The 127,460-nt window shown below is 35.6% G+C and overlaps 3 protein-coding genes and 1 long non-coding RNA gene across 21 annotated transcripts in view; 3 read left to right on the top strand and 1 right to left on the bottom strand.

Annotated features, from left to right (window-relative positions):
- LOC117426529 (sodium channel protein type 2 subunit alpha-like) overlaps window positions 1-37,404 on the top strand; it is a 56,666-nt gene extending 19,262 nt beyond the window's left edge. For all 3 annotated transcript variants that reach the window (XM_059033721.1, XM_059033722.1, XM_059033723.1), the window contains exons 8-27: window positions 543-606; window positions 1,180-1,321; window positions 1,449-1,655; window positions 2,871-3,149; window positions 3,558-3,893; window positions 7,553-7,688; window positions 11,306-11,544; window positions 11,867-12,040; window positions 12,336-12,692; window positions 13,064-13,531; window positions 18,755-18,875; window positions 22,241-22,395; window positions 23,050-23,223; window positions 24,802-24,924; window positions 26,377-26,649; window positions 28,176-28,229; window positions 29,265-29,402; window positions 30,075-30,179; window positions 30,974-31,244; window positions 31,418-37,404. In XM_059033721.1, the coding sequence (XP_058889704.1) occupies window positions 543-606; window positions 1,180-1,321; window positions 1,449-1,655; window positions 2,871-3,149; window positions 3,558-3,893; window positions 7,553-7,688; window positions 11,306-11,544; window positions 11,867-12,040; window positions 12,336-12,692; window positions 13,064-13,531; window positions 18,755-18,875; window positions 22,241-22,395; window positions 23,050-23,223; window positions 24,802-24,924; window positions 26,377-26,649; window positions 28,176-28,229; window positions 29,265-29,402; window positions 30,075-30,179; window positions 30,974-31,244; window positions 31,418-32,604 (5,003 nt within the window). In that variant the 3' untranslated portion in view covers window positions 32,605-37,404. The remainder of the gene's footprint in view (window positions 1-542; window positions 607-1,179; window positions 1,322-1,448; window positions 1,656-2,870; window positions 3,150-3,557; window positions 3,894-7,552; window positions 7,689-11,305; window positions 11,545-11,866; window positions 12,041-12,335; window positions 12,693-13,063; window positions 13,532-18,754; window positions 18,876-22,240; window positions 22,396-23,049; window positions 23,224-24,801; window positions 24,925-26,376; window positions 26,650-28,175; window positions 28,230-29,264; window positions 29,403-30,074; window positions 30,180-30,973; window positions 31,245-31,417) is intronic.
- A 7,889-nt stretch (window positions 37,405-45,293) lies between these two features.
- On the top strand, window positions 45,294-62,483 carry LOC117426688 (uncharacterized). 7 transcript variants are annotated; one of them, XR_009330570.1, is made up of 8 exons: window positions 45,294-45,451; window positions 46,517-46,643; window positions 46,749-46,859; window positions 47,820-52,157; window positions 52,370-52,442; window positions 52,981-56,253; window positions 57,121-58,371; window positions 60,389-60,808. It is a non-coding gene; the product is annotated as an uncharacterized LOC117426688 (long non-coding RNA). The 7 variants fall into 7 exon arrangements; XR_009330574.1 differs by adding an exon at window positions 61,968-62,483 and having other exon boundaries at window positions 47,820-56,253; window positions 60,389-60,599; XR_009330572.1 differs by having other exon boundaries at window positions 47,820-54,454; window positions 56,065-56,253.
- A 3,008-nt stretch (window positions 62,484-65,491) lies between these two features.
- Window positions 65,492-75,904, top strand: LOC117426530 (polypeptide N-acetylgalactosaminyltransferase 3-like). 3 transcript variants are annotated; one of them, XM_059033716.1, is made up of 12 exons: window positions 65,492-65,620; window positions 67,621-67,760; window positions 68,981-69,579; window positions 70,148-70,320; window positions 71,052-71,201; window positions 71,659-71,893; window positions 72,246-72,363; window positions 72,832-73,032; window positions 74,023-74,154; window positions 74,339-74,440; window positions 74,818-74,970; window positions 75,624-75,904. In XM_059033716.1, exons 3-12 carry the CDS (start codon window positions 69,083-69,085, stop codon window positions 75,735-75,737), a joined length of 1,875 nt encoding a protein of 624 aa, XP_058889699.1. In that variant the 5' UTR covers window positions 65,492-65,620; window positions 67,621-67,760; window positions 68,981-69,082; the 3' UTR covers window positions 75,738-75,904. The 3 variants fall into 3 exon arrangements, with proteins under 3 accessions (XP_058889699.1, XP_058889698.1, XP_034781485.2); XM_059033715.1 differs by lacking the exon at window positions 65,492-65,620 and adding an exon at window positions 67,011-67,231; XM_034925594.2 differs by lacking the exon at window positions 65,492-65,620 and having other exon boundaries at window positions 67,493-67,760.
- Window positions 75,905-79,555: 3,651 nt separating this feature from the next.
- Window positions 79,556-125,005, bottom strand: LOC117426568 (cysteine/serine-rich nuclear protein 3-like). 8 transcript variants are annotated; one of them, XM_059033718.1, is made up of 9 exons: window positions 124,669-125,005; window positions 122,683-122,780; window positions 121,544-121,631; window positions 120,256-120,325; window positions 102,025-102,074; window positions 88,388-88,560; window positions 82,924-83,183; window positions 82,321-82,617; window positions 79,556-81,203 (listed from the first exon to the last, which is right to left on the bottom strand). In XM_059033718.1, the coding sequence occupies exons 6-9, from the start codon at window positions 88,533-88,535 to the stop codon at window positions 80,070-80,072; spliced, it is 1,839 nt and encodes a 612-aa protein (XP_058889701.1). In that variant the 5' UTR covers window positions 88,536-88,560; window positions 102,025-102,074; window positions 120,256-120,325; window positions 121,544-121,631; window positions 122,683-122,780; window positions 124,669-125,005; the 3' UTR covers window positions 79,556-80,069. The 8 variants fall into 8 exon arrangements, with proteins under 8 accessions (XP_058889701.1, XP_033900156.3, XP_033900157.3 ...); XM_034044265.3 differs by lacking the exon at window positions 102,025-102,074; XM_034044266.3 differs by lacking the exons at window positions 102,025-102,074; window positions 122,683-122,780.
- Window positions 125,006-127,460: the final 2,455 nt, after the last annotated feature.

The following is a 127,460-nucleotide window of genomic DNA, read 5'->3' as shown; positions in this document are numbered from 1 at the left end:
TATACATCCCATCCTGGAGCAAAAGCCTGTGCATATAGTTCTTATCAAGTTTTGGAAACATAATTAAAGCACTTGAGTTACAAAGCTCGAAAACAAATCCAACATTGATACGTATTTTTTAATATGTTATAGCTAGGTAAATGTATCATTTTTTGTTCAAGTGTATGTATGATGTAGGTTCTTTCTCAGTACAACCAATAGAAGCTTAACTCTTCTAAATGAAAAAAATAAATACTCATGTTACCAAGGTAACAGTGATTTGCAGTCATTTTGGAAAAACGATAACACATTTCTACCTCAATATTTGATTATCCATTAATTCATGAATTTGGTTACTGTCCAGTAAGGTCAAGTTGACAGTTTATTGTACATGTGCTGTACTTTTACTGTATAATGGCCTTCAGTATTTCTCGATTATTTCAAGTTGCAAAAATAACAAGGAGGGTCAGTATTAGAGCTTTAAAATGATAGTAATAAGCAGCATAGTATTTTTTTGACAAATGGTTGCATACAAGTACTTTTGTTTTTTATTTTCTTTCTAGCAAATTATTACTTCAAAAATGGACATAGGGATGCTTTGCTGTGTGGCAACGGCAGTGACGCGGGGTAAGCCATGATTTATTATGGAAACTAGATAGTCCGTGGAATAGGATGCTTCCATAAAAGGACGAGTAGCCTACATTTGAAGAACAAATCATAACAATTACAATTCTGTTAATGTTGCGTCCCTTATAAAAGATGACCATAGTAAAAGCATAACATAGTGTAATGAAGCACAGTGAAGCATAGGTAAACATTGTCAAGGTATGGTAAAGCATATTAATAAACATGGCAAACCAGGTTAAGCTATGGTGACTGCACATATAACCATGGGAAAACCATGGGAAAACTGCAAAAAATACTGGCAAAAACTTTTATATGGGGTGTGCTGTTCAAGCACAACTTGCTAGCAATTGACAGTGTTAATCGACAAATTATTATTATTAAAGTTAAATATATTTAATAAATTCAATAAATGGCAATTAACAAAATTGTAAAAGACTGTATAATACAAATACACAAATACAGTATATATATATATATATATATATATATATATATATATATATATTGTATATTAACAAGTGCCTAAGAGTCCATTAATGTCTGTTGTGTTAAAACTGGTTGGTTTTGTTCCAGGCAATGCCCTGAAGGATTTAAATGTATAAAAGGGGGCAGAAACCCAGATTATGGATACACAAGTTTTGACACATTTGGTTGGGCTTTCCTATCATTGTTTCGATTAATGACTCAAGACTTCTGGGAAAATCTGTATCAGCAGGTAAGCATTTTTAAATTTTAAAATGCATTCATTAACTCATTTAAAGTGCTTAGTATGCACTGTACCACATATCCTGTTTCTTACGGTTTTCATGCCACGTTACCATGTTTATATGTCATGTTTTCAGACCCTACGAGCAGCTGGGAAAACGTACATGTTATTCTTTGTGCTGGTCATTTTCCTGGGATCCTTCTACCTTGTGAACTTGATTCTGGCTGTAGTTGCCATGGCCTACGATGAACAAAACCAAGCAACACTGGAAGAAGCGGAACAGAAGGAGGCAGAATTCCAGGCAATGCTTGAGCAACTGAAGAAACAGCAAGAAGATGCACAGGTTTGTCTTCATCTATTCTTCTATCATAGTCACCTCAAGTACTGTAGTGTACTTAAATGCCAATGCTTGAGAATGTAACATATGTCCCCGTACAATATAAAGTTAATGATATCAAAAAAACAAATCAATGTATGTTTTTATTAAATGTAAAATTGACATACATAGTCAAGTTGTCATAACGTTAGGTTACAGATGTAACCCTGGTTACCTGAAAGAGAAGACGACCACCAACAATACTTTTGGGATATGCCTGCCACAGGTCAGGTATTCACTGAGTATTTTATATCAGAGCTGCCGATAGGCCCCTCTGGGGCCCCTCTGGAGATGTGCCAATCTCTAGATACATGTAAAACTCTGAAGCGAGACATACATACTTCTGTACAGAGTGCCTCCACTATATCTCTGTCACCATGGATACACATCTCCAGTGGGGTAATAATAATAATAATAATAATAATAATAATAATAATAATAATAATAATAATAATAATAATAATAATAATAATATACAGACTGGCTATGTACCATTTCATGAAAATATTAACCAAATACCATGTGGCTGATGGTTTTTATATTTTTTTAACACTGTAAATGTGGTTGTCCATATTCTCTCCATTTCACTTTTTAACTTATGTCAAAACCTGCTAGATTTTATATCTATAACTATATCACTTGCAACATACACACACCCACACACACACGCACACACACAATACTTGTGCAAGTGTCACCAACTATTATTTTAAAATGCACTGTGCAGTAAGCAATGATGATACACTGTCAAAATGCCTTTTGAGTTAAAAGGGTATGTGTGGGGGTAGGGGGGTGGTTCTGGGGGCATACACATAGAATAGACTACAGTAGCCAATATATATATATATATTGGCTACTGTAGTCCATTCTATTAGATGACCTTAATGAATTAATTGACCCAAAAAAAAAAACATTTAAGTAAGAAGTACCTGGGATACACTGGAAGAGCCCATGTTACCTACCCCTGCCTGAAAGGTGTTCTTCAGAGTGAGTAGCCAAACAAAAACCCAATGTTTTAAAACAAAAACGGAGCTAGCCGTGTTTGCCCAGTTTGTTGGTGAATACCGAGCCTGCAGGCTAGAGCTTTCGTTTTCACAATGAATTACCCTGAATTGTGTTTAGTGGTGGGGCACAGATTACGATATCCTTCAAGTATTAAGGTCTCTATGTGTTTGAACGCAGGCTGCCGCTGCTGCAGCTGCCAATGAGTATGGGGAGTACAGTGGAGGCTGCGGAGTCACTGAGAGCTCCTCAGAGGCATCGAAACTCAGCTCCAAGAGTGCCAAGGAACGGAGAAACAGGCGCAAAAAGAGAAAACAGAAATATGAGGATGAGGAAAAAGGGGACACTGATAAATTTCACAAATCAGAATCTGAAGACAACATAAAAAGAAAAGGCTTTGGCTTTTCTATTGATGGAAACAGGCTTAGCTATGAAAAGAGATATTCCTCCCCACACCAGGTAAGGTTCCAAAAATACTTTCAAGACTAGCTTAGCTTTAAAATGTGCTTTAGTATGGTACTGCAGAACAGTCATAAATAACTTAAATTCTGTTAAGTATTAGATTCAGTGTAGAACCAAAAACAGCAATTTTAATTGACCAAGACCTTTTCCTCTTCTGTACAGATATATTGGTACATCTGTGGTGTCATTAAGATTGCTCTATTATCTTGAAATATGTCAGAAACAGTCTTGTTTTGTCAAGACATCAGCTGTAAACTATTAAACAAAAATAATTTTGACAGTCTATATTTTGCCAGAACTTAGCTTAGGGATTTTAAGCAAAACCTGTTTTAAACAAGAGTTTAAATTGGTTTGACCCTCTCACCAGTGAAACCAACTCATAACTCAGATAAATATCTCTTGCAGTCTCTGCTGAGTATTCGGGGCTCCCTGTTTTCTCCTCGACGCTACAGCAAAGCAAGCCTGTTCAGCTTCAGAGCGCGTAGGGATGTAGGCTCCGAGAATGATTTTGCAGACGACGAACACAGCACCTTTGAAGACAGCGAAAGCAGAAGGGGTTCACTGTTTGTGCCGCATATGCAGGAGAGACGCAACAGTACCATCAGCCAGACCAGTAGATCATCCAGAGTAATGCTTCCCATCAATGGAAAGATGCACTGCAACGTGGATTGCAATGGAGTGGTTTCGCTAGTGGGTGGACCATCAGGGCCAACCTCACCTGTTGGACGCCTTCTGCCAGAGGTAATAATAGATATAAGAATGGTTTTGTAGGGAAAACAAATCAATAAATGATTTTTGATCAAAAATACTTTATATGCACAAAAGAAATACTGTTAATACAACCATATATACATTAGATACAACCAAGCAAAGACGTGCAGGTCACAGCGTGGCCTAATGCATATGTTTGCACAACAACACAGACGTCATGTGGAGTCAATTCAAGGAAGTGACTGATGATTCAATTAAAAACATAACATTAAATACCATGAATATGTTAGCATTTCCCCTCCTATTTCCCTTAATTCTTTTTATTTCCCTCTAATCAACGTGGATCCACCCTGTTATCACACACCTTCAACACACCTCCTGTTAAGGGGGAAATCTGCCCAAAGTTTCTAGAATATTCTGTAACGCATGTTATTTCGCATGTGGTTAGCTCAGAAACCTATTTTCATCTTTTAAGTCACTCTATGCTGTGCGAAACTGCACGTAGCTGGCCTTGAAGAAGGTGGCGTGAAAGAATTCAGAACTATTACAAACATATTAAAACACAGTTTAGTTATAATTAGGCTTGCTACTATTTTATTTTTATTTTTTTGCGAAATCGACGATTAATATCAACGTTTATTTTAGAAAGAATTTACCAGGGGTTTTTTTTATCTTTATTTTTCTATTCAAGCAGAGAATAGGTGAAATTGAACTTTATGCTTTAAAACAAAAACACAGACTTTTTATGCCATTGAGAAACGTCTCATTTAGCGAAAACCCCTTTATCACATTCAACGTGCAACAAAACCATGGTTACCAACATTCTAATTGAAATAACGTTTGGTTACAGCAGAGCTATACTTTGTAAAGATAAAGATCCTACACAAATTTAAAAATGTTCTCAAATAAACCGTAGAAAACGCAGCATACACAGACTTTTATAGCAGAAATTTACGAGTAAAAATATGCACAGAACAAAATATTAGACAGTTGAACAGAACTAACTTGCACTTATTATTCGGAGTCTGAGCTTCCCCTCTCCTGCTTCAGCACAGCTGGACTCTGAGTCAATGCAAGGCAGGGGCCCGCTTCGTCCTGCCGTGGAGACTTCAGCTGTCAGTCAGGGTATTGTGTACAATATTCATTAAGTATTGTCCTCTTGTGCACCATTTTCAAATCAAACTAGTAACTGTCACTGCATACCTATAGCAAAAGCTTACCTACACCTTAACCCGCTAATTTCAACGTAGGCGCTTTTATCCTATATAGATTTATTTCAGTCAAACTCATTTTTGTGAATTCGAGCTTTACCAATTAATATCGAAAACTAGCAAGCCTAATTATAATACAATACATCAAATCCTGTAAAAGCCATTTAAAACTAATTTGCTTCTTTGCTGTAATCTCTTCTTACATTAAGCTGCATACATAAGCTTGTTTCCTCTTTATCTGTGCATCTTAGCTAAACACTTGTTGTTCTTGGCTGCCTGTCCAGACGCCAAAATATGATAAGCTGCCTATGTCTAGCTTTTGCAGAGAGAAGAGGAGAAACCACAAGGTTTTCACTTCTCATGTTACATCTGTTGTTAGCGGTATCAAAATATCAAAACTTATAAGCAAATACATAATTAATACATGCAGGATGCCATCCCAATTTAAATAGTTGGCTTAGGCAATATGGCCTTTGCTTACTCAACTGGGGTTAGCACACAGTAGATGCTTGGTTTGATTAAGTTGTACAATGCATTAATGTTCTCTAATGTTAACCGTCTAGTACTTTTAATATATATATATATATATATATATATATATATATATATATATATATATATTATGCTGTGCTTAAGTAGTCCCCACGGAAATCCGCTGTAAAAATTCCTAAAATCTGCAACGAGAAAAGAGTGTTTTCTGCAAAATTCTGCAGTAATGACTTTTTAATGAAAAACAGTATTAATGAGTATAAATAAATAAGAAAAAGTAAGTCACAGTTAGTTAAATTCATTTTTTTAATTAAATCGCATTAGTAAAATATGAAGAAAAAAACAGAATGAACATGTTTGCCATATTTTATGGAAACCAAAGAAGAAAAAAACACATAAAGCAAAGAGAGTTGACTTTTAAAAAAAAAAAAAAACTCTTACAGCACTCACTGTTGGATGCCATATTTTAAAATATACATAAAACAACAATTCTGTAAAAATAAATTAAATATAGTTATGGCCAAAACATATGACTATAGTTAATCACATTAGTAATAATAACATTTGCCTAGCAGAATAAGATTGTAGTGGTGCACCTGGATTCAAATTAGCATTGGTACATTTTCCAAATGCACTGTTTTACAAATGTGTACTAGGCTTGGAGCATTTTTGAACAAATGTAACAGGGTATTTTTAGAAACGTATGTTGTTCACCAAAATGTTGTAATTTTAAAACGTATCCACATCAAGACAGCACATAGAAATAGGTTGGAAACTGTGACAAGCGCTTGGAAACAGTGACAGGCGACACTGATTGGCTGATAAACTAGCTTTTTTTGTTTCTTTGACCAAGGCCACAATGTGAAAGTGCCACCGTCACATACCACAAAACAAACAGGAAAGTAACGATTAAAAAGAAAATCCCAAGTAATCGGACAATATCTAATATAGTTCACCGCCCCTTCCTTTTTGAGCATTCATGTTACTACACCATGTACAAAAAACGTGTGTATTTCCATATATAATTAGAATGACATCTTTCAGGACCTGTAACATAGGGAGTATAAGCAAGGTCCTAATTGTTTTTCTCTGACCTTTCACATAGGAGTAACAGAACAATGCTTCGCTTTGAAGTTGCGACTAAATTATGAAATCCTTTTGTAAAATAATAATAATAATAATAATAATAATAATAATAATAATAATAATAATAATAATAATAATAATAATAATACTCTTACCTTATTTCGTTCTTCAGTAGCCACTGTTTGTTTATCCATGGTCGTTGTCACAGTCTTCTGCATTTTTAACAGAAGCTATTACGGTGAAATACTGGACTTGCATTTTGCATGTGTGCCCTATCTTTTGCTGGTATATTCGGTGCTAATTTAGATTTGTTTCCGGAGCTCACCGATGGCCTTAGGAATCTCTCCATGGCTGAACATTAAAGCTCGCACTGAAACCCCACCAGACTTCTCACTATACAAATAGCGTGTATGCGCTCTAGTGACATGTACAGTAAGTTTTCATTTTTTTTTGCAAAAAATTTTAAAATTCTGCGAGAGCAAATTACGTGATTTGTTCCGGAATCGCGGAATCCTGGCGGGACTAAGTAAGGCTATTTAGCTATATTTGATAATTCATCCAAAACTTCTAAACACTGGATCAAAAATGTCATATAAAAAACTAAGTCACAGAGACAAACGTTTCGGCAAGTACCTTTATCAGAGTACTTCACAAATATAAAGACCCCACTCCCTATACAATAAATGTATATGAAAGACCAGCTTTAACCCTGAAACATTTAGACCTTTCAGGAATAAAATAAGTCATAAAACAATTTATATCTTGTGTCTCGATTTCAACCATATATTTGAAATGTCAAAGCCTTAGGCAAGAAAAGACAATTTAGGAAGTTATACTTTATAGACTGTATTTTTTTTTTTAAAGTAGCTTTGAATGGTTTTAATATTAAGGTTTTAATTACAGGCTACCACCACAACTGAAACTGAGACCAAGAAGAAAAGATCTGGGTCTCATCAGATGTCAATGGACTTTTTAGATGAGCCTACTGCAAGGCAAAGAGCTTTAAGTGTGGCAAGCATTTTAACAAACACCATGGATGGTATGTGCTATTTATTAATGTGCTATTTCCTCAAATGTTCAGGACCAGGGAAATGAAGTGGAGTTGGAAGACACAGTTGGAAATGAAGTGGAGAGAGACTTAGGACAGAGGGTAGAGCCCTTAGAATTAAGAGTGTAGGACAATTCTTTACACAGAGAGTGGTAAAGGGAATTATATGGGTTATCTAACCATGTTGTTGATTCTGTGTCATTGGGATAGTTTGGGCCAGACTTTACAATGATTGACCAGCTACTTGGAACTGGACAATCACTGAGGAACCAAATGGCCGCCTCTTGTTTGTTAATTTATGTTTACTCCACTGTGCCATTTGCACCATTTTAATAAATGAAAAAAAAATGTCAGCTACTATGGAACGAATGAGAAGCAACTCGATGTAAAGAATCCTGAATAGTTTGATGTTAGCCTTAGGGCGGAATTCATGGGCCGGTAGCTGGGCAGCAATAACTGAATTAATTGATGCTATCATCATTATGAACCTCTATTTAAACCTCAATCTCACACTCCTTTTCTGTCTAGTGTTTCGCTTTCTAGCCAAAGTATAGACTTCTAAACGTGTTCTGAAATCCAATCTTTTTGATAAAGGAATTAATATTCCAGTCGGTGGAGACAGAATCATCATGCCTAACCGACACTGCTTTATTCTTTCATCCAATTCGGACGTCTCCGACCAGGATTCAGAGTTACCTACCTGCTCTCATGAATTGTTTCATCCCTCTGAAACTTCATCGATGACTTCGGTGGCTCCTCTACCAGCTGCCGCCCCAATTATCCCGTCTCCAGCCCAGCAACCACGGCGTCCAAATCACAGCATCCTTCGCAGCTTCACTACAAAGATTGGCCCATCGCCAACCTCTTAAAAGCTCTTTTCAATAAAGTAACTAATATTCCGGTCGACGGAGACAGATTCACTCTTTTTAATCTGTTCCGCAAAGCAATGTCTGCTGAGCCCGTACTTCCTCCTCGATTGCAAGCAGCTTCAGGCTGCTGCCCCCCCCCCCCCCTCCACACACTCTGTTCCCCCTACTGCAGAGCCAGCGTAGTTCTCAGCAGCAATACAAGACCCGCTTTTGCAATTGCACCAAACCATCTATGATGATTTGAAAGATCTCATCCAGCCCATTGCCAGTTCTGTCTCCATTATCAACACCAGATTGAACAATCTCGAAACTCACGGCGCCCCTTCAGCAACAGCAGCCATATCTACCATGCCAGCAATCTCCTATCCAGCAACAGTTTCCTCTTTCGGTACCTTAGCCCTAGTCCCCACTATCGAAATTCCCGAGAACAACTTGGCTTCAGCAACGGCGTCCGGCTCTAATTCAGCCTCCACCATCAAGCGCCACTCCCTTTCTGCAAATATACGAAAGCAAATTATTGAAGATAAGTACATTAACCTTGTACCTATCCTTATTGCGACAACAGAGTTCTTGGATCAACACGTAGTGGACTGTGGGGACCTGTCAGTCACCCTAAAATCATGACTGACCTCAAACATTTCCAATCTCTTGCAATCCGCCCGACGCTACATCACAGCAGCTCTAGCTCCATCTACAAGGTCATCATACCCACCGCCTGGACAACATTCTCAATGTTGTGCGCACAAAATCACGTTCAACCTATCCCCTTCAAGACTACATCTGAGCTGTCATTGCCCATGCAAGAGACTCTCTTCATCTAACTCTCTCTACAATTAAATCATATATCGCCGGCATTCAATATTCATATCGTTTAAATTCAGTCCCCTCCCCAACTCTCCTTTCAATACCCCTTTGAGGACCTCGTTATGGAACTACTGTGCCTATCTGCTTTCTTCGGCTTCCTAAGATGCGCAGAATTTACAATCCCATCAATTTTCAACTTTCCCACATCCGGCATTCGTTCTCGCGACCTTCTTCAGTTTCCGGGCTCACACTTCCTCATTTGGCTCAGGACCTCCAAAACCGATCAACTCCATCAAGGACATTCCATCCAGCTATCAAAAATCGACTCTCCTATATGCCCCTACTCCTCCTATGGCAAGGTACATTTCTCTTAAACAACCCTTCCTTCCATCAGACCCATTATTTATCAATGCATCTCACTCAATCATAACCTGCCACTGGTTCGCTTCCCATCTCACCACTCTTGTCTTCAGAACCGGCCTTTCCCCCCATTTCTATACCCCCCATTCATTCCGGACCAGAGCAGCAACCTCTGCACCCAAAGCAAAAATTAATATCAACATAATAAAAAACATGGGATGCTGTGCCTCCTCAGCAGTCAACTCCTACATCCGATCATCCCCTACAGACATAACAACAGCTCACCAAAGACTGGCTAGCATGCCTGGAGTGGGGGGCTACCTGTCCGCTGGAACCATCAGAGGTTTTCCCCTCTAGAAGGGTTTTTTTCCTCTCCACTGAGCGGCAGGTAATCACATAACAACTACCACTAACACTAACTTAACCCCAACAGTTTGTCTCGTATGTCCTTTCTTTTCTCAGCTTCTCTTGTTATGCATTGGCGCGACTCTATTGTCTGTCTCACGTGTGGGTCTCCAAGGGGAGCCAGGGGTCCATCCTTTGGGGGGGTAAGTGCGGATTCATCCCCCTGACATCAGGTCGCCATGATACCTTATATTCGTTCTAGGGGGGTTCTCACCGAGCGAGTCAGAGGGGACCCCCGTCCACACTATACTTTTGCAGCTCATGCGCTTTTCTACCTCACCATGTGAGGTGCTGTCCTTCCTTCGTTAGGGACGTGGCTCGCTTTACGCTCTCAGTGTCTAGTCCCAGACTAACCCATCTCTCTGTTGCAGATTCCCTGCGGCAGCTTTTTCCCGCCTTCGGAGGCCTCACCTCACACTAATGCGAGGGCAGGACCAGACTAGTCAAGGAATCCTTTACTATTCTCCTTTCAGCCCTACGATTGGGCTATTCCTATAGCCCCAAGAGGCGCCTCTGCCGAGCAGAGCAACTTTTATATGTTTTCAGATACTCAGGAACACAACCTTCGACCAAGCTCCATCCTTGGCAAAAGGAGAGCTCATCGTCTGGATCTCTCTCTATCCTAATTTAAGCGGGGCCCACCTAAGCCGAACTACGGGATCGAGCCTCTATCCTTGGCCGAGCATCACTCACTCAGCCTGTCTTACTAATTGCTCATTTCTGCTTCCTCTGCCATATCCTTCAGCCCCAGCGGACGACCCGTGAATTACTAGTTCTGCAACATTACTAGTGTGTTTTTCCTTCTGTGTTTAAGCAGCCTGTACATGGAAAGTGAAATCATTCATTTCAATAGATGAATATCATTGGATTATTTGTGCAGTTATAGGCTGAACATACTGAACATATACTGAACATTTGTTGACAGGTCAAAATCAGTTGCCTACATGGGGGGTGATTTGTTTATTTTTATAGACACAGGTGCATTTTATTTTGCATCAGCCACCTATTAGAGCATTTACAGCAACTCCCATATTTTTGGTCATGCAGTCTATGTGGATTGTGTAAAATGCATAAAAGAAATCCAGGTTGGTCAAAATAACCTTTTAGTTTATTGGCCTTAGTGTATTATATATTTTATCTTATAATTCAATGCATTTTTTTCTTATTCAGAACTAGAAGAATCACGACAAAAATGCCCACCATGTTGGTACAAATTTGCTAACACTTACCTCATATGGGACTGCAGCCCAAACTGGCTTAAAATCAAGACGATAGTGAATTTAATTGTAATGGATCCTTTTGTAGACCTTGCAATCACTATCTGCATTGTTTTGAACACATTATTCATGGCCATGGAGCATTATCCAGTGACCCCGGAGTTTGACAATGTGCTGTCTGTGGGAAACCTGGTAAGTACGATATCATTGTTTGTTGCTTTTGATACACATACTGTATTTATGCTGTGGTAACAGCTGCATATTATCATCAAAAGAACACTGATAACGCATGTTCATACCTCTTTTAGGCTGAGACAGAAGTTTTGATTCCAGCTTTTGTTTTGTTTGTCTTGATTATTGTAATAACATGGCATTTTGGAAGGTCGTTGCTTTGTATCATATTAAAATATTGATTTGTATTTGCAGTTTAATTGCTTACTGTTTGTTAATCTATTTTATTTTATTTTATTATTATTATTATTATTATTATTATTATTATTATTATTATTTATAGGTGTTTACTGGAATCTTCACTGCAGAAATGATTTTCAAAATTTGTGCTATGGACCCATACTATTATTTTCAAGAAGGCTGGAACATTTTTGATGGCATTATTGTGAGCCTTAGCTTAATGGAGCTTGGTCTGGCAAATGTTGATGGGCTGTCTGTCCTGAGGTCATTCAGACTGGTAAATATGTATTTAAGAATATGTTATTGTCTCAGTTATTCTTTCTCTTATATCTGACAGAAAAAGAGAAGAAGAATATTCTGTTATTTCCTTATTAAATGGTATAGATAAATGGTTGCATCCTTGTTCCATTGAATTACATTACAATAAATTAAAGTCCAGGAAGTAGAAGAAACTTCTACATGTTACAAGACTAATACAAAAATTAAATTAGGTACATGTACAATTACTTTTCTGTTAGTTCTCATGTTGAAAATAAATCTTGATCTATTAAGAACATCATTCTCAATTTCAGCTGAGAGTGTTTAAATTAGCCAAGTCCTGGCCAACGTTGAACATGCTCATCAAGATCATTGGCAATTCTGTGGGAGCTCTTGGAAACTTGACTTTGGTGCTCGCCATCATTGTTTTCATTTTTGCTGTGGTGGGAATGCAGCTGTTCGGAAAGAACTACAGAGACTGCGTTTGCAAAATTGATGAGAATTGCGAGCTACCACGCTGGCACATGTTTGATTTCTTTCATTCCTTCTTGATTGTGTTCCGAGTACTGTGTGGAGAGTGGATTGAGACCATGTGGGACTGCATGGAGGTAGCTAGTCAGAGCATGTGCCTCATTGTATTCATGATGGTTATGGTGATTGGGAACCTTGTGGTAAGTAACCATGTTATGCTAACTTTAACTACATTTTATTCTGGCTTTACTTCTGTACTCCCCATCTTCACTACACATAGAAGTTAGGTGTAATATTATTGATTAATTGCAGGTTAAAGTTAAGAAATTCAGAATTTGTGAAAACCAATTGCTTTAAAATTGTTTTTGCAAGTGACATCACAGCTCAGCATATTATTTGTAATGCCCAATATGATTAAATGCATATAGGTCATCTACTGCATAGTGAAGACTCATCTATTTCTATTGCAGTTTTTCATAGTTATAAATAATATAGAGATTGATCTATAAAATGGTTTGCAAATCTTTATTTTTTTTTTAAATGCTGTTTGCGGTGATCTTTTATTTCCCAGGTATTGAATTTGTTCCTGGCTTTGCTTCTGAGCTCATTTAGCGCAGACAATCTTGCTGCTACAGACGATGATAGCGAAATGAACAATCTACAGATTGCTGTGGGAAGGATTCAGAGAGGCATTGACTTCACGAAAAAAACCCTCAGAGAATTCTTTCAAAACACGTGCATAAGAAACAAGAAGGTTCTTAATGAAATCAAGCCCCTTGGAGAGCTGCACAACATGAAAGACAGCTGCATTTCCAATCACACAACAGTTGAGTTAATCAAGGAGCCAGATTGCCATAAGGACAGCGATGGAATAAGCAGCAATGAGGAAAAGAACATGATCGATGAAAGTGATTACATGTCCTTCATCCATAATCCTAGCCTCACGGTGACAGTGCCAATTGCAATGGGAGAGTCCGACTTTGAGAACCTCAACACAGAGGAATTCAGCAGTGAATCGGACATTGAATGCAGCAAAGAGGTAGGAAAAAGTATTTCAGTTCCATCAAACTTCTTGTTTTTAGTATTAGTGTTGCAGTTCTTAAAATTTATGGTTTCTTGTAAAGCAACCACGTTCTATGCTGTATGGGTGAAGATTATATCCAATAAATGTAGCAATAATGGCAATTTTAAAAAAAATAAAGACTAGTACAGTGTTTGTACAATGTAGATATAAAATATCTAGGCTGAGAAACTTAAGTTTGTATTTTTGTTGCACAATACATTTGGTTTTAGGTTAAGTAGTAGACATCAGCTTTAATACAGTGTACCAGAATTGTATTGGTTCAGATTGTCCAAATGGGCATTTAAATGTGAACTACTACAGTAGTACTACCTTTTGGTATTGATATATAAGTAGAGCAGCTATCCTGAATGTGTTCACTTAAGCGACCCCTAGTAATGAACTGTAATTGGTTGTGTCTGGCTGACTGAGCAAAAAGCTCATTATTCATGTTCCAGGTAAACTGGATTTGCAAAATGAAGAAATTAGGAAGTCAAGTCGATTAACGTTTAGGCTAATGCCTTTGTAAGGTATAGTATTTGCAGCAAAGTTTGAGTGTTAGAAATGATGGATAAATAAGGAGGACCTGCTCATCAGGGTACCCTGTCCGTTACTTAAAGGTAGTTTTATACAGTAAGAGGCCTCTTCAAATATTTAATACTTTCCTGTATCCTTTTTTATATAATTAAAAATAGAAAGGGGCAAGGAAGTGCTGTAAAGCGTGTGCTTATGGCTGAGATCTTTGAAAGATATTTTTGAATGTGGGTCATGTTTTTAGATAAGTAATGTAAACTGACAAAGAGGAGCAACACAGTGTTTAGCCAACAGCAATCTTTTTTCAGATCGAAATAACTGAAGTAACAGTCAGGTGTAGGAGAAATATGTTTAGTTTTTTTAAATATATTTTTTGTTTGTTTGTTTTTGCAAAATTCCACTGGGAAAGAATAGGAAAAATGCTGATGAATTTATTTTTTATTTTTTTAATTGCTCCCTGTGCAATAATGTTACAAAATGTACCTTAATGGAAGATATTTGAAATGCTTTCGGTGATTTTACTCACTTGAGTATAAAAACTATCCAATTAAGCATGATATTGTAAATATTATAAAAGATTTCCCTAGAACCACTTTTAAAATATGTTATAAATAGGGCTTCTGATTTTCTGTGTTTTACCCCATCTTTTATACTCTCCTTTAAGAATTCACTTGATACCTGTTAAGCCATTCGCACACAGTAGATGCCGGTTATTAGTAACCCTGATAAAGACAACCTTCGGTTATTAACAACATTTTCCTAGGAACCAATCCCATCCCATAGACTTCAATATTAATGGAATTCTGATATTAGCAACTGCATGCTGCTTGTTGACCATTGTATTACTAGTTGCCAGTGCTAGAGTGCACTTGCATGATTTATGCACATACTTCATGCAGCTTTTATAACACACTGACTTCGCAACTGCGTATTTCTGGTGGACTGAGGCAGAATCGCGGCTTAGAAACTGGTTACGAAGCTGCACGCAAAATTGAGATGGATTTACAGCAGGAGGTGGTTCATCGTAAAAAGCAGACAACGTTGGACAATTTCTTATTTTAAAAGTGTGCTCTTTAGAATTGATTGTAAGTACAACACATATTTTTTGCTTTACTCATTGTAAGGACAACTGTAGTACATCGCTGGCTGTGTAGTACTATTTAAGCCTACTCCCTTTTTTTTGTTTTACACACACGTGAAGTAAACAGTTCTATGTTTGGGTATTACGTATTTCTCATGTTAATTTTTTAACACTGTAACATTTAAAACACACATATTTCAGTGCAATATTTGTACAACTGCAGTATATATCATTGTTCCATATAGATAAACCTGAAAACGGGCTTTTCGCTTATTGGCAACTTTCGGTTAATGACAACTTTTTGCCGGGAACCGAGAGGTTGTTAATAAGCGGCATCTACTGTCAATCACAACTGAGAAACGTGTTAATAGTAAAATTAATTTAATTTACAGTTTGTTTGTTTTTCTGTGAAACGCTTAAATTGGCTTTTAAATCGGCCAAGCCTTCATTTTTCATTTACAAGCAGAATGAGCAAACGAGATTGCAACATGTTAATAAGCGACTCATCTTTATTAAAGCTGTAGAAAAATAAAGTATTTTATGCTGGACACACTTTATTACAAACTGTATTTAAATTAATAAAAATGGGTCACTTCTGCTTTTAAATGAAAAAGTAAGACTTAAAACCCATTTTGTTGTTTCACAGAAAAGAACCTGTAAATCAAATCAATTTTACTATTAGCGCGTTTCTCAGTTGTGATTGAGATACACGAATGGCTGAACAGGTATTAGTTGGATTTTTAAAAGAGTAGAAAACTCTGTGTAAAATATTGAAAATCAGAAGCCCTAATTATAATTAGAATAATAATTATTGCCTGCCTTAAAGATTGCACAAATAATAACAATAACTTTTAATTAAAAATTAAACAGGATAGCTGTGAATTAACAGTGAACAAAATACTAAAGGTTACAGTTCTGTTATATTCCATTTATTCAAACAATTGTTGAAAATAAACAGTAATTGTCAATCAATCTTCCCTTTAATCATACTTCTTCATAATGTGTTTTGAACTCTTACTGGGTCCTCTATTGAAGCAAGTGAAAAGACAATAACAATAAGGAATAAAACAATAACGGATCAAACTAGCAAAAAACAACTAAGCAGTTGAATTGTTGTTCAGTTTCTTATTAGTTTAAGGCTGTTTACATTGTTTTCTTTGCTCACTTACCTATACACAGCATTTTGTGTTGTTCTTTGTACTGATAAGAATGTGTTTGTCATTAATGGCAGCTTCTTCAAGGCCTGTATGAATAGTATGGAACAGAAAAATGTGATTATAGTATTCCATGATCTTTCTGGATTGCTGATTGACTTCCTCCCTGATCTGTCTGTCCTGTGCAGTTAGCACATCAGATCACTATGAGTACAGTTTGATGGCTGAGCAAATGTTTGTACTGAAGAGCACATCTCTCAGGGGGTGCAGTTTCTATGTTATTTGTTTGATATGCGTTTTGTAAATGGTTAATTTGAGTATGAGATTTGACCAAGCTTAACCTATCTGGTTATTATTGCAGCTGTTTTCAAGAAGCTCCCCAGGTTTTCATTGAGAAGAGACTTGTAAGACCAATTTATTGTACATAACACTAACATACAATGACTGCCAATGCCATATAAGGAAAAACAAATAAGGATTGCTGATTTTTGTTTATGCCTGATCATGTTACAGACCCCTTTTTTTGTTTCAGTTCCACAGCTGTTCTGATGCCAGACACTTCATTTTAAGTTCAACATTAGCTTCTTGGCAATATTAAAATAGCTGCTGACTGAACAGTTCCACCTTTTTTACTTAAAACCTCATTCTGTTTGATGACATTTTTTTTTTTCCCCCAAACATGATTGTTCAATATTCAATGGGCACCTAAAGCTTGATAAAGCAAAGTGATACAAATACATGGATTTTGCCTTTGTGTGCCAAAATGCATTTGTAGACTGGTTCATTGCCCTGTCATTACTACAGCATTTAACTATAAATGCTGCTCATAATAATGGAATGATGAATGCAAACCATTTAAACATTGCACATTTCAGAAACCTGCAATAGACTTAAAGTGCATTATTATCCAAGCTGTAAATTAGCAGGGATTCAAATAATCAGATTAATAATCATAAAAACAGACGTTGGTGTTCGTTTTATCACAAGAGCAGAGCTGCTCTTAAGCCTTGAACCCCACTTAGGTCACTTTGTCTTTTTAAATTGACTGTTATTGAGGCCTGAGGGTCATTATTTGAAGCCCTAGTTTCAGATTCAAATATTGCAGGATTCTTGAGAATATGTTTTATTTTCATGTTAAACAAAGAACAATGAATAAATTCAGGGTGAGATGGTGATGATGATATTGATATTTAAAGTCAGAAGAAATGTATATTGAACATGTATATTGAAATGTATATAGTCCCACCTACCGGTATATAGCATGCTTACACCATCCCCTGTTCTGCATTAGCTGGTTATCACAGCAGCCATTACTGATATACTATTATACTGTACATGTATATGATATAACCAGAGTTTTGGAATGTAATAAACTGTAATATAACAGAGTGGTACACATACTTGCCAGGTTTTTTTTTTATTGGAAAAAGATGGAGATTTATCAAACATTATTAATCTTTTCTACGCTATTCTGTTTAAATGGTGCAGGTGTAGTTGTTTAATTGTAATCTGTTCTATGGATGTCTCTTCTAAAATGTTATGAAGTCTATTTTGCTTTCTAAGCAATAATTGAGCTTAAAATGTAATTTCTGTTTGGCTCACATAATAGTAAGCAGACTTCAACTTAGAAAGAAGATTATTGATGGAAAATTGGAATTAAGCATCAATTTATACATATTAAAATTGCTGCCTGTTTTTTAAACAGCTTAAATTCATTGTTTAGCCTTCATGTTATCATGTCAAGTATGGGTACCAATATAATCTGTTTCACACACAAAAAATCTACACATCAGCTTCTCAGATAGTGTACAGTAGTGGTGCTGTTAAACTAATGTGAAGATCTCCCTTTTTAAAACGACTGAAGCTTGGATACTGCTTACAAACAAGTGAATGGAATGATGTGTTTTCATGTCAATGTAGAACTGGTAAATTAGGGGGTACATTAAGATTGCCTTCTGTGACTGTCAATTTATACAATCTTTTGATCACACCATGCAGTTTAATCTGCAATAGACATGAAAATACTTATATGCACTTTTCTATAGGTTAGGTCACAGGTTTGGATGAAAATCACACTTAATATTGCATGCCATAGAGTTTGTGAATAAATAATTTGAGTAAAATCAATCATACCTACAGCCTATGCCTAATTTGTTTGCATAGTGTACATATCTATGATACCTACATAGTTTAAAGTTTGTTTTGGAAACATTATTTTCTGTAGGTACTTTTGATGGTCTCAGCATGAAATTATGATTACAACAAGAAACAACTAACTGGATTCCAACCCTATGAGCTTACCTATAGGAAAGTAGCCTTGCACTGACTGTTTAAGAAAATAAACAAGGAATTTAGTAACCCGTAAATCCCTACCCATTAGCCACTGCACATCAATTCTGTTGTAAAGGCTATATAATAGGATTATTATTGCAGCAACTAAATCAGTTCAGCTCCTCCGAGGGAAGTACTGTCAACATCCAACCGCTTGGAGAAGGAGAGCCGATAGAAGTGGAACCCGAGGAATCCCTCGAGCCTGAAGCCTGTTTTACTGAAGGTGGGTGTGAACAAATTATCTGGAGGCCTGTTTGCATGCCATAACATGGAAATCTGTATTCTGATTTCATGTTAGGGCCTTGTTGATCTACTGTAATACCATTCATTGATGAGATCGAGTCTATGGGATTGAGTTTACTATGTGTATCTGTCAGGATTTAAACATGCGGTTAGTTTGCTTTCTAGTGCTATTCTTTTCATTCTGAAGCTTGGCTTTTGGAAATGCAGAACAATGTAAGCTCTGTCTATCAAAATGATTGACAGTTTAAATATTCTGCACAGCACAGTTTAGAAGCAGAATATTAAATATTTGTAATTTGTTTTGATCTGCTTCCTGTCAGTGGTTTCTAGCAGTGGCTTTTGCAGATGAAGTATATCAGCAGTGTGTTAGCTCATAATGGGTATCTTCAGCGATTCAACTTATATGGAAATAATTATTCCCTTCCCTGTGCATTACAATCCAAATATATCCTACTAATCCTGTTAAATATTACAATACCTATAATATTAAAAAATATAATTTTAGTTCAGCTTCCATATCAATCTACTCAAAGCTGAGGATTATATAAAATCCTGCCATGTATTACACAGAGTTTTACAAAGATCCAGACTTCCTTTGTAATATGTACTGTTTGCTTGCTGTGGTCCACTTTCAGTTTTTTGTATTGTCCTTGCTTGGCTTCACATGCACGCCGAGAAGAGGGTTGAAGTAACTACAGGCACTTTTGCTGACACTGCCTGGGTGTCAGTTCAGGATTTGTGTTAGGATGTTTTTCCTAACCTTGGGACTTAAATAATAAACCCCATGGCCAATGGAGAATCAAGATCTGCATCTCCAGGCTGCATTGATATTTTAGCCTGGTGGGTGAATGACCTTCTGAAGCATGCCCTTAACACCAGCACAGACCCAACTAGGCAAATCGCTGTTTTCCTTGTGTGATATTTGAATGTTGATTTTCTTCAAAAGGAACAAAATGAGAAGTGGGGTTTGCCATTAAATTATTTTGGTTTTTGTACTGTTTAATGAAGATGGCCTAGTTCTTTACAAGAATAAGTTCCCCCACAGTACTTCCCAGTGGGGATTACTGATTAGTACCTGCCTCATCTGAAGATAATCTCAAGAGAGAAGAGTACAGAGACAGAATGTGTCAAAGCAACAGTGATTGTCCTATATTAGAAAAAACAGTGGGAGGCACACACTGTCGGACTGGGGGTTTTGGGGCCATGTGGAGCAAAGGGCCTTTTTAAAAAGTAACTTGATACATATTAAACAGCAAAAATGAGTTTCTTTTTTTTTTTAGGCTGGGGACCGGCAGGCATTCTGAAGCCAAATTGTTAAGAAGCTCTGAGAAGTCGAGGCATCCTAATTGTTGCTGTTCAATCTGTATCAGTTTACAGTTTTTATAACTGTAAATACACAAAATTGTTCAATATATACTTATTATTTATATATACTTATATACTTAGTATTTATTGATTACAAATACATGCAAGTAGGACTGTGAACAGGATAGCCTGTGGGTGACGTCAGACCAGGTAGTGCAGAGACACAGTATGGTGAGTGAAGGCCCTGCTGTGCAGATTTATTAAATCAACAAATAAAAGGTTTGAACATAAAACAAAACACTGAACAAACAAAATGGCACATGGGCCACAAATAGACAAACCAAAAAAACACGGTGAACACTAAACAAACAATTATTGTGCTGAGCTATGTCAGCACAAGTAGCAATTGTTTTACTTTTAGATTCAGTTCTTACTGTCTGTCTCTCTCGTTCCACCTCTAACTCCCCAACCCTGAGTGAGTGATTCATGCCTCTTTATATACAGCTGTGTCGGGACTCAATAGGTAATCATTCAATCTGGCCCTGGCACAGTCTGCACATGAACTAATTGTTCAATACCCGTGCCCAAATACAAATATACATTTTAAATCACCCATGCTACATAACCCACGCTATACCCCGTGCACCAGTACATACATACATACAATAACACACCACATAAAACATAAAATATGCACAGGGGCGGGGGTACCCAGCCACAAGGACCAAAAGTTTGTCACTGCGCTGTGGTTCTGAAGTCCAACTGAATCATACTGGTATTGAAAGCTTTTATATTGGCACTCATTGGCTAAAATTACTGACAAAAAAAACAGCTTGAAAACAACAAACATATTGGCAAGTTATGATTAATTGATCATAAACCTAATACTTGGAGATAATTGTATAGATTAAAGTTGTTTGTAACAGAGAACAATAATATGAAATCATTTGTTTGGTTAAGTGGGAATATAACTTCATATGAGCTCTCAGTGGGTCCTGTAAAGTGTACATCTATTATATTTATCCTATTTTTCCTGCCTATTGCATTTCAAGGATGTCATTAGTATCCTAATGCAGGGTATTACCGTAATCTACTTTTTAAATTATACTAATACTTTTTTTGAGATGTTTACTTAAGAGCTAATGTGGTAAAAGCAGTAGTTCGCTGGATAGCTTTGAGAAGGAAAATTGTGAAGTATTATTTTCTTTATTGAGTGATTTCCCGCTCCCAGTCCAAACCTGGAGTCACTCAGTCCTCATGCGCTCAAGTTGTTTTTTTCCAATGAGCACACAGTACGCTTTGAAAGTTATAAAAGGGTCATTTAAAAAGTAATTGAACAGATTAGAACCAGCAACAATAATAATGAATGTAGTCCACCTGTGAACCCTTTACATAATGTAAGCATTGTCACGACAGTAACAACAAATGTCCCGTTGGAACAAAGAATGCAGTGAAATTATTATAGTTAATTAATTAAACCAGATATATTAACATAGTCAAATGGTTGTCTTGAAGGTATGGGCCAACACACTGCTTAAAGAACAGAATGAGCAGTTAAAGCATTAATAATTCTGAATTAAATAACCTTCTGTGCTTTCCCTTTTGTTTTGTGTAGTTTGGAGTGATTTTGCACTGCAGTTGTGCTTCCAGTCAGCCATTCAGTGTGTGTCTGTCTGCGAAGAAGCCATTTTCTGGTACCTTTGCCTCCAAGGGAGTGCGGCAATCAGTTCCAGTGAAGCAAAAACTTGGAAGCTGACATCACAGTGTTTTGATTAGGAAGTGGTTTTCTCTCACTAGGCTTTATAGATAGCTACCTTAAGTTGGGACTCTTTCTGTCTAAAATGTATTTCTTTTGTTTGTTGTTGTTTTTTTTACCTGAAAGCATGTCAGAGCAGGTGGTGTGACAATGCATGTTACAGTATGATTAATGCAAATAGCGTGTTTTTAATAACACAATCTGTCAAAAATATGCATTTTTATCTATATATGTATGTTATTTATTTATTTATTTATTTATCTATTTATGTTTTATTAATTTAGGATGTGTACGGAAGTTCCAGTGCTGTCAGGTGAACACAGAGAAAGGCAAATGGAAAATGTGGTGGAACCTGAGAAAAACGTGTTTCAGGATTGTCGAACACAACTGGTTTGAAACGTTCATCATCTTTATGATCCTTCTCAGCAGTGGTGCGTTGGTAAGTGCAGTTGTTATTGTAAGGAGTATAGTGAAATGCTACCTTCTCTCCATTAAGAAGTAATCAGATATTAAAGTAGAAAAGCGTCCCATTTTCATGTTTTTCATTCTTTGATTCAGCTGTTATACCCCTATTACACACAGCTGTGTCTGTACTATTCAATAGAAACATACACTTAAGGGAGGTGAAGACAGGTTGTGAAGTCAGTAATGTAGTTTGATAGCCTACTAGCCATGTCAACACAGATTTGTGGTTTTCCCAAATAGATTTAATAAACTGTTTCAAACCAATTCTCTTATCAGCTTGTTGGAAATAGTTTATGTCATCTACCGTTGATGTTCCTAATATTTTATTCCTTACCTGAGATCAGAAGTATAGTTTATAACGGTAACACTTAAACATCAGAATACATTACTACAGACATCATGCTTGATAACTGAAAAGGTGTGTCGAGTTGAAGCAAGTGCACTGAAAACAAGGTATGTTATTTAGCAGACATGCTATTATCAACTAAAGATGCTAAACTGTGGTTATAACTAAATGATAACTAGGAAAAAAGCCTGAACATATCAACTGTTAATAAGTTTACTGTCATCCTTTTAAAGTTTTATCACATTGAATGAAAAAAAAAACTAATAGAGCGTTTTCGTGCAGGCTTTTGAAGATATTTACATTGAGCAGAAGAAGACCATCAAGATCGTGCTAGAATATGCTGATAAAGTCTTTACCTACATCTTCATTTTGGAAATGCTTCTGAAGTGGGTGGCCTATGGGTTTGCGAAGTATTTTACCAATGCCTGGTGCTGGCTGGACTTCCTGATTGTTGATGTAGGTATTCTTACTTTAAATCCACAGCAATGTTACAATGCTGTAAGGTGATACATTTGTATCCTACAGAGTCCAGGTGGTCCTGTTTAAATTCAGTGGTTTCCATGACTTCACAAATATATCAGTTAATCATAGGTGATGTTACTTAATCCATCAGTGTTAAATGTCTCTGATCCATATAGATTACATAAAACGATAAAATAATACAGATGTCTTGTAGTATAATGATCATATATGTACATTAAGCATTGTGCTTGCCCTGTTTGGTTGTTAATACGTTTTTTTTTTAATACATTTCACAATGCACTTATACATAACACTTTAATAATGTGTATTCTCTTCTTTCTTTAGTTACAGTGATGGACTTGTACTGGCTACAGTATCAGCAGTTTCACAAAGTAGTGGATTGTATCTTGAACAACAGACACTGATCTTACAATTTACTAATGCTGCACTAGTCAAGCATATTTGAAGTTGCTTGTTTCCAAGCTACACAATCAAGTCTGTGAATAATGTTTACTAACATTTAACATTACTGATGATGGAGCATCATTTTAAATTAATGTTATATTTATTAACAAAATGATGTGTTGTATTGTGAATGTTGTTGCTGATCTAAGCTGTTCAGATAAGCTTCAAATTATTTTTAATGTTTTACAGCCTGAGCCATTTTGCTTTACATATTGGATTAATTTGAAGGCTGCCTTTGATACAAGGAGGTGTCACTCCAAAGTGGCATACAGAATACCTAATTCCTTTGAATTAAATTATTGTAAATACAGTAGGGCAGGATTTAATAATAGTATAGTATAGTATAGCACTTTGTAAAAAAACAACCTTGCTTTCAAATCTGTACTTAAAAATATTCCTGGTTTTAATACACCTTCAGCCATTTAATAAAATTGTGTAAGGCAAGTGTATGATGTAAAGTGATTTGAAACTGAAATTCTGATAGCTTGCAGTAGTCTAATATTTGTTGACATTTTTTCACAATAACAGAACATAAAACTAAACTGTTGTCCATGTGAAATTCATTATTCAGGTTATTAACGTATTAACTTGGATGATTTTTTCAGTGTCATATATTGTCGTATTGTACTCGTAACTCATCGCATGCTGTCTTGATAACATTTCACAGTCCACTTTGAAAGACTGCTGATAGATGCTGTTGTTGAATGTATTTCATTACAAGGCAACTCGCCAGCAATAGTAAACAAACGCCTTTAACAATCAGATTGATTCTGGTAGATTTTTATCATTTTCCTACTGGCTGTGGCACTGGGGTATGATCAGCTGGATGCTATCAGGTCTCAAGAGAGCACTCTAGGAGTAATATCAAGATGTGATACGGCCAACACCTGGTCGGACAAATAATATATACTCACTCTTCTTTGTTAGTTGTAAGCCACTTATGCTCCTCTTGTTATCTTCATGTTTTCCCACAACTAATATTCCTTTAAAATCTTGATTAGAATCCTTGGAGAGAAAGTGTCCCCCCAGCATGTTCAGAGGAATTTGTATTTCTGCTGTACACTCAAAAGGAGACTTTTCAGAATCATTGCTTTTGTTTTCATGTAGGTGTCTTTAATCAGCTTAACAGCCAATGCCTTGGGCTACTCGGAACTAGGTGCCATTAAGTCTCTTAGGACACTGCGAGCATTGAGACCTTTAAGGGCCCTGTCACGGTTTGAAGGGATGAGGGTAAGATAGAAATAAGAACCAGAACTACTGCATGCATATGAATGGGAGTCCTTGCATGTAAAGCAGAAATCAGGAATAACTGTAATACTGTATCTATCGTTCACCCTGTTAAATCTGACACGTTAAGATGCTTCTCCACATGAGTTTATACTGATTGGTCATACCAAAAAAAAAAACATATTCTCCTTTTAAATACCAATTACTATTAGATCGGTATTTTTGATGGTTGGTTACAATTTGCCAAAAAGGCCGTATACTTTCCAATTACATGTGTCTGTTATTATTTCAGAGCTTGTCAGTAAAAGGATTCCTGCTATCTTTGTACTGATACGCATTCTAGATTAGTTTTTTTTCTGAGTTGTCTCATATTCGTTTTGATCTAAATGTGTGTCCTGTGTACTACCTTGGCATTCACATCAAACAAGTGAGCAATCAAGGAGACACAGTCTTCTCAATAATCTTCCTTCGCCCACTAATTCCATTCATTTGCTATTGTGAGATAAAAGCAGCTCCCTAGATGGAATTAACTTTTAGGCTTATTAATCCATGAAAAGGGATACAGAAGAGCTTCATGTCCATTTCTGGTTATAGTTGAATCTCTCAGGTAGTGAGTGATCTGTGATGATCCCCTCAGGAATAAGCTAGCACTTATGCTGCTTCTAAAAAGTTAGAAATAATATATATATATTTTTTTACAGAAAAATAATTGTATAATTTATATGGGAAGTTTTGCATAACTCAACTCATTTCAAACAGAAAGAAATAAAAACAGTACTAGATATCTGATGAAGTGTCAATGGAGGATCTTTAATGTTGTGCCTCGAATAACATTTCAGAAAAGTGTTACCTGGTTGAAGCATCAGTGCACCATACTACTACATTAACAGTTTAAAATTTGAGTTTGAAATGCAGTAACTTGTTGACGGTCATTAAATAAGTGCATGTTTAATTAAACTTTAATTACACTACAGTCTTACAGTCAGAAATGTTATATAAGGTTTTTCTGCAATTGAATCTTTTTTTTTTCTCACCTGCATGGCTAAACTCTTCATCATTTGATTTTGATCTCAGTTGATGTTTTATATTGTATTGCATTTGTATGTGGCTTGCTGGTTGCATTTAACGTATTTTCTTTATTATAATTTTCTTTTCATTTACAGTAAGCAGATTTTGTGGCTTCATCGTGCTACTACAAGGTTTATCTTTCTTTTTGTTTTTTCAAATACCATCAGTATCATTTTATGTCTTCCTTGAATTAGCAGCCCCTTTGTTTTCCTTGTAGCTTTCCAGAACTAGTATGTCCTGGATTATATTCACATTTGTATGAGCAGTTTATTGCTTTTGTCTGTCTTTTCTATTTATTTACATAATTAACAATCCTAAATACAGTAGTAAGTGTTGTTAAACACAATATTACTGTTTTCCCTAATTGCTCTTTTTGCTTTGATCTAGGTGGTCGTCAATGCTCTCCTTGGAGCAATTCCATCAATCATGAATGTGCTCCTGGTTTGTCTTATATTCTGGCTCATTTTTAGTATAATGGGTGTGAATTTGTTTGCTGGGAAGTACTATCACTGTGTTAACACCACGGATGGCGAGCGCTTCCCGATTAGTGTTGTTAACAACAAGAGCGAATGCCTGATGCTGAACCAGAGTGCCCGCTGGAAGAACGTGAAAATCAACTTTGACAATGTGGGGGCCGGTTACCTGGCACTACTGCAAGTGGTAAGACTTGATTCCTGCAAGTACAGCTGAGGCCAAAGGTTTTGCATCCCGAAGAATTTTGGGATTGAGACATAAGTACAAAAAATAAAAACTTCAGGAACATAATTTAGATCTTTTATTTAACATCAAGTAATCAAAGCACAAGTACAACATGACATCGCAAAACTCTACCGGAAGCCATACTAGTAGTACAGTATTTCATGTTAGATTTTGAAATGTCATTTTCAAGTATATGGAAAACTACAAAGTTGTATGTAATTCAACATGTTAACGTAACATTATTCAGCAGGTTTCATTTGACTTTGTGAAGCTAAATTGGTTCATTCTACAGGATGATGCAAAACTTTTGGCCATAGCTGTACAGTAGGCTGCTGTTGAAGGTACTGTTCAAAGATCATCTGATTTCTCTGTAGTCTTTCCCTTAAAGGTACCTCTTTACACCACACTAATGTCAGGGGCAGGGACGGTTACATTAATGTCAGGGTTCAGAGTCAGTGCATCATAGTGATTTGTATTCTCATTTCCATTTCAGTTCTCTAAGGTCCACAATTGATGAGAGCCTTACCATAGTACAGTAATAATCAGAGCAAAATGTTTTTATTATATTTTATTATAAATTATTATTGTTGTTGTTTAATTATTTAGCAGTGCAAGGCTAAAACTTCACTCTGTTGTGCACGTTAAGGTTAATGTAATGACATGTTACCACTTAATAGTATAACCAGCTGTACATGTTTTTCTCATGTTACCCAGCATCCATGTTAAGGGGTTGGTGGTGGGTACTCAGTCTAATAAGACAGAGCAGTAACCTCATAAGCTTTCACTACTAAACAAAATACAGGCATTCTAAAGGCGTGTTTATTCACTATGAAGTAGCTCAGCAGGAATTCAAGCCCTAGGAATTCATTCAGTCTTCCTAAAATAATGCATTCATAGAGCTGAAAAATGCCTAAAACCTGATGAGCATGCCTTATTTAAATCACTTAATGAAGCTTTTAGAGTTATCTCTACAGATGTTTATTTGAGATATGTGGCATACACTTGGGCTATTAGATGGGATAGATGGTAGCAAATCTTGTGTTATCATTTGTATTTATTATTGATGATTAATCACTAATCCCAAGGTCACTTTGTTTCTGCAGTCTGAAATACAACATATCAAAAAGAGTTCATGGTTTGTACAAGGGCCTAGACAAAGAGCAGATTCATACTTCTGGATGTCCGAACATGGCCTTGTCATCTTTTTACAAGTTGATGTGGAGTATTTTGTAGTCTGTGAATGTGTGTATTTGAAATAGAAATTGACAACATTCAGAATGATCTAATCTGTATTTAGAATAAAAATGCTGTGGATGACAGGAGATATAAAAGGGAGAAAACAAACAAACAAACAAAGTGTCAGCTGTGATTTTTCTTCTTTAATTTCTAGAGGTTGTTGTGCCTGAATACATTATGTCAGAGAATATTGTATACCGTACTGCATCCCTGTGAGTCTGAAACCTGTTTCCACTGTTATATATTTACAGGCCACATTCAAAGGATGGATGGACATTATGTATGCAGCTGTGGATTCACGTAATGTACGTTTCTGCTTGTCAACTCCCATATGGAAAGAAAATATATTTTTAATATATGGTCTCTGTGGTTCATGCACTTAAAATATATAGCTTTATATATATATATATATACATATACATTGTACCTACATTTTACACATATGAAACATATTTTATATAACTTGGAAATGTATTATTCATATCTGTATATTTAAATATATGTAGAACATGTATTCTCTTTCCATATGGACTTAGCTCTGGTTCACATAACAAAACTCCCACACTATTTATCCTAATGGAAGACTTACTTGAGAGAGACCTGGGACTTAGTTGATGAGGGGAAGCTTTTTATGCAACCTAACTGGTACAGCCAGATCTGTCACGCACCTTTCATGAGCAATACATTAATCAAAATGGAATGTTTCTATCAGAGGAAGATCAGGTACAGTATAGAATCAATGGTTTGAATTATTGAATTATAGAGCAGCAGTGTGGAGTAGTGGTTAGGGCTCTGGACTCTTGACCAGAGGGTTGTGGGTTCAATCCCCAGTGGGGGACACTGCTGTTGTACCCTTGAGCAAGGTACTTTACCTAGATTGCTCCAGTAAAAACCCAACTGTATAAATGGGTAATTGTATGTAAAAATAATGTGATATCTGTATAATGTGAAATAATGTATAATGTGATATCTTGTAACAATTGTAAGTCGCCCTGGATAAGGGCGTCTGCTAAGAAATAAATAATAATAATAATAATATTACATGTACCTGCAGTAAGCGATTATAGATAATACTGGTCATGTATTATCTGTGTGGGACTTTTAGGTTTTAATTGTGTGGTAAATAATATTTTCAAAAGTACACTGTTAAAGTATCAGTGGCCAACTGAACTGAAGAAAGTTTATTTTTAGTTCTGCTATATTGCATTGGGAAATAAATAACTTGCCTTTATAATGATGTGTTCATTTATTAATGTAGCTTGACATAGTTAAATAGGGTTAAAATGTACAAGCATACCACAAATGATCAGTGCACTGTTAACTGATGTTTACTTTTTCAGTTGGAGTACCAACCTGATTACGAAGTTAATCTCTATATGTACCTGTACTTCGTTATATTTATAATATTTGGATCCTTCTTCACATTAAACCTTTTCATTGGTGTCATCATTGACAACTTCAATCAACAGAAGAAAAAGATAAGTATTTTACTATTACCCCAACAAAAGTAGATGGAGGTGGGGGAATTAAAATAAATAAATAAATAAATAAATAAATAAATAAAGTGGAAAGTGTACCATTGCTCATTTGTTATTTTGCTGTCTGGATTTTGAAATATTGAGAGTAGTGAAAAACTGAAAGATTGTTACGCAGTAAAGTTACAATTTGCATACAGCTGTTTGAATTCATTTTTTCCATGTGGTATTGCCTGCGTCTGTATTATTTCTAGCACAAAGCAGACTTAACAAGAACCCAGGTAGTAGAAGTGACGCATGGTGTTGGGGGTGCAATAGGCTTTTTAATCCCTCAGGAGGGCTTGGCATTTCACTTCCAGACAGCAGCAGCATGACTTTTTTCATAAATGCTTGATGTTGAGTTGACTGGGGGGTATACTGCATCACACAGTAATTTGCATTAACAGGTATTTGACTCAGCAGTCTCCGTTCTTTAAGCCAGCAGCATTTTCTGCATGACTATATAAGGCTATTGGTTAAAAAAAAAAAAAAGGGTGTTCTACATTACTGTCACTAAACCTGACCTTGGGGATACTTCTGTCTACTTAGCTTAGTTTAAGTTTTTCCTTAGCTGTAGTGACCTATATTAGCATGTATATGGTTATAACTATGTTTTTTTTTTTTTTGGTCCATTACTTTGGGGGTCAGGATATCTTCATGACAGAGGAACAGAAAAAATACTACAATGCAATGAAGAAGCTTGGATCAAAGAAACCACAAAAGCCAATTCCTAGACCAATGGTAGGGAGAATATTTATTGAGGAAAACTAATGCTTTACATTATATCGTTGCTGTTGGTTGCCAGGTTTTAAGGTGTTTACTCTTGTACAAGGGTAACATTTCTTTGTTTATTTTTTGCCATTGAGATGACAACAGCCAGTGCTTTCTAACACTGCTTTCTAGATGTTCCTAGGCTGCAGACTATTGAATTTTATATTTCATCTCCTGCAATCCTGAGCAGTCACTAAACAAGACCCTATCACTTTCTTACATAGTGGAACTCATTCATCCATGGCTATACAATACGTCTTAATTACGTTCTGTGAATCATGCCAGGTTTCTTTCCACAATTTAGGTCATGTTCATGTGTGGTTATACTGGGTAGCCTAAGCTATTTCGTAATCTTGAGTACAGGCTGAACAGTTTTGAGGGGAACTGAATTTTGTTTTGTCATAACATATACTTGTTTTTCACTGTGATAATCTTTTTTATGGTTGACCTTGGACAGCTGAGATTTATGTATTTCTCATGCGTTAAAAAAAATGTAATTCACTTGCTGATTTTTTATATTCAAGAGCCCCTTTATTCTACACAATGCTTTTATCCTCCATTTAGTCTTCATTTCATTTCTTTGTATTATAACATAAGCAGCAATGCAATATTTTCCTATTATTAAACCTCTTAGACAAGAGAGTAAACATATTAATTTTTTTTAAATGTCCTCTATTATTATTTTTTCTTTAGTTTAAAAGTTATATGTATACAGTGGTGCCGGCAATAATTTTTTATGTCTGTATTGTATACTTCTTTTCCAGAACAAGTTCCAAGGACTCGTGTTTGATTTTGTTACAAAACAAGTCTTCGATATTACCATTATGATTCTCATCTGCCTTAACATGATTACCATGATGGTAGAAACAGATGACCAGACTGAACAAATGCAAAACAATCTTTACAGGGTTAATTTAGTCTTCATTATACTTTTCACTGGTGAATGTGTTCTGAAGGTGGTTTCACTCCGACACTATTACTTTACCATCGGCTGGAACATTTTCGACTTTGTGGTGGTGATTCTCTCCATAGTTGGTAAGATGACATTTTTTAATGTTTAGTAGTTGTTAAATTAGGACCCACATCTTTGATAAACACAGGCGATTTAAATTCGTATCTATGTACTGTATGTATCAAGTGTTTATGAATCTGGTATTATGGCTGTTTCTCTGACAGTTACACTTATGTTTTATTTTCATTTTCTACAGGCATGTTTCTTGCGGAGATAATTGAAAAATACTTTGTTTCACCAACCTTGTTCAGAGTTATTCGACTTGCCAGAATTGGCCGCATCCTTCGACTTATTAAGGGTGCCAAAGGAATCCGCACACTTCTCTTTGCCTTGATGATGTCACTTCCTGCCTTGTTCAACATTGGTCTACTGCTCTTTTTAGTTATGTTTATCTATGCCATTTTTGGCATGTCAAATTTTGCCTATGTGAAAAAGGAATCTGGTATTGATGACATGTTCAACTTTGAAACCTTTGGCAACAGTATGATCTGCTTGTTTCAAATTACAACATCTGCTGGTTGGGATGGTTTGCTGGCTCCCATTCTTAACAGAGGGCAACCAGATTGTGACAGCGAGATAGATCATCCAGGTAGTTCTATAAAAGGAAACTGTGGAAACCCGTCTGTGGGCATTCTCTTCTTTGTCAGCTACGTTATTATATCTTTTCTAATTGTGATAAACATGTACATTGCCATTATTCTGGAAAACTTTAGCGTCGCTACTGAGGAGAGTGCAGAACCGCTAAGTGAGGATGATTTTGAAATGTTCTATGAAGTCTGGGAGAAGTTTGACCCTGATGCGACTCAGTTTATGGAATTTGCTAAACTCTCCAATTTTGCTGATGCTTTGGAGCCTCCGCTTCGTGTAGCAAAGCCAAATACAATCCAGCTCATTGCCATGGACCTGCCCATGGTTAGTGGGGAGCGAATTCATTGCCTTGACATATTGTTTGCGTTCACAAAACGTGTGTTGGGGGAGGGCGGAGAAATGGACGCTCTCCGCGGGCAAATGGAAGAACGCTTCATGGCATCAAATCCATCCAAGGTCTCTTATGAACCAATAACTACAACTCTACGTCGCAAGCAGGAACACATGTCTGCCATTGTCATTCAGAGAGCCTTCAGATGCTACCTAATCAGGCGAACAGTTAAAAAAGCCTCTTATTTGTTCAAAGAAAACATTAAAGCAGGTCAAAACCTACTTGAGAGAGAAAAAATGGTGATCGATAAATTTAATGACAACTCAACCACAGAAAAAACGGATGTAACGCCTTCCACGGCTTCCCCACCTTCCTATGACAGTGTGACCAAACCAGACAAATATGAGAGAGACAAAGAAGAGAAGGATGACAGGGGCAAAGAGTTCAGGGAGTATAAAAAGTAAAAAGGAAAACAAAATGCAAGCTTAAAATTCCATTTATATGACAACATTGTTTACAGCCTGTGAAGGTGACCTGTGTCAAGGGGACTCCTTGTTTGTGTGGAGATCTATGCCAAACTGATTACTAATCTTTCAAAGTGCTTACTAATCTTTCAAACCCTCATCAGGACACTGTGACTCCAACTGGCAGAGGGGAGTCCAGAATCTGGATGAGGGGGTTACTGTTTTTGCTACACAGTTGATGCTACTAAAGAGTCAACATGGCTACTCAAAAAAAGGGACCAGAAAATGTTTTTCTTAAGTGTAGTTTAAATCTAAAACTCTTTAGTATGACTACTATTAACACCCAGTGTCTTGCATTCCAACTGCCATATTTTTTTTTAACACAATCTTTGTTGTTGATGTCATTGTTTTTAATTTATAGTTTGTTTATTATACACTGAGTATTTTTGTAAATAGACTTTATGTTAACAAGAGGGGGCTTATGTACTGCTTTAATGGTAAGAGGGTCACAAACAAACAAACAAATAAACAAAAACAAACAAAACCAACAAAGTTCTTGCATGCTGCTTCCATAAATCATGCATGAAGTCCAAAAAAAAGTATATTTTTGACTCCCGAGTGGCGCATCCAGTAAAGGCGCTCCGCGTGGAGTGCAGGATATGCCCTATAGTATGGAAATCGCGAGTTCGAGTCCAGGCTATTCCTTTGTCGACCGAGGACGGGAGCTTCCAGGAGGCTTCCAGGAGGCAGCGCCGCCCTGGGGGAGGGAGGGTTAGGTCGGCCAGGGTATCCTCGGCTCACCGCGCACCAGCGACCCCTGTAGTCTGGCCGGGCACCTGCGGGCTTGCCTGTAAGCTGCCTGAGAGCTGCGTTGTCCTCCAAGTATATTTTTTATCCCCTTCAGTGTTTCAGTGGCTCCCAACTATTTGAGGTGTGTATTTACCATGTTTTGGTAAATCCAGGTGTCTATATGTACCTTTAAAAAAAAAAAAGGAAATGGGTTGTGAAGCATAAGGATAAGACATGAGTCTTATTAAGCCATCTCTAGCTATCAGTAAGGTTCACATTTTATGTGGCCATGAAATCCCACTGTGTGTAAATAGTTATTTTACTCCGTGGTGCATATTTGAGCAAACAAGATTCTTGGCACAGTGGTTGTTGCATTAAATATGTACCACTTTGTCTAGATTGCAAGCTTTTGACAGGATATATGCTGTATTCTATATCATACACAGTTTGGAAGCTGTCACTGATGCATGTTAATATTGCCTATTCCATCCCCTGCAGAGGAGTCTTCAATTTTGGGAAGCCATATGTCAGTGGTGAAGTGAAACTAATTGTTCAACAAGACCTCATTCCTCCATATCATTAAGCAACAGTTTCCTGTGTTTCTGTTCTTTTTTTAAAAAGAAGAAATGTTTCGTTTTAGGTTTTTTATGTTTAAAATGGATATTGTCTTCTGTATAGCCATACTGTACAGAACACCAGCTTACAACTGGTCAAAATAAGTGGTTAGATTTTACTAGATGTGAATATAAATATTGTAAGATATTCTTTTTTTTTTTTTGTACATAAAATATGCTGTTAAAATGGGCTTCAGGTCAACACCATGGCCATGTGTGTTACTTTAGATCCATAGCACTTTTTTCATTCAAGAACTTCCCTGAATAAACGAAAATGGTAATTTAATTATTTTTTAATTCTTGCACATATTTTTCATATGTAGTTTTGTTTTGTGTAAACTGGAATCACAATCCTCTTGTTTCTGCATAGTGGTATCTTGAAACAGGGACATGGGATACATCGCCTACTGTATGAATCAACAGTGTGGCCTGTCAACAGGGCTACTCTGGTCATAGTCTTTGAATCTCAAGTACTTTTAAAATTGAAATGTATTTATGAATTTATTTTTTATCACACACATATTCATTCTGCACTAAGAACTACTGTACATGGAATATGGGTCCACAGTTACTTTTGGTTCACAAGAACACAAGGTAACTTTTATGTATTTTTGTGCACACCCCGGCATTCAATAGACTCTGTCTTTTACTAAGCTGATCAACGTGTAGTGTATTAGTGAACAGCATGTGGGACAATGCTATTACTCATGGTAAAATACATTATAAAAAGCCAAAAGAATAAACGCTACAGTTTTTTTCCCCCCTCAGGTATGTCTGTTAGCAATTTGTTATTCAATAGGCATTCACCAGAGTGAACATAGAACATTAACACAAATGATATGTTTAATGTAGCATCTCTTTTTCTGTATTGGTCCAAGTAAGGTATGTTTGCTTAATAATGTCTAATGGGTTATATTTAATAAAATTGTTAAACCACAAAAAGCCATTATGTGTATTGAAATCTATAAGTCAGAAATGTATGGTTATAGCCACATTATTTTGGTTATTATTATGTTTAGTTTTACACAGTGGATAGGTTACTGCTCCACTGAAAAGCTTGCACCACTTAAATGTAAAACAATAAAGAAAAGAAGAACCTAAAATATTAGCATTCTTAGATAATTATTTATAGAAAAGCAATACAACCCTTGCACTGGAACAACAGCTTAGTAAATCAGGCCTTAAAGGGCACATAAATACCTTTTTATTTTATTGTATTACATGTTCCCATGTGTTGCTACAATGTTTACATAAGGTGTGTGTGTATTGTTTTAATTTTTTTTTTTTACATTTTGACCACTTTTTTAAACTTTTAAATTGCATTCCCTGCCTCAAGATGGCTTCCCATGCACCTGCATGGACCTCTCGCAACTGCATTTCCCATCATCCTCCTGCTCACTGGTAAATCCATCTCAGTTACATATGTGAGCAGGAGGATGATGGGAAATGTAGTTCTGAGAGGTCCATGTGGGTACATGAGAAGCCATCTTGAGGAAGGAAAAAAAGAAAGAAATATTAAAACAACACACATCCCTTACATAAACAGTTATAGCAACACATGGGAACATGTAACACAATAAAATAAAAAGGTCATTATGTGCCCTTTAAGTTAATTTTGCACAGGATTAAATGAAAGCATTCTGTTTTAACAATTTTTGCAAAACATTTTGCCAAACATTTTTGTGTGTGTGTGTTGTTATTTATATTACAATTAGCTTTTGGCAAAATATCCATCATAATTCCAGACAGAAGATTAAATAACGCAACGGCTAGGGTGTTTACAAAGAATGTACCAACCTGGTTTTATATATATCAGGGGTCAGACGTTTGTTTTTAGCATTAGAAGTACACTACTTTATCATTCTTCCAGAAATACTCTTCATCCTAACTCTCCCATAACATAATTCTAGCACTGCTTCATAAACACAAGGATTGGATCATTTTGTTGTCAGCGATTTCAGTGAGGTAAAATGTTCAAGTTACAACCAGACCTCTTAAATGGCATAAGGAGAAACAAGAGTTTAGGGCCAGAAACAGTTCCTGCATAATACCCTTGGAATGATGAAAAACTATTTGTGAATTAACATGTCTAATTTAATATACTTTTTTAGCTGGGGAATATATATATATATATATATATATATATATATATATATATATATATACATGTTCCATTTATAGTTGGAATTGGGCCCAAAATTAATCAAATAGTCAATTTTGAAGTCTTAAGGTGAATACTAACTAGCCGCTAAAGCATTAAATAATCGTTGGTAATGTTTCCTTGAAATTCTACCAAAATGATTCATCCTCACAATTATAAATTGTGTTTAAAAAAAATCCAAGCCATATGCATGTTGTTCTCAGCATTCATATTTTCACATTTTGCTTTTCATGTACCATGTACCCCAAATGTGCTGCATTAACGGTGGAATGGAAGTACCATTCTATTCAGCAATGACAAAAATGGTTATCAACCATAGATGCAGAGAAAACACCCCAAACCGTAACATAGTATATTTGATAAGACCTTATTTTTACATTTCATGCTATAGGCAATTTGCAAAAATGGTGATCATTTTGTGGTCTCCAGTACGGTACTGTGTGTTTCTTAGGCCAGTTTGGCAATTTGCCCATTTTTCTGGTGCTTTGAATTCTGTATTTATTATTTTTGTAACTCTTTGGAGGAGCCACGCTGCAACAAATAACGGCTTATCCGTTCATACAATGCCTGTCTATGAATCTGCCTGTCTATCTTTCTACCTCGCTATCTCTCTTTGTATTTATCTGTCTGCCGGTCTACATGTCTTACTATCTCTTTCTGTATTGTTATGGTGGGCTCTATACATGATATTGTGCAGCATGTAAACATGAAATGTGTTTCTGCTATTTAATTTTGCTTTAAATGTGTGTTATTGATAGGTCGTCATTTCCTTTAAGCAATGTAAAATACAAAAATGTAGAGCAGGGTTAAAACAAAATTATTGATAGCAACTTTCATGTTTATTTAGATGTATGATGTCATGTTAATACTAGACTGTCAGTCTCTGTGCAATGCATTGTGTCAGGGCTATAAATATATCACATTCTGGAGCACTCGATCATCAGTCTTTGAGCTTGGTTCCTGTAATTAGGCCATAAATAATGAAAAGGTTATGATATTGGTCCCCATGCGTAAACATTCCTCACTTGTAATATGTACTGTTCTTGAACTATTATAAAAAATATTTTATACCACAAAAAGTGACTTTTGAACTTTTTGATTCTTTTTAATGAATCATTTTAACATTTCTAATACTAGAATATACAGTATATGGATGACATTTGTGTTTAACTAAGGTGAAAATTAGGATGGGGCCATTCTATTTTGACATTACAATAAATAAACAGGAAAAATACACCATCCAGTATCTTCAATAAAAATGATGAGCAATTCTGAAGGTAAGTAAAAAGGAAATAAAAAAGAAGCACCAAAAACACTGGCAGGAAGAAGCTGAAACGAGCAGTGTTTGGCAGCTACATCTTAAATGCTTCTGGCAGCAGTGTACTCTGAGGTGAGACCTGGATGAGCTGACAAGCCATCAGTAAGATGGCAGGTATGGAAAAAACTAGGGAAGTCACAAGGGATTCATTAATGCTGAGATCTGCCAGCCAGCTGATTAATTCTCTAAAACACCAGGTACGAGAGAATGTGTGAAAAACATTCCAGTAGAGAACTGTGAAACATCAGGGAGGGTGTCAGTTCTGTCCTATAAAATAAAAAAAAGTTCTCAACTGCTAAAAAAAACAAACAAACGAACGAACAGAGATTTGTATTTCTATTGCGCTTGTTTAATTTGAGCTGCCAACATCACTGGTCACATTGTCATTGAAGGGACAGGAAGGCACCACTGTGCGTAATTCAAACATAAATCTGAGGCTGTTCTATTTTTATCAGAATGTTTGTTTCACAAACAAAATATACGGCGCCACAGCAATCACAAACCAGGGATACATGTTAACATCTCTCTGGATAGATGAAAGTGACATTCCAAAGAGCACAGTAAGCCTTGCTGTCTCATGTAATTTAAGAAGACACACAATGAACAATGCATAGTAGGAAAATGTCCAGTTGCACCAATACTGTCTGAAATTGTACACTGAATCGTATAGTAAATATAGATTAATCACACAATATATCTAGATTTGATTTTTTTTTAAAAATATGTACAGTATACATTAACCTGTACATGACCTGCATTGTTATATTACTGCAACACTGACGTGTAAAATATTTCATAGCAAAGCTTTAACATGCTTTTTTGCTTTTAACTTTATGATGGTATAAAGGTATAAACTGTACTGTGTGGTTTTTTTGGGGGGGGGTGTATGGCAAGCCAAATTATCATTTAGAGATCTAAATTAAATGTATAGCTATCTCTGAATATTTTCAGATAACTCTAAATCATTTCCAGATATCTCTAAATATTTGAAGATATCTTCAAATATTTAAATATATCTCTAAATCATTTTATGATATCTAAAATACATTTAGAGATATTTCAAAATGATTTCCTGATATCTTTAAATGAGATATCTAAAATGCATTTTCAGATATCTTCAATTCATTTTCAGATATCTCAATCCACAATCCATACAGTACAGCAGTCCTGATTGGCTAAAAGCGCGACCAACAACACACTGACTTTCATTGTGGGTAGTTTGCAGGGCATAACAAAAATAGACTGGTGAGATTAACATGTACTGTTGTACCCAGAATGCAGAGTCTAGACAGTATATTTTCTATCTGCACTTATCGCTTACTAACTATAAATCCTAAAAAATTATATTCACATGTGCTCTTTTTGTAGATTAAAAAAAAAAAAAAAAATCATTACCACAACATTTTTATACAGGACTGATTGGCCTTTTCTAGACTGTAGAAATGATGTTTGCTATGGCACTGTATTTGTCACAATATATTATGTCTCTGCTGTCTTTCTCAAAGAACATCAGAATACATACAAGTTCAAGTAGCCTCAACGGGATCTTACAAGGTTGATTTGTTATTCAGACAATACTGATCTCAATCTTGGAGCTAGCATTGTTAAAGAATTTGCAGCAATCCAAACCCAAAAGGATTCTGAATTAGAGGGGTGGGTAAAAGATACACCTAACCAGCACACATCAAGCAATGCCAACAAAATGCTTCTACAAAGTTTATTAATTATTGTGGGCAATGCATGGGGGACCCTGTTTGATGATAATGTACACTCAGAGATTCTTTGTGGCCTTCGTTATATTGCGTACTAAGTGGTTTTCATTGCTTTTAAGTCAAAATAAATAAATAATAACAGCTCTGATATTTCTTTCAAGCAGATTTATGGACCCTGCTTGTCACCAGAAGATGTTTGTGGTGAAAGAGTAAAAAAAAAAAGGTTTGCAGTGTCATTAAAACATTACACTGAAACACAGCTTTGTTCTATCATCTTTGTGTGTACTCCATTATCAACACTATGCCCTGGGAAAACTGGATAATCCACAATTTCATTGTGTCTTATCCTTGCTTTATATAACCATCCAAATGCAGTGTTCTGAAACCTGAAATGTTTGTGGGATATCAAGCTGTTTCATCCCATCTTTTTTAAAATAATTTAAATTCTACGTTATGTTTTGGGACCCTTGAAATATAATAGGCTGAACGGTCAGGAAAGTGATCATTATAATTTAAACACGAAGCAAATTATTCGGGAGTCGTGTCATTCTTTTTATTCTATGTCAATCCCTTATACCATTGATGCCCTCAGCCGTACGCAAGTTAGGCACTGTGCGTACCGTTCAGTTCAGTGCGAAAATTAAGCTTCATAAGTGTTGACTTGCATATAATCTCTTTCAGTTTTGCGTACCATGTGAAAGATTTCTGGAGGCGCTCCTGCCTTTCACTGCCCACGAACTACTGTCATATTTCTGTCTGTTCTCCTTTTTTTCATCTTGCTGCCTGCAAGCATCTTTCTTTGCAGTGTAGGGATGTTTATTCTCAACTGTATCTAATGACTTGTGACAGGTTTATAACAAAGGACGAGTAAACTTTGTTGTAATCTCTAATAACCTATCTTATTCACACATATTTTCTCATTTGGTGCTTCTTGAAGCACAGCATTGGGGTCAAGACAGGGTCATCCACAACCCCCATCCAAGTCATATGCAAATAGCACAAAGAAGCCATGGTGCTGGTTTATATTGCATTTAAATCCCTTCTTTAAATCTGTAAGCAAGCTGGTTCTTGTAGTAACCAGCTGGAAATTGTCACGTTAATGTTTCATTTTAGCTCTTTCTTTAAAGCTCATCATGAAGACAACAATGTTTAAAGGGAATATGCCTTATACTATTACAAGTGTTATGGAGGAAATAATACATTAAAATCGCTAAACTACAAAATAGTGTGCAACTGATTTATTATTATTATTATTATTATTATTATTATTATTATTATTATTATTATTATTATTTCTGCTGTTTTCTGCATCTCTGGATGGATTTCAAAAACATATTTTAGTATCTGTATCTACTATTTAAACAGATTTCTGATAATGTTATAAATATAAAAAATTATAAAATATTTTTTTTTTGATATATGAATGACCTGTGGGGGGTGATGTTGCTTAGTAACCTGACATCACAGTATTCTCTTCAATAGCTTATCAGCTATTTCACAGCTACCAACTTTTCATCCTCCTATTACAGTTGCCAATTATTTAAGGGTAATGTTGCTTTACCAGTATTTCCAAAAACACTCTACTGGCCAAAAGTTATCATGATTAAATTTTAGTTACCTAAAACTTTGCACCACCTGGTGTTCAAATATTATAACTGTGTTGATCTTTAAAGGGAGTTTCTGTGTTTCTTCTAAAGGAAAGTCAAATCTGAATGTTTAACTCACTCCCTAAATTACATCCTTAAGACGAAATACAGCCATGTACGCATCATAAAGATTCAAGCAGTTGTAAATGAATATCTATATTTAAAGGAAATTGCTTTTCATGATTTGACCTTATTTTTGATAAAATAGCAGTATTTCAGCATTGTCACACAGGGTTAGATATTTCATCATGCCATTAAATATACCTTTATAGTTATAAGTCTTATTTCTTGTATTATTGCTTGGAGAAATAATGATTAGGGTGTGTAAAGAACAAAATGTTACATCAAGGAACAAGACATGCATATGTAATTACAATATGGTATGGTTTCCATATTCCATCTTATTTGTGTTAAAAGAAAATGCTTTACATTAAAAAAATGTTATTCGGTTTTCTTTATATTCATAATGTGCACAAATCTTGGTAACATTAACATTAGGTAGTCCCAGATTGGTACTGATCAGGGTCTGTGAAACAAGATGATAGTGTTTAATCTTTGGTTTAAAAGAGCTAGCCACTGTAATCTCTTCTCCACTGGTTCTCAATTTGCCACATGATTGGAAAATCAGGCAAAACTGCAGGAATAAGAAGGTGTTTTTGGCCAGCCAGCCTGCCTCTACATATAGAATATTCATAAACACAATCCAAATTATGTTTAGATCATGCAAATGAAAAGAGTACAGAAGTCATATATAGTATTCTCTTTTAAATAGTTGCATGTAACCCACAAACATTCTAAAAAATGTACAGCAAGAAAACGAATGCCATAATTCAAGACAAAAAGCATGAGAAAATACATTTAATTCACATTCTACATTTACCTAAAAAACAAAAATTGTCATTCCGCATTGGTAGTAAAGGGATAAAATGTTATTAAAATGGTTTACCTAGGAGATAACAAGCTACTCAGGGATACCAAAGATACAGTCAAAGTGGGATCAAACTGGTAACAAAAGTCCCACCACCCAAGCACCATAAACAAACCAAGACTCTCCCTGATGCTATCCATCTTTCTGAATACAATATTTCATCATATGAGCCTTTTACCAAGTGGAAGTTAATACAACATTGATATTTTTTTACTGATAAAAAAAGCATTAGACAAGATTAGCATCCCTGACAATGAAACCTCCAGAATAAACTACAATTCTTACACCAGTGTGCTGTCTATGACAGTATTATGCCATATTGATTAAACAGACTTTTATATATATATATATATATATATATATATATATATATATATATATATATATATATATTTAACTTCGTAGAAATCATAATTTAATGCTTTACGTGTTAATGTGAAGAACAACAGATGGAGAAAAAAAACGAACAGCTTGTGTTTACAATACTTGCTGCAAATGATTAAACAGGTTCAGGGTTGACCTTTGTCCTCCAAAGGTCGGTAGTTCGCTGACATCTGCTCTCGAGTTCCTGGGTAAGAAAGGAAGCTGGCTTGGTCGTGGGATTGGTGGACGGCACTGAACTTTGGGGTCTCCTGAGCCATGTGGGGAATTGCTGTTGTGAGGGGAAAGCGATTGGTCAGTCCAAACTGGGAGGGGTAAATTAATAATAAGATACAGTAAACAAAAAAAACAATTATAAAAAAGATGGCTTCTGCAACTACTCCTGAGGCAAGGACACATAATACAAAATAACTGTCTTATATAATAAAATGTAACAGATCTATTTCTAATTATTTAAATATTCTCATTATGCAGTTAGATCAGATACTGTAAACCTAACCAACACATGGTACAGTATTTTAGAAAGGATTTAAACTATGTTAGATACCCAATTCAGTTTTTCCATTTGATCTAATGAATATATTTTATACTTGTTTTACTTCATTACAAGTAAAACAAATTATAGATTATTTTTTTTCCAATGCATTTAATGTGAGAAGTCAAAATATACAGGACTCAAAACAGGATTATAAATTATAATAATGTATTAGAAATTATTCACATGAAAATACTATTCAGGTCCCCACCTATGCATTGTTAGATGAGGTTTTGTAATTACATAATGAAACAAATACAACTGTTCATTTAAGCATGATTTTAATTATATACTATACAGGGGTCTAGTGAAGATAAGAGACTGCACGTACTGTAGCATAATCATATCTATGTGGCTCTTAAAGTTATTTTGTGGCAAACAGGTTTCAAGGGGGCAGGGATCTGGGAGTCCAGAGTTTAATTTCACTTTGTATTGGGTGAAGCCCATTTACACCGGTATATATCCCTATAGATTCTCTCCCAGTGCAGCAGGCATTATGGTTCTAGCTCATACTGAATAATCTAAATGCATCAAAGGGAGCTTCATGTTTCAGATGGCGTCCTATTAACACAGGGAGTACAGGGAGTAAAATCTACAGCGTGGCAGCAGGTTAAATGGACAACAGAGTGAAAGTGCAAACAGAATCTGAAAAACGAAACCATCTATAGACAAATGATAAGGGACTTGCAAGAAACATATTATGCTAATTAGAGCTACTGTATTCCAAAGCCCTGATTACCCATAACTTTATCTACATTATCATTTTAAAATTCACATCCAGGGTATAGACAAATGCCATGGGTTACTTTTGCATAAATGCTTTCCTCAGCTTGAGTGATAATGTCCGTTGCAGCTGGTTGACAGAGAGATAAAGCATGACTACATACAGATACAAGCCTAGAGCAGTGACTAAAGGTACTGACAAAATACTGTATATTTCACGAGCAATCCTGAGAGTACACACTTTTCACGGACCACTTGGTTTCTGAAACAATACAAAAATTGTTACATATGGAAATGCATTATGTAACAGAAAACACAATACAGAGGTCTATGGATACTGTATAATACGGACATAGTAGAAGTTACATATAAGAGGAGGCCACCCTGCCCATCAGTGCTCACCCAGTTCCTAATAGCTGTTTGCAAGGCCGAACCCATTTGGCTATTGAAGGATCACAATGAATTAGCAGCAAATGGCTTGGCAACGTATTCCATACACCCACACTCTCTGTGGGAAAACGTGCCTCCTGTACCCTCTGCTCTTAATTTGTCTCCACACAACCTCCAAATGGTCAAATACAGTCATCCTGTCATCCTGTGTGATAATTGAAATAGTATGTACTTTATTCAACTTAATCATCTCTACAGTTTGGAAAGATTTATATGATTTGGTTCAAATTACTAGTTTGTTATGAGAAACAGGATATTAAAAGTTATTCATTTGTAGAGGACATTGACTTGAATAGAATCATATATGATATATTACACTTCAAGCAGTACTGTATCTATGTATGGCTTTTAAGAAAGGTGATTCAATATGTAGGGCTATTACGCTCAGGCTATGTGACAATGACATCATTGTCTACATGCAGCTCGATCCACTCTATATCACACTATTGTATGATTTACACGTCACATCATTTATTACGTTACAAGACATGCCCCAAATCCAATTAAATGATAATATATTTTCAGTGTAGACATGGCATAGTTTCACAGCATGTCTGCTAACACCAAGCATTTTTTAGAGGTATTACATTGCATTAACCATGCCCACATATATCAACAGATATACAGTACCATATTTAAAATCATATTTAGTATTTTTGCTACAATTGATACCCAAACCTTACAAAACTGTCTATTAGGTCATACAGGAAATTGTATCCCTGTGGCTGCGGTGGGGATCTAAATAAAGGGAATCCTTCTCTGACGTTATAACACTATTTTGTTTTTCATCCATACTCATTGGGTGGAGTGTATAGTGCTGCAGGCTCTGCTTCCTTCTGTCTGCAAGATCAAGTTATTGTATTTCTTGCTCTTATTGTATTACTTGTATTGTAACACTTGAAATGTATTTGCTTACGATTGTAAGTCGCCCTGGATAAGGGCGTCTGCTAAGAAATAAATAATAATAATAATAATAATAATAATCAAGCAAGACCGGAGAATCCAATTGTCTGAAAAATATTTATTTAAGGTCTGCATTTAAACCTGACACTTGCTTTTAGGCATGTAGGGTTGGGGCTATAGTCTTTTTTCTCCTTTAGTATGCAAACTGTCCCTCATGTCAAGTAATATTTCCGTTACAAACATGAAATATAATTTGTATGTTTCTTTTGCATGATCTATTGTAGATGGGGATGATGACATTCCTCAAAACATTAAGGAAATAATGTACTCTACAGTAATAATATGAGCTGCAAAAGCATATGCAGGTACTCCAACATTAATGGAACAATTTCACTGCACCACAGGCACTGCTAATACAAGAAGCTAATGCGCCACCTTGTGTTGGACTGAAGAGCTGTGTGTTAACAGTCACAGAGTAAATTCTCACGGAAATGGCGGTGGTTGTTTAGCAACCAGACGCCAAGAAACTGTCAAGATGGCGAGAATGAAGTCAAGTACGGGTTAAGTCGTTTTCAGTGTGGTGTTTACAAAACAAACATGTCGCATTACAGAATCCTTTCCGTACTTTTAAGTCAGCTATACTGTAACTTGGTTGCCATGGCAGAGGAGGATGGGTTAATAATGTTGGTAAGTTAGTATGAATAATATTGCCATTGTGTTTTTCATTGCATTCATTCTCTTACCAGAAAACGAGTCCGTCAGAGAAATCAGTTGTAATTATAGCTGTGTCCATTACTGACTACAGGATCAACTGCTAAGCTTAGGTACTGCACAGCGGAGCGTACCGATTTCTTGCAAGATTGCTGAGAGTTGGGTTTTTTTGTGTGGTTTTTTTTTTTTTTTTTTTTTTTTTTTGTAAATCGGGACCGATTCTCCATGGTCTTTTTAAAATATTGACTGACTGGCAGGCCCACAATCCTACTCCCTCCCTTAATGATGTTAACTAATAAAGTAGCTACAGTACCCTTCTAGTAGTAACATTTGAATGCCATATGCTCTGTTTTTTCACTGAGAAGCAAAACCAAAAATTAATACAATATTTTGTTAGTGTAATGTTAATAAATCAATTAGCATGCCATTTAGCTGCTTTACACTGTAGCATTGCATGAATAATATTGTAGGGAGAATTAGGGAGAACCACTGTCAATTACAACCTAGGACACTTTTTGTTTGTCCTGTTAAATACATTAAACTGCATAAGATGGCAAAAAATACAACAAAATATTGATAAAATGTTTTTTTTTTACTTCAGCAGAAAACACCTGCCAGCCTTTGTATGTCTATTGAACATTTTTTAGTATAACACATACATGCATTGATTTTAAACCTTTAAAATCAATGCATGTATTTAATTCAGGGCAGGTTAAGGAGACCTAAGTCATATATATGTCCTTTTTTTATTTTATTTTCACTTACCTAGTAGTAAAAAAGCTTTAAAAATCAGACCCTTGTGTGTCTGTGTAGGACGTATGGTGTTTGTGTCTTCCCTCTTCCTTTGCACCAGTATCCCCATAATCCTCAATCAGTTCCAACAGAAATTATGTCAATTAGCATAAATTCTACTGAAAACACCTCAAAGTTCTGTATAACAGTTAGTGTTTTTACCATACTGTAGTTGCTTTGAGCATCAATAGTCCTATACTAACTTGTATTTTGTATTTTTTTATTATTTTAATCTGTGTGTGTTTCTAGGCTTTGATCAATGATTACTGCCAGGAAAGGTATTTCAATCATGTAAGTGCTGTTAACAAGGCTCTGAAGAAGAATGCAAATGACCCTGTCTTCATATTTTTTCGTGCTTATGGAATTTTAATGGAAGGTAACCCGGCTATTTGTCTAACTGCTAAATATTTAGATATTTCTTTACATACGTTCTGTCTTGAGGTTAACCGTTTGGATATCATCGTTATTCCGTCCCATCTAGACAGAATTCAAGAAGCCATTTGAGAACTGGAAGCTGTTAAAGGCAATCAAGAGGTGTCTCTCTTCACCTTAATGGCTCTTACTTATGCCCATAAGAAAAGTTCCACTCCAGGTTAGTGTGTTATTTGTAAACCTTCAAACAAAATACCTTAACATGTTATTACCAAACGTATAAAACATACATTAGGGCTCATGTTTAATTTGAAAGCGCTTGTTTCTAAGCAGCAAGCTGGAAATGCAATAACTTCTCTTGCCCAGAGGGGGCAGACACGCTCATCATCATGGAATCATGGAACCTCCGCTGCTGCTAATCAATACCCAAAACATTCCTGCTTCAACACACGGAAATGTTTGATTGTCAAAATGTATGTGCTTAAAAAACAAAATGTATAATTTGACAGAACAGAATGTGTACTTAAACTTAATTGAAAGTTATGAATTCATTAATGTCAATCTCTGCATCAGTTTAGCAACACTGCGGAATTTAGGAAGGTGCGATTTGCACAGTTATTATGTTGTTGGATTTCAATAAATGCAGTAAAATAAAAGGTGTTCAATATATAAAAAGTTAGATCTTTCAATTATTATTGTATAAACATTTTAGCATCCCTGTGAGCCAAATCCGGCTTCATACTACTGCTACTCCAAAATGTTATCCATTTTGTAGAAATGCAGAATGACTATTGGTGGAGCATGTAAAGAACATGTTACCCCACTTATTCCACTTAATATCTTGGTATCACTAAACATATATTTTTGTCCCATCTTTAAATAAATGTTAATAAGGAAAATGTTGTGCCACCTCAAATATTATCCGTTTACTACTAAAGCAGAGCAAGTGGCTTGGGATTCCAAATGAAGGCTGATTTATAATTCTGTTTAGTTTTTTTTGTAGTCACTTACAAAGAGTGTGTTAAGGATTGGCTGTGCCTATTTGATTAATACAAAATATATATTAAGATAATACTGTATGTAATGCAAATCCAGACAGATTTGTGGCCATTGGCAAGTTGATTTAATTATTAAAATAACCCTATCTCTGAGGTTAACCTGCAATTTTTGTCTTAATCAGGCCCAGTATTACGAGTTTTGCCAGAACTACTCCAGAGCTTTAGAAACTGTCACTCAAGTCCTTGCTGCCTTCCCCGACTTTCTACCTGCTTTCATAAAGAAAATGAAGCTGTTTCTAACCTTGCGACTGGGAACAAACAGTCGAAGCAGCGCAGAGGTACTGAGTGAAGCAGGTGTAATTGCCTTTCCACTCTATTCAGGTTATTTTTAGATTTATGTGGGTGGTAGTCTTTCACTGTGCAGTAGCGTTTGCTTTAAACTTACAGATTTGCTGTCAGAGCTACATTATTTAATTTTGGTCACCATTAAAGTCTAAATCAGTGGTTCTCAAACAACATTTTTTGCTGGCCTCATAGTGAAGCCACCAACATTACTAGTGGCCGCACTGGTAATTTTTCCTAAAAACATTAAGTACATCATATTAAAAAATAAAGAAAATATCTGCTCTGACAACAGGTCAAACTTAATCAATCATCTACACTGTATTATTATGTGTATACTGTTATTTAAATCTGTTATTTAAATGGTCTGATTGTGGCAGTTGTATGTGTGACATGCTATATAAATGTACTGTGGTTTGTTCTTTTTCTCTGCTATGTACTGTACAGTGCTTTGCGATACTTTTGTATAAAAATCGCTATATACATGTAATAAAAATAATAATAATAATAATAATAATAATAATAATAATAATAATAATAATAAGTTAATACAATACCGAAGCTAAAGTACATTACTAACGTATTGAAGTTAAATAAATACCAAAACTACTTTCAGTTTCTGTTCCAATATAATGCTGCACAATTCCCAGCTAAATCTAACAAAGGTATAACAATTTGCAATGCTGTTGTATCATAAAGTGATATGTAAAACTGTAGCATTCCAGAATTATAGCTTGTGAAGGCTTAACTATAAAGCGGAGGTTGTCAAACAGTAGTTAAAGTTGTTCTAATCTTTTCTTGTGTGTATTTCAGGCAGAAACAGTAAAACATTTTTTTTTATTATTAATATCTCTTCCATTGTAGTTTCTGCACAATAAACAAAGTAAAAAAGACAAATCTTCATAAAGTAATAGCATTACTGATGTTTACTTATGCCTTTGTAGCTGAACATACAAGTGAACACTCAAATTGAACTTAAATAAACTCTTCAAAAAATAAATGTGTAAAAGGGACCATTTTACAAAGAAAAACAAACTCACCATTTTGGTTTTCGTTTATTACTCTCCTCATAACAGAAAATAGAAAGTTGGGCCAGTGTTTGGAAAGCGTGAAGCATTTTCGAATAACGTTGTGGACACTAAAAGCAAGAGTTTATATATATATATTTTCAGTTTTCTCCTGATTCTTTCTATTGTATTTTATTCTAACAAACGGAGATGAAATGTTATGGTCGGTGCCCTTTTATAACCATCCCATTTGCAATCGCTGTGCTCCCTGTTGGTTTCTTTCTGCCCAGGACCATTACATTTACTCATGCAGTCAAGTCTTTCTTTCAAAGGCTCCTAAAGCTACTGTGAACTGGAACAAATCTGCCATTCTGAGCTCTGTGAGGTCGCAGAGGTTCAGGTGTGATGAAAAGAAAGGCCAGACTGTTGCTATTGGTGTGAGCTGGATCATTCAGAAAAAAAAAAAAATGTTGGCACATTATTATTAAGCCTGAACTCTAACCTTGTATACAAAATTATACAAAAATTGGCATATTAAGTAAAAGTAATGTATTTAAAATGAATAGTAGATTATAAAATTGAGATATCAAGTAGTTTTGGAGTTTATATGTATAGGGACAGGGCAACACCCTTCTGAGACCTGCTTGCAAAAGATCACTGTTCCTAAATAAATACTTTGTATGTATAGCTGAACAAACTAGCATTGCTAAGGATGAACACAGCGGACATATATAGGAGAAATCAACACAATACCCTTGATCAGTTAATATTTGATTTAAATGTATGTACAGTATTTCTTTATTTGCAGTCCTTTCCCCAGGTAAGTAACCTTGTTGGCAGCCTGGACTGCTTTGAACCTCACAAGGATGAGCTTTTCTATACAATGTCCTTAGCTTTTACAAGAGTGGTAAGTGTTAAATAAAGTGGTTCATTTTAATCCTTACAGTAATTGAATATTTAGAATGTCATTGTGAACCAAGACGTAATAGTTTATCAGGATTTTAAAAAATCCTCTGATTCAATTTTTTCTTTGATCTAGAAGTTTTTAAGATATGTGGTTTAAGTGTGAAAGAAAACGTAATTTAAAATGGGAGTTTTACTTATAGCTCCACCTGTTGGCAGATATTGTAATTGTATTACAGTAGAAACCTCTTTATAGAATAACTTGTTTTTTCCCCTTGGTATTAAGTCTAAATCTCATGATTATGAAGGCATATACACATTTTCAAACATACATACATGTAAGTTTGTTTCTCTGAGTTTGTAAGTTTCTTTTAGTATTTCTGAATTTAGCACTGTGGTGATTAATAGTTATGGGGGATGGAATTATGGTTAAGTTTTTCTTTGTATTCATCCTGCTTATTTTAAATAGTTTCAATTACAAGGTTTTTTAACAGAATCGCGCATATAGCGTAATTGCATTTTAACCCTTGTTTTGCAATGGATTGACATTTTGGATTCATGTTTTTCATTTATAAAGGTAATTTCTAATAAAACATTTTGTTAGCACAGTATTAATGACAGCTATTTGTTGCTCATATTCAATTTTTTTGCAGCAGCTTAATTTCGTTAATGGCCTTCAAGGTCCATTTTTGCTGCAATAAATGTTTCTGCTTTTTCTTTTAAGGTACAGCACATGTATGAATAATATATTTCACAACACATTCATTTTGCAGATTTTTAATAAACGTGAAATTAGCAAACATTTCTTGCTTGCAAAATGTTCTTGTTTTACAGTAGTTTAATAAATTATATAGGGCTCAGCACCCAAATACTGTACCTGCTGTGTAGTATTAAATAATACAGTGACTGAGGAGGAGTTTAGTTCAGAATTTTGTTGTACAGCTACCGTTGCTGGAGAGGCATTCGTCTATCAGTTAATAGATAATGGCTGATGGCAATGAAAGTTTTAATTTTGCAAGTTGCAATGCTCACAGGGATCATAAGGTGCCAACTAATTGAAGGGCACCTGGAAGAAGCAGAGCAACAGCTTGAATTCCTTAATGAAATCCAGCAATCTATTGGAAAGTCAGGGGTAAGGTTATATATAGGAAAAGAAAGGAACAAATACTGTATGACTGAAAGCCACTATAATACTGTAACTCACTCATCTAGTAGTCAGCCTACCAAGAGTTCATATTATTATTTACAAGCAAGGCTAATTTTGTAGATAGTTCTAGTACTATTTAAGACTTACGAAGATTTATCTGTGTGGTCCAGTGGTTAAAGAAAAGGGCTTGTAACCAGGAGGTCCCCAGTTCAAATCCCACCTCAGCCACTGACTCATTGTGTGACCCTGAGCAAGTCACTTAACCTCCTTGTGCTCCATCTTTTAGGTGAGACGTAGTTGTAAGTGACACACCCTAGTCTCCGTAAGTCGCCTTGGATAAAGGCATCTGCTAAATAAACAAATAATAATAATAATAATAATAATAATAATAATGTCATAAAAAATAAACTAATTAAAGCAGAACATTTAATACTGTACCAATATATTTTGTCATGTAGTAAATTCATTTCTAAATGTTTAATTGGAAAAGTTTCTCCTCCAGAAAAAATAACAGGAAATCATTTGCCCTACCACTGTTTTAGACTGCTCATCAAGGTCAAACAAAATGTGACCTCAGTAAGTAAAATGAAACCTTACATAACCCAAGACTGACAGTTCGTCCTTCTTGCAAGTAATACAAGAAAAGAAAAAAAAAAGATACTGCATGCTAAATAGAAAAACGCACTGAATTAGTTTCCAGGCTGCTATCTTTTATTTGTTTTCTGACGTTTACCAACCCATGTATCTGCATCAGGACATTACAGTTTCCCAAGAGGATGTTAGCATTAGAGTTAGGATTCCTTTTTAAAAAATAAACAAAACACACCTTTTTGCTGAAGGTGAACAAACAAGTTTCTTAGACTAATCTTACAGGGTTTTGTTTTAAGACTTTTCATCTCACTTTTCCTTGTCTATTGTATCTGACAGCAGCTGAAGTAATGTAGGATGCAATCAATGAATTTTCAGGCACCCCTGAAGAGCTGAAGGGACACTGAACTGGCCCTGAGCATGCTTAGAAACATCACACCTGAGCAGCCTTACTACATTCAAGCCAAAGAAAAAATGGCAGGCATTTATCCCAAGTACAGAAAGGAGAAGAGGTTGTATGCAAGCTGTTACAGGTAAGAAAATGGCTAGAGTTTCAGCAGTGAATGAACTAATGGAATAGAAATGTTGTGCTTTAGTACAAGCTGTGTGTATGTCTCAGAAGATTGTGATTTTACATCAAAGTGGAAGTTTGAACTTCAACGGGAGGTGGGAGCAAATAAATAATTCCTGTTTGTATAGATATATTTTTATAATTGCAATAATTTAATCGAATTATGTTTTACAGAGAATTGGTGGAAAAACTGCCTAACTCCCACACATATCTCCTGTTAGGTGATGCTTATATTAATATTCAAGAGGTAGGCTAAGTTGTAGAATTCAAGTCTTTGGCTAAAAACATGACGCATAGCAAATATGTTACTGTATGAATCAGCATTGTTGCATTTTCTTTTTTTTTAATAGAATGTTTCTGTTTCATGTATGATTAAATAGTAATTATGTGGGGTGCCATCTTGTGGTTTAAAAATGAAAGGCAAAACCCTCAATCAGCCCTTGCAAACCTGTACTTACAGTATGGCCAGATTATAATTACTATGTTTAAGGGTATTATAGTTTTTTATTGTTGCAAATAGCATTCGTTTCCCTGTACCACCTTTCCAGAACTTGTGGGTCTGGAATATAAAAAGGGGTGCAAAGCCCCTTCCAACCATTGTTTTGTCTTCATTATTTCATACTGCACACATAACTGCCTAAAAGCAACATGCAGATAGAGGTACAATGTAGGTACAGTAGAAAAGAAAAGTTTCAACTTATTAATGAAGAAAATGAAACGTAGTTATTATCTTTAAATTTGTCCCTCGGTGGATTACCATAATATCTATTGTTTTGTTTTTGCAGCCGAAGAAAGCAATTGAGACATATGAATACGCTTTAAAGAAAAGAAAAAAACCCAAATGGTGCTTTGGGGAGCATGATTAGTAAAGCTTTTGTTAAAACTCATAACTATACTAAGGTATGCTATATCAACATATTTTGTATTTTGTGAATATAGATAGATAGAGTAGATTAGGTGTTTATATACAGTCGCAAACAAAAGTATTGGCACCCTATACTTAACAATATATGATAATTCAAGAAAGCATGTTAACAAGCATTTAGTGAACATTAGCCACTAATTAATATGACAAAGACCAAAATACACAATTGTGGGTAGTTTAACCAACAATCTTTATAAAAAACAAATGTACTTAAGCAATTTCAGATATAAATAAAGCAATCATGACAAACATTTCAACAAATATTTATGTGGGAAATCCTCTGTCCTATGACAGCCCACATCCTGCTTGTGACAGTGGAAACATTTCATTTGACATGCAATATTGATGAAAGTTGTATTTTTATACTTTACTAAAGCAAAATATGTTTTATTCATTAGGCAGTTAATTATTATGAAGCAGCACTGAAGACTGGTTAGCAAAATGATCTCCTTCATGACTTGGCAGAGCTAAAACTAAAGCAATATGGAGTAGTGTGGAGTAGTGGTTAGGGCTCTGGACTCTTGACCGGAGGGTTGTGGGTTCAATCCCCAGTGGGGGACACTGCTGTTGTACCCTTGAGCAAGGTACTTTACCTAGATTGCTCTAGTAAAAACCCAACTGTATAAATGGGTAATTGTATGTGAAATAATGTATAATGTGATATCTTGTAACAATTGTAAGTCGCCCTGGATAAGGGCGTCTGCTAAGAAATAAATAATAATATAAAAAGAAGAAACAATTCTACAGCAAGCTCTAGACCATGAACCAGGTAGGTATTTATCTTGGCAAGACTTGAGTTGATAATGATCATGGCTGCTGTTAAAAATAATAATAATAATAAAACTGTAGTTAAGTCATCAATTGCCATGTTACTCCAGCAGGGTTTTTCAACATTAAACTGAAACTTGCTTCCTGTCTCTCCCACTCTTTGGTGATAAACTATCCACAGTGGGACTGCTTATTTCATACATTTATAAAGTAATTCACTTACCAGCCACCATTAGTTATTTCAGTGGACCCACATAATTTATTTAGCACCTTTATATTTTCTGCACTTACATACCATCACAGACATATATACCCCTATACAGTGTTGCAATATTTGTATACAAAACTGTGTTGGCAATGCAGTGAGATCACAAAAGATGTGAAACATGGCATTGTGTTGGAGTGCAATAGCTGCTGCTTTCTGTATTTTTCATGACTTTTTACTTTATTATTTTTTAGTAAAAGACCTCTCTGTATTAACTGTAGATGGTCGCTATCTAGTTCTTTTAGCCAAGATCCAAAGCAAAATGGAAAAAACTGAACAGGCTATACTTTCCTTACAGAGGGTATGTATTACTAAATGTAATGTATGTTAAGCAAAAGGGTAGTACAGACATAAAATAACTTTTGTTTCTAATTACACACCAAAGTACAGTGTATCAGCTGGTTTCACAGATCCTGATTAGCACTAACCCTGGACAACACTACCTTATCAATGGCTGGTTTCACTAGTCGTGTATTATTTTACCTAAAATAAAATGAGGTAATCCAATATTAAAGCTAATCATGGTCTGTCAAAGCCACCCTGCTAAAGTGACATTTAGTTAAACTAGTCCTTCATGTATGTGTGTGTGTATAGATAGATAGATAGATAGATAGATAGATAGATAGATAGATAGATAGATAGATAGATAGATATACAGTACATACAGGCTAACTTCACTATAACAAACCCACATGGAACCTGAAAAAATGTTTCTTATATCAAGGTGTTCACTATAATAGGGTTTGGCGTTTTTCTGTATCAGAATAATGACAAAACAGCAAATTTGAAGTGAACATCGACATATAGTAATTTTATGAAGATTCCTTCACATTGATCAACATTTAAATGGTATTGTGACAAGGTGCTCGTGTCACATGTGTGGGTAACAGCATTGCAAGACAGAGAGACATGGGAGTTGGAGTTGAAACGCCGGCACAGGCGCACAGGATTTATCAACCACAAAACAGAAAGTAAACAAACGGGTCATGTGACGCTACCAGCGATGGTAACGCACAGAGGACACATACAGAAGACTGTACAAAAGGCAAAATAAAACACAGTACAAAAACTACAAATAAAAGGTGCCACACAGGGCGAGCACTAGCCTTATTGAACGAGGCGTCCCGCTCCAGGAACCATTACTTGGGATCAATATCGCCTAAACTAACCTACTCATGAGCCGGTATTCTTACGATGACTCCTGCTCCGTTATACGGCCTTGGCTGGGCACTGCCTTCACAAGTACCATGTTGCAGTCTGTAAACAATCATTTGATCAAAAATAACAACTCCAAAAAGCACACAAAACCGTTTCCCCGTGCAGGGCAACCACCCTGCTACAGTATGTTTAAAAGAAAACAGTAAAGAAATTAAAAAGGAAAAAATGTACATTTACATGCTAAATACAGTAATTACATGTCCTTTCTCTTGAAAAACCTATCTCGCGTAGATTGCTTCTCATGCCCGTTGCCTGTTTGCAGTTTGTGTGAAGATGACGGACAGGCAACGATTGCATTCGTCATGCACGATTCGTACAACAATACCTCATGGTGTTTGTTTTCACTGAGAGAATAACACACTTGACACTGGAGAAAGTTCAGTATGTACAAACCTGCGTTTACTCTTGGAAACCTGTACTTGGGTTATTGTTGCTACATTATCTTTTGGGTAGTATGTGTATTAGTGTAGCATTAATTTCCCAACATTTCAACAGAAGTTCACTGAATTGGATACCACAGAAAACCTACAGTAGCACAAAAAGTATTTAATTGCCTTAAATGTTCTTTTTACAATTTTAAAATACTGTGTTAAAAAAAACCCGCACACAGAAATTAAGTCTGTATGTAACATATTGCAGGTTTAACTGCGACCGTGTGCTCCTCCATGATTCACAGCCACGTTTGCTTTACAGGCATGAGATGTTCAAGGTCGTGTTTTGAAACTGGTTCAGCTTGAGCAACCTGAAGCAGTTCCCAACCAGAAACAATTGGCAGCAGAGATTTGTGCTGAGTTTACCAAACATTACACATCTCAAAGAGACTATGAAAAAGCCATCAAATTCTACAAAGAGGCGCTTGTTTATTGTGAGACTGATAAAAAGGTTAGTTCAGCTGTTCATCTAAATACTGTGTTAACTCAAAGGTTCCATTTTCAGTGCAGCTGTATGTCAATAATGGCCACTGTGAATCTAGCATAATAAACCTTTCACATGTATAAAAAGAGACCAGTTAGAAAAATGATTTGGTGCTAATTTGGGATGGACCAGCTTATCCATCTATCTATGTAACACTAATTTCACTTACTCACTGCTCAGTTTCATTTAATTTTCATCCTTTCTTCATCCATGGGTTTTGCATCAGTGTTATTCACTAAAAGATGTTATAATTCATTTCTATCAGGTTTCACATATAGGCAAACTCCCTGCGATTGTTCTGATTTGAAGGCAGCTCATAAGTATCTATATCTGGATTTCTCCTTATTCATTAATACATTTCTTCATCATATCATCACCTGATTTTTCGACTCAAGAAGAACCGATGGGTTTGTTTTTCTTTTAGAATATTGTATTCTACAATTCTTATTTTTTCAAATGAACATCACTATACATACAATTCCATACAATGCTGTAAAAACAATGTGAATATTTGTGTTTGTGATTCACCTCACTTTTTTATTTGCATTGGTGGTAAGTGTATTTACAGTATTTTAATATGTATTTATATAAGATATATTTTATAATAATATCATTATGTAGGATTTTCCCTTTTAAATAAATGTATTAAATAATAAATTCCCTTGAGCATTGCAAGATTCGCTCATCACAAGAAGCAGGCTACAGTACATGCAAGTACTTCAGATACCGGTACTTGAAGCTTAGATAATAGTCTTATTTTAACCAAGCAAATTGAATTTAAAGAATGAGGCCCTATCTGTAAGGAATTGTATTAATATATAGTTTTTTGTGCAGGTGATGTTGGAGCTTGCTTGATTATACCTTGCATGGGATGACATAGATGCATCTCCGCATCAGTGTGCAATACTTCTTAAGAATGAAGCTGCAACCATGGTCGGTTACTAGGTTCAGGTTCCAGTAATATGTTTCAAGCAATTATTTGTAAATACAGATGTTGGTACACACTGTTATGTATTGATAACAACCTGTTGGATTATGCTGAGATAAACTAGCTCTTCTGATGCGTGAGGAAAAGACGGCTAACTTAAGCCACATAGAAAACAAATGCAAATAATCAAAAATACATCCAAACTGTGTGTGTCCTGAGGTAACAGGAATCCGTGTCCCATATCAGATCACTGGATGTTTTAAAATGGGTATTTTTGGCATTGCTCATTATATCAAATTTGAATCAATTTTAATAACTATCATTTGTTTTTGTTTTTTGTTTTAAAAAAGGCTTATACAGATCATTAAATTACACCTATCCTGTTTTTTTTTTCTTCAGATGATGGCTGATCTGATGTTCAGGAAGCAGGATTAAGAGCAAACGGTTCCAAAAAACGATTTTTGGCGAGTAAATTGCAATGGTGGAAAAAATATTAGCCACAGAGCCCTCTTTTCCGTATTTCTTTCTAGTCAATGCTGGCCCGTAGTGAAAGTTGTGGAAATGTGGGGCATGTGGCAACTGTGTCTACCAAAGTTCAGTCCTTTGTGACCAATAGCTTTTCTCCACCATTGCTGTTGAGTCCCCAGCTGATTGAATAACTACCTTGTACATTACTGACCCACATGATTGGTGACTTGGAAATCATTTATGTCACACATTTTGTTGCTAGACAACTATCCAACACTGTCACGTTCAATTGACCTATTAAGAAGAACTGGTAAGTTGGAAGAGGTTTCCAGTATTCCTAGAGGTGGTTGAAAGCATTCTTCAAGGGCAAAACTGGAGCCTGGATTTAACTACTGCAAAGGAAGTTAACTCTGGTATGTGGTGTCATAATTACAAACGTACAAAGTAAATTGTTATAACCCAAACTTAAAGGCATTACTTAATTGTATTACTGTATGTGTAATACTCTTAATACACTCCTCCCTCCTCCACAGTTACACTGGTGAACCCAATGACGGCCTTAGATCCTTCAATAAGGCTCAGGAAGACAACGAGTAGGGTCAAAATGCTGTGTATAATATGATAGAAATTAGTTTGAATCCAGATAATGATACAATGGGAGAGGAAGTCTTTGAGAACATTGACATTGGGTAAGTTTTGCAAACCAGTTTTGCATAGAATTCCAGAAAGTACAGCCTTTACTGTATTTGATGACATTAATGCAGCTGAAGTTTTGAATGTGACTTAATGTTCAAGCAATGTATTTTATGTTGCTGAGTTCTGTAGGTGTCGTTGCTCCTGAAAATTGACTCATAATTATGGTGCAGACTTCATCCACAGCATGTGCAAAAGCAATGATACAATGAGACCAGAGTTATGTGTGTGTATGTGGACAATTTAACTGCATGATATGAATTAGTCTGCATACCCGTTTTGTTTTAGTTTTTTTTTTATCTGCAATGCTTTGAGCAACTCTACAGAAAAGCAAGAATCAGAACAGCTAGCTGTAAGAAAGAGCTGAAACCCCAGACCATTGATGGTCATGTTCAGTTACATATCATGGAAAACTGCAACCAAACAGAAAGCCAGTGTTGAGAAAGCACTCGATGCATTCACCGAGATTGCAAACAATGAGGTTAGGAAACTACCGATATCCGGTATGCTGAGGGGTTGCACAAAATATTAGAATCCCTTTCAATAGGGTGTAGGTCCATCGTGGGCAGCCTAGACAGCCCTGCTTCAAAGTGAAAAGTCTGCAACATGTTTCAATTGTCGTTGACGGACATGTGACCAGTAATTTGTGCAGCACTGGATAAAGAATTTACCCAATTCTCTAGACTTTGAGCTAAATTCCCAAAGCTAATTACGCCAAACTGGCATCAGCACTTTTTTTTTTTTTTCAGAAAGGAGGAACACACCAAATAAAGTTACTAAACCAGATCTAAACGACTAAGGCTTTTAACTTTGGAATGTGTAAAGTAGTCTAAAGTCATTTTAGAATTGTAATGTGTTTTTCTTTTCCTTTCAGATAAAAATTGTGCTAATGATGATTTGGAATAAATAGCTTTGAGAATCTAGCCCTTTGTTTTGTCTAGTCCCTGTAAGCACACACCCAAATAATGACACGAATATAGTGCAGTAATTCACATGCTTTTACCTTGGGAGTTCTTCACCAATGGTCATAGCTATTCCTAGTACTATTATATTGATCATTTTAGTATTTTTGAACTCACACCACAAAATGCTCATGACCGCATGCTCCTGATAACCTTGCCTCATATTGGAAAATATATTTTTATCTTGGTTCTAATAACATTGTATTTACCCACCTATTGCTGAAAGATCATATCCCTGCACTGCTTGGTATGGCTACAGCATATATGATTCTAAAGCAGACTCCAAAGGCCAGAAATCAGCTTAAATGCATTGCAAAAATGAACTGGAATGCAATTGATGCAGATGAGTTTGAGAAGAGCTGGCTTCTTTTAGCTGACATTTATATTCAGTCAGGCAAATATGATATGGCAGGTGAATTATTAAAGTGCTGTCTTCGCCATAATAAGGTAGGTAACAGTACAGCATCCCAAACAAAGAATGTAATGTTATTCTCTGGAACATTCTTCTCTTTACACTAATTAAACAGTTTAAGCAAATAAAAACATCAAGCATGTAACATGTTCCTCATTTAATATAACAAAAAGAATAGATTTTATTAGGAGGTGTAACTTACAAGAAACTCAAGCAGACGAGATATCTCTAGTTCTTTATCTATGTGTCTTGTGTTTTATCTACTAATAGTTTAGGTTTTAACTTTGAACTGATGTTTAACAGTTTGAAGTTATTGATTGTTTAAATCAATGCTAATGTATTTAACAAGGACATATTTTTAATAGCTAGTGTCATTTGTTTAGAAATACTGTACAAGTCATGAAAACAGAATGTCACACTGTCGCAGGGCAAGAGCCCTGAACATGAAGAGTGGGTTTTGTGTATATATTGTAAATAGTATTGCGTAAATGTGTGTAATTATTGTAAATGATTAATGAAGTACCTGACGCTCCTGGGAGAGCCTGCCTGCTGTGTGTGATTGCCAGCTATGGATAATCAGCGGGTAGGTGTGTTCCAGCACGGCGTCAGGTATAAAGAGGTCCTGTTTGTTCACCTCAGGGCTGCTGTAAAGCTAAGGACAACGGGCTGAAGATCCACGCTACCCGAACATAGAGACCGAAATACATTGCTGAAATCCTCTGATCGCAGTGATGGTGAACCGGGATCAGATCCAAAAGAAGAAGCAAAAATCACAGAATGCCGGAGTCGGGGTTTGTGTCGATATATTAAAGATTAGTTCGGATGGTAGATCCCCATAAAGTATAGCGAGGTGAGCAAGTGGGACCTCCATGCATTAGGGAGTAGCGCACGCCATTTTTACGGCACCTTTTATAGTTTTTTTGTATTGTGTTTATTTTGTTTTTTTGTATGCTGGTCGTATGTCCTCAGTGTGCTACCATGGTTGGTAGTGTCACGTGAGCTGTTCTCACTGTGTGTGTGTGTCTGTAAATAAACCTGCACGCCTGTGGGGCGTGTCAACTTCAACCTCTGTCTCGATCTCCTGCCTATCACTCAGCAGCGAATGCACACACACGCAAGCAAGTACCCTGTTGCACACACCTATTGTATATATTGTCAAGATTACGTATAAAAATGTTTAAAACTGTCAAGAAGAATTGAGTATGATTATCCTTATGATTCAAAGAGTGATTTGGAACAAGCTAGCAATATCAACAATCAATATTACCAATTGACGGGTTATCTTAGATGTGTATTTTAAGTACCGTACCAGTAATACAATTAGATATGAAAATATTTCAATAATAAACTAAATCTATTAAGTTCAATTATAAACATGATTTGCCAATAACATGCCCTCAGCGTATTGGCTGTCTTTAACTGCCAATGTACCCTACAAGACTAACAAATGTTTTAAATTGCAGTCTAGCTGTAAAGCATATGAATATATGGGATACATTATGGAGAAGGAGCAGGCTTTCAGGGATGCAGCATTAAACTATGAAATGGCATGGAAGTATGGCAATCAAACCAATCCAGCTATCGGTAGGTCAAAAAGACGACTGCCACTCACATAGATTTACAAACTCGTGTGGACGTGGTTCTGATTTAAAATGTTACTTCACAGGATACAAGCTTGCATTTAATTACTTGAAAGCAAAGAGATCTGTTGATGCGATAGATATGTTTCCTCGGTGCATTATAAAAATGCAACTTTAATACAACATAAAACATAAATGTCAGTTTACAGTGTTACTGAACAGGCTGCAGGGTTTACAACAAAACACACTGCTTACATGTGCTGCTTGCAGTGCTGTATGCATTCCTGCAATATTTATTTCAAACACAATCCTGATTGCTATGGTGTTTTAATTAAAATATCCTTGCTCAGACACACCTAAGGTTTCAAAGACTGATTAACACTAATCTTAGACTACCCAAGGTATCCAAGATTGGAGCTAATGGGGGTCTGTGTGAAACCACCCCAAATACATTTTTTATTGTAAAACCCTGATTGTGAAATGAAAATAACTTCAAAACTGATTAACCAAGTACTTAATACAAATATCGCAATAATGCTGAAAAAGATATTGAAGGAATACAGCAAAACAGCAGCAACAGATCCTCTAATCTGATTAAGTTTATAACATTTATTTTAATTGTTTTTTATTTTCTGCAGGTGTTGAAAGCACATCCAACTTATCCGAAGATGAGAAGAGAGATTCTTGACAAAGCGTGTGCAGCTTTAAGATCGTAACACAATTGCATTTAACGATATAGTTGTTGGTGGTGGTGGTGTTTTTTTTTAATTTATTTATTTTTTTTAATTAGATAAACCCAATGTTTGAAAACGGTCCTGTATTAAATATGAAATATCTAAGTAAAATAACAAATCATGTTGTTTAAAACATAAAAAGGTGTCTGCAGTATGTATTTTAACGGTGCATTTGAAGGTACAACTACAATACACCTAATTGAAATGGATGTTACAAATAAAAGACTTGCACAAATTATTGATATATGCTCTGTAAAGCTCCATTCATCTTTCTCTGTTACAGATGCATCTGTTGTATTCTCAGAATTTTCTATTGAGGAGTGTTGCCATCAATTATTATTATTTATTCAACTGTTTTGCCATGTATATAAATCATATAAACACTGTTGGGCTGTAACAGCAAATAAGTTGATAATGGAACTCTTTTTTTCCTCTGTGAAGTGCCCTATGATACTTGTTATGAAGGGTGCTATATAAATGAAATGTTGTTGTTGTTGTATTTTAATGGCAGATTTATAGGGTGTTAGTGTGTGTATATATATATATATATATATATATATATATATATATATATATATATATATATATATATATATATATATATATATGGTCTCTCTCTCTCTCTCAAATTCAAATTCAAAAAATGCTTTATTGGCATGACAAGAGCGCTCAGATATTGCCAAAGCTTTTATAATACAACACAGAAATAATAAAACAGAAATAAAATTACAGAACATAACAAACACAAAAACCATTGTCCCCTTCCCTTTGAACAATATAACTTCCCTCCTCCTTCCTAGTCAACAGTAACCCATGGTCGTGTATGCTCTCTCAAATTCAAATTCAAAAAATGCTTTATTGGCATGACAAGAGCGCTCAGATATTGCCAAAGCTTTTATAATACAACACAGAAATAATAAAACAGAAATAAAATTACAGAACATAACAAACACAAAAACCATTGTCCCCTTCCCTTTGAACAATATAACTTCCCTCCTCCTTCCTAATCAACAGTAACCCATGGTCGTGTATGCTCTCTCAAATTCAAATTCAAAAAATGCTTTATTGGCATGACAAGAGCGCTCAGATATTGCCAAAGCTTTTATAATACAACACAGAAATAATAAAACAGAAATAAAATTACAGAACATAACAAACACAAAAACCATTGTCCCCTTCCCTTTGAACAATATAACTTCCCTCCTCCTTCCTAATCAACAGTAACCCATGGTCGTGTATGCAGGGTGTCACACCCTGTCCCTCAGGTTGCGGCAGGCAGACACATTGTGTTGCTAGATTTGCATTTCGCTCCTCCTCTCCTAGAAGGATGGGGATTTTACTCGAATTGGAGAGGAGGTTAAAATCTGCATTTGGTTTTTAAATTGGGGGATATATCTCTCCTGTATCTGTGTGTATTTTGGGCAGGACAACAGTAAGTGTAGCTCTCTCTCTCACACACTTTTAGGGCTGTGTTCGAAAGTTTGTCAGATGGGTTCACGCACTATTTTTTTTTTCTTCCAGAAACTGTTTGACAATTTGTGAATACTGTAAGTCACACATTAAATGCCACTCACATGCAAAATTCGATATTTGTATCTGTATAATGCATATTACGTAAACAAAAGTTGTTCATAAAATCCGCTACCAAATCGTTATACATTACTTACAACTGGTGCAGGGTATAGTATCCAAAGCAGTGGGCTCGTACCGGTTCTAGTGGCTGTACTGCTTCAGTAAAATATGTATTGAAAACCTAGTGTACAAGACAGTGTAAGAGGCGTGCTGTGGTAGAATATGTTTGAAACATACAAAATATACGCTAACACTAACAGTTTGAATTTCGAAAACTGAGCACCGTCCACACCTCCCCGCTACAGCTCGGTTTATCCAGAGGCAAACCTTTAATTTCTTCATTCTCCGTCTCGACAGCAAAGCGTTGTGTATAGCGTAAGCTGTACTGAAAGAAATGTCTCGAAACCCCTCTGCTGTTTGGGATTTTTTTTATTGTTAAATGCCCTGACAACCAAAACAAAAAGTTGAATGCAAGCTGTGCAAGCGACTCGTATCATGCCGGCATACAATCTCTGGGGTCACTTGACAAGAATAAATGCATATTATTATTAGTATTATTAATATTATTAGTAGTAGTAAAATGTGACTGATAACCTTGAAACGGTGACTGTTAAATAAAGCTTTGTCCGCTGCAGTTGGTGTTGGTGCAACTACGTGTAAATAAACATACACATATATATATATATATATATATATATATATATATATATATATATATATGGGAAGATGGCTCTGAGCAAAAATGTCTATATTTTTTATACATAACAATAAAAAAAACTTTACAGAATTTTAAGTGTTTTTTGATTTTGGGTTTTTGATGACAGTATAAGAATTTGGGGGGCAATAAAGGCCTCCGTCAGTCTGTGTGTAAGGGGGGGTCTGGGGGTTTAAATTAGTAAGCACGTGTCTTTTTTGTCATTGGCAGAATTTACCTCCATGTTGAATTAGTATACTATTAAATAATAACAGCATTGACTGATGTATTCCAGAACCTCTCCAACTATAGAGAACACTTGAAAGCGGTAAAGTCAAAAGATGTGCAAAATGCTAATAATTCATAACATGTCATTTTTAGTCCTTTATATTTATTTATTTGCATTGTTATTATTCAGTTCTGAACCATATCTATCCAAGAATACAGGACCATGAGCAATGGCAAACAGACCAACAAGTCTGGATTATGATAACTGGACATACGACACTTTTTTCTCACTTTTTGGGGACCTTTCCTTCACTGCTGAAAACAAAACCAACCTCTAATCCGCAGAAACCTGAAGAGTCGCATATGGCTGTTGAAATTGTGGGGCATCCATGCCACTTGTGTTTAACAAAGGGAAAAATAATACAAATCAAACTCCAAATAAAATAATACAAATACAACATTTCTGTTATATTAAAACCCACAGTTCTAACAGGTAATAAATAAACAGCTGTATCTTCCTGCTTTACTTCAGTGTATTCCATTTCCTAAATCATTGATGTAAATTCTTCAGCACAGTTCACTAAAGAAGTGTTGAATGGGAGACACGATGTTCTGTAAAGCACAAAAGATAGTGTTTGGACACAAGTTCTCTATTGTTTAGAGTCATGAGCCCTGGACCTATCTTATTGATAAGCATCGCTAAGCATAGCAGGGGGAAACGTGGGCATTAAGCCCAATAGCTTGTATGCTAGAAGATTTTGGAAAGCATTCTGTTGTGTGTTACTTTACATAAATACCTTAACTTGAAGTGATGCTTTGCCAAATGATGTACCACTGAAGCAGGAGAAACGAACGGCAGCGGATCGTCTTAACTGTGGATGTTTCATGGGTGTTGACAGAAAATTTGTAACCAAGGATTACGAACTCGAATGGCTACCCGTTCCAGCTTCTTTCCTTTGCACTGGGTCCGTGTAATGTAACTCGCCGCAGAACACTGTCGGTTGAAACAAGCAAAGACGTGGGTTTGGACGTCATGGAAAGCGAATTGTAATTCAAGAATTTGGTGAGTTTAGTAAAACTTTCTGAAAAAAAATTAAAACTTTTAGAAGAAAAAGGTTTGAATATGCAAATAGCGCTTTTGTGTTTCACCATGGAAACAGAATCCAGTGTGCCATGCAATTCGCTACAGTCTATGCCTCCAGATTTATGCCTCCAGATTTATGCAATGTTTGTTTTGTGTACCAGTTGGATTTAAAGCCGTGTAAACGTACCATATTGACAACATGTACTAATTTATAAATGATCATAATTGAAAGCAAATTAGACGGGGGTACTAAGAGCATTAGTGAATACTAATTTAAAATGTGGTTATCATTACGTTATATTGTATCCAGTCATCCATTCAAGCGTCATTTAATTTAAAGCACACGTTTTGTGCGTCACACAAAATTACTGAAAGTAGCCTAAGAGTGTATTATTATTATTATTATTATTATTATTATTATTATTATTATTATTATTATTATTAAGAGGAATTGTCCAAAGGTAGTCTGGTCTAAAATGCCGTGTCTAAACAATTTTACATTCCTTGGCGTTGTGTTTCCCAGCAACAGCTCCAGTGAATGGTTGGCTGAATACATCTCATTAAAAGCACTGACATTACAGTGCCAATCAATCCCAGTATTCCACTGTGTTAGGTTGAACAATCACAGAATTGCCTGCCTTTTTATGTATGTATGTATGTATTTGTCATGTATTGCTTTTACGTTATAAATAGGTTATACAATGTTGAAACTTTAGTTCTGGAGGGAATTACAGGTCTATAAGACGTTTTACACTACACGTACAGAGCTTCAAATGTTAACTATTCATAATCCCCTGCGCTACAGTAGGAGGTACCCTGTTTCTCACATAAAACTACCTTTGGGGAAAGTAATACAACCAGACGGTCAGCAATAAAGTACCGAGCAACTGCGTGTGAATAACCATACATGACCACAACTGATTATAGTGGTACCGGTAGTTTCCTAATGGTATGTACTTATTTTAATTGTTGAAAGCCAGTAGTTAACCGACAGTAAGAAATGTGTTCTGTAATCATTAGACTAGACATGTTTGCCCCACAGAAAGACAAAATACATTATTATTACTATTATTATTATTATTATTATTATTATTATTATTATTATTATTATTATTATTAGTAGTAGTAGTAGTAGTAGTAGTAGTAGTCGTAGTAGTCGTAGTAGTATTGTTATTAATAATAATATACCCCAAACCTTTAATTTAAAGTCACAATCAGGTTGCAAAATGACTATTCAGTCCTTAATCAGGACCATTTAACACATACTCTCTGTATACATCAGATGCTATTTAACGCGTGGATGCTCCCCGGTCTGTCATGTAGTTTGTATTTATTGCTAACTATGGCCAGACCCTACATCAGTGGCAACGAACCTTTGTATTATTAGAACAGAAATAGAATAGGTGTAAGTGACTGTGTCAGCAGGTTGTGTCACAGGGCCCGTCCAATCAGTCCAAGGTACCTGTACTTAAAAATAAAACAGGCTGCATCCTGTATTCAGTCACACCTTAGCATTACAGACGCCTTTTCTTCTTGAATAGTTGACGTGTGCATACCTCATTTGATACACCCAGTGTAGGAGTAGTGATGGTAAGTACACAGTGTAACTATACGATAGCAAATATTAATAAGCAGTTGCTTAAGTAGTGTTCTTAATGTAGAATTCAAATCTTTTTTTTGTAAGAACATTATGCACAGTATTTTTTTTTTTATGGATTTTAGAAGGGTTGTAGCAAAACGCACCTAGACTTATGAGTTGGCATTTGTTATATTTTATAAAATCAGAAAAAAAGGAAACAGGTGAGTACAAATACTTCAGGTGTGTACTGTGCACCTTGGGAGGGGCTTTCTTGCGCACGCGTGGCTCAAAGCTGCCACCCTCTACCTGAAAGAACGCACCTGGATCCAGCGAGACGGAAGTAGAAGTTTTGCGATTTCTGGATGACTGTCTTCACTGTGTCATTTTCATATTAACACAGATGAGGTCAGGTTTTTGAGAGGACTCATCAGTGTCGGAAGCTTGTGAGGCTAAATCTACTCTCGATCCATGTGAAGCGAGGTAGAGCTGAAGATATTTCTTGGGTCTGGTGATTACCTGCGCCAGTGCTACAGCTACATGGTAAGTTCCACTTAAAGATTCGTTACAATAATGTGCTTTTTTGAACTTGCAACTCACCCATCAAACTGTTTGGAGTCCTATCTGGATACGTTTCGTGTACAACAGTGAAGAATTTTTTTTTTTTCATTAACAAATCTAGCAAATTTAGGATATTTTATTTTCTTGCCAGTAGTTTTCTGTATTTGATTTAATTTCTCATTTGTGTTTGACACCAGTTTTTAATTGACATAAGCTTCACGTTTCAGCTTTCTGTCGTGCAATTATATGAAACGTCTACCTACTGTAGCCAATTAAACATTAAGCTGCTAAATGTAGGTTTAGATATTAAGAACACCTAATGAAAATGTTTAATGTTGTACCAAGGTAGAATTAAAAGCTAAATGAATGGCACAATACTAATTGATATATATATATATATATATATATATATATATATATATGGGGAGAAGTGCTACTTAATGAATGAATGAATGCATGCCTTATGATCAATATAATTTGTTACAACTGAACATGGAATGAATGTGGGTAATTAAATAGGGCTGAAAATACTTCACATTTGGAGGAAGTGCATATGACATTCAGGTGTTATTCCTGTGGTTTTCAGTCAGAATTCATTATGAATTTGTGCCCATTATTTTAAAGTGTTACCATACATAATCTCACTTGAGTTTTAAATTTATAGACCCTCATTTTTATTTATATAGTCCTGACTATTTAGCAAATATTGCCTAACAGGTGTAGTCTGCATTAAAACTTGAGATCTAAAACGAATGACTTTCCTACACCAAAGGGCTGTGGAGATATTGTTGGTTGTCTTTCCAAATGAACGATTCCTTGTTAGTGCAAGTTATATACATAGATAGGGAAAGCTATACCCTAATCTTTTTCTCTGGATTTATTGGACTTGGTTTGTCAACTCAACTAGTGCTTCCCAGTGGACTCTCACTGTATGTTACACAAACTAGACAGTCTCTTACATTTTTGTTTCACTGATGTACCTTAGCCTTTATGCCATTGTGCAAATTTGAGAAACTGGGTCATGAGAAACCAAGGGACCTACTCGGACAATGATGGGGATTTATATATATATATATATATATATAATATATATATATAAAATAATAAATAAAAAATTTGGATGGAATGTAGTTTATTCCAAAATTTTACAAAATCCTGAATAAAAAATAAATAAAAAAACTTTTTTTTTTTTTTTTTGACAGAAATCATTTGTGCCTAATGATGCATCCGCCTGTGTGCATATTGTAAAACCCCTCTAGCAACCAGTGATAATTTATTGCCAAAAGCGGGCCTCGCAAATCAAAATGACGACTTTCCGAAGGTTTTTAAGGAAGCGTTTATTTCCTTGGAAACTAGTAATAGTCGCCCTCATTTTCATTACGTTTGTGTTTCTCATACAACGGGAAGTTGTTGGTCGGGATCTGCAGGAAGAGCCATGGCTCAAAGACATTGTAGACAAGAGGGATGCTGTCTTAGGAATGATGATGGGGGCAGTCAATAATTTCAGGGATGCAATGCCAAAAATGCAAATTAAAGCACCTGTTCGACAACATGACACTGCGGACAGCAAGCCGTGTTTGAATGGATATTACACGGCAGCAGAGCTGAAACCTTACCTGGAGAGGCCATCTCAAGACCCCAATGCTCCTGGGGCCTCCGGAAAAGCTTTTCCAACTGACAAACTGAGCCCAGAAGAACAGAAGGAAAAGGAGAAAGGGGAGGCCAAACATTGCTTTAATCTGTTTGCAAGTGATCAGATTTCACTTAGTAGAGACCTTGGACCCGACACGAGACCTCCAGAGTATGTATATGCCTGTTTTGTTTTCTTCTAGATCATATCTGTAGTATACTATATATGGGATACTGTTGGTTTAGGGTTACTATTTTCAATAGAAAAGGCCCATGTGTTTTTTTTTTTTGTTTTTTTGTTTTTTTTTATTGTGAGAGCTGATAGACACCGTCCAGCTTGTTTCGCACATAACTTCCTCATTTAAAATGAATAGTCTGTAGAGTGGCCTAATCTCCAGCTAGCAGATCATTTAAATGTGGATAGTGTTGTGTTTTATATGTAAAATCTGAAAGTATGGTCATACTGTAAGCATAACTGCTCCCTTTCCTTAATCCTGGATTAGTGTTTGACAGAGCTGTTTACCAAAACATATTGTAAATTACCAGCCATATATGCATGTACTTTACCACCAACGATAGATGTTGAAATGGAGCATGTCATTATACAGGTGTCTTACAGGTGTTTTTTTTTGCACAGTCAGAAAACGTTTACCTGAATGTGCATGTTCAGTGAACAGTACTTAGTACTTAACAATTATTATTTTTTTTTTACATTATAATTGTGCTCCTTGTCTTTACAGATGCATTGAACAAAAAGTAAAGCGCTGTCCGCCTCTTCCAACCACTAGTATAATTATCGTGTTCCACAATGAAGCATGGAGCACATTGCTGAGAACAGTATACAGCGTGCTGCATACATCTCCTGCCATCTTTCTGAAAGAGATCATACTGGTGGATGATGCAAGTGTTGATGGTAATGCATATATAAAATAAAGTTCTTAAGTAATGGGGCGGATTGTGGCTTTTCCAAGGGAGCGGTTGTATCTGGTGGCATTTGGTAACATATTTTGTGTGTTTAATTTGAAATCTCATTTTAATTTGATGGTGCTTTGCAGTTCTAAGGTTCCTCTCTGACTGTCTTGATTTATTGATGATTCTCTTCAGTCTGTGATGTGGATCCGGGACTGAAGAGCTTTTTTCTTTTTTCTTTTTTTTTTCTTTTTTTAATAAAAGCTGCTCCATATGTTGGAGTCTTTAAGGCTCCAGTCAGGCAGCTTTGGCAGCAAGCCATGCACAGAGATTTGAAGCTCTCTGTCAATTTCAAGCCCTGTTAGCCCGAACTGCAACTGTTTATTTCTGTATTTGTAGACAACAGTTTTTAGTGTGATTTTCTAGTGTGTTAATCTGTGAACTATGAAAGGGGTTTACATCTTATTGCTTCTGTGTTTTAATAATGCCTCTGACTGATTCTTTTTCCTTGTTATAATATATATTTTTTAAACAGATCTGGCAGTTTTTTTTGCTATTTAATTACCTTCCCCAGAAAGTCATTCATGGTTAATCAGAACAACCTTATTAAATTAATGCGAACCGGATCTCAAATATTTAAATTGCACAGCGTGTATTTGTTTAAGGGAGAGTGGACCACCCTGCACTTAGGCTCTCTGAATGGAATAAAAAAAGAAACTGTTTTTGTATCTACAGATTACTTGAAGGAACCGCTGGATGATTATGTAAAGCAGCTCCACATAGTTAAGGTAGTCCGGCAAAAGGAAAGAAAGGGACTTATTACTGCCAGGCTACTGGGAGCAGCAGTAGCCACAGGGGATGTGCTCACTTTCTTAGATGCACATTGTAAGTACCTAAAAGCACCTGTTAAATTATATACCTACATGTTTTAAACTTGTGTTCTGTAAGCAAGATTTGCTATTGAGGAATTCATTTGTAATTCCATTTATAACAGAATTCAGAACTATTACCACATGTTACTGTACATACCTAGAAACACATGGAGGGTATACTGTTACAGTGTATTGTTAGAACTGTCTGTTCTTTCCACATTTCAATATTTCCCAATGATTAAATTAATACAGTATACTGTGGTTTGGATGAGTTAATATAATAAATATGTTTCTTTTAATTCGTTGCATGTCCAGACCACAGTTACCAGGCATTAGGTGGAAGATATTCTGCCACTGGTATGTCAGAAGCAAACAGACAGTAGCTTTAATGTTACTGTGTTAGAAACACAAATATAATACACACAATAACACCATAAACACTAAAAATGGCATTTTCCTGTGATCATAAGGTGAATGTTTCCATGGCTGGTTGGAGCCTCTTCTGGCGCGGGTAGCAGAGAACTACACTGTAGTGGTAAGCCCAGACATTACAACAATTGACCTCAATACCTTTGAGTTTATGAAACCGTCTCCCTATGGGCAAAACCATAACCGAGGCAACTTTGACTGGGGTTTATCCTTTGGATGGGAAAGCCTTCCTGACCACGAGAAAAAAAGAAGAAAAGATGAAACGTACCCAATCAAGTAAGAAGCTTTTTAAAGTAATTTGCATGGTGTTCAGTTATTTTGCATAGTAGCTCTGTTTTCTATGTTCCACTGTTTTTCTGATCTAACCGATGTAAGTTTGCTTAGATAAGTGTTCTGTTCTTTTGCAGTCGTAAACAAATACTAATGTTTTCTTCTTATTCAAATTATACACACTTAACTTTGTATGTAACAATTTTGAGCTTGCAGTGTGTCAGGAAAAGCAGTGAATTCTTCATAGACAGCTGTCAATAAAAAGTGTTAGAAATTCAACGGTAGCATTACACTTGTATTGCATTGTTTTGTGGTTTTGCTTTACCTTCCTATAATATCACACTCTTTCGGTTTACAGGACACCAACATTTGCTGGGGGGCTTTTCTCAATCTCCAAAGAGTATTTTTATTACATTGGAAGTTACGATGAAAAAATGGAAATTTGGGGAGGCGAGAATATTGAAATGTCTTTTCGAGTAAGTGCTATTTTAAAATGTATTTATTCAAGAAAGCATTTTGCAATTGGTTTACTAATGCACAATTGTTTTTTTTTTTTCTTTAAAAAATATTTTGTTTAGGTCAAATGGCAATATAATTATATTTTTCTGAGGGCATAAGGGAATAAAACGTTAAGAACTGTCAGTAATACCCAATGTTCTCTTAATAATCCAGTATTTGTTTTTTTTGTTATAGAAGTACAATTCAATAAATGCTACAGGATATGAAAGATTTTTCTCCACTTGATATTAACAGACCAGTCTTTGTCACCATAATTTTAAACACTTGTTTGTAAGTTTTGAGCACAGTACTAACAGGAAATGGTGAGCATGGTGAGCAGAGGTATACAATTGTTTATTGCTGTTTACATTCAAGGTTTTAGAGCATGTGTTATATTTATTTTCAGTTAGTCTTGCTAATTAAATAACCGCTTTTATGGTTGCCAGGTGTGGCAGTGTGGCGGACAGTTGGAGATCATTCCATGCTCTGTGGTGGGTCATGTTTTCCGCACCAAAAGCCCACATACATTCCCCAAAGGCACTCAGGTTATTGCACGTAATGAAGTCCGTCTAGCTGAAGTCTGGATGGATGATTATAAAGAAATATTCTACCGGAGAAACCAGCAAGCAGCCCAGATGGCAAAAGAAGTAGGTGGAAATGTAGCTTTAAGAATATAAGTTATCAAAATTGAATTTTTCATCTATTCCAAAAAAGGTTTTCATTCCAGCAGCAGATTTCCAAAAAAAAAAAACAAAAAAAAAAAACTCTTCTAATTAGTACTGCCTGAAAGTGTTTTTTTTTTTTTTTCTCAGACTCTGGAAGGTTTTTGTGGAATGTTTTAAAACAAAGTACGTTCCTGGATATATGTTATGCTAATATTTTTACAAGTGCAAGAGGCCCTTATTGCATCTGTCTTTTTTTTTTTAATTTATTTTTTTATTTGACCATTTGTCAGCTACATGCTTTCTGTCTTCACTCTGTCTGGCCAAAGTCTGAATGAAATGAAAATATTTATAAAGATCTTGGAGTTATGTTTAGTGCAATAGCCTTTAATTAACACCACTTTTTTTTTTTAACAGGAGAAAAATCAACAAACAACTTGACAGTGTATTTGAGTCCTTGAATTGTATTACTAACTTTGTCAAATGAACTGTGTTTTCCTTGAAGACTGGTGTAGTAATGATTAGTTTTGACATGTTTTACTAGGGGGTTGATCCACCTCACCCCACCAGGATAAGTCACAGCTGGATTTTTACACCACCTAGTTTGCATCAACCACTTATATTTATGGGTATCCTGGGATGACCAGGGATAGGTGGTCTACCCCTACAGTAGGTCTCACAAGTGCAAAGCTTATATTAACAGATTCTGGAAGAGTTTAGCAGATTAAGTGCTGTGATTTGTTGCTGGGTTTATAGGGCAAAATAATGTGATCCGGCAGAGACTTTTATTATCCCGGTTACAAATGTAGGGAAACTTGGTTGTAAAAAATTTGCATAAAAGAAAATTATGAGAAGAAACTGAAGAATATTTCTTGCATTAAAGACCCTGTTTGCCTCACTCACATTCTATGGTGAATGTAAACTTTCTGGTCGGGAGATTCTGGTTTTTAATTGTCTTATTATTTTTGTCAACAGGAATCTTTTGGGGACATATCCCAAAGGTTGAAGCTCAGACAAAATCTGAAGTGTAAAAACTTCTCTTGGTATTTGAAGAACGTGTATCCTGAAGGTTTCCTGCCAGATTTGATCCCTCTTCGCTTTGGAGCCGTAAATTTTAAATATATTTTTTAAATATTTATATGTATTACTTTTGTAATCTATGTGTTACTCAGGAATAGAGTAACAAGAATAACATCATATTCTTGAATTACTATTTAGAATCCATTTGTTCTTTTATATATAAAAATTACCTTTTTTATTTTTTTTAAAAAGCTTTTGGTTTCTCTTTTAGGTGAAAAATATGGGTAAGGAGTCCTGTCTAGATGCTGGGGAGAACAATGAAGGTGGCAAACAACTGATACTTTACCCATGCCATGGGCTTGGAGGAAATCAGGTAGAGGGCGCTTTATTCTTTTGGGTTTTTCATTTGGGATGGAGATTGCTGCACAAAGTCAGTCTATTCTAAGCTCATTTATTGTTTAAGGGCAAGGCCCACCCCCACCAAAATAAGTATCTGGCCTTGAATTCGTCTTATCGGTGAAATAATCACATTACAGAACGATTTTTGAATATGTTCCCCAACAGTGGTGTTCAGTCAAAGTCTCATGTTCATAAATGTGACTCTACATGACCCCTTTCTGCAGATTGCATCAACAGAAAACCAAAAATCTAGTGCCCGTCTAGGAACAGGTTTGTGGTAGATACCGTTGAGTGAAAGGAATGTTAAGTTAAATGTTTTAAGCTGTTTAACATACAACTTTTATCTTTCAGTACTTTGAATACTCTACACACCATGAAATTCGTCACAACATCCAAAAGGAATTGTGTTTGCATGCTACTGACGAAGTTGTTACGTTGGAAGAATGTCAGTTCAAAGGTCAAAATACACATGTCACAGTAGAAGAAAAGTGGGAGCTAAGAGAGGTAATGCCTGTTCTAGAACATTGAACTACATGGAAATGAGTGCAAACATGCATTAGTCTGCCTGGCAAGTTGTTGGTAATATCACATCTTTCAAAACTATAGTAGAATATGAAAGATGATGTCAGTAGAATGAATAAAATGATCTGTATTTTTATGTATGACAGAAATTAAATAGTTCTTCTTCTAGGGCAGTCTTTCTGTAAAGCTCCTTAGTGCTCAGAGTGGAACATAGTGTCCCATATAATTTTGAAATCTTAGTTTTTACATATTTATATAATCTTGTATCTTATGAATCCATAGCATTGTATGTTCAATTCACTGCTAATGGCAAGTACTGTGGGCATCACGTATAAACTTGGTGCCTGAAGATAAAAACTTTTTTTTTTTTTTTTAAATAACCGGAAAGCTAAAAAGTCCTGGTTCCACAAATTGATAAACTGTGGAAGAATGTAGAATATAGTCAACAAGGGAAAGCAAATTCTCACTTTACACAGCATTTTCCAGGATGTACTGTAATAAGGGTTGTCTAACCTATTCATCTGTATAGGCTGCCTGATTAAACTCACAGTAAAATGTGGAATAGCTCAAAATACTGTGTAAAGGATGAATATTTAAGTATGTTTTGCTTTTTCTCTCCCTCCTCCCCTCCCCAGGACCATCTAATTGTAAATCCTGCAGCAAACATGTGCCTTGCTGCAAAAGAAGAGCACCCAAGCCTGGAACCCTGCAACCCTGCTGATAGATTCCAGAAGTGGACCTTTATTTGAGGTTCAACCCAGGCATATCTGTAGTTTCTTATAGTTGGAAGATGTTTGTGTTTTGATACAAGATCACAACGTGATACATTTGCACTTGGAAGAAATGTCTGTATTCTAAAAAGAGTTGGGTATTTTGATGTTGGTATGGAGCTGATTTTTTTTTTTTTTTTTTTTTACAGTGCTAAATATAAAGTACCAAAGAACTTTGTAAAATGTCAATATTTGTCATTTGTCATTTTTGTATTTGGTAAATACATACAGTAGTAGAGGCTCTAGACTACACAAGGTAATAACTATGTACTGTGATTCACTCTTTTTTTTTTTGTTAACATTTAATCATTTTAAATCAGTAACTTTAAATTACTGCATTTATCATTCATGTATTTCCTCCAAATAAAAAATAACAAGTTTTTTTTTTAAATAAACATAATACATCTATACCCCCCCTAGATCATGCAGTTCAGTTAATTTTCATTCAACATCCGTGTGAGAGGATGTGGCATTATTTCTGCAATGCATATAGTCTAAATTGTTACGGCATTGTTGATTACTATTCAGTATAAACAAGCTGTGATATGGTAGATGGATGTAGTGTTTTCAGGTGCTGTACCAACAGCTGTGGAAGCGGAAATCCTCCACAGCACTCACTTGCAATAGTCCAAATTAAACTCTGGCTGATTGCTCCCTCTTTTGGTTATTAGGAAACATGCAGCCATTGCCTACAGGATGAACTGACTGTACTGTTCTGTTTTCAGAAAGATGTTAGTACATTGAAGTCATTTTAAAAGTTGACAATTAGAAATGTCAGCTCTATAGTATTCTCGGAGGGCTTTTATTAATGTATTTACTTGGGCAGACAAGTGCAGTTCAGCTAAATTACATGTGTGAATCTGCTGGATTACCAGCAGCATATTAGCAGTCACCCCAAATGGAAGAGGTGGTCTAGCTTTAATTGCAAATATTTGTTTTTACATAAAGAGAAAATTAATCAAAACAGAAACGAAAATGACCCCCCACTCTACTCTGAAGTTAATTTCCAGATAAACTAGGTTCAGTTTGGCTTGTTTAGAATGGATTCCTGTGTTCCTGAGTCTTCATGAATGCCTTTAATACTTTGTTGATTTGTAATGGATAAAGTATTCAATAATAAGTTAAAAAAAAAACAATACAGCAAACATGCCAAGTAATCCATAGTTCCATGTATGTTTTATTCCAGTGGGGAGGGGGGATAATTAAACAAAGTCAAGATTGTATTTTGGCTCCCATTTTTAAGGTTCAATGAATAACTGAAAAACAAGACTTTAAACAACTATGTAGAAGCAGAAACTGCAAAGAAAACAAAAACTAAAAATCTACTTTCCAATTTCACAAGCCTCATGGATGTGGTTAATCCAAGTGACTGCTTATTCAGATTGACAACAGGCTTATACAATTTGAAAGAAAAATACAGCCTAGTACAAATGACACCAATTTCCTGAAACAAAAGACATACAGACTGTTGTAGTAAACCACAATAAATACATTTCATAATATTATTCATAATAAATACTGAAAATGATAAATACAGTAGAATACCACTAAAGATCTGATGGTTATCACTGTAGCTTTGTATTTTGCTTTGGCACACTTCATATCACAGGTTTAGTAAAGTACATCTGAAGTTGTCATACCAGTATGCACAGGAATCATTTTTTTGTTTTTATACAATCGTGTAGTTTTCCATCACCATTAGCATCTTTTACATGAAGCTGAGAAACTGTTTGTGTAGTCACCCTCATTGTTTATCAGATCAGTTTTCTAGGCTGCTAGGATACAGGTTTTAATGTCTGCTCTATTGCTTAATAGTTACCACTGCTTATACTGTATATTCCAGGAAAACTTATTTGTAAAGTCTCATCTGGTAAGTGCACAATCTTCTGGGACATCTGAATGGAATGGAACAGAAAAAGCAAACGTATTGTTATTAAGAAGATAAACTTTGTGTCACTCATAAAATAATATTTGTTGAGTTGAGAGTACAAAACAACCTTATTAACACATATGGAGCTGAGCATGTCATTTGCAGTTTCTTTAGGAATAAAAAAGAAAAGATCTATATATAGATAGATAGAGATAGGTAGATATGTAGATAGATAGAGATAGGTAGATATGTAGATAGATAGTTGCAGGGCATTTTTTTGGACATTGTAATAACTTTCTTATGTAGTTTTCTTCAGTGTTCAACATTACGGATGTCGGAATCTCTTGTTTTTGTTCCTTTTTTTTTTTTTTTTAACCAGGATAAATCTATACTACAAATTATTTTTGTATACATTTATTAATACAAAGTAATATTCTGATACAGCTTCAATACAATTTGAATATTCCTTTACATATACATGTAGTTATTGCCAGCTGGGGTACATGTATCGCAGCTGAGGATTCAAATCAACTACTGGCCCATCTCTTTAAAGTATAAAAGTAGCATGGCATAAATTGCAAATACTAAACCTGTTAAGGAAACAGCAACATTATAATAAACTTGCATTTCCAAATCCAAACTGGAGATAATGTATGCAAAGCAGTGCTACTAGTGCTGTATCTGATAGTTTAATGATAGATTGTATTCTTTAACACAAATACATTATTTACACTAACTAGGATATGTTGAAATCATTTCCTCCCAGCTTTTGGTGTTAAGTCACACCTATACTATATATCCCATTTTTGTTTTACTCAGTATATGAACAAAACTAATTGTAACCCTGAATTCCAAAGGATATTGCACTTTTACAGGCAAGAACAAATATTCATGGTTCTTCTCACATACCCTTACTTCAAATGACTATGTTTTATTGTTTAATACTAATACAGTTTTATCCTAAGAACAGGCGCTTGTCAAAAATGTCATTTTGTACACACTGGCAAAAATGAAGCCAGTGTAATAATTATAGTCCACTAATTTGTATGGGTTCTATTTTCCTTTACATCAAGAAGTAGCTTGCAGATTTGGAGATGTTATTTCACAACTAGAGATACAATGGATACTTTTTAAAACAATAGTAACAGCTCCGCCAACAATTCCTTTTGCTGCCCTGTAATGTAACCCAGGTGAAAATCATGAAAAGGGTTAGAAGTTGTACTAAGCTTGATCCAAAGCCCCATATGTCAGGGGAGATGGCGATTTCACATTTTCATGACTTCCATCAAATAAATCATGCGATAACTTTAGTGGTAGTTTATATATAAACTCTAGTTGCACCTCAGATGGAGGAGTAGAACATGGTTCTGAAATGCTTCAGTATGACATCATAGTGCTACTGCAGATTGTTACACTAACGTAATGTGCATTGTAATTTTAAAGCTTAATGATATTTTATACTGAAACTATTACAGTAGTAGCAACATGTCAGTACAGAATCATGAGACAATTTTCAATAATGCGTCCAGATTTGTCCTGACTTCCCTCACCCTGTAGGGACTTTAAAAAGTGCATGTGGGCAGCCTGGAGAGTGGAAGTGATTTTCCAAAATAAAGAAGTTGTCTGAAAATGTAAAACGCAAAAGAGAATCTGGTTGGAAATACCTCCTCTTGCAGAATAATCTTAATCTTCTATGGTTCAGTTAGCAAGGTGTGCCCAGTGACAATTAACTAATTTATATACAGTACATTGAATGTAGGATTAGTCAACATTTTGTGTCTTTCAGTATATTATGGATTTTCAAAGGCATTAGCTCAAAAATAACATGCTATCCATTATCAAAACATTTATATTTAACATATGCTTCATAACCCCATAAATAAATTACATATTGAACAGTAAACTTTTTTTTCACAATTGCCACATGAACATATAAAAGTTCTATCCACAAGATAAGATCTGTTGAAAACAAACCTTTAAAAAGGTTAATCTGAAATTACAAGATACTTAGATATCACAGGCCTACGAGAAAAGCTTACAATTTTGAATGCTTCACCTTGCTTCACTTGAATTTTAAAACAACAATATTCACAGGTAGAATGTTTTTTTTTTTTTTTTTTTTTTTTTTTTTTTATAAAAAGGTCACACATTTAGAACCTGTATATTAAAACAGGCAAGGTCTGGGGGAAAAACAAAACAAAAAAAAAAAATAACAGCAGCAACAGCAACAGCAACAGCAACAGCAACAACAACAACAACAACAACATGTGCAATTAATTCACGTAGACAGAAAGAGAAAAAAAACTACTGTATCTGATGCATTAGCCAATACTTTTGACCCAAAAAATAAAAATTGGAAAAATTATTTGGGCAATGGCTCGATAATAGTAAGAGTAAGAATAAGAACAAACAAAAAAAACAAGGGAGAGTGACCTTAAGCACTAAACTGGTGTGGCTTCTGGCACACTGTCCAGCTCTGCAGGTTTCTTGATATTGTTGTTGTTTTCTGGCAGTGCAGCTCCTTCACAGAGTCCTGCTAAAATCTCCTTCGGCTGCTCAGCTGGAAAACAACTACCGTTAGCAACATAGCGATCATGGGAATTATTGTTTAGGTAGTTGTGAAACTCCATCTGGGAGCGACCTGGTATCTGTTCGCCATATATACCATTGCACTGAACACTATTGTCCTGATCTGCAGAACAACAAACAATAACCGAGGGTAATGCATTTGCAGCTGGATACTGACGATTGCCATAGCTTTCTTCGGGCTCACTAGTATAGTCCGGGTACTGCTCGGATGTCATATTGTAAGGCACCAAAGACATTGTCCCTTTGTTATTGGTAACCCTCTCGGAGTAGGACGAAGCTTCATTGTAGGCCTCGTTGGCTTGATTTGTCACAGAATTAACTGCTGCTGCAGCAGTATTAGGATTTTCAATTTGATAATACTCTGCTGAAGAGTTAGTGTAGTAAGAATTTGTTTCATTGCGATTTTCATGAATCATCGTACTATCAGAGTAACATAATACAGAAGAAAGAGGTACCACTTCTGTGTGCGACACAGCAGGTTTGGTGATTCCTTCCCCAAAATCATCCGATTTATCTTCATCATTATCATCATCAACATTGTCATCATCATTATCCGAGTCGCTAGCTGCCAAGCTTTGAGTGCTAGAATCTGTTATACCACTACATAAACTACTCCCATCGTCATCTTCATCTTCTTCATCCTCCTCCTCCTCCTCCTCTTCCTCCTCCTCCTCCTCCTCTTCTCCTTGTTCATCTAGCTCCTCAGCTGCCTGAAGGTGCATTAATGCAGTCTGTGGAACAGCATCTGTGAGGGAATATTCTAGACTATGCTGGGCCTGGACCAGGGGATTACTGTTAACATTCACTTCACCATGGTAACCATTTACAGTAGATGCCTGCTGCTGCTCCCTGTTCTTCTCCAGTTCAAGCTTCATGATAGTGTGCAGGAAGTGAGTCCGTACCCTGATGGGGTTGAATTCAATTCTGCCTGCTGTGTTGCTGCAGCCTTCCTTTGTGCAGCCACAAGGGAATGTCATACGGTCCACCTGAAAGAATCCGAAAAGCATGTTAAAGAAGTACAGAACACTGAAAATCAAAATCATTTTCTGCTGCAGCTCATGAATATTTTAAAAAAAAATTCAAATGAGAAACAGAAAAAAATGGGAGCACACTTCATTGTTTGTCAAACATTATGCATGTCTGCTTTATTTCTTCAACTATTTGTTATATTGGGGTGTAGTTAAAATTTGATTTAGGGTTTAATTCCCGCTTTTAAAAAGGTGGTGTATGTAAAATGGTCAGGGATAATAAATGTAACTAGTACCCTGAAGGTCCAGAAAAAGCTGACTTGAAAATGTTAAGAAAGACAAATATAATTAGGGCTTCTGATTTTCGGTTTTAACCGATAAAACACTCCAGATACAAAAAAAAAAATGTAAATTGGTGGATAGCCAATAAACACCAGAAAACACAGTAAAAACTGTGGAAATGGTTAATCTATTCACGTTGACTTTACCCTTTTCACATTTAAAAAAAATAAAACCTACTACGAAGATAATAATAAATACATGTCCCTGTGCTGCTGGGCAATGTCCCGCCTTCCTGACTTCCCACCCCAACTACTGAGTGACAGCACATTCCTACATTTCTATTGGAGACTCCGCTTGCGAGATTTAAAATGAGATTACAATCAGGATGGAGGCTTGTTAGCGGGATTTAAAGCTGTATTACAGTTAAGACACAGTGGATTTAAAACATATTTGTGGCAAAATGTACAAAAATGCGTACACACAAAAACCCCAGAATAATGTGCCCGTGACCATAGGGATTTCGTTGTGGAAGACAGCAAAGGAAAGAAGGTACAACTTAAGTGTGCAAGTACTGTCGTGTTACTATACATATTTTGACACACACACACACACACACACACACACACACACACACACACACACACACAAAAAAACGCTCAAGCATTTTGGAAAGTAACCGAAAACACTAAATTTCATACAGTATATCAAAAACGAAAGCCTGGAAAAAACCTGATTTACATAAAACTCAAAAATAGCTCAAATTAAGCCCGAAAAATACAATTAATAAAACCTGAATGCAAATTTACATACAATTATTATTTTTATTATTATTCTTTAAAAGACTCATGTTTACCTGACATTTAATTCCAGCCATGCTGCAAGCACAGGTCTCAGGATCACAGAAGATTCTGCAGTCACAGCCACAGTCCTCTCTTGACACACGGATTGCACGAAGCTCATGTTTTTCTTCCACGTCTATCTTTTTAACCCCGGATGCCCTCAGTAAAGCCCTCCTTTTTTTGGTTGTCAGGGGTTGTAAAAAGAAATACTCGTCAACCTCAGTGTTGTCTACATCAATGTCATCGTCTGAAATATCATCCACTGTGAGTGTATTGGCTTCTTCTGACTCCACGGTACCATTTTTAGTCAGCTAAAAACATCAAAGGTTAAATAAGGTGAGTAAACTCTAGAAACTACAAATAAAAAATCTATGACAATGGATTATGTGACAGTTAAAGGCTATTACATCCAACTGCCATCCAGTTATTGATTGGCAGGGACATCAGTCTTAATGTACATGAAAGCTAGTTTGCTTTCAGTTTGTGAATGCAAAAATAAACAGCTTTCATAAAAATTCCACATTGTAAATTGTTTCTCTGTTGTCCAATCACCTAATTTCAATAAAATGTAAATAACTGGTTCTTGTACTGTTGTAGTGATGGTCTGTTTAGAGTACCTTTAGCTTTATTGAGTTGAGTTTCTCTTGTTTTAAGTGGTCTCTCAGCATCTCACGGTGAATTCTTTCCTGTTCCAAAGCGAACTCTCCCAGCGTGTACTGTCGGACGCAGTTGTGTCGGTTGGACATGCCCAGGGTGCTCCCTCCTTGGCTGGGGACGCTGGTAAAACCTTGTCGTCGCGTGAAGTAATACACGGTCACGTTTTCAAAGTGAACATTTCTCGTTCTCAGACGTTTCTCTCTTTTGAGTATTGAGGATGCTGAAAAAACAAAACAAAACATACAAACAAAAAAAAACATCAGTTATCATCTGTTTGAGCTATCAAAAGGAAATTAACTCAATATGCAGGCACAAAGTCGAGGTACATCACAGTTTACTTGGAATCCAGAAATACATGCACTACTAGATGTTCCTAGGGACAGTGGGAATGGGTTATTTTACATCTTTTACTAGAGATGCAGAAGCTATTCTCATGTAAGTTATCCACTGACTAGTGTTGAAGAGATGTTTGTGCAATTAATTTAAAAAAGTTACTTTGGCAACAAAACATTTCTTACATAAATTCTTAAGAAAACATTTGCCACAAGCTTACAAAGCGTGGACTAATTCAAATAATACCAACTATTACAATATAAGAAATCTCACAAACATACAATACACTGCAAAGTCTCCAAACCAAGAGACATCTGCTCCATCCCTGATTTTAGAAATCCTTAAATAAACGTGTCATGAAAGTCATCTTGCAGTAGAGATGCAAAGTATTTACAAAGATATATTCATTATTACAACAGGAAAAGTATGTAGCAGTCAAGAAAGAAATTTTTCCCTCAATAGCCTTGCAATTAAATAATGTATCTCTATGCCAGCACGGTAGCTATAGTTTATAGAATCAGTCCAGGCACATTCCAAGGTCATTTTGGAAACCTCATGCAACACTTATTATGTGAATGGCTATTTATTCAAAAGAAAGGAGGGTGTTGTGGTCTCTTAAATAGTTCTGCTATCCTGTCATTTTCAGGTTTTTTTTTTGGTACAGATTCTTGTTTTATCTTTCTAATGACATCCAAGGCTTGTTAAAAATGCAGAAGAATAGAGATAGACAGGCCTGAGAACAGAGTGTGTTCACAGTCAAGTGCACAATGGGCTGACCTGTCCCTTCAGCAAATCTCATTCCGAACGTCTATAGAGACACATTTATATTCACAGTGCTCCTTGCTTCCTGAGCTCAGACTGATGAATCAGCTTCTTGTTTTATAGCTACGCCTTTGTGACATTACCGTGCAATACACAAGCATGACTACCTTTCAGATTAAGAGGGTTGCTCTTTTGGTCTAATGGGTAACACACTCTCTGAGCAACACAAACAGGGTCTGCAGCCCTGAAACACCTGTCTACTTCCATAGAGACATGCTGAGACCGAGTGTGGTCTTTAGCAACAAGGGGTAATATGGTACGACCCGCCAAGGTTTTAATCTAATGGATGGCATACTTGCTCAGCAACCACAGGGTCGCAGGTCTAATCAGATTCCCCCTGCTTTAAATGTACTACCATATCCCATCTCTGTGGTCACTTCCTTACACTTGACAAGGTGAGTTTCATGAACTAAACACATTAAAACAAATAATAAATGCTGTCCTCTTTTCGTTAATTCCATTTACAATACGACCAAAGCAGTATTTCTATAAATTTGGCACCGTCCTTGGATTTGTAAGATAAGATCCTTCCTACCAGATAGAATAATAGGTAAATTATGGGGTCACTAGTAGTTTCCACAACACTGAAAAGATTAAGTCAGCAATTCAAATAGTTTAGGAGATTTTATGATGTGGCAGAGATGGATTTACAAAAACATGTAAAACAGTTTGCAAATATGTAATGATGTTGACGGGTGATTTAATTTGCTGTGTAATCTATTTAACATTATACAGAGCATGTTTCTCTTGATCAGTGATGTATCTAATTTCATTGGTGGCATATCTATTCACCGTTGAGATGTACAGTTCAGTATGGAACACTCAGTGAAGGGCATTTATTCCAATAGAAGATATTTGTTCCAATAGAACATATTTGTTCCAATGATGTAGGGATGCACCAATCATTGGATCAGGATCGGAACCAGCGTCTCCCTATCATTATAATTATTAGCCATTTTCAATGATGCAGCAACGCTGTAGCCAAGCTGCAGTGTAGTAAACATTCTTTGTGGAGATATCTTGCAACAAAAGATTTCAAGGGATTTCAAATTCACATCCCTGCTTGTCTGGTCTATGATGTTAGACTTTAATATGGGGGTCAGGCCCACAACTTTCATCTCCAATCCACCCTTGACAATTTAAACTATCATCTGGTACCATCAATCAAGCAGAAATATGATTGATGGGGGAAACCCACTGGCCCCGGATTGGTCAGAGCACCTATGGGCGTGGCAGCTTATGGTATGAAATGCAACAAGTATCTAACTTTTTTTTTTTTTTTTTGGCAGACTTTTAGACATGTTGACAGTGTTTATGCATAACCACTGATTGTATGCTTGGAGTTTTCCGATTCTTATCCTACGGTTCATAATCTGTGTTTCGCCTTTCGTGTGAGGTACATAAATAATAAACAGACCTGTACACAGTACATGCGATATAGTATGGCCTACATGCTTTTATAACACAGCACCTAATAGACATTTTAACTTTGTTACTACTCATTTTGTAAATTCACCCATTCTTTAAGTTCAACATGTCACATGCTATTTGAATTAACAATGTATCTGGCACAATGTATAACCTATGTATCAAAATGCATAAAGGCAAGTACAATGTTTGTGTTCAGTTTAAATCTTAAATTCTAGCTCATAAATTTAATTATTACTACTAAATAATTATAATAAAAAAATATCAGTATCTGAATCTTTGTCTAATTATTGATATGGACTCAGTAACTGGAAATCGGCCCAATTTAGTTTTTTCCTCAATTGGTGCAGCCCTACAATGTGTTTTACAGCACTATATTGATACACTCCATATATATTAAGAGCCCCAGTGGAGAACTGCAGCACCGCTTAATGACCATTAAAAGGAATTTCTTCATGATTTCTTATAACATTGAGTATGGCAACGTGAAGACACACACTTTAACAAAGGAAATACATAACTTAAAACTGTGTTTTTATTTATTTTAACAGCACTCTAGTGCTTTTTTTATCAAACAGAATACACATCCAGTACATGTGTTTAATGGGCAAAGCATGTTTTCCCTATGCTTCTGCTCGCCCTTGATTACATACAGTACATCCCTCTTAATGGATTAGAGACTCAGGAGTATAGTTGCTAAATTTAAAAAAATATATATTTCACCTTTGTGCCTTGTAAAATACATTCTCTATTAACTGCAGATGTTCAAGTGATTATTATTCAACATTTTTAAGTCATTGTTTAGCCACTTTTGTTATGGAAAAGGAGGCTGTGTGGTCTAGTGGTTAAAGAAAAGGGCTTGTAACCAGGAGGTCCCCGGTTCAAATCCCACCTCAGCCACTGACTCATTGTGTGACCCTGAGCTTAACCTCCTTGTGCTCAGTCTTTCGGGTGAGATGTAATTGTAAGTGACTCTGCAGCTGATGCATAGTTCACACACTCTAATCTCTAAGTCGCCTTGGATAAAGGCGTCTAATAAATAAATATAATAATAATAATAATAATAATATTTATTAGTGCTGCTTTGTCCACAAAATAACATACTATTTTTTTCATTCAGAAGCTTTACTAGATCCCCAGTACTTACATGGTACTTTGGGAAACTCCATACATTAAAAGAATGCCGCCTAAGGGATATATGCCATTCTCTTAGCATCTGGAGCAAATAACATGTTCATCCACTTTAATCTTGTTGTTTCACATGAATGACTTGCTGCACACAAAATAAAATACATTGAGGGAGAATATGTCAGGAGTATAAAAACTCAAGTATAAAGTCAGATGACAGCAGAATTAACTACACCTGTACTTGCAATCGCAAATTATATCAAGTTGGAATGATATGTCCATATGGAATAAAGCGAAGAAAAAAAAAACACTTGATGTTGCTAGTTAATGTGGTTATAATAATAACCATACGTGGGTCACAAAATTAATTTACAGCAGACAGAAAAACATCATAATGCAGATCAAGGAAAATGTTACGAACACTTAATTACATTAAAAAAAAAATCTATTTGCAAAAAACACATCATCAGATTGCTAAAATATCACTCCCATGAAGTCGTTCAAACAGCCTCTTTGCACTTTGTCAAGTCCCTAACAATCACACTTATTTACTCAAATGCCTTTGTAAAACAGGACACTAGGTTAAGAAACTAAAGAAATGTTTAGGCAAATGTGTTATTTTTAAGGATAAAAGCCTAAACTTAAATAAACAATTTCCCTTATTCTTCTGCACACTGTGGTGTTTGTGTTGTTTAATCCCTTGTCTGCTGGTTGTGATTATCAGTAGGAGCAGATACTATATTGGTGCCTGCAAAGAGCTCATGCTGATTCCAGCCTACTGATCCAGACGGTTAAGAGAACACCAACACCACAAAGCATTGTGTGAGTGAAAGGAACAACAACTGTGGTTCAGAGATCCAAGCAGATTTTTAAAAGAAAAAGTCATCAATATCTTTGTTTTACTCAACTGCATGACAACTACGAAAGTCAATTGCGTTCTTATAAAAACTGTATGTGCTTGATCTTCTCTTCTTGAGAGAAATTGCTCCCTAAATAAAGACTAATCAAGTTTCCTGTTAAGCACCTCTCCAGAAATGTTCCATGCTGTTGCGTATTCACCAATCTCTCTGTAAGGATCTGCATTTTTGTGATGATCATTTAGGAATTACACGTACAAAGTAAATACACCTGTTAGACATCAAAAGGTCAATGGCATTTACGATTCTGAAGTCAAAAGTTAAAACATCTTTAACAGCTTCGACTTGGCACGTAAAAAGTATTTAAAAACAAGATAAATGAGAATTAAAATAAGAATAAAACAAATTATACTTTTGACCGCATGCATACTGATGTTTGTTTAAAGTTGTTACCTGCATTTTCTATGGGGAGTGTCATACTGGATCAAATGGTTTGTGAACATGACAGTAAAATGTCTATGGTGATAAAGAATGGTATCATTCGCATGTCCAGAGGTTAAACAATGTGGCAGTGAAATGAGAGAATCACAGCATACAGCTTTGTACCGATTCATCTTAATCTTCTGGAAAGCAAAACGACATATGACCCCAATGTGACAGCCATCTTGGGTCACAGGTCAAAGTGAAGGGTGTGGTAGATTTTGCCTGAGGAGTTTTCATACCATGAAAATATGACATGCTTTCTGAGATATTAGCAGTAGCGGTGGTGGCGGATTTGTAAATTCCTACAAGCTCCCCTCATGGTTTATGAATGAGCCTTGGGCAGAGTTTCCAGCTTTGAGAAAATATGACTCACGTGTGAAATGGCTTGAGGTGGAAGGGTTAACGCTGTCACTGCTGTCCGCGCTCTCGCTGCTCAAAACCTCATCGTCAGATTCACGTACGGAGGAGCACGGCGAGGAGCCATCCACTTCTTCAAACTTCCTTTTTAAAATTCCACTCATGGCTTCAGCTCTCTATCACGCACACCTGGTAAACACAAAGTACATGGTTTAGCATGTGGTACAAGAAAAAGTCGAGTAAACAATAATACACATTTTACTACTGCTCTCAATCATAATGATATTTTCTGTATCTTGTACTTGATGTTTCTCTTAAAGGTAACCGTGTTCACGTGTTTTGTGATTGCTCTTCTTATTTGAAATCATTCTTATCCATTTATTGTACTTGCTCTTAATGGAATTAACTCTTATAACCAAATATTTAAGTTTAAAATATCTTAGTCATAATCGCTCTCAAAACGTAATTATTTACTATATTTTTTATTTTCTCTCATTTGAATTTGCTCTTACTACTGATTTTATTGTATTTCATAACTGCTCTTATCTGTAATGTGATATTTTGTAATGTGATACTTTGTAACAACTGTAAGGTCACTCTGGATAAGAGTGCCTGCTAAGAAAGAAAGAAAGAAAGAAAGAAAGAAATAGATAAATAGATAAATAAATAAATAAATGCTTCACAAAATTCAGGATGGGCACAGTCTTCATTATTCTTTTTGCAAAGGGAGATTTCTGTTTTTATTATAAAAGAACGGACTCAAACAGACTATGCAAAGAACAAGCTGATTGAGAAACACTGGGTAGCAATGAGAAATATGGTTAATTGACTTTAACTATAGGCAATTAAAAAGAACATAAATACGTATAATAATAATATATTTTTTTAATCTACTAAATTCCAAGGTGAGTCACTTCACTGACAGCTTCATGAATTACCTGGGCGATTGGAAATAAAACGTAAAACACGAATGTCTTCTGTGCTGTTTGGCTCTGCCTTATCTTTGTTTCCACTGAATTAGGCCTTGCTCATTAGAAAATAAAATATATTTAGGACAGCAGGTCCCTTTGTGGTTCCAGGATTCGTGATTTTTGTTCATACACAGTAATTGCATCTCTGCATTATTTAAAAACACTTTCTTTGATTACCATTTATAAATTTGTGATGTATTTACTTTGTAAGTCTTTGTTATAAAGCTTAATATGCTATGATTTCATTAATAATTGATAGACTGACTTCATAATGACCCTACTGTAATTCAAGAGTGTGAGGCAGGCTGAAAATGCACTGATGGATGGAACACACTCGATACTGCTCTTTGTTTACTGTAATACAGCCAAAGCAGAGCGTTTTGGAGAGTGAAGTGCGTCACATCAATGTTATTTTTTCTACTGAGGAATCAATGAAATCACATATTGCATGTTTTGAAATTACATATTGCATGTTTTGCACAGCTTTCCAGGTAAAGGGAGGCAGAATTGCATTGCACCGCACATAATGTCTGCACCAATTTTAATACAGCTCTCAAATTAAAACATGTTTTCTAATGACATTTATGATTAAACTCAAAAGGCTAATTTTTTTAAAATTAGAAAAAGACTGCAATCATTACATTCCATGCTTACCGCCCCATATACCAATATTTAATCTGATGCATAACATCACCTGTAATTTTGAAGCATCATTATATTACATTTAAAAAAAAAAAAACTGTTACATTTGCTTTATGTGTTAGGTGCATATCATTGAGATGTTACCAGAAGGAACACGTTGGTTAAAACAGCACAAATTCTGTCTTTAATATTTCGTTATGCTCAGCCAATCCCAAATGATGACACAATTCATAAAAAAAAAATCTAATTTACAGTCCATTTAAAAATCAAATGACCAAATTAAAACTTATCAATGCAAAAATAATAACAGGTATTTTACAATTTAACATAGTAAACTGTGAATTGCAGTCCAATATTTTTTGTATCCATTCTCAATTATATACTGTATTATTGTACACATATTGCATGAGTTATGGAAATGAACATGCATACTGATGCAGTGCTCTGATCATGCTGACTATAAAAGGGTGATCAGTAAAACAAACAAAAATACAAAAAAAAACCCGAGCACAATTCTTAACCAAAAACATGTGTAGAAATGTACACGTAGAAATCAGCTTGCAATCTTAATTACAACAGTTTATGACTAGTATTACACATAATACACAGTCCAATTTTGATTATACCCTAAAAAAGAGATTACTTTTCTGCAAATGCCCGATTTTTGGCCTAAACTAAGATTTTCACAATGTAATTTATGTTCATAATTACAATCTTTTAAACTTACTGCTTTTGGAATGATGGTAATCTAAATTTCATTTTTACCCAGTTGTGGCATTTATACCAAATTATTGATCATACAGTAATTGTCTCGGTTGTAATCAGTTCTACATCATGCTCTGCAAACCAGAAGGGATTTGTCTGTGGTTGGATGAGAAGTCCTGAGAGGAATGCCTGGAATTTGTCCCAGGAATAAAATGGTTGATTGGCTGAATTTTCTCTTTATACATTATCATCCACCACAACTAATGTTTTAGTTTAGTGTTACAAAATTCTTCAATACTGCATTGATCCTCTCCTTCATACAGGTATACATTTGTGGGAAATGAAAGGATTTATTAATACAATACATACATGTAGTTTACATGACCAGCAATTCTATAAATCATTAAAATGATATGCAACCCCAGCAAATGAAAAATTATCATGCATATTATAATTTCTATAGAAAATATATTAAAAACAAATTGCAATTCTCATTTCTGGTTATTTATATGTTCATTGTGTTTGACTACTGTATTTTAGATTATCTCGTGCCCTCTAAATGTATATTGCAAAACTAAAAAAGAATGCATTTCTAAATTGAAATAAAACTAAAGATTGGTATAAATTTGTGTAAAAAATAAATAAATAAATGAATCCAGCTCTATGAACTTTAAATCTACAAATCAATATGCTAATTAAACATTTGCACCAAATCATAATGTTTAAATCAAACAGTTGCAAACATTCAAGGATATTTTCCTGGCTGTAAAATTCAGGATTTTATCATATATAAAAGTGTTTTTTTTATTTTCTTTGATACATTTTTTGTTGAACTGTTACAGACTTCAACTGGCTCGAGGTGACCTTTGAACCCCTAGTCTCTGCAGTCAAAAGCTGCTGGGCTTGTCTTATTTGCATAAGGCTTGCTTCAGCTGACTGATACCAAAAAGGAAGGGCTGCTGGGTAAGAGGGACAAAAACAGCATTTCATTCACGGTACCGAGACGCTTAAGCTGGGGCTGTATTACATTTCTTTGCTCTTCATTTTCTTAAAAGAATCAGAATTAGTATTTTGCTCCCACTTATTAGCTCACAGTATGTGCTGTCTGTAGCTTCCACCTAAAGTGGTTTCCATGGAGACACTTGTATACTTGCACCATTAGTGATAATTGTAAAGGCAGAAAACATTTCAGTAATTTCCATATTACTGAAAAAGACACGTCCTTAAAAAAAGGTTTAAAAAACTTAAACACCACTGATATTATGGATTTACACGTTATTCATTCTTACTTGGGTGAGCTACAGAACAGTCTTTGTGATCATTATTTCTGTTCAGTTGCTGGTTCCTTTTATGTCAACAGCCAATATTTACTGAAACCCAGCATACTGTATAGTGTTTTTCTGCTGCTTGTGCATATGTATTAAAACCGTTTTCATACAATTGTTACAGCTTGATTATATCGAACAGCACAAAAAAAAACTTTCAATGCTTTCCCTCTGTAGCATTGGCAACTGGCATGATGTCATGCAGTACAGTAGATGACAGCAGACTTTCTACTTCAGGTTTACAACAGGAATATTTAAACCAACGTTATTTTAGTAAACAAAACTTTTTGTGCTTTGTATTTTAGCCTACATATCTGCCAATACTGCATAGGTCAGGCAATCAGGCACCTTCTGCAGTTTAAAAGAAACAGTCACTAGATTACAAAGGAAAAAAATGCAGTATAAATCAGATAATAATAATAAAAAAAAAAAGAAGAACAACAATGATGACAATTGTTTTGCCACCCCCTCAGTTCATAATGAATTTAAACAAATATTACATGGTAACATTTTGCAGAATATAAATGCAACCTATGTTTATTCCAGGTCTATGTCTTTTTTAAACAGTAGCCATATTAAAATGTTTTATATATATATAAAATCCTGCCTAATGCTTTTGCATCTGAATCTTGGTGAACAGTAAATAAATGCAGCACTTTGTTTGAGCACTTTACACAGCAACTGACCTGTTCAGACTGGTATATCCCCACTTCTGTCCCCTTCTTGGGGGGGAAAAAAACTTACAAAAAATAATTAAAATAAAACAATGAAATTAAATGAAGGGCTCCCCATTCTGTATCAATCCATTTACTAGCACTGTACTCCGAGGCACAGCTAGAACCTGAGAATTTCCCAGGACTGACTGACACTGCCGGTACCATATGCTTTATTATTTAACGTTAAGAGCTGTTCTCTGCACAAAGGCTCATTAGCTGCTGCCGGCTGAATAGCTCCAGTCTGACTGAGGCTGCCTGTGTGATCACATGGGAGGGATGTCTGAGAGAACCAGGCGTGCCTATGGTCATACTGTCTGCAGATATTTTTACCAGATAAATACTAGGTAAAAGAAACACCACATACTGTAGCAAGCAGATTGCAGGCTTTTTGTTTTATTATATGACACTGTAATTATAACATTGTATATAATGTATGCAAAAACATACCAAAATCATCAACAGTATCGGTAATTAAACTTCCAGGAGAGGATTATTTATTTTGAAATAAAGATATACTGTACAGCAGCGGTCTGTTTAAATTATAAAAACACCAATTGTCAACACCTGAGTTCTATGGAGAGCTCAATATGATCAGTGTGTACAGCACTAATAATTTACTAATACAAATAAATACCCCTTATTGCACCAATGGAAATACTATTCCCATCGCATAGTATTCTGAACCATATAACAATCTTAATTAGAACACCCGAGCTTGATACCTACAGTTTACTCAGTGGCTAATTATGCCCATAACAAAACTAAGAAAAGAACAAAATACAATGACCCCGTTCACACTTGCAATGACCCCGTTCACACTTGCGATTTAAGGCGGCCCTTTTCTCATATGTCAACGCTCCAAAAAAGAAAAGGCAGCCCAGGGCCGGATCAGATTTATTCTGCCACTTCGATGTGGGCCAGGTTGTTTCTTTCACGTAATATAGAAGCTCCAGTACATTCATAATTATGCTTAACTTGTTTCTTCCTCTTATTTAGTAATTAAGCGACACATATAAAAACTAGCGGATTGTGGATCTCAGTAATGATCAATAATGCTGCTGACTTGTTTATTTTGCACGCAACGATATACACAGCTACAGAAGTTTACATTCAAATGAAGTGGTAATGGTTAGGGACTAGAGAATAATTATGAAATGATAATAATAACGAGTAAACAATAGAATAGTTTAACGATCGTGTTTGTAAACAAATACGTATAAATGAGAAGAAACATGTGCAATGTATTTAATGCCGTGTCTTTCCTTAGGAGGGAGCAGTAGTACTATTAGGTGGTCAGTTGTGAGCTTGTCTTGTGAATATCAGTCATGTACATTATGTACAACCTGATAGTCATTTGCAATCTGAGTGAAGTATCCGTTACAAAAATAAATATTTATACCTGTCAACACTAGCAAGTTGCCGTTTCCCGTGTTCTATTACCTCCATGTTCTTGAGAGAATAATGTGATTGTGGGTGGGGGTAAGCTCAGACCGTCACCCCGTTACACACCATAACATTAAGTCAAAATAATCAATAATATATGCTTTTTTAAATATATACCATAAAATTGCTACTGTGCTGCATTGAAAAAATATATATTAAAAAGAAACATCTGCTACAAATCAAGGATTACTGTATATTCCAGTAGCGCTTCCATTTTGAGTGCAGGCTATTGTTCCATAAAAAAAAAGCAAGCAATTTGCCACATTTTAGGCTTGCTTTTGTCACATATGTGAACGCGCAAAGGCGCCTTAAACCGCAAATGTGAATGGGGTTGCAGCCTTGGGCCAGCACAGTAGTGTGAACAGGGTCTTATTTCTATCCATGATCTGGCGACGATCAATTACAACACCTTACACAAAAATGTATTGTCTACCATGCCACCCCTTTCCTTCATTAAATCCACTCTTCCAATGAACAGTAAAATGTTATACATTATGTGCAAGAGAATTAATTTCCGCTTGTATAAAAAGTAACAAGCCATAAATGAATACATGAATAACAATATGCGTATGCCTCCGATTTATATAAAGCAACACTTCATCTTCAGAGAAAGATCTAGATTATACAGTAATCGTTAAACATTAATGAGCAGTTGAAGTTGACCTCCTTAAAACAGAATTATTTAGTTTACTGTTATCACTGGAGAAATTTGGAAGACAAGGCGTCTTTTGTGCAAATGTGCCGCAGTCTAGAAAAACAAACAACAACAACAACAACATGCTTTAATAATATGCTGTCATGCAGGAGCTCTTTCAAAACTTCAGGGGAAAATGCAAAAATTGCATTTTTTGACAGCTGTTTGTTTCACTGTGTAAATGTAGGACAACATGAATAAATACACACACACAAACATCTCATTACCAGACACCTCTGGCAATCAATGATCAGCAACATATGATATGTGTGCTATAAATGTTTGCAATGTTATAATGTGGTGCCTCCAATGAAGAAAACACTACAGGTATCTGTTGTGGTTATTTTTTTTTCTTCGTAGTATTTTTATACATTTTACTGTATCTTACGTATGCCGTGTTTCCATTTGCACCATGAAACCAGTCTGCAAAACACAATCCCATCTTGTTCCAATATCAAACTGGGGCTGCTGCCGGTTCCATCTGCAGTCTACAATCTAACCTGCAACCGGGTGTTATACAAAGGTCAAAGATCACCTACATGTATAACTTTTTCTAAAAGAAGAATTAATTTACAGCTCTGGCTTAGTTTTTATTTTCTGCAATGCAAACCAACCTCTAATGTCCTTTGCACTGGATACTCCTCCATCAAAGTGAATGAGCTACAGCAAATTATCTCCGTATGCATTTCAAACTCGTATTGTCCCAGTTCAAAATCGCCTTGATTTCAATCTGCTGCCGACAGAAACACAGATCAACTCAATCCCAGTGGCAGATGGAAACAAGGCATAAGATCTTTAAAGTTTGATTGTTTAAACTGAGATCTCTGCCTCCTGATCACTAATGCTTCAAATCACATGACAATCTGCTAACTTAATCCAGCTTTTTAGACTAAACGGCTAACCTCAAACAATAGGCTTTCAGGCAGCTAAAAAAGGCTTTCATCTTGAATTGTTATTCTGCAAAACCAAACCAAAAGCATGCCTAAACACTGATGGTCTTGGTATAAATGTGTATAAAAAAAATACAATTTAAAAAACCAAACTCCATAAACTCACACAAAAATGTTGCCTGCTGGCCTTTCAAAAAAATGTCTTTGTGTAAAATGTTAAAACACTACAAGTTTAAGGTTATGATACATAAAATATAAACCAAAATTGCTTATTTCTTTTTCTATTTCTGTTGTCATGAAACAAGCAGCTCAATGCATTGAGAACACATACTTTGTTTGTTATTTGAAAGCATAACATTTCAAACCAAAATAAAGCTGAATGGACACAAATAGACAATGATTTTCCCTAAGCACAGCAGCAGGAAAGTCAGTATTCCCATGCTGTCTCAATTTAAAGAGAAAAAATATTGTCTGACTACGCACATCCGATCAAAGAAAACCCTGGGAATTATTTGCAGAGATACTGTATGTGCAGCTAAAATAGGACGATACCTGTATATCATTTTTACAGTCAATTGGAGGAGGCAGGAACAGAGTGCATTTCCTTTCCCAGAGCACAGTGTAATCTGGTCTAATACTGCCGAGAGAGATAATAATGTGCCAACTTATCTCTTTTAACAGTAACAAGAATCACTGTAGTACTACAGATATCCAGTTACTGTATTGTTTATTTTTTTTCTCACTCCGAATGATCTGACATTGATGCACTGCAATCTTCCCTCTACACTAGCATTTGCCCTTCATGGTAATTCACTGTGAGCTTTAGCAGCAGGACCTTTACTATAGCAGGTATGGCATCTATTTTTGTATTTGCAATGTATTGTTTCATATTGTTTCATACCCCTCTGCATCGTAACCAGTGTCCCTCGGACACATTCCATGTATTTCTTTGCACAAAGCCAAAACTGACATGCCATCTCCTTCATCACTGTTATTGTAGCAGCTTACGTTTTGAAGAAAACAGCTTCAGCAGTTCTGGTCTAATTTGCAAATTAACAATAATTTTAAAATCTATCCAGAGCAGTGGTGTAGTGGTAAATAAAAAAGTGGGTATACTCCCCTGTTTGGTGCTCGAGGCCAGGCAGCGGCATGATAGGAACTTTGGTTGACCATTGTCTAGGTTTTTTTTTTTTTTTTTTTTTTTTTAATTGGATTTGGAGGACTTCACGGGTAAAAATGAAAGCCATTAAAATGCATTTCTGGCACTCAGTTCCACAGGGACAGTGACAACACTATTTTAAGAAATATTTTGATTTTGTAAATAGCACAGACTAAAGAAGTCTCCCAGGCAAACAAAATGCACACAATATACATGGCAGAACTCTGGAAAAACTTGTTTAAAAAAATATATATATATAGTTCAAGCCCTCTCCCAAAAAAAGAAATAAACCAATGTCCTCCCCATCCAAATAGTTGTTGTTCAGCACTGTACAGGGGGATTTGTTAGTTACCTGCTTTGTCAATTGTGGGTGTCCGCTGAATGACCAGAGAGACAGAGGGATGCAACTGAAAACGCCATTCAGACATCCAGGGGTCCCAGCAACTTATATGTTATATACATGTATCTTATTTTATCACTTTTTTCCCCCCTATTGAACAACTTTAATCTGCAGCGGGTCGAGTGTTTTCTGGTCAAATATTCCACTAAGGAAGGTTGCTGAGGTTGCCTCCTTTAAATGATATACGTGGTTTGAAGGTATTACGGTTCTGCAAATAAAATAAATGATTTTTTAAGTGCAATGACTTATTTAAGTTTTGGTCAGGAGGCCAGTGTAGAGTGTCACAGAACACTCACACACACACACACACAGACAGAACACGCAGTCCAGAGCCACGCCCCCACAGATCTAACTGACAGCTCTCAGCTATCAGTGGCGCTCGCAGCAACACAACACAAAGACGCTCACCGTTAAAATATCTTGTCTTTAACCCAGGATTTGCATATCACAGGAGAGTAGAATCGAGTAAACTCTGTATCCCTTATACAAGAAGTGGGTAAACACTATATTGCCCAAATTAAGTGGCTAAACGCTGTTTACCTGCTTATACCCTCGACTACACCACTGATCCAGAGGCCTTTAAGAGTACATGCTTTTTTGTTGTTGTTTCTAAAGAATGAAGTGACTATATGGATAAAATGTAAACACTGGGGAGAAGGGCATTCGAAATGTCACCACTAAACTCTAAATGTACTAGTAGTCACATTAGGCTATATTAATATGAAAAGCATCTACATGGAAAAATAAACTACCAGTATTAGCCATATATGAAACATAATTAATACATCCATTGTTTTTCAGATGGAAATGTTCTTTGTCTGGCTTTGGATCTGTCCATTTTGTCAACACTCAGATTCCAGTCACAGTCTGCAAGTATGAATTTACAACCCTCTGCTAATTCAGGAGTCCAGGAAATATTACTAAATATATTATATTTCACAAAAAGAACATCAATCAACTCCTTAGGCACTCCATTTATATGCAACTACTAATTTGGATCCTTGCATATTTGGAATATCAGCATTTAGAATATGTACTCCAATATATATTCCTTTTCAAGTCTTTATTTACATTCAAGTCATATTCAGATTACTACTGCAGGCATGTATGGCTGTATCATTACTGGAATACAAGCTGAACCAAGCTTGCAGATAAAATGTACCACAGGCACCATCTATCCAGGAAGACACTGTCTTGCATAAAAAACACTCTTTCAATCTAGTGTATAACCAGGTCTATAGTGGGTAAATATATATTATCAACAAAAATCAGGTTACTTCACAAAGTAAGTTTAATTGTAGTTCATATAACAAAGCACAAAGAATAATGACCTGTCCTTTTTTACTATTTCACTGGTGTCAGTTGATGTCACACAGTTATATCTGAACACCAACAACTACAGATAAAATTCAGTATCCCAGCAACAAGAATTTTATATGCTACTGTGACAAAGATGGAGTGTGTGGTGATGTCAGGCCAGGAAATGAATGCACCACTACAATAGCAGACTGGGGTACAGCTGTGCTGCGGCGTGTTTATTTACAAAACAAAAGGTTTAAACAAAATAAAACACTGATACAAAACAAAGGGCACGTGGGCCAAAATAAATAGACAACAGAAAACTACTACAAACAAGTATCGTGCAGTTATTGTATTTCTTGCTCTTATTGTATTACTTGTATTGTAACACTTGAAATGTATTTGCTTACGATTGTAAGTCGCCCTGGATAAGGGCGTCTGCTAAGAAATAAATAATAATAATAAATAATAATAATAATAATAATAATAATAATAATAATAATAATAATAATAATAATAATAATATGAAGGTATAAAGCCAGCATGAGCAGCAATTGTTTACTTTTTACCTCCTCTCTACTCCCGTTCTCTACTCACCGAACACTCGCCAAAGCTGCAGGTCTTTATAGTGGTGACCGAGGGATTAACCAGCTATTAATTATCTTATTATCCCTCTGGCACATTTTGCACGGGTTTATTAATTCTTGCGTGACTGTCAGCTAGTTAAATAATCAGTAGCTGACAGTCACGCATTCTCACGAGGTATTTTAAATAATGTCGGACGGCACCTCTCTCGTCCTTCCACACAAGAGCTTTAATAATAATAACAACAACAACAACAACATCATCATATGCACAGGGGTGGGGAGAACCCCATCACAGCTACAAATCATCATCTTATGCTGACAAACTGATGCGCTTGTATGTCAGGTACATGTCTAGTGGAATCATCGGTCTTTGACTTATTTAGCAGAAGTGCAAAAGTACATCAAAAAATGCATTTACACTAGAAAGCAAGTGTAGACCAAGTTATTTAAAATGGCTTGCATATCTTAAATGAGCTCTAACCAACTTTAAAATACCTGCAAACTGATGTATAAAACGCAACAAAACGTTTGTCAACAGAAGGAAGGGGAGGCCGGTGATACTGTTGTTAGTGCGATTAGGAAGGTGCCACTCCTTTAAAGTGCAACAAACACAATGTTAGACTTTTAATAAAACCCTAAAACTGAATTCACTTTGGGAAGACAACAAATCAAATGTGTTTAGTTGCATTGCACCCCTAATAAATAAAACGCACTATACATACAAATACATTAAACAATACTAATGTGTCAGATAACATGCCTTGAATTCATAAAGATTTAAAAACAACAAACAAAACAAAACACAAACGAAGTTTATTCCAACAGCCCAAAGATGAACACAACTGCATTCCCAAAAGCATATATATATATATATATATATATATATATATATATATATATATATATATATATATATATATATATATAATATCCTCACTCCTTTATGGGTATATAAACTAAACATTATTCATCAATGCAAAGTTTATATTTAGAATTATATTTAGACTGCGTTAATACTTGAGGAGCACAATTCACGTGAGCTGAACAAAATGTAACCTGAGAAATACAGTACATTGTGTTAAATCACACAGATAAAAGACAGGGCTGTATTTGAATGGGAGGATGCAGGTAATCACAGGATTTTCAACCTGGTATCATTTAGACAGAATCTATTAAAACGGATACTACTGTATGTGAATACTATATTTATCTTGAATCCTGCGTAGAGTTGGAAACAGTCCCGCATCAATTTACAATTCCTGTCCATGTATGAGGTATTATTCCCAAACGTAACACTAGGTGGCACACACTTTTTTCTACAGCGAGGATTGGGGTTATTTCTCAATATTGCATGGCCCATAATTCTTTTTTAAGTTTAACTTTACATTTTGGTGCCACAGGAGTAAGATAAAATGGAATGAAAATCTTGCAAACATTCAGTTATTTAAATTCCAGGAGATTGCTTTGAACCTGCTTTAAAAAAAATAAATAAATAAATAAAAAAATGGTATAACAAGACTGTACGTTTCAGACTATACCATATAAAATAAATAAATAAACAAACAATACATAAATAAATAAATATGTTGATAAAGTACCCTTTGATCAGCAATCACTTGCAAGTAGGCCTTTTCTCTATTTAAAGCACTCAAACCTGCCCACACAAGAGACCCCATAAATGGATAGGAATTAAAGTTTTACTTATTTGCTTTACTGAGTTTGCTTTAAAACACTGCAACGCTAATGTAACTAAAGAAACTTAGAGTTCCAGCACACTAAATTTGTAATGGTGTGCAAGTTTGTTCATGTTACATACTGTACCATTTGATTTAGTCTTCATAGGAGAGAGAGATATTAGGGCTGCTCTGATTAACAGATTAAATCGGACCGATTAATCAACTAAAGAGTTGATCACATATTTTGCTTTTTTCCAATTTAAATTGTGCAGAATTTTTTATATAAAATAAAATCAACCAATAGAAGATCTGCATTTTCTCTGCGGCAGCCCAATCATAGGTGAGCAGAGGTGGGACATAAACAGTTATTATTATTATTTATTTATTAGCAGATGCCCTTATCCAGGACGACTTGCAATTGTTACAAGATATCACATTATTTTTACATACAATTACCCATTTATACAGTTGGATTTTTACTGGAGCAATCTAGGTAAAGTACTTTGCTCAAGGGTACAGCAGCAGTGTCCCTCACCTGGGACTGAACCCACGACCCTCCAGTCAAGAGTCCAAAGCCCTAACCACTACTCCACACTGCTGAAGGTCTCAAGTAAGCACTGTAAGAATAGCTGAATTTCACGTGATATTGCTAATATTATACAGACTGTTATTGAGAATTATATTGAAAACTTCAAAAGTAATATTTATAATTGCTTTTTACAAATTAAAAAACAAAACAAAACATTGTAGTCAATTTGGTTACAGACCAATTTTCAAGAAGAACTTTCTCAGAAAAAAATGGAGATTGTTAAAAAAGGGAGGTATACACCACAAATACACAGGAAGGGAAGGGATATACTCGCCACTTCCAACAAATTATTAAAGGTATCCGTGGCTTACCGGTAGCTATCAATTAAAAGGCGATATGGAACAGCACTGGCTACAGCAATCTAGGATGTCTATTGAAGTCAGCAAAAAACACGAGCGTTCCCAGTCACTTGCGAGCCTCTGTAACACTCAAAACTTTTGGACAAACCCGGACTGATTTTCAACTGGATGAGCAGAAGCATAGGGATACAATACATCAAAATGAGCAAGTAAGAAAAGTGTGAGGTTCTTAAACACTTGATTGATTCAGTTGTTTACCTTTGCAAGCTAGAACTGGCATTCAGAGGGTACGATGAAGTCACCAATTCCTGAAATAGACGTAATTATGTGGAATTACTTTCTCTGATTTCTGACTTCGACAGCATGTTACCGGGTACCTCTAACAAAGTTCAGAACGAATAAAAGCAGAAGTACAGGAAGCCAAGTACGTAGATGTAACGGTAGATTAAACAACCAAGATGAAAAAGCAGCTCAGCTGTCTTGTATTTTCAGGTATGTGACTGACAGTGGCCCAAAAGAACGGTTGTGCTATAAAATGTGTTGCATTTACCAAAATAAAAATGCTTTTAAAAAGACTAAATTCCCATTGTGTTTTTTTTTTTTTTTTTTTTTTTTAGATTATTTAGATTTTTTTCGTATTACTATGCAGGACAGCCACTGTTACCTTTATTGAAAACGTGCACGGATTAATAAACTAATGCCCATAAATTAACCGATCAAAAATTTTAAATCAAGTGATAGATAGATAGATAGAGCCAGATAGATAGAAAATGTAATCTCTCTCTCTCACTTATTATGGTACCCTGAATGTGAAATCCACATTTTACCATTCAGTAAAGGTCAAATTCAATCTAGCCTTTCCTTCATGATGCTGCTTCTAAAATCTAATTTGCATACAGGAAGCTGGTTGCCACCATCAGCCAAAGCCCAAGGGTATTGTAGATTTATAATGGTTGCCGAGCAGAGCACTGCAGACAGAGGTAAATAATTAACTGAAAATCAGAGACCTTTATAATCTCTGGGGGAGGGGGGGGGGGGGAATAAGATGTTTCTGATTTCTCCCATGTATGTTACTATAGGAAGCATTCAAAGTGAAGATTCACGTTTTAAACATTAAATACATTTTTTCTCCCTAAAATGTCCTAGTACAGTTTATATATCCTCAATCTCTTCCAATGTACATTTTACATTGAGATAGTTCCAGTATGTTTAGCATCTGATTGATTCAGAGCGCATTTAAAACATTCACATTTTATAATTACTTCTCACTGATGTGAAGTACTGTTTTTTGTCGCCTCAGTTTATGAAAACAGAAAGGATTCGGGAATATGTCAAAAAGGTAATGAAGGGATTTATTAAGAAAGTCACTTGGCAGTATACAAATGTGGAATTATTTTGACATAAATTCTCTCAACTTTTAAAAGGCAAGAAAATACTTAATATAAAAACGGATCAACTGAGGATGCAATAATCCTTGGAGTCGACCAAAGGAATAGATATATTAGGAAACACATTAATAAATGTAAATTGTTATGACCAAGCTTCACACATGTATGCACAGCTCGTATGCAAAGCAGCTATCCCAACCAGAACAAACAGCAAGCAGTTGTCACTTGTGCTGACTTTATCAACATGGTGACAGATCAGAAACCGCAGAGTTCTTTGGATAACTTCTATGCAAAGTAGCTGTGATATACTTTTCCTTTCACTCACAGAAACACAAACCCAGCCTTCTTTAAAGCCGATTCTACCTTAAAAAGACACACGTTCTGGAACATTCTACATAAAAAAAAAAAGAAATTCAACAGTAGCTACCCCAGGAAATGTTAGATAACTAACAAAATTATAAATTTGATAATATTGTGTGTGCAATTGTACATAAACAAGGGTCTTTCATTGTGTTTGCAAACTTTAAGTCACTGTATTTTTTTATTTGGCCTAAAGCAGCTACGCTTCCCATCTCCGCAGCACCCCTGGGTAGTAACCATGTGTACAGCAGTACATAACTCACACATGGATCACTGAATACTGTGTAACAAAGTTCAGATTTACTGTTGCAAAACGTTCCTCATAATATCCCTATAGATTAACAACACACTGGTTAGTATTGTAACTGAGATCTCTACAATATTAATGTGTCAATCACACAACTGAAAAAAGAAGCGAGTTGCTTTTGAAGTTTGTATTTGAAATGTTCTGAGCATTCGGAACAATACAAATGTGTTTACAAATGATAAAACTACCATGGTACGGTACGGTAAAAAAAAAAAACAACACATATAGAAATCAAAAAGCACAACAGCAAATCGAAAATTTGTATTTTTTTATTTGAATTTTCCAATTTGTATTTGTGTTTTTTGATTTGTATTTTGCGTTCTGCACTTCTGGGCCACCGTACCATGGTGATTTGTTCATTTACAGTAATTTAAATTAACTATCAATGTAAAACTCTGTAGAGTTTCCTACTTTGTGCATATATAGAGGTCGGCACTCTTTTTACTACCCGGTTTTTCGATTTCTTAATTTGAGTATTTAAAGCAAAATAACAATACAGTTGTAAACACAGGTCTCTGGCTGGTGTATTAAAGACAACGTTAAAACAAGTTTTTGCATTAAGCCTTTTCTTAACTGACAGGATATCAATGTTTTACAGAAAACAATAACACAGCGAGCGGCAAGTACACCTCAATAATAACTGTGGCGACTATTCTTCTCAGGAAGTTGGAACTAAAATCGGAAAGAAAACATCATAACATCCTGTTGGTTTATGTCAGTGATAACTCTGTGATCCATTAATAACAACCGTGTGGCTTCCAACATGGAATGCATTATCGCAGATATAGTTTCTTACCAAAAAGATAAAATAAGTAGCCTTTATTTATGAATAAATATGCAAATAAATAAAATAAAAATAAAATAAAATAAAATAAAATAATGTGGAGCAGATTAAGTGTGCTTCCTCCTCTGAATAAAATATTTCCTTGGCAGAGTTTGCGACAGTCAAAAACGTAATAGCAGGGTCCCCGAACAGCTCCCCTTGTAAAAGCACTGCCGCGCGGTGTGCAGGGTGAGTCGTACAACCAGAGATCTCAAGTTCGAATCCTGGTTGTGCGAGGCAGCCGGTCCTCACTGGGGATTCCGTGGGGGCGCCGCATTGGCTTTGGCGCTCCCGGGGTTGGGGATGTAGGATCTGGCTTAGACGGTTTCTCTTCACCGCTCTGCGGCGACCCCTACAGGCCAGGTGCCGAGTGAGCTTGGGGGCAGAGATTTTCTGGGCTGGTCTTTGTCCTCCAGAGGCCGGTATCCTGCGGACATCCGCTCTTGAGTTCCTGGGTGTAAAAAGACGACGATTGGCCCGTGGGATCGGAGGATGCCCACTGAGCCTCGGGTCCCTGAGCTGTGTGGGGAATCGCCATGGTGAAGGAGAAATAATAATAATAATAATAATAATAATAATTGGGCATTTGGAGAAAATCGGGGGTAAAAAAGTAATAGCGGTGCTGTACTACTGCATTAGTTTTAAAGGCCTTTGCATACTGGATCCGTTCCGTCATTTAGCATCCATCATCCGAAAAAGTCGTGCGTCAATCCATTGCACACTAGTGGAGGCTTTGCAGTAAATATACCTAGTTTCAGTATTTTAATAAAAAATAAATACAATTCTGTTGTTAATTCTTACATAACTTTGAACACAAAAATGTTTTAAATGTAGTATAAACTTAATGATCAGCAAACGCTGATGAAAGTTAAAACGTTAAAAACGCTGCTTGGGGTGTCGCGTGCACAGTGCAGCTGTATGTAGATGGGGTCTGTTTGCTGCACTGTGATTTGTGTTCGGTTCTGCCGGTCAGCTGCTTGTACGGGACCGAGGGTCTCAGCGATTGGTCAGTGTGTATGTAAATGTGCCCTTGTGTGTGTGAGCCAATAGGGCTCGGGGGATCTCTATTTAGGAGCTGCCTGCGAGCAGCTCGGGGCTGTGTTGTGGTGTCCTGGCATTGTGTCAATACACATTTGAATGAGATCTTGCTGCGCTCGTCTGGCTCTTGTTTGTTCCCCTGAAACGCTGCAGTATTTAAATATGTACCATGCACTTAAAACATTAATATATATGTGACTTTTTTTTTTTTTTTTTTTTTAACCTGGTTCCAGATATTCTACCCGTGCCGACCTCTAATATTAATTATATATATATATATATATATATATATATATTACACACACACAAACACATATATACAGACGACAGACGTGCTCAATTTTGTTGGTACCCTTACAGCTCATTGAAATAATACTTCATTCCTCCTGAAAAGTGATGAAATTAAAAGCTATTTTATCATGTATACTTGCATGCCTTTGGTATGTCATAGAATAAAGCAAAGAAGCTGTGAAAAGAGATGAATTATTGCTTATTCTACAAAGATATTCTAAAATGGCCTGGACACATTTGTTGGTACCCCTTAGAAAAGATAATAAATAATTGGATTATAGTGATATTTCAAACTAATTCATTTCTTTAATTAGTAAAACACATTTCTCCAATCTTGTAATCAGTCATTCAGCCTATTTAAATGGAAAAAAGTAGTCACTGTGCTGTTTGGTATCATTGTGTGCACCACACTGAACATGGACCAGAGAAAGCAAAGGAGAGAGTTGTCTGAGGAGATCAGAAAGAAAATAATAGACAAGCATGGTAAAGGTAAAGGCTACAAGACCATCTCCAAGCAGCTTGATGGTCCTGTGACAACAGTTGCAAATATTATTAAGAAGTTTAAGGTCCATGGAACTGTAGCCAACCTCCCTGGGCGCGGCCGCAAGAGGAAAATCGACCCCAGATTGAACAGAAGGATAGTGCGAATGGTAGAAAAAGAACCAAGGATAACTGCCAAAGAGATACAAGCTGAACTCCAAGGTGAAGTGGGCTCCATGGAAGAAGACCCAGGAGGACTCCACTTTTGAAAGAAAAACATAAAAAAGCCAGACTGGAATTTGCTAAAATGCATATTGACAAGCCACAATCCTTCTGGGAGAATGTCCTTTGGACAGATGAGTCAAAACTGGAGCTTTTTGGCAAGTCACATCAGCTCTATGTTCACAGACGAAAAAATGAAGCTTTCAAAGAAAAGAACACCATACCTACAGTGAAACATGGAGGAGGCTCGGTTATGTTTTGGGGCTGCTTTGCTGCGCCTGGCACAGGGTGCCTTGAATCTGTGCAGGGCACAATGAAATCTCAAGACTATCAAGGCATTCTGGAGCAAAACGTACTGCCCAGTGTCAGAAAGCTCTGTCTCAGTCGCAGGTCATGGGTCCTCCAACAGGATAATGACCCAAAACACACAGCTAAAAGCACCCAAGAATGGATAAGAACAAAACATTGGACTATTCTGAAGTGGCTTTCTATGAGTCCTGATCTGAATCCTATCGAACATCTATGGAAAAAGCTGAAACTTGCAGTCTGGAGAAGGCACCCATCAAATCTGAGACAGTTTGGAGCAGTTTGCTCAGGAAGAGTGGGCCAAACTACCTGTTAACAGTTGCAGAAGTCTTATTGAGAGCTACAGAAAACATTTGATTGCAGTGATTGCCTCTAAAGGTTGTGCAACAAAATATTAGGTTAGCGGTCCCATCATTTTTGTCCATGCCATTTTCATTTGTTTTCTTATTTACAATACTATGTTGAATAAAAAATCAAAAGCAAAGTCTGATTTCTATTAAATATGGAATAAACAATGGTGGATGCCAATTACTTTTGTCAGTTTCAAGTTATTTCAGAGAAAATTGTGCATTCTTTGTTTTTTGTGGAGGGGTACCAACAAATTTGAGCATGTCTGTATATATATATAAATACACACACACAAAGGTGGAACCCAATAAAAGGAAAAAAAGTGAACTTAACAGAAGTAAAGCTCCAGAATCCTCACTGGCAGGATCTTCTGAGATAAGAGTCCTTGTTAGGATTTGAGCAAGGACACTGTCTAATGACTGTCAGTCTGCAACGTGAATTCAGGCCAGCTGTCAGATTCAGTTAATTCACCCTACCACTATTCAGTGCAAATTTTCCAGTTCTAATTTTGATTTTTCGTGCATCGTAATTTTGTAATAATCCTGATTCTGTGACTACCACTGAAGTTACAAGGTTTAATTATTTAACCATGCTAGACTTTAATGTGAAGAAAATGTGAAGCAGAAGGGAAGAGGTCAAGAATGGTTAGTGCATGACTTTCTCTAAAATCTTGGTCTCATTTATGAACAAACAGACTGAAGGGGACATTTGAGCAATTCTGGACCACAAAGTTCTTTGTTGGCAGCAGGGCTAAGTGCTACAGCGGCATAATTAGGGCTTCTGTTTTTAAGGTTTTATTAATTGTATTTTTCGGTGCTTATTTTTAGCTGTTTTCGAGTTTTATGTAAATCGGGTTTTTTCGGGGCTTTCGTTTTTAATATACTCTATGAAATTAGTGTTTTCGGTTACTTTCCAAAATGCTTGAGCGTTTTTTTTTTGGTTTTTTTTTCTGTGTGTGTCAAAATACGTACAGTAACTCGACAGTACTTGCACACTTAAGTTGTACCTTCTTTCCTTTGCTGTCTTCCACAACGAAATCCCTATGGTCACGGGCACATTCTTCTGGGGTTTTTGTGTGTAGGCATTTTTGTACATTTCGCCACAATTCTGTTTTAAATCCTCCGTGTCTTAACTGTAATACACCTTTAACTCCCGCTAACAAGCCTCCATCCTGATTGTGATCTCGTTTTAAATCTCGCAAGCGGAGTCTCCAATAGAAATGTAGGAATGTGCTGTCACTCAGTGGGGGCAGATTTAAAATATTCAGAACTAATCAAATGATAGATACAAGTCAGGAAGGCGGGACATTGCCCAGTAGCACAGGGACATGTATTTATTAATATTTTTGTAGTAGGTTTTATTTTATTTTATTTTTTTAAATGTGAAAAGGGTAAAGTCAACGTGAATAGATTAACCATTTCCACAGCTTTTTCCGGTGTTTTCCGGTGTTTATTGGCTATCCACCGATGTATCGGGGGTGTTTTATCGGTTAAAACCGAAAATCAGAAGCCCTAGGCATAATGCATTAGCCTTGCACCTAGCCACAAGTGTCTTTCATGAACTTACACTAAACTTCACATCTTTTTCTTTTTTAAAAAGAGAGGTCAAGGATTGGACTGAAATTACCCCTCATCTCAGCCTACAAAAAAGTGGATTTAACTACATTCTTTATAGTTATCTATTGGAGAGTTATAGTTTTTTTGTTATACTGTATTGCAATGGTTTGCCTGATCTGTACAGTGAGACTTCAGCTATCTGAAAATATTCAAAATTATATTAAAAACTTATCCAGTTTATTGTATTGTAAATACAAAATGTTCAATTCATATAAAAAAAAAAAAAACAAAAAAAAAAACACATAGTATATGAAAGTGGCATTTAAAAATGTAAAAAAATGTGTATTAACTAGATGTGGCCAGGGATTAAAATGTAAATTGACAATGGCTGATAAATTCAGCTACTCCTTCTAACCAATATCATTTATTTTTTGTCTACTATAATTGTATACTGGAATTTGCCTAATTATTCAGATTCAGAAGTGGCTAATTAAAATCAGAGTGTTGTTTTTTTTTCTTCTTTTTTTTAATAGGACGCACAAGGATTATAACCATGACTCATCACTTTGACTTGTTGGTAGAGATATTAATTGAATTTGAATTACAAACTGCTTTAGCACCATTTTGAAGATTACACATTACCACTATTTCAATCTTTCTGTCAAGATTTTTGACATCTTTGAACTTTAATTCTGGGTACAACCCAAGCAGTTTGCCATTTATTACCAAACAAATTCTAAAAGTCTATGATTAAAACAGTGAGGTGACAATTCTACATCCAATATTCCAGCATCTCTGCAGAACGACAACCTCCTCATAAAAGATCTAACAAATTTCCACTTTTAAAACCAGCTGTGAACAAATGCAAATGTTTAGTTTTAGTTATAGTATGCAAGTTCTATTTTACACTATAAAACCTATATATATATAAAGCCATCATAAACACACACACACCATATCATTCCTTCAAAAACCATTAAAAATTCAACCAAGTATTATGGTTATTATGATGTACACTAACAAGAGACTACTGTACAAACAATATTGTTTCATACACAGACTGATGTTATAAATACATGTGCAATTTAAAGCGATTGATACAGTATTGTACAGATGGGGGTATTTCATCACCATAATTCATGCCTAAAAAAAAAAAACACAAAAAAACTGCTACTAACAAAACATACAAAAATAAATACAAACCTTGGCAAGGCAAGGGGTTAGCGATTTCATTCCTGTCATAACGGTTCTTCAAATTACAAGGTTAGAGATTTTGAGTAGCCTAATCAGATTTTGTGGGCAACAGAATAAAGGCAGGAAATCTGATATGAAACATGGAAATGGCTGTATGTTGTAAATGGTTTCAACATAACTGTGATTGTACAGCACACAATACATGTTCAAAACAAAGCATTGGGTTAGACTTCTGTCATTTTTTTATGTCTATGTGTCATTGTTACTGTACCTAAAAATGTAACCAAAACTAAAAAGGTATATACAAGCTATTCTCGAATTACAGTAAAAGTAGTTACCTTTTTAAAAGAAAACTATTGGCCATATTTTAATTCAATTTACATGGTTTGAATCTAATCAAATGTACACTTCCAACAGTTATGCAAACTACTGCCAGCATAGACAAATGCCTATTCTAAGTTTTCCCTGATGGGCGAATTGTATGCAAATTGCCCCCTTCATAGCAAATGTATTAAAATAGAAAAAAATGTTTGTTCTGGTGGAAAACAGATGTTCTGTTGCAGTATAAATGTAATTTTGTATTCATTACATTGTATGGAAATGAGCTGTAGCAGTAGTCTCTCCAAGACCTAAATTATTATTTGTTTATTTAGCAGACGCCTTTATCCAAGGCGACTTACGGAGACTAATCTAATCTAATCAAATGTACACTTACAACTACGTCTCACCCGAAAGACGGAGCACAAGGAGGTTAAGTGACTTGCTCAGGGTCACACAATGAGTCAGTGCCTGAGGTGGGATTTGAACCCGGGACCTCCTGGTTACAAGCCATTTTCTTTAACCACTGGACCAGAAAAGGGCTTGTAATTTTTAGGCAAAATGCGCAAAACAAATGCTAAAATATAACAAATCCAAAAGAAAGGCATCTAAAAAGAACGCCAGACTCCATTTAAAGTTTCAGTAAAAATAAAATAAATCAATGAACAAACAGGATATCATCTGGAAGGCAACATATCCACTACACATAAACCCCCAAACTAAGTCAATGCCTTATTTTAAGCAACAAAGCCTGACAAGAACTATAATATGTATGATTGCTTGCTTGCACAGTTATTATTTCAATTTGTTTGTGTTATTTAGAACTATGCTGTATGTTTATTCTTCCACCAGGAGGAACATTTGGTTCATTATTTCTTTAATATAAGAGACAAATAAATACATTTCCCCAGGGGTGATTTACAGACCCTCGAATAAGCATTACTGCATACAAAAAATACAGCTACAGTAAATGAGGATCACACACCATTACTACTTATTTATACTATGATTTATACTACTTATGTTGATTGGTTTTACAGTAGCATTTCTCCTTTCAAAACAATATAAGACTGGATTAAACACTTGGAATATACTGGCCACAGTTTACAAAGATAGTACAACAGCTTCTTTGGATGAGTTCTCATTTAAGAAATCTTGGAAAGGAATAACTTTCTTACAACAATAAAAAAAATAAAAAATGTATTTTTTTCAAATAAAGATATTATGAGAACACTTAAAAGAAGTCCTATGCGTCACACAAGTCATTGTAAGTAACGGGATCTTGCACAAATATCGTGCACAGGAGGAAGCACACCCCCCTCACAAAGAAAAAAAATAACAGAAAACAGATGTAATACATTTAAAGATCTGATGTAAATTAAGCTTGTATTCTGTTAAAAAAATAAAAATAAAAAAAAATAATAATAATCTGTGAACGTCGTACTGCCCAAGGCTACAGACATCTCAGCACATATTAAAAAAAAAAAAAAAAACACCACGGTGCAGAACACAGCCCGTCTCCCACTCAGCACTCTGCACACGGATGAAGCTGCTGCAAACGAACAGCACATGGTCAGTATTGATCTCTTTCCCTTCCCCAAACAATAGAAAACATGTTGCCTTTTTTTCTGGAGGCTTTATAAAACCTATTCTAGTGATAATTGGACTGGGAGGAGGACAAGAGGGATTTTATTGCGTATCCTATCATGAGGACGTCTTCCCACTAATGAACTCTTGTGCAGAACATGTGCTTTTAGAGCATTCCAAATTAAATCTTGTATTACCATTTCCTCTGTTGTCTGCACAGCAGTGCATATAAAATATACTGCACATATATTAGCACGTTTCGTTTTAGTTCTACTGAGAATAAATGATCATATAAAACTTCAATAATTTAAAATCTAGTTTATAAAGTGTTCTATGGTCATTTTAATTTGTCAGCAAATAACCTGTCATGGTTTTGTAAACACTAAGGCTAACATATATTTGGCATGCATATTTTTGAAAATGATTAAACGTCAGGGCAAACTTCTAAACATTTAAACTCTAAACTATTAACTCCCTTAATACATGAGCCAGTTCATTAATGACACAGTAGTTAAATCGCTAATATCTTAAATAAATTACATGAGACAGCAACAGCAAATAATTAGTTTATTGTAAATACTGCAAAAGTGTTCAATAACACTTTAGAAAAAGCGCCAATACAGTAATTATCAGATAATCTGTTTTATGGCTAAAAATGTTTATACAATTGTCACTGCTGTATATTTTTCCATAACACTGGCCTACAAGAATAAGATAAACTATCCTCAGGTGCCATTTTAACAAGAATGTTCACATATTTAGTAATAGCCAGCACACAATGTTAGGCAATACTACCAGTTAACTGCACATAACATACATTTATAGTTCATCATTCATTTCTTCCTAAACTTGAGTCTACAAAAACATGCTAAGTACTGATAAGCATAAAAAGGTTTCATTAATAAATTAAGTTGGTCGGAAAACTAAATTAAACCAAAATTAACAGGAGTTTCATTGTTCAAAGAAAAGCTTTTTAAAAAAGTTTTTCAGGTAAATATGTACAATACCAACACAGATTATGGAAACAACAAATGATTTACAGCACGACTAGGGGTGGGGATTGTATTGCCCATTTTTCCTCACTCAAACCATCTCTGAGTAGATGATCAGCTCCTCTTTAAAAAAATATGCAAAAAATTTTAATGAGCAATTAATCTCAGAAGTACTGTATAATGGTACTGCAAATGTTCTCCTTTTTTCTAAAAGCAGTAAAACTGGGTGTGGGGAGTTTGTTGCCAAATCTTACCTTGATGAGATTCTGGGATTAATAAGCTACTAACAACCAAAACGAGCAAGATGGGCCGAATGGCCTCCTCTTGTTTGTAAACTTTCTTATGTTCAGACTACTTGCTCACTAAGTATCTTGGTATCCCTGAATGGTGGTTTTAGTTAGGGGCTTGTTACCAGGAGGTTCATGGTTCAATCCCAGCTCAGCCACTCAGTCACTGTATGTACCCTGAGCATGTCACTTAACCTCCTTGTGCTCTGGCCTTCGGATGAGATGTAAAACCAAGGTCCTATTGTAAGTGACTTTGCAGCAGCAGTTGTGATGCATAATATACAGCTCTGTAAGTCGCTTTGGATAAAAGTGTCTGCTAAATGCCTAATTATGGGCAGTTTGTCCCACAAGAACAGTAGTACATCAAATATGATCCACTTGCTGTACTACTAATGTGGAATGGCTGGGTGTGATATTTTCTCTTAGTTTTACTCTTAAAAATACATTTCTTACTAAGGACTGGTCAAGAGCAACACTACATTGAATATTGTATCAGTCTTGGCTGTCACCACTCAGGAAAATCGTTTTTGGGGTAAAATAGGAGAACAGATGCTTGTCCTAGTCATTCCGCATTTAGTAAGAAAGGGGTCTGAGTGGGGAAAAATGAGCTAAAAAAATCCCCACACCTAGCCGTTCGGTAAATCATTTGTTGTTTCCATAACTTCTGCTAGCACTGTAAGAATAATAGGTTTACCTTTTGAAGAACAGAAATTGTCTGGCATTGCAGAGTTGTATAAGAAAATCTACCACCATTGTTGGATGCTAGCAGAAACAAAATCTCAGTTCAAAAACAGGGAATAAAATTTGAGCTCAGCGCAGACACATTGACATTAAAAACTAAAAAAAAAATGGTACGTGTAAAACAAACAAACACAGTACTGACTGCAATGCTGGCTATTTTTCTTAGAATTTATAGAATTAAACCAGTCACATGAGAGGGAATCAGAGGGCTAAAATGAGACTGCAAGCAAATACTGCATATGCCATTAAAAGATGATTGAACATTCATTTAAATATTTAAATGCAGTGGTATCATGAGACACAATAAATCTATTAAAAAAAAAAAAAAAACACAAACACACAGTTTACAGCACATCACAAATCCTGAAAACAAATTAGTGTTCTTAGGGACAGAGGGTGTTGATAATATATTGCCCCCGATTGCATCTGAAAATCACCCTGACATTAATTAACTAATTTGTTTTTTTAGGAAATCAAAATATGGACAGTTAGCATTACATTTACTTGTGATCAGGGTATATATATATATATATATATATATATATATATATATATATATATATATATATATAAAAACATTGCAACACTTTTGCTGTTTTAAAGCTCTGCACCAAAAAGAAAAAAAAAGCAGCCATCTTTTGTGATCTCTAACATCATTCAACATACTGTGCTCCTCGAGTTAAAACTGAGACTGAGCTCTCAGGCTCAAATTTCCCCAAAGCGAAATACTTGCTCGCTACTGGCCTCTTAGCTTACAGTACATTCTCAGTCTAGAATTGACCAACTACATATTAAAGCTATTATAAACTTTCAAGAACATTCATACAAGAATTCACACCACTAACATTATCTGAAGTTTCCTTAGATTTTTGTTACAAGATACATATGGATCTCTCGCTCATAATTAAAAATCACAAATCTTAAGGGATCAAATTCTGTTTGTTTCCGTTTCCCTGAACTTCTCTATATATTAACATTTCTTAATTCAAGTCTATACTGAAGCATCTTTAAAGTGATCCAAGCATAACATGCAATTTATTGTTAATTTAGTAGTAAAATGATTTCTATAATCATACAAATGAAAATAGAAAAGCAGGAAAAGCATCTTAGTAGTCACATTTCAGATATTTAACCTTTCTATGTTTAAATGCCAGAATATGCAGATTACAAATGACTTTCTGGGAAAGAATGGATATAACTTTGAATAACTGAATTGAATTAAGTTTAATTTAATTTAGCTAACAAATGCCTACAGGAAGGCAGTACATTTCATTTTGAAGGTTCACAGAATTGCATGGCTAATTGTTTCCCTAAACCCCCTTCCTTCCCTCCCTCCATCAACACACTAAGGTAATGGGTATTTTCTTTGTTTGCTTGGGTTTAACAAGAAAAGTAATTCATACAAAAGGTCTTCAAAAATCCTAAAACATTACACATAACGAACTGTATCTTGTTATAGCAGTCACACACACACATTTGCACAGACACACATTACAACTGTGGTTGCCACAGCAACGAAAGCCATAGAAAGCAAGCCAGGACACTGCAGTGGTATGATGGGAAACATCTGTTGTGAAATTATTCTAAGGAGGAAACACACAACTAAGATTTTTTTTTTTTTTTTAAACCTGAAATTCAAGCCTTTTTTCTCATCCTATATCTGAAAAAACCACAACTCTAATTATATAGCAGGGTTCTAGCAAGTCTTATTCCAATACCACAAGATTTTGCTTTCAGTGAAACACATTTCCTCACTATGGCAATCTGCATCAAATAACAAGAATTACACAAAGCAGTATTCAAACGGTCCTCCAAAATCTTTTCTGATAAAATAAACGATTACAATTTACTGGTACAACAGCCCCCACAGTACTGGCCCTTAGTGGTTCTGCATTTGCAGCAAATGGATAAAATATGGGGTACACTAGAATGTGTTGGGTGTCTTGCTTATTAAGGATACCAATATATTTAGTAATCAAGTGGTGTGCAACAAATGCCTTGGATTAACATACAGTACTATACACACACCGCACAGTAGAAGCTAGTGCTAGAAAGCATTATAATTATTGGTTAAATTGCTGTAGGCCAACATAAGTGCCATGTAGCCACACCATTCGAAACACAATCAAATACTACAAAATGCAGTCAAAATAAAGTTTACCTCTGAATACAACTGTACCTAGTTTTGGATTTTTTTAATTTTTATTATATATTCTGTTAAATAAATGTGTATTTTTAACAGGACTACTAGGAAGAAAGATAGTCCTTTTGAGGGCACAATACCACCTTGCACTATACATTGTAAGAATATTAAATCAGTGATTGGCTTGTCCCATGAACAACCCAATCATCCAAATAGGGAAGACAGCAATCACACCATAACACTGTCATTGTTGAGTGCGTTAACAACCAGACTAAATACAAGATTAACGCAGGTCTCCCCTTTCAGTAATAGCATACCAATACACTTCAACCCAGCCTGCACTCTACCATATTTAACACTGCAATTCAAGACAGAAAATAAGACTTAAATAATGGTTTGTTTTAACCCAAATATATATATATTTTTTAAATCACTATGGCATTCCTTCATAATGTTGCTTCATTTTTAGGACTACAAAATATGAAATTGTTAAACGGGCGAAATTTCAAGATGTGCCTTTGTATACCTAATATAGTGTAGCTTTAACAGCAGTTTGACCAATGTCCCTTTTATCAGAGCAATTGTTGCAAATGAGTTCTCCAGCACAAAGCTTGGTTGCATCTGTACACAGGTACAAAATAATAAAATCACCTTATTTGCAAAGGTAGGAATTCCAGATAAATAACTAGAAACTGACCATCTTTTTTTATATATATATATAGATATATATATTTTAAGAAAGTTAAGGAATATAAGAAAATGGTAAACTATCTGCCTGTTCATTTAAACCATGTCCTCTACATGGCTTCTCAATTGCTTATTAAAAACAGAGGCCGCTTTCTTTTGAGTTATCACGTAATCTGTTTGAGACAGATTGAAAATTCCTAGTGGCAGCCATGACAACACACCATGTCAGAAAGGGACCAACCAGTAACCACCATAAGAGCTAATGTGATTGAAATTATTAAACCTCACCTTATATGCATGCACAAAAAAAGACAACACTTAGAGATAAGGCATTAAAAGGGGTAGTCTGTTTTTTCCTTGCTCATGCTATAGCCATGACTTAAAGGAAAGACATAAAAACAATGTGCTTTACTTTATCCTAAGCTAAATGTACCATACCCTTTGCAATGTTTAAATGATATCATTTATTACAGATAGTGGCTGCATTTTTGGGGGTGTTTTTTTGGGAGAAAGCTTTGGTAACAAAAATATCTAAGAGTCATTTTTGTTCCCTCACTACATACAATTTTTTAGTTCAATCAAACAAGGATTTAAGAAGAGTCACAATCTTTCATAGAAACAAACACCCAAACAAGAAAACATATAAAAACAGCACTATGTACTCTGCAGTTTCTCAAACTATATATATAGTTTGAGATTAAACAAATTATTTGATAATGATACATTGTTCATTTTTAAAAACATTGTAGAAGTTTGTATTATTATTATTATTATTATTATTATTATTATTAACAATGGTAGACCTAATTCAGTTTTTAAATACAAATTCGTACTTCTGCTTGTTCATTTTCCAACGTTTTACATACCGTATCCTTGTTAACCAGGGCATATGAAAAGACTGTAATAATACTTTCGCTTTATACTTGAGGGGGTACAATACAATGTTATTTTGTTATCAAACAAAACTGTTACTTAGTTCCCACTCACACAAAACCTTTCAACAAAGTCGCTGGAATGTTTAAATTGAGTTACGATGTTGGTACAAGGTTGTGTGTTAGCGGCTTCTCAATGATCAGATGAAGCATGTGATTCTAGTGATCTAATATAAACACTAGTCTCAAATAATCACCGGTCTCCAATATGCTCCGGGTCTTAAATACTGTAAATAAATGCCAGAGGCATTTAATTGAAGTTTTACGGTATATTAACAGACTTGCTTTGTTTAACTTTAGATTACATGCAAGTAAACATTTTCATTTATTGTCAAATTGTTAAAGTTGTCTGCAAAACGTCAGGTATCATTAATCAATGCTTGCAAAAAATTGCATTAATACCAAGTGTTTTTAGTTGTCTTTCACTACAATTGCATATTATAGCAAATGTAATCAATTAATCATCCACATGTGGTGATTAATTGATTAAAAGAAAATGACAAGATTAAAACCCCTAATTTATATATATATATATATATATATATATATATATTTATATATATATATATATATATATATATATATATATATATATATATATATATATATATATATATATAAATAATGAAGGGTTTTAGTCCTTTGGGTTCTTTTTCAGCACTTTAAATGACCCAGCCGCACACAAAACTTGATTTTTAAAAGCGCTGTTGCGCTATTTTTTTAATTATCACAAAATACCAAAATAAACAAAACAAACACTCAGCTCTTTCTTGAGCACTAATTAAACACAACACTGGACCTACCTATAAAACAGGACAGCTAAGCTGTTTACCTGTGACACAAAACATTCAAACAAACCAAAATCACAAGGTTTACACTACCTATTCTTTTCTTTTCTTTTTCTACGCTGTTGCACACACACCATACAGCAGCACAGAAAATACACTCGCTCGCTTTAAATACACTGCACCTGGCTCTGATTTACAATGATCACCAGGTGCAGGGGATAATTAAATAATAAAACAATTAACAAATATAATTAAACAATAATACAAAACAATTACATCAAACCCATGTGCATTTGCACATGTTTTATGCAGGGAGGATATTAACCCCCCTCCCTGCTCTCTCTCTCTCTCTCTCTCTCTCTCTCCCTGCTCGCGCTCTCTCTCTCTCTCTCTCTCTCTCTCTCTCTCTCTCTCATATGCATAATGTACCAACTTATTTTGGGAAGGTAGTGGAATGCACCACATTGGAAAACACAGCTCTTAGTTGTGTCAGTTTGTCAAATTCTCAGTGCTCGGTTCACTGATGAGTGGTGGAGGAGAACAAATGAGTCTACCACCTCATGACAAGGGGAGACGGTCAGGTACAACAAAAGCAGATGCTATGCTGAGTAACCAAGGCTTTTCACTGCAGTTTCTATATTTAACAATGGTAATATGATATAGTGCCTACCTTGCTTTATCAAAAGCTTCCAAAATGTGACAATGAATCACAGGCCACAAGGCTTTCTTTGCTTTGGGAAAAAGAAGGGTTTCCCTGGCAACAGTGCAGAGGAAAGTAAAACCCAGTACTTTGTCTATAGTTGCAATGGTGGAGTTGCAGTAGTAGTTTTATTATTATTATTTATTTATTAGCAGACGCCCTTATCCATGGCCACTTACAATTGTTACAAGATATCACATTATACATTATTTTCACAGATTTTTTATTTTTTATTACATACATATTTTTTACATACAATTACCCATTTATACAGTTGGGTTTTTACTGGAGCAATCTAGGTAAAGTAACTTGCTCAAGGGTACAGCAGCAGTGTCCCCCACCTGGGATTGAACCCACGACCCTCCGGTCCAGAGTCCAGAGCCCTAACCACTACTCCACACTGCTGTATGTTTATTATATAGCATTTAAATATGTATCATGCACTTAAAACATTAATAAGAGATTGCCTTGTTGGATTTTTTTTGTTCAGGAACCCAAACTGAATGAACATGTACAACCATTTTTTAGTCAAAAATTAAAATCCTATAAAACAGTTTTGAAATTATATTTGGTAATTTTTAACTTCTATCAAACCAAACCTTTCTGGGTCCTCACCTCATAGGTGGAAACCGGTTTGTTTTCATTTTGGTTCTCAGATTCAGGTCATATGCATAACTGATCGGGAAATTGGTCAGCACTGACCAAGGTTGTGTTGAAAGACAATAGAATTTTCAAAATGTGACTGCTGTTGTCATGGTAAGATCAGGTGGTTCTAATATACTAATGTGCCAGGTCGTCTAGAACAGCTTGTACTGCATGCTGTAAATAGTGGTGTTGTAATGTACATTGTGCACAGCTGATTAAGGTAGACCAAGCTTTAATGATACAATCATTTTAAGGGCCTTTGTGTAACACTTCAGTTCCGCTTTCATGCCAGTGAATTAATGTATTTAATACATCTCAACCCTCTAAAGTATATACAGGGAAAAACAATAACCTACCTTGGACAGATCAAATTCAATTAACGGAGGTTCATTAGTAATAGAGCAGACACCCAAAGAACTGGCTTTCCTGCAAGAAAGATATTTATTATGAACATTTTAAATTGTGCTTTTCTTTAAGTAGTTCAACTACTGTATAAAATGAAAACAGCGTGGACAGTTGTTCCTGACGAAAATGACCACTGATTAATTGGGCACACAAAATCGAATCGTTTGAATAAATATCGATGATTGTATCGCTCACGTACATTTTTGCTCCATTCCTCTGTCCCCGGTAAGATTATCTGCATTGCAGTTAAGTAAAAGCTTGTGAATGCAAGGGGTAATTATTTAATTTTAAAAAAACACAATATTTGCAACATACTACAGGAAAATATTTATTCCAAACAGATTACAGTACTTTGGAATGTAATCTATATAAACTAGACACTAGTTTATGAAAATCGTCTTTTTTATTCAGACAGCTGCAGCATCACGCATTGCATCTTGTTAATACTGTACCACCTAACCTTCATTAGCCGTTATACGTCAAGCTGATCGTTACTCCAAAATTGCATAACGTCACTGATCATTTTTTTTAACGTTATTGAATATTGTTAAATATTAATTATATAACAGTTCATTTTGAAACTCCAAAGCAGCAGAAACTATATACAGTCAGTTTTCTTCAATGTGCACAATTTATTTACAGGCTGTTTGCCAGAGATACAAACTTATCGTCCTGCTCTGGATTCAAGGTGGCGCGCTTTTTTGTTGGTTTACATCGAATACACAGAGGGGTGTACTTACAAAGCATTTTCAAAACTGATTCGCTGGTAGGATGGGACCAGCAAATCAGATGCTAGTTAACACGAGCAGGAAAAGAAGAGCACACCCACTGCTTGTCTGTCAGAAATACTGTAAATAGCAAGGCAGGGCGTTCGGTGCAGTTTGTTAAACTTAAATGTTATTAACTATGCGTGTTACAAATATGTAATTATTGAATTGATTATCCAGTATTTATATCAATGTATATAATGAGGAATTGAAAAATCGATTTTCGATGTAAACGTAGCAGCCCTAATCAGTACTGGGCTTTTAATGCTATAATAATCCATATAGTTTTAAAGAAAAGTAGTTTTCTTACTTCTTATAAGCAAGAACACTGACGTATAAGGTTCTTTCTGCCAGCAGTATAATCTGTGAATGTCTGATCAGCAACTGATGACAGGCAAACTACTTCCTGTTCTTCAGAGTCATGCACAAATCAATCCAATTCATTATATTCTCTGCAGAATAGGCTACTTACATTACCAGTAATGGACATCTTGGTCACTACTGGCTTGCCATTATTCCCAATACTGTAAATATCTCTGATCACAAAGGACAGTCACATCCTAAATAAATAAAACACATTGTACTTTAATTACTAATTTTAATAAACTTATTGAAAATAAATAGTATTCAAATATTCATCTGCATTTTCAAACAATATTCAAACATGCTGCAGCCAACCCCACATTTATAATAACTTAATATTCTGCAGATGTAATAAATTGCCTTGCTTAATTCCTATTATCTTGAAAACCAAAAAGCTTAAAATAATTTTAACCCAGCATGCTTAGCCTTCCAGGGTCACCGAATTGGCAGTCTTGCAGTCAGTATGTGGGTGTCACGAAAATAAAATGCTTCAGTTTGATAGTGAGGAGAGACAAAGGTAAAGCCAAGAGGAAGTCGGTCCTGGGAAAGCTGGTGATAACAGCAATCCAGGGAACTGCAGCTATAGGGAATCTTTAAACCACAGAACAGCTTTCTATTTCTTACCAACTGATAAAAAGAAACTGAAAATCTGTCTCACTGCTTCCAAAATTGTTGCCATCACTTGTGGATACCAAAGATGGAGTATGCAAACGCCTGCCTTTGAAGCCAACCAGGATCGGAATTCTATAGGAGACTGCACAAACTGTAAAGCCAACACACTAATTCAGGAAAACGGTTTTTCAATGATGTTTTGAGATTGACACTATGATATATGGATAATGGGACAGACTGACCTGACTGTCTTACTGTCAGTCAGTTAATACAGACAGAGCATCTTGTTTGGAAACCTTGTCTGTGTCATACATTCTGTTAACACATCATACATGCGATAGATACCAACGTCAGGCCCACGTTACAGTTCTATAGAATATATTTTTTTAAATATTAGGTGCTTGATCATTTCAGTTTACGATCTAAACCCAAGCCTAAAAAAAAGTATGATTCCATACTGTAAAGTTTAATACATTTTAACCAAATATAACCCAACCAATTAGAAACCAGAACTAGTGTGTAACTTGGTTCCCATCGTGGCCCATGTTATGATTCCCTAAATATCTACAGAATGCAGTCTATATCATTAGAATTGAAAGTGCTTCTCAAGACCTTACTAAAATGGGTGTGACTTACTGTACACATCAGATGCTTCCACTTTACCCAGCTGCAGGGGAAATGCACACACAAATCGATAAGCTGTCAGAGCACATTGCTGGCAATCACCTCGCTTCCTACAAAATAGTGGGAATACGAAATTGGCCTGTTTACCGGACACACAAACACTTTGATACTTGACCTATATTTGGTAATTATTAAACTACACTGTACTATTTATTTATATATATTTCAAAGATTTGTTTCCATTCCACAACTGATCTCCGCATTTTTCCATTTAAAGCAGTACTGCAGGTTATAAAATTGAAAAATGTTGGGGTCCCAAAGTGCACAGCCAATGGGCCACATAAACAAAGAACAAAAGCAAAGGAGGGGTTTCTGCTGTGTGTTTTTAATGCACTCTGACAACACGCTCAATGAATGTGAAAAGGCCCCAAAAATAATAATACATACCAGATATAAAAAAGTTAACTACACATAAAACTGAACACATGTTATGTATGCAAATTGTTCAAATAAGATATATAGATATATAGATATCTATCTATCTATCTATAGAGAGAGAGAAAGAGAGAACGAGAGAGAGAGTACCCTTTCATCAGCAGTTATATTTACTCTTTTTGTAAGAGCTGTAGCTAAAGACACCCAGCTCACCTTATTTAAGAGATTAATAATTGCCTCCCTAGGGGAGCAGAAACAGGGCCAGCTCACTTCTCACTATTAAATGCAGCCTCTCTGAAACGCTGTTGATGGGAGAAAACAATTCTTAGTCTTGCAGCCAGCTGCATGTTTAAAACGAGGTGCCAGTTCTGATTAAAACTGTGGATACTGATCATTTGTGTGAGACAGCAGTCAGGCAAGAGGAGTAACTGTGAACTAAGACTCCGTCCATAACTTTCAACACTTAATCAATGGACATTCAGTGGTACTAAAAACTAAAAAATAAGAGTGTTTCTAGGAGTCTGTCAATTTGATGTGAACCTTCACTACAACGACTTAACCAGTTTAATTGTTGTACTGCTACAGTTCATGCTTTGCCATCTACATGAAGTTTGGAAAGATATGCAGTTATTTTCATGAAAATGTTGAGTGTTTTTTTTGGTTACTTACATATTTACACCCCAGTTATGCTATACCATAATTGTATCAGACCTATAGGGCAGACCTAAAGAAATCTTGTTTTCAAAAGCGTCTGATATGACAGCAGGTGAAACACAACTGGAGGTACAACGTTTGTTTGGGAAATCATGCAACAATAGGGATTCACATATCATGTAAAATACCAAACAGAGAAGTGCAGGTAGCTGTTTTATTCATTTCGGCACGTAATACAGTCTAGCTATAGGCATCTCTGGAATTACAGCACAGGGGGTCACAGTGTCCCCCATTTTAGGTGAGGCTTGTTAATCCAACATGCTAGTTAAATATATCTAAAATCAATCCATAAAGATCATATAGACAAGACTAAGGAGTACGATTCGGTAATTTCTTGAAAGGTGATGCCCAAGGAACCTCTTCCCCTTATCTCAAATGTATTCGAAATGACCAAATATTACAAAAGGCATTTACAGTTAAATTCAGTGTACAAACATGTAAGCATCTCTGAAACACTTAAATACAAAAAGCTACCGTCAGGCACATGCACGGCATTATGAATTGGGGTTAGTATAACAAAGGAGTACTACAGGATTAGACCAAAAAAACGCTTTGCTTTAACTAATGCAATACAGAAACGCACGCTGCAATTATATTTTATTAACCAAAATGTAACCAGGTTACATTTAAATTTATTTATAAATCTATACATTTGTATTTTATAACACACAAAGATCTATTTTGTAATGTATCTCTAGCAGTAGCTTTTAAAAACACTGCAGTAGGGAAAATAAATGTAATCTCTATACGCTCGCACAATGCTGTGAACAATATAAAATAATAAATACAAAAAAAAAAAAAAAACATTTAACAGACCGTTTAACAAAGGATAGAAAAAAAAACACTTACCATTTAAAGTATTAAGCAAATCACCGCAACAAAATGTGGCACTGTAACTTCTTCAAAATCTGGTTTCTTCACGCTTTATTGATTTATTACAGCTTTTTCTAAGATTTTTCTTTTCGTATGTGTTTTATTTATTTTAATTTCAATACAGTTACCTCAGGTTTTGCCTGAGTACGCTGCGTCCAGATAGGGGGCAGGACTGCAAACCTGCAGATACAGCGACACACTTGCGCTTGTAGTTCTTCCGGCTGCTATTGGAAACAATGGTGCAGGATAAGGCTGACAGAGTTACGGCAACAACGTGACTTCATTCAACCAATCGTTCCCAGATGGAGGAAAAACCTGAGGTAGAACCAGGCGGGACGTGTGAATTTGCATCTTTGTATGTACAAAAAAAAAATTCTACAGAATCATTAATAGACTTCCAGATGTGTAACGCTGGTAAATTTATATTAGCTTGTATTGATTAAAACATTTCTGCACTTGTTTCTCAGAGAGCCATATACAAACACTTATCCTAAAAAAAAGAAAGAAAAAACATTACTAACTGAAAACTGTATAGGTACTGACACTGATTGGCTTTGGTATTTGTAATGAGTTGATATTCTGCATGCTCCAAATGTTAGTGTACCCTGTAGCTTAAACAATGATCTGTATGCAGTAAGCAGCTGGTTGTAATATAATACACAATATGCATCCCATGGTATGTCCAGGGCAAACCCAATGAGCAATCAATGTCACTTCAGCTTGCATTGATCTGCAATTCTACATAGTGCCTGCATGGCAGAGAGCAAGTATTCTTTTAAATGTTGTTCATATCAAAGTAATGTTTATTGTTCTGGACGGCTCACTTTGCTGTCAGTTTTAGAAACCTGCTTGAACGGGAAACAGTCAATCTTTTGATAGCTGTCCAGTCAGACTTCGTTTTCTCTCACGTGTTGGGTTGACTCCTCTTTGATCTTCATATACACATGTTTCGTATTGTCCTGTACAGGTCTGTACATGTACAACACAGCACATACATTGAACTCCCACTTAAATTTATTTAGATATGCTACACCTCGGTCACAAATCATTGCACCTATTCTACGCGTTCTCATAGAGCCCTCTCGTGGAATAAATGAAGTATTACAACTAGAAATTTATAGCAACTTTTACCTAAAAGGCTCAGAATCAAGTTTACTATTGGAAAGAATTTATGGAAATTAAACTGAAGTTATAATGTTTGTATGAATCGTTTTATTTCTATACAACTTGAAATCGTATTCTATATCTATCTATCTATCTATCTATCTATCTATCTATCTATCTATCTATATATATATATATATATATATATATATATATATATATATATATATATATATATATATATACGGTAAGTACGATTTATGTATACATGTATTTGTTTTAATAGTGTGTTCAAAGATGCCACCTAGTGGACAGACACCAAGATACTATTTTCTTAAAATCTATACATTTTTTTACACAGTGACTTTAGTCTTGCTATATCCTGTAGTCAAAATATATCTTAAAAGTGTAGGTTAGAAACCAAAGCTTTAAAAAAAATATTACATGTAACACAGGAAGTGAACCTACAGGACACTTGTATATATTCTGTAGCATTGCTGCAGGAAAAATTGGCTTCATCTGAATGAAAATGAAAACAAAGCCTGAGGTGAAAAAGCAAAGCAACAGGGGCATATGAGAATAGTGTGATGCTCATGAGAAGTACAGGATTATTTTTAAAGCTTTGGTTATTACAACTGTGTCGAACCTGAATAGAGGACCTCAGGGTCCAGCATCTTTCCACGAGCACAAAAACTAAAATATGCACTGCACTTCTTTCGTGTGGAACTCTTGTATTTCCGAGCATTAGACCAAAAAAAACAAAAAAAACACATACATTAAGAATACACTTAAGAATAATAAGCTGAGGGAACACAAAGCCATGTTTCCAGGAACAGTGGCTTGAAACCTGGTTCCAGGATACGAGACCTAGTTTGAGGCCACTTTGCTGTATCAAACGCCAAGTCTCCTCTGGTGTGCCGTGCAGTGGCCTGAAACCAAGTCTCTTGAAACCAAGTTCCAAGTGCTTTGTGTTATTATTATTTATTTATTAGTAGATGCTTTTATCCAGGGTGACTTACAATCTTTACAAGATATCACATTATTTCACAATATACAGATATCAGATTTTTTTACTTACAATTACCCATTTATACAGTTGGGTTTTTACTGGAGCAATCAAGTTAAAGTACCTTGCTCAAGGGTACAACAGCAATGTCCCCCACCTGGGACTGAACCCATGGCCTTCCTGTCAAGAGTCCAGAGCCCTAACCACTACTCCACACTGCTGCCCATTTATAGTGATTGGAGCTAACAAAATGATTCCATACATTTTAATTGTTGGAATTAAGGCTGTGTGGTCCAGTGATTAAAGAAATGGGCCTTGTAACCAGGAGATCCCCGGTTCAAATCCCACCTCAGCCACTGACTCATGGTGTGACCCTGAGCAAGTCACTTAACCTCCTTGTGCTCCGTCTTTCGGGTGAGACGTAATTGTAAGTGACTCTGCAGCTGATGCATAGTTCACACATCCTAGTCTCTGTAAGTCGCCTTGGGTAAAGGTGTCTGCTAAATAAACAAATAATAATAATAATAATAATAATAAACATATTTTTAAAATGAGATATTTGGTATTAGCTAGTTAAATAAATATCTGTTTGTAAGCCATGCTTTCAGTTAGTGTTGCACTTGCTCTTCATCTTGGGGCTGAATTGATCCCCACCCCT

This window comes from Acipenser ruthenus, chromosome 11 (genome assembly GCF_902713425.1).
Source record: "Acipenser ruthenus chromosome 11, fAciRut3.2 maternal haplotype, whole genome shotgun sequence".
Lineage (NCBI taxonomy): Eukaryota > Metazoa > Chordata > Actinopteri > Acipenseriformes > Acipenseridae > Acipenser > Acipenser ruthenus.
This window is presented reverse-complemented; position numbering and strand designations above follow the sequence as displayed.

Coding starts and splice junctions, on each gene's coding strand:
- LOC117426530 (XM_059033716.1), top strand. CDS start 69,083: ATGACGACTTTCCGAAGGTTTTTAAGGAAGCGTTTATTTCCTTGGAAA. Junction 74,155..74,338: donor TCCCTCTTCGCTTTGGAGCC/GTAAATTTTAAA, acceptor TTTCTCTTTTAG/GTGAAAAATATGGGTAAGGA. Junction 74,971..75,623: donor AAAAGTGGGAGCTAAGAGAG/GTAATGCCTGTT, acceptor TCCCCTCCCCAG/GACCATCTAATTGTAAATCC.
- LOC117426568 (XM_059033718.1), bottom strand. CDS start 88,535: ATGAGTGGAATTTTAAAAAGGAAGTTTGAAGAAGTGGATGGCTCCTCG. Junction 83,184..88,387: donor CACCTCAAGCCATTTCACAC/GTGAGTCATATT, acceptor TTGTTTTTTCAG/CATCCTCAATACTCAAAAGA. Junction 82,618..82,923: donor TCAACTCAATAAAGCTAAAG/GTACTCTAAACA, acceptor TGATGTTTTTAG/CTGACTAAAAATGGTACCGT.